Source organism: Chrysoperla carnea, chromosome 1 (assembly GCF_905475395.1).
Source record: "Chrysoperla carnea chromosome 1, inChrCarn1.1, whole genome shotgun sequence".
NCBI classification, from domain to species: domain Eukaryota; kingdom Metazoa; phylum Arthropoda; class Insecta; order Neuroptera; family Chrysopidae; genus Chrysoperla; species Chrysoperla carnea.
Genome location: NC_058337.1, coordinates 11,924,138 through 12,049,947, shown reverse-complemented (window position 1 = coordinate 12,049,947; position 125,810 = coordinate 11,924,138). Strand labels below are relative to the sequence as shown.

Genomic DNA, 125,810 nt, shown 5'->3' with positions numbered 1-125,810 from the left:
AAAATTTTGCGTCAATTATTTAAACATTTTTATTTTTATTTTACAATGAAAACAAAAATTCGAGAAAATTTTGTAAATAAACAATTGTCTAACTTTTTTCAAATTTTTAAATTAATATTTAATACCTTAAAAAAATTATTTATTGTGAGATACTCGTTTATGACGCTATGACAACAAACTAAAAATGATGCAAAAGACCTATTTTCAGCGTTAAATTAAAACTATAAATAATTGAGATAGACTTCCGAGAGTGGAAGTTTCTTATTGTTTATAACTTCTGCAATTTTTTATGTGCAGAAAAACGCTTCCGGAACATTTTTCTAGACATCATTCGAAATCCAACGAGCTATCACAGGTATTTTTAAAATGGATAATAAACTAAACTTTTACATGAAATTTATTTCTTAAGAATAGTTAAAACTAAGTTTTTTTTTTAAATCATGAAAAAATCCATCCAAAGCACATATAGAATAATTAAAGCTTCTTGTGTTTTCAAACTTTTTCTAAAATTAAGTAACTAAAATCTAATTATTATAATTTATTTTATTGACAAGTTTATCCTTAATTTAAAATAAGTTTCTTCGAAATTAAAAAAAAAAAAAAATTTATATTAGGTTACATAATGATTAATTAGTATATACACACCAGCAAATAATTTATTACACTAAACTCTAGAATTTACAGGTTTATAATCTCAACTTTGGGGTTTATAATTTTTTTCAATGAGTGAATTATGATTTTTTTTTAAATATTGCCAGTAAGTAAGATTACAATACGATTACTTGATAATTCACAATTTCTAAATTGATTGCAATATTTAAAAAAAATTAATGTTTCAACCCAAAGTCAGCGAAAACACATAGTTTTCTATGATTGAGTCACGCAAAATATTATTTTTTTTTAGGCCAAATTATGTTTCATTCTTATAATAAATTTCTTTTTACCTATCGGTAGGAAAATACGCTTTATTTTTAATTAAAAAATATAAAATGATTTGTCTTATAATTAAATATAAAGTAAACCAAATTGTAGTATATGAACCAATTAAATATTTTTAGAGCTAGGCTAGTTTTTGGGAAAAAATTTCATAAACTTTTCAAAATCTTTGAGTTTTTCGAAAATTCGAACCGAATTATAACTCACTTCAAGCACCATTAGGACAATCATAATATACAGTATGTTCATAAGTCATTAGCCTTCGTTTAATACGATATATCTTTTAGGGAAAGTTTTAAATATTAAAAAAAAAAAGTCAACTCGAGTTGACTCAAATGATCAGCTTTAATAAATTCAGAGGATTTTTTTTTACCTGGCTCTTAGTCCACAAGAAACTATAGATGGAAAAATGGCGGTTGACAGTATAAATATCTATCTCCATGGTATAAACAAACAAAAATCGTAGAACATATAATCAATTTTATATCATTCACAGCATTCACAACTCTGGATCATAAGTCAATTTGTAAAAAGTCCTTTTTATGTCATTTAATAATATGTTCTAAGGTAATGTTTACACCCTCTTCTCTATTTCATATTTAAATCAGTAGAGGTCAGATCAGTATTTTGGAGTCTCGAATTATATTTATTTCAATAAGATTTCAATAGGCAATCTTTTAGAATTTTTTCCTCAAGTAAACTCAGCTTAGTTATTATAAAAAACAGAAAAAGTACAATCGAATATCATTAATCATCTTTTTATGTTTTTTTAATACTAAAATTTATTGTTCGCAACATTATTACAATTTGGTTTATTACATTATGGTCTTAAACTTAAAATATAATAATGACTAGAATAATTAGTAGTTTATTAAGTCGTATTTGTTTTTGAAAAATTAAATTTGTCTCACTAAGTTATGTGCGTTTTTGGTAAAATATTATGGTATCTTACCAAACTAAAATTTGATATTTTTCGTTTTGTACAGTGAAAGTATTTCAATACATATTGGTTTCTTAAAAAATGATTAGTTATTTTACAGCAAATAATGATTGTTATAAAAAATATTTTACTAATACCATTACATTTGATGGATAAGTTCTCAGATATTATAAATAGAAAATAAGTCAAATTGTTGTTTCAAAAATTCTGATCCATTTTTTTGATTTTGGTACGAAGTTTTCTGTATCAATTTTTGAACTTAAGTTTTTAGACTGGATGTTTTTCTATCCTTTAAAGAGGGTAGGCAGCCTTATATGAGCCCACTTTTATCATTGTTTCAGATGTAAATATTTAAATATACAGAGTGGACTTATTTAACTATTAATTAAAAATATCTTGTAGAGTAACTTGAAAAATGTTTGAAACAAAAGTTATGGGGTTCCACGAAACACATCAAATGAATTCCTCGAACTTGATCTCATCAGAATCAATAATATTGACCATGTGGGGTAGATCTTGTATAAACTAGTTCAATCTGTCAGGTTAAAATTGAAATGACCCCAAAAGAAAATTTTAATTTTTTGAGATACTGTTCTGTTTTCCATTGCATTTTTGTCTAAAGTCAATTCAATTTATCAATCTAAGTTGGCTTTTAAGTTCAGTTTAGGAATTTTTCTTAAAAATGCTTCTAGAAGAAAAAAAAGACCCAATTAAAGCATTCTTTACGTAGATTACGTATCCGTTTGCGGAAATTGTGAAAAATGAACAGTTTTTCTTTATTTATTGAAGATAATAACAAATTTTTATTGTCAATAAAAGTTATTTTTCGTGCCTAAAATGAATAAATGGGTTCAGTTATTTAAAAATAGGTGGTTAACTACCTTATCTTATTATTAAATATGCTTAAAATGTACAAAAATTAAAAAATATACTCAATAAAATGTTTTTAAGTAAGTTTCTGAATGTGAAAAAGGCGGATTTTGCATTTATACGTCAAAATAGAAATTTTCTTTGTCTTTTATAAAATGTACGCAGAAATATTTTAAAAAATCTACAGAAATATACTCAATATACTCAAAAAGTACATTTAATGTATTTTTTATAGTGTTTTTGCATTAATAAATAACAATTTGATTCCATTAAAGACTTGCCTAACCCATAGATCACATCGTGAACGCAAGGGTCAAAAACCCCATAGAGACGTCCTAGCTCAACCCTATTAAAGATTTGTCCAACTCATGGATCACAGGGTGAAAATCATCACAGGGTGAATGTAAGAGACAAAAACACCGCAGATCCGTTTTAGCTCGACCTAATTAAAAGCCAACACGCTTTTATTTTTGTAACACTTATATCTGATAAAGTCAATTTCTGTTAAAGAAATTTACTTAAAAACATTATTTTGTTTAATATATTTTTATAATTGTTGTACATTTTAAGCATACTTAATAATGAGTAAGGTAATTAACAGTTTTTTAATTAATCTATTTTTAGACAAGAAAAATGACTTTTATTGACAATGAAATTTATAATTATTATCGTTATTTTCATTATGGTTCTAGTAAAAAATTCTTAAAATAAAAATTTAATTAGATTGTTCTCGAGGAGTATTGTTAAGAAATGCCGCTAAACTGAACTTAAGAACTCCTACATTAAATTATCCCGAAAATCAAACCGAGGCCTCTGTAAGATGTTTTCTTTGAACTTAACAACTTAGGTTTAAAATATTTTTTTGATCTTAAGTTACTCTACAATATTTCCACAAGATATTTCTCGTTAAAGATTAAAAAATTAAAACAATCCACACAATTTTAAAAAAATATTAGTTTAGATATTCAACAAAATTTACTGTAAAATAAGTAATTTGATTTTTCTAAACAAAATTGGAATGTTGAATGAAGATAGCATGAAATTCAAAAATTAAAACATACAAATAGGTTGTCTTTATAATACAAAAAGTACTTTGCCTGGATTTCTTAATTGATATGTTGTTAATTCAGAAGTCATTTCACATCTTCAAAGTCATAATATAAAAAATATGATTTATGGTATAGGAAGACTATGGGCAGGGAACCTAAAAATTATTTCTTTATAGGTAATAAGTTTATGTAGGTTCTAATTTTTTTATTAGAAATGGTAAAATTTTTCAAAAAATATAGTGTGCTTCTGAAAAATTCTGTATATTTATATTAGTTTTGATCGCTTGTAAAAAGTGTGCATTATTAGGCGGATCTATTAAGCCAACATCATATTGAATTGAATAATATTGCTCTTATTCCAATCTGGAAAACTTAAGATCAGTCAACGCCCATAACGGTTAAATATAGTCACTGGATGACATGACAAAAACTTGGAACTAATCATAAAACCATATGTAAAAAAAATTTTCTGTTGGAATTTTTAAATTTCAGATTATCATCTTCAAATATTATCATAGACATATAAGGATAGATCGCAGAAGTGAGCGTGATATGCAATAACTCGATAAAAAGATAACGATACCCAAGTGATCCCTCTGTCCTTGTCTTGGGCGTATAATTACCAGAGACATATAAGGAATATGTATTATGTATAGATAGCGTGTTTCATGTATTTCATTAACATATAAGGAATATGGCAAATCAAATTAAAAAGCGTTTTAAGTAAGAGCGCAAATTATGCACAAATGTAAAGTATATATTATATGGGAATATCAGTTTTATATGTGTTACATGTATAGGTATATGTGTAATGTGATAGAGTAATCAACACTGTCTATATATGGTATTTCAACAATTAACTCAGTCAATTGTTTGTTTTCACTTGTTTTTTAATAAAAACAAACTTTTCCTGTTTGAAATTGTCCATGTAAAACATAAAATAAAATAATTAAATTAACATAAATATTTAAAAAAAAAAATAGAGATGAGGGGATTTGATATTCAAATCTATATGATACTAGCATATTCCTTATGATATTCCCTATGATATACATAAAACCCACTCTCTATACTTAATAATATTCTTTGTATGTCTATGGTAAGAACACGTTCAAGACAAGGACATTGGTGCCACTGAGGCAGCGTTGTCTCTTTATCCAGGTATCACATCCACTTCCACGATAGCCTCATTACTAGCGCAGTCTATCTTCATATGTCCATGAAAATTATAATAACTGTTCTGCTAAATATTTTAACAGAATTTATACATTTATTCTAGCATGTTATTTAAAATAAAATATTCAGTATCGTTCTGCCCTAAAGAAGGCTCATTCCCTTCAAGCCTCAGGTCCCATCAAGGCTTAATCCGGCGCTGGTTCCTAGTTTGAGAAAAATTTAATACCTTTTTGCCACAGAAACTTCAAATACAAAAAAACAAACAACTTCTACTCGAAATCTCCTAGATTCCGTTAAAAAAAAAATAATAAAAAAATAATTTTGCGTTAAACTTTGTCTAAACTGTTACGGTTTTCGAAAAATTTTTTTCAAACAAACAAAAAATGCTATTTTTTTAATGATCATCAACTTTCTGATACTAAGTTTTCTTCTATCTCTCAACAGATATCAAACATAGTGAGCTTTTCATTGAACTCGAAGGCTCAGGTCGAATTTAATTCCATAAGATGTGTGTTTATAAACCCCAACATTTGTTGTTTGAAGCATTTTTCTCGATAAAACTTATTTTTTGATTTTCGAGCATATAGCACCAAGTTAAAAACATCACCCTGTCTATCGTGTAATAAAAAGATATGAAATAGAATTAGTTCAAAGCCAAATAAATCATCCAGTAACTGTATCAGTTAGTAAATTTACAAATTAATAGTAGGTGATTTTGAAATGACTTCTAAACTGAATTTCTTTTATTTTAAATTTCTTTTTTATCCATATAGTACAGAATTTTCATTGCCTCGAATTGTAGTATCAAAATTATTTTGAATGAGTGGTTGATTCGATGATATATCGTTATCATCATCATCTGTAATTTTAATTTGAATGTCTTCGCATCGTGTTATGGCACCAACAATAATAGGTGGATCTGGAACTGATGCAGTTGTGCTGCTAGTATTACAACCCAGTACGGGACTCTTTTCACCCATTTTATTTACCGAACTGATTATAGACGGGGATCGAGATACTGTTGCCGGAATTTCAGAAGGTTGTCCAGCTTTTCCTTGTAGATAGTATGTCATTAACTGGCCTTTACCTTTTACAGCAACCAGACCTCGTTGTTCAAATTGATATCCAAAATTTTGTAAAATTTCACATGTTTCTTGTGTTACCTATATTTAAATTGCAATCATTTATTTTGTTTAGTTACATTTTTGGAAACTCAAAGAAAAATAGGTATATTTAGTCGTATAGAATGCTACCCAGATATAAATTATTCGATAACAGGGTTATTTGATAAGTATGAGAAGATAATTTGTAAAAACATTTGTTTTTGTTTTTTTAAGAAACCCACAAGATCCATATGAGCTTAAAACTTTTTGAATTTTAATTTAGCTCGATTAGCTTAGGCTATGTTGCTTTGTAATCAAAGCTAAACTGAATTTCCAACAACAAGCGTCTATCCATGCATTGTTAAAAATTAATATGTTATACAGAGTGTCCCAAAAGCTCTGAAGAACCGACAAAAAGTCCACTACATTTTAAAACATGTTTTGTTTGTTTCCTCTATATTTCTGTGTAGAAATGATAAAAATGTCTATATAAACGGTTACATTAAACAGTAACAATTGATTCCACGACTAAATGCCTCCACTTCAACAAAAAACTTTACATGGGTGATCTATGACTTTTAACACTCTGTATGCCTTTTGAGAATCTGGGCAATAAATTAAAAATGTTATATAAGCTAATTAAACGAATTTTTTAAATTACACAGATATCTTGAAAGCAAAAAAAGATAAGATTTTAACAAATTGACTAATTTAATGTCAAATATGGAAGCATAGTTAGTCCAGAAATCTAAAATGCAGCATGCTTGATGTAACATATATTATGTGTCTCGTAAATTTGAACCTGTCTTCTTATTTTGGGTGTAGTCAAACAACCGATCTGAATACGTTAATCTTCGTAAAGTACATACAATTTTAACTAAACTTACGACATTTCCGATGTATTCTTACAAGTTAGTACTGTCAATTTTGCAAATAACATGGAGTCTGTGAGTCTTCAGGTTCAACAATTTTTATTGTTTTTACCCGATCTTAATTTAACCAAATTAAATGTTTTTACAAATTACAAAAACATCTATTCCCTTGTGGAAATTATTCAAACGAAAGACTTAAAAAGTTGTACTAATTCTGAAAAACTCTTCTTTTGTTTTTAAGTCTTTTGTCTGAAATATTTCCACAAGGGTTGTCTTGTTTAGTTTATACAAATGAAGTTTTTTAATTAACAAAGATAAAAACAAAAACTAATGACTATATTGATACCTGTATGCATCCAGCTTTTCCGGTACTTTCCATTCTAGAAGCAACATTAACTGTATTACCCCATATATCATAGTGGGGTTTTCGAGCTCCAATAACACCAGCTGTAATTGGACCGTGGTTCACACCCATTTTTAAAACAAAATGATTGAAACTTTGCTCGTTAATACTTTGTAATGCTTTCTTCAATTCCAATGCAAATTCAACCAACAGAGATAAGTGTGCCCATCTTGTAGTTATTGAATCTTTTGCCTTGCAAAAATATTAAAAATTAATTGTTAAATTAAATATTCAAGTAAAAATAGGATAAGCTGTTTTAAGAGTTCGCGGGAGATAAGAGTACGCAATGAAGTTAGCGATCGAACGGCTTGCGACTTAAAGCTAACTTCAATTGGGTTTAGACTACCTAACATGGTTCTATATGAAAAAGGCGTAATAAATGTTGGTTTTTAGTCAATAAGCGCTTCTAAAAATGTTTAACATTTACACAAAAAACTTTTATCAATATTCCTCAAGTTTAAAGCTTTAAAATCATACCAAAATTAAGAACTGTGCATACAAATGAAAACTTTTTCCGGTAAAAATACTGACTTTGATAATTAATTTCTCTTAAACCGTACAGAAAATCGTAATAAATTTTTCAAAAAAAGTTGATTAATTGATAAATAAAATTTCAAATTTTTTGGAACATTTTCATTTTTTCGGTATCGAAATACCTTAAGATAAGTACGCAAATATAACAGTCGTTTTGATTGAAATAAATAAAATTAACTTACTTTAACTAGATTAGAAGAATTTAGGCCACTTGCCGCCATATATGTAGAGCCTATTGTTTTAATTTTAATTATATCTTGAAATTTAGGTTGTTCCAGCAACTAAAATGAAAACCAAATTTTACTTTTTTAATTGATTTTTTATTTAAAATATTTTAGAAATTACCGCATCAAAATCTGAGATGACTTCATTTAAAAACCGTAAACATTCTAGACCTTGATTATTTACTGTTTCCTCGGAATAAAAATCTAATAATAAATATATCAAGAATTAAAAATTATAATTATTTAAATGCGAAATATTTCATTTTTCATGTAACTACTTACCTGAAAAATTAGGCATTGAGGCAAATAATACACCGACTTCTGCATAGCTCTGGGAATATAATTCATCATGTGATCGTTTTCGATTACCCATAAAATGAGCAGCTACGTGAGGCGGTAATACATTGTAAACGAGAAGTTCATTTCGTCGACGCATATCTGCAGCTTTTTCACGTTGTTCATCAACTTCTGTACGCCATAAAAATAAAACTCGAGAAACTTGCTCCATCTGCATATATAGGTAAACAAATAATAACATTACCTTACTCTTAGAGTTGGTCAAGTTACTCTACTCTAGAACTTAAGGGCAGTCTAGTTCAAAAATGAAGTAAGACGTATTAAAGAAATCAGTTCATTCATTCGAGTTCAACTATACAGTCGACTAAATACATCGAACAAACTTTATCTTCGACAAACTTATAATAAATGCAATCTTAATTGTAATATTTATTATGTATGCACTTAAGAAATAATGAAATACAAAATGAGTTATGATATTTTTGGTTCCGATACCGGGAATCGAACCCGGGAATTTATTTATTGAAATTTGAACAGTGCCTATGATGCAACAATGCAATTGAATATAAATGGTATAATACTTACATGCCGTGCTAAAAATGCCAAAGCGATGGTACAAACCAATAGTAATACTGATAAAGAATATTTTCCGGGTGTTATGCTAAAAATAGAAGAATTATTATACTGCGAGAGCCATCAAATAGCTTAGGGTAGATATTTAAGGCACCATGGCAATTTATTTAAAACTTCGCCCTGTTTGCTTAAATATATTATTTTCTTGATAAACATGATATATATATATACATACTTTTTCGATATTTATGTCCTGGGAAAGTTTTTAACTTAACTAAAAAGTTTAAAAAACATTTGGATTTATTATTTTTATTATATACAAGTATTCACAGACATTATTATTATTATTATTATTATTATTAAAGTAGTACTAGTGCCTCAAATATCTAGCTTATTATAAATAGTCCAGTGCAGTTACACACTGACAAAAATTTTTGTGAAACTAGATTTTTTTTATTTATTCATTCAATAGGGGCTTGTTTGGAGGCCTTAAATCTGATTTTGCGTATTCGCAAAATTTACTCACCATCTTGGAAAATAACATTTTTGATGTTTTGGCTCATATCTTGCGTTCTATTCATTGAAATTTGATGATTTTTGTGTCGTTTGACTTGTCTGCGTTTTATGTTCAAACCTATACATCACGGGTAAACAGTGATGTTTACGAAAAAAATTTTCAAACAAAAGTTGTTTATTTTTTTATAATAACATTTTTACAAGTTGAGACCTACGGATCCAAGACCCAATTGTCGTATCATGCTCTGTTGCTCATTTACGAACTCGGTCTCACTTTTTACGTCCTATGTACGCTATAAAAATTTCAGATTGATATCTCTTGAAGAAAAAGATACACTATTAAAAAACTATTTGCAAAAAACCATTACAAGAAAGAAATTCATGAAAATTTTTTGGCTTTGAACACCAATAATTGTTGTCAATCGTAGCGTAGACTTAGACATAAATAGGTTTAAAGATAAATGCAGACAAGTCTAAAGACATCAAAATCATCAAATTTTAATGAATAGAACGCAAGATATGCGCCAAAACGCAAAAAAGTCATTTTTCGAGATGGCGGCGAAAGGGTTAATTTCCCGAATACGCAAAATCAGATTTAAGGTCTCCAAAGGATCCTCTATTATGTGAATGGATAAAAAAATCTAGAGTCACAAACTTTTGGGTAACCCCTCTCCGATTTACGTAATTGCACTGTACTAATAAACAAACTATTATTATTAAACATACTATGTCCAATCACGATGATTCGAGGATTCTTCACAATCCAAAAATGGACCAGAGAATGTTATATTTAGAAAACATTGTCCAATTGTAATAAGGAACATCAAACATGTTTTTATTAAATATGATAAAGCAGTTGGCATTGATGTGGCAACTAAGATGAGTACACTATAAAAACTATAATATGATGGATACGGACAAGTTTCTAAAAATGTCTCACGAGCTGTACAATTTGTATGAACAACCAGCATACTACAACGTGTCTGTAATCAAAAAGAAAAGGACATGTATTATTAGCTGCAAAAAATAAACTTAATTTTAAACATAATATGGTAGTTGGTAAGTAAATAGCTTAAATTTTTTAATAAAGGTGGAACTATTTTAACTCCTTGAATTAAGGTCTGGATTGAACATACGAGAGTGCGGTAATGAGACCTCGTTACATTACTACCGTAAATAAGGCCAGTGATTTTCCAAAAGAAAACCAAAGCTTTGCAGTATTGATAAATGGTAAGTAATCAGAAAAAACAGTCCACTTCCTGTTTAATAGTACAAATTTTTATCGCCAGTTGGTGGGATTTATCTGATTTGAATTTGAATATTTTTATTGGCCTTAAAAAAATGGTAAGTACAAGTATTGCCATCTGATAGTCGAAATTGTAACTACTGAATTCGGATCTTCTTCTGATTGTATTTAGTACGAATAATAATCGCCAGTTGGCGAGTTCCAACTCCCAGTTATCATAGAAGTTGAACACTATTGCTCTGATTGTATCTATACTCATCCACACTAACATTATAAAGAGATAAGATTCGTTTTACAAAAGTTATTTGTAAAACTTTGGAATCCTTATATCAATTTTATTGAATCAGGTGTCGTCAGATTCACCTGAGTGTTACGAGTAACAGGGATATATATAGTTCTTTGCTTTTGTGATAAGAAATATTCGAATAGGGGCCTAAAGAGGTAAAGAGGGATAAGGATAGTTGGGTAGCGTTAAAGAAGGACCAAGGAGTTTTAAGGAATTATCCAGTTGGAATTTCCAATGAATCGATTTTTGAATTTTCGGAATGTATATATATTTAGTATATCCTCTGAAAATTTCAAGTTGATTCGAGAAATATTCACAAAGATAAACACAGTTTAAAAAAATTCAAAGTAAACGTCTTTTGAAACTTTAAACGCGTTTTTTTCGAAACAACGTTTTCAAAGTTCGTAAGCAAGATTTATCTGAAACGGCTCGACTGATCAATCTTAAATATTTTCCACAGGTAAGAATCGAAGGGTATTTCTGAATATTATTTCGATATTTTAGACCACTTTGAAGTTGAAATTTTTTGAAGAATTGTGACTCTTCTTTCCATTAATACCATCTGCATTAATCTATAGACTAAAGAAATTTTCTGGATTTTTTTATTTTGGATAATCCAAACCAGAGGTGCTCAACGCCGGACACTTTTTTTGGAGGACCTCAAGGAGATCGCCTACAGGAGCAGTAACATATCAAATTTTTGAAATCACAACGGGATCTTTTAATTAAAGAAATGTTCTAATTAAAGAAATAATATAGAATCTATATGTAAACGTTTTTTATAATTATGTAAAAAACTCATAAAATACGTGTTTTTTTGCGTTCGCAACTGGATATAACGCTTTAAGAGAATTTAGGGTATTTATTAATATTTTAATTAGTGATTATTATTGACTTACCGTAACACTGACAAAAGATCCAGTTGTCACACACAATACGATTGCTATTGCGATAACTTTTAACCAAATACTGTTGTTAATTTTATTACTAAACTGAACAATCGAACTCGGACATGCCTGTGTGCAAAAATTTATAATTTCAAAATTGAATCAAATTAATAAAGTTAAAAAAAAACTTACTTTTCCTATTGCTTCAGCTAATACAATCACAAACATAAATAATATAATTACTAAAAATACAATTATAAATTCATGGAATAAAAACCTAAAAAAAGAAAACATAATCCAATTAATTCACATTAGAATAATATAAACAGGGATGACTTGATGAAATAATCGGATAGGAAATTATTTTTTGGTAATAACTAACTGCTACGAAATTTTTGAGAGTAGTAAAGTGGCAACAAATTTCCAATACAATTTACGAATATAATATCGTCGTTTGACCGGTTTAAGGTGTACTTTTTCTTTTAGTGATAAAAGTTTGTGTTTATTCAATATTCCATAAACAAGGTGTCTGTTTTAAGTTTATATGCTTGAAACTCGAAAAATAAGTTTTATTGATAAAAATGCTTCAAGCAAAAAATGTTGGGTGTGCAGGCACACTTCTTACCCAGACATTAAATTTAACCTAGGTTTTCATGCTCAATGAAAAGCTCACTCTTCTCCAAAACTAATAAGATAGATAAACACTTTAAACACTTCTCTCTCGATATCTAAATCGACGTGTTCTCACCCAAAATAATAATCATATCAAGTCAAGAGTTATTAAGGGTGGATACCGTCAGAAAATATATAGGAGATGCAAAAAGATGGGAAAAACTTGGGTTGATTCATGAAAATAATGTTGGCCTTTGGAAACATACTCGCACCACTGCCATATGCCTTTGTTAAAGTTGTATTTGTTCTGGATAAGGGTGAGGAAATAATAATGTAGAGGTACACTGAACAAAAATTCTTAATACCAACTCATATGAGGTTGGCTCAACCTCATCGTGAGATTAAATATGGTGAATGGTGCCACGAATGTGATACAACTACCATACGGGGTTGAATGGTGAAGTTGACACAAACGCATGAGTTATTTGTATGAAAGTAATATACTATCTAACAAATTTCAAATATTGTTGTTTTGAAATGCAACATAGTTTTAAACAATCTTTTTTTGATTGGTTCTACCACTTATAAATATTAAAATAAAATACTTATGTGATTGTTACAACTGCATGATCAGGCATGAAAAATAAACGGTGCTAATAGGTTTATTTAAAAAAAATTAGATTTCTTCGAGTAGGATTAGAACCACCGACATATGCATTACTATTGATTTAAGTGTCCTAGGTCTACAGCCTAACCAACTACGTTACCGATGCTTGTTAAACTTTCTAACTTTCTGTAAGTTAGTAACAGCAATCTTCATGTAGTTGGCTCAATCACATATGGACTAGCCATGATAGATATGCGATCATAATAACCAAATCCTCTATTTAAAGCAAACGCTAAGAAATTTTCTTTAATTCATCGATTCGCTTTATTACACGATTATATATTCCAACTAAGTACAATTTTATTTTTCATCAATAAAATGCATGACTAAACTAAAATCAATCTCTCTTTCATAGAAGTAATGATTTTGTTTATGTAACTTCAGTGATTTTGTATCAATGAATTCATATTTTAAATTCAATCCCATTCTATTGTAAATACAAATATTTAGCTGTACTTGTTTCAATCGTTAGGAAATTGTTTGAAATTATTTTCACTATATTTCAATATGAAACTGCCAACTTTGGATGAGATTGTCATTATTTTAATTTTTTTTCAGTGTATCTATTTAGAACCAGCCCTGTTATGATTATTTAAATGTATAGTGGGTAATGAAATGGAATACTTACATTGGTAATATAAAGGTTAAGACAAAATCTTTGGAAAACATAACAACAACAAGACCACACAATGAAAATTTTGTAAATGATTCAGTTTGTCGTTTATATGATTTTTCTGTATTTGCATCTTTAAATGCACAACTAAATACATTAGTATGTTTAGACAACTCTCTGAAATAAAATTAGTGAGTTTATGTGTTATTTACATTTTAACATTATCAAATTAACAATAACATTTTTAATTAAGAACACTTACTTATGCCCATCACGATTCACTAATTCTTTCCGAAGACGTTTCTTAAAATTCTCCGAATCATCTTGTTTTTGGTTATTTGTTTTTGTTAATATTTGATTTTCTTCAATCGGACTAGTCATCTGAAAATAATAAAATTTGATTAGATTAAATAATAATAGTCACATAAAGTACAATTACAAGTAAAGTAAAAGGAATACATAAAATAGCCATTCTTAGGGAGTCCTCAATAACAGCTCCGATTTTGATGTTTTTTTTTTCGATTTGATTCTTTTTTATATTTAAAATCAGAAACATTTTTGAAAGGGGGAAAAATCTGGTTGGGGAATAGCCAATCTCGCGATTGACTTATCGACGCCCAGCCTAAATCGCTGGGCGAAATACTGTAAATACTGTAGGTGTTATTTAAGAAAGGGTTTTTCGAAATTCATCCCCTAAAAGGGTGTAATAGGGGATGAAAGTTTGTATGAAAATGTATACAAATCTTCATTTTTGATTCTCTCCTTAACCGATTTTAAAAATTCCTGCTCCTATAATGCTACAAGAGATATCAAACTGAAATTTTCAAAGCGTGCTTAAGACGTAAAAAGTGAGGTCGAGTTCGTAAACGAGCAACATAGGTCAATTGGGTTTTGGGTCCGTAGAACCCATCTTGTATACCGTTAAAGAAAAAACAAAATTTTAAGTGTAAAAAATGTTTCCTTTAAAAAAAGAAACAACTTTTGTTTGAAACATTTTTTCGTAAACATCACTGTTTACCCGCGAGAGCGCAAATTATGCGCAAATTGTATAGTAACAATTAACTCAGTCGATTATTTGTTTCACTTGTTTTATTTTGTTTTACTGGACTATATATTCAAGTATTTATTACCGTAGTACTATTTCATTAACAATTTTCCACGACGGTTGCTATAACTAGATAATGATGAAGTAGACAACCCTCAAGTTGTTTATCTAAAGTTGTATAATTTAAAATTAAATATTTAATAAAAAAAAATAGAAAAATTATTTCATTTTATTTTCTTTCATACATAAAAATAATTTAATTAAGAAAACAAAATTTATTCCCATTAATATTACGAAAAAAACCCAAAAATTATTATTTTGATAATTTTTTGGTTAAAATTTTTCCGATGGAAACTTTTTACTTGAAAAGTTTGGAAATCAGGCACCGAAAATTGAGACAGAGAAAAAATTTCAAACAAAAATTGATTTTTTTGAGACAAAAAATTTCCCTACAAAAATTATGTAGTTCCAATTAAAAAACACAGTTGACCCTTGCTTAAGACTATTAAAGGTGCCATTGTAAGATAATACTAAAAACATTTTTTTACATCCCTCTGAAAATCCGTATTTTACCGTTTTTGAAATTCCAATCCGCTTTTGAAATAATTAGCTGGCATACTTTTAAAAAAATCAGCCTCTGTAATAGGTGGTTTTGATTTATAAAACTTACCATAAATACCAATAAATAAATATTCGTTCAACTGGGTATAGGAATAAATTTACTCTCTCGATCCCATTTAAGCCACCATGGGGACAACCTTCTTATACTTAACATACTTCTATTAGATATTGTATAGTATATTATCTGGGTGGAAGCAGCACGTCCGCTTGGATGAGATAGAGAGGGTATATACATTTATATAACCAGTTGAATAGAATACTTATGATATACATAGGGGGTAAGATTGCATTCCAGTGGCGGAATCTTGATTTACCATATATTTGTTTAGTTATATAATTTGTTTTCAACAAAGTAGCATGCGCATCTAATTTTACAAAAAAGTATTCAAAAATTTTAATATTTATAGCCATACTACCTAAACCCGGCCACGCTTCGCTGTGCTCATAGTAGAATTAGCCAAGGTATGCTTTGTCAGTAATCTTTCTCGCACGGTACCCAGTCACCGTCATAGTGTATTTTCTGAGTGAGTTTCGTATGCATTTACAGGTCATACCGTACAAGAAGTGTATTTCGACGTATTTTGACCCGCTGAATCCGAATTTTCATTTTGCTCATCGCTCAGAGTGGGTTGCACTTCAGTTGCAAAAACTCAAGTTTTAATAGAGATATTTGAAAAAATAAAAAATATTCTTAAACTAGAACAAATTTGCAATTTTCTCATATAATTATGTGGGGTTTTCTTTCGTTAAGGGCTCCCTCTCGACTTATAAACTAATAGCAGACAGGATTCGTTGCTATTACATAAAACGTATTTTTATGTGCATAGCATTAAAATATAGACTCATACCTTTAAAATGAGTACAAAAAGTACAAAAATGTTATTTATTGGACAATCTACGGACCTTTCAAACCAAGCGCTGCGCGCCGACTTGATGCAATATCATTTTTGCTTACAATTTTAACCATATCGGTTCCATTGGTCGTATCCAGACGAATAAAAAAAGAAAATGTTTGTTTTTTCATGTAGAATAAAATGCTACACAATAGTTTCCTATGTAAATTTTCAATAGTTAGAAGCTATGGCAGTATAAACAATTAATTTTTTTATAACAAATTTCCCTCACTCTAAGCGATTAGCGGGTCAAAATTCGTCGAAATTCACTCCTTGTTTGGTTGGACCTGTAAATCCATGCATACGAAACCCACTCAGCATCTACACTATTATGTTCGAGCTGTCCAGTTGGTCAATGTTTTGTTTACATATTTGCAATGTCGAGTTGTCTCATAAAAAATTGGAAAAAACCTGAGGTGGAAAAAATTCATTCATCAATAATGATTAATTCATTGGAAGGAACGATTTTTTCATTACTAAAATTAAGGATTGTTCACACAAACGTATATACAACACAAGTTTTATACAACATTTGAATCAGGAAGGTCGGCTGGGTACGTGCGCGAAATGAACCAAAACTCGTCCTCTATCGAACATACCTTGTCTAATTCTACTATGGCTGTGTCTTGGTTTTTTATTAATTATTAGGGGAGTAAATAAAAATAATCTAGCAATTAAATATTTACTAAGGAAACACATTTGACATTCATATGACTTTCAAAACATTTTTCAGTTATTTATAGATATTTCCCGTTCCCATGGGAACTTGGAGAAGTATATTAACACGTTTGTGTAAAAATGAAACGACCCGGAGGAATGGGGAGAAACATACAGAAGATTATAATTGAACTAATATTTAACCACACAGTTAGATACACAATTTATATGTAGGTACACAATTTTTATATCCTGTATATATGAAATATATCATAGTATATTAAGTTTAGTCCCAAGTTTGTAAAGCTTAAAAATATTGGTGCTACGAACAAAATTTTGGTATATAGGTGTTCATAAAACCACCTAATTAGTCCATTTTAGGTTGTCTGTCCGCCTGTCTGTAAACACGATAACTCAAAAACGAAAAGAGATATCAAGCTGAAATTTTTAGAAAGTCCTGAAGATGTAAAAAATGAGAAGACTTGTCTTGTAAATCGTTAGAGATAACACAAAAGTTTAAATATAAAAAATGTTCCTTATAAAAAAATAAACAACTTTTGTTTGAAACATTTTTTGTTAAACCTCACTGTTTACCCACGAGGGCGCAAATTAGGTGCAAATTTTATATATAGTATATATTATTTATATGGGAATATCAGTTATGAATGTGTGGCTATCTAAAAGTGGATATCTTTCTTTACTTAAGTGAAATCAAAAAACAAACGATTGCGTCATCAACATTGTCTATACATGGTATTTCAACGATTAACTCATTCAATTGTTTGTCTTCACTTTTTATATCACAAATGTATTTTGAACTTACATCTTCGGGATCATCTTGAAAATCAGATAATCCATCAATACTTAATTTCGTATTATCTTCATTATCAGTTAATGCTCCACCATTCTGTATTTCTTTCTTAGGTGGTTGAAACTATAATACATAAAAGTAAAATTTATAAGAAAATATATTGATTCAAATGTAAATAACATAAGATACTAACTTACAGGTTTTAAAACGCTAACAATAAAATATGTTTTAATACCAGCCATTCGTAACGATTCCTCACGTTTTTCACCAAAACCAGGTTCTACTTCAAATTCACCATCCAAAAAGCTCAATGTCTTCTCAGATATATGAACTCTTCTGTAAAAGGAAGAACGAAAAAAAATTAATTTTATAACATGTCGATACAGAAAAATTAGAATTAAATTTTTTTAAAATTTCAAATTGAATTTTGATTTTTGAAGTTGTTCATTTTGATGCCTTGAATATATTATTTTATATGTTAATTTGTAAATATCTTGAAAATGCTTAATTTTTCAAGAGAAAAGACATGAAAAAAATCGCAGTATTCTGCAGATAAAATATATCTTTTATTTAGACAAAAAGTCACAATGAATTTTTTTTGAAAAATAACATTTCTTAAACCTAAGTAATATTACATCAAAACTTTAAATTTTTGCAATGAGTAATGAAACTTGGCAGTTTACAATGCATGTATCTTCGATTTGAGAAATGGAACCGTTCCTTGCACGGATCCGAATAAGCCGATTGCCTGCATTTCAGAAGATAATTTTAATAAAACTCGTTAAGGTACTGGTATCTGTAATCGCCTCATATTTAGCAAGCGGGACTTATTTTGTTATGAGACACCACTTCCAGATATCTAATGCTATGCCGTTCCTGCAAACTTGGAATGTACATTTTTTAAACGTAGTTTTATAAAAGTCGTTGAATCGCTTTCTTCAGTCCATTCCTAAAATCAAAGATATAGGAACGTATAACATTCTTACCAAGTCTTTTTCTAAAAACCGCACAAAGCATTGTTAAAAGTTGCAAGAATAATATTTTGTAATGATTATAGATATACATTTGAAGATGACATACCATTCATGACTCGAACCCATAGGATTTTACCCAACAAAAATCGTCTAACGTGCCTAAAGAAGTTTTCACTTCGAAAACAAAATAAAAAACCTACATAGATGAAACATAAAAACCACTATCTATCCCGGCATACATATTATTTTTAGAGTCAACATCCTATTCGAAAAAAAATATAATAAAAAAGGGAAAAAATGGGCAAAATGGCGATATCTTTTTTCCTCACCTCGGGGAGCAAAATATCCCAAAAATTAGTGGTCGCACAAAATAATCCCTTAGAGAAGTACTTTCACAGATAGTGAGAATCTGTTCAAAGATCATTGTAGGGTTTTGATAGGTTCAAAAATTTAATTTTTTAGCAGTTTTTTTCAGCTCTCAAATTGACGTTTTTGACCTTTTTGGAGCTTTTCCAAACGTTAAACTAGATAGATATATGACTGTTTCTGTGGAATGGGAGGGGTATATAAAAATTGGAGCAATAGAGTATTTGGTAACATCCGAAATAGAAATCTATAAGATTTTTTGTACCAGATACAACTGAAAAAATGCGGCACACACATTTGACTCCTGGTATATGGAGGGCGTGATAATAATATAATAATAATCGAAAAAGTGAGATAATTGGACCAAACCAATTAAATCATTTTATACTTTTTATTAAATTCCTTCCATAGTTCATAGTCCATATTAGTGTCTACTGATGTGAAATGTGTCTACTGATTATCATTGGCGAATAATAGACAGTGAATGAACAAATTTTTCAATTTTTTCATACCCATAACTACCAAATTAGTCCTCAGATCGAAATGTAGAAAACATTTTTTTCGTTGCTCTTGATCAGCTTATTTTGGTTAACTGGATTTCTGCTGTCAATTAAGGAACAGCCTGTATATACTCGTTATTAGTTATAGAGAAAATTAGTAAGAGACCTTTATTATTCTAAATTGTCCAAATAACCTTAAAATCCCTAACCTAAAGAAAGTAGTTATAGCCCAGAAAAATTAAATAATAAAAATTCGATCTGGTTAATAAATCCAAGTGAATTTGGATGTAAGAAATGGCCTATGAACATTTCGGGATCACACGTCCCGAAAAAAAGATTTTTTTCAAATATCTCGTAAACTATTAAGTTTATCGCAGTTTTAGTTAATATAATTTGTTCGCGAGTTAATTTTACATAAAAAAGGTTCTGTACAAAATATCCGTAGAAGCAATAGTTGAATAGATATTTGGCTGAAAAAAGCACTTAAAAAAAAAAATTAAATATTTAAAAAAATATAGATAATTTTTAAAAAAACTTCATTTTATTTTATTGAATATTTTTAATTTACAAAATATTTTGATATTTTTCTTATAGTAAAGTATGCGATTTACTCTAAGTTTTCTCAGTTAAATATTTCGAAAATAATTGCTTCTACGGAAATTTTGCACAGGAACAGGAATAGGAACTATAACTGCGATAAACTTAGTAGCTTACGAGATATTTGAAGAAAATCTTTCTTTTCGACTTTTGACCTTGAATATTGTTTTTTTGCGCATTTTACTTTGCAATGCACTTTTTATAGGTCATTTCTTTCATTCGCTTGGATTTTTTAAGCAGAAAAACCCTTATTTTCTTGGGCAATTAGTTAAAAGTGTAGTTGGAACTCATGTAACTCATAAAAGTTTAAGATTATTGAATTTTGATTTTGGAATCATAGACGAATGAGTGGATTTTGATATTTGAAACGTAGGCGAACATTAATAATATTATTATGGATTGTTACAAGACAAATTGTGAATATTTCTTAAAACTTATCTTTAAAAGCATGTTGCAGATTTTCTGAAAACATAAAAATACCTTTGATCATAACTCATCGGGGAAAAAATGATTCTTTTTATTTAACAAGAAAATAATGGTACACAAAAGAAACATCAAACATTTTAAATAATAATAATTTTTCTTTACTGTGAATGTACTTTTTCTTTGCTTTGTATTAAAAACTTTATTTATCATCATTAATAATATATTTAATTACAGAAAAGTTTTTTCTGTATAAAAATATTGTTTTTCCCAAAACATTTAAGACCTAATTTAATTATGAATAGTACAGGCGCTGGGTGTATTTGATTATTTTCATTTGATTCACTCTTAAGTATAACACAATCTTTCATCTGATCGACCTACAAATTTTTGTAATTAATTTCTGTTAGTAAAGTAAAATGTTGAAGGAGCCTTAAACTATCGAAGAAAGCCAAATATCTAGGCATCATCCTAGACCAAAAGTTACTATGGGGGACTCAACGTCTTGGAAAGGTCCCGAAAGGCAACTGTGGCTTTATACACCTGCAAAAAGGCCATGGGGAAACAGTGGGGCATAAATCCCAAAATGATTCACTGGCTATGCATTGCGGTTATTAGACCCATACTATGGGTACTAGAATGGCGGACAGCACTAGAAAAAGGGAATTCACCAAAAACTACTAGGTAAAATCCAACGGTTAGCATCCATACTTATCTTGGGATGTCTACTGACAACACCATCTAAAACACTTGAGGTAATTCTGCACCTCCTGCCAACTGACCACTTTGGAGAGAAATGTACTGCAAGTGCAGCTCTCAGGCTAAATCTAATCTCACCCTAAACGGAGACGCACGGATTTGTTCATGCACGGATATTAAGAAGGTACTCACTTCCAAGATCCGTTGAGTACGTGCTACCCTTTCGTTCGGTAACTTCGGTAACAAGTTCTCAGTAAAGATCCCCTCCAGGCAGGATTGGGATAAGAACTTGGTTAAGCCAAAGGGCGTGGTATTTTATACCAACGGAACTAAGTTAGAGAGGAGGGTAAATTGTGGGATAATCTATGAAAATCTCGATTTACGTTTGTCATATCGGCTGCCGGAACACTGTAGCGTGTATTAAGTGGAAGTGATGGCTATTTACGAGGTATGTGAATGTATAAGACGGAACACTCTCAGGTGCAGCGACATTACTATCTTCACCGACAGCCAAGCAGCTCTAAGCTCCTACAGCTCAGTATATCTAACCTTAAAGGTAGCACAGGACTGCGGTACCTCCTTAAATGAGCTGGTGGAACAAATGAATGTAAACCTGGTATGGGTACCAGGATACAGAGAGATTCCAGAAAATTGTGAAACCGGGAAGCTTGCTGGAAATGACATAATGCTAGCGGATACAAGCATCAATAGGCATCCGGGAGTTCTGTTTGCGAACTGCAACCTGCTCCTTAAAGAGGATATCTTAATAAAGGGTCAATCTCAGGGTCAAATGGAAGAAAGAACGTACTTGTGGTACTACAAGACAGATATGGTCTGAGTACAATCGTAGGCTTTTCGTAGATTTTATATCGCTTCCAAGAGCCTATATTAGCTAAGTTGTTTGTTGCAGCAATTACAGGACACTGGCTCGGCGGCAGGCATGCTAAACGCCTGATCCGGACAGTATATCACGATTATTGCAGGAGCTGTCACAGTGTAGAGGAAGGGGAAACGACGATCCCATCTTCTTTTATTTGAGCCAGCCTCTCTTTGATCACCTCTTTGACCTAAAGTCTGTTGACGTCAAAGCGCTCCTGCTGTTCTTAAACAGCCCAAAGTGGTTCATGGAGTAGTGGCCAACCCTTTTTCGGTATCTCAACGGACCCTATGGTCTAAGTGTTTTTCCCCCAGGACAGCCACTCTAACCTAACCTAACCTAAATTAAAAACTTCTAGAGTGTGAAATGAGATTAAACTGTTTTGGTAATATTTATATGACAAAAGATATTAATCCATGGAATTGAAATGAGATTAAACTGTTTTGGTAATATTTATATATTATAATGTTTATATGTTATTCGAATTTTTGATTCCTTTAGGCCACTGTTAAAAATAATTTCGATACGCGAAGTTTGCATTCTCCAATCTACTTAGCACCTTGACTATTATTTCTTTTTTTAACATTTTTTATTTAATGAGAATATGTATTTGATTTATATATTGTATGTGGAATAAAAGAAGTTTTTATATTATAAAATGAACCTTATTATAAAATTTTATTTAACTCGGAGGAGGTCAATAAACTTATTCATAAGACATTATTTTTAGTTTCAAGCAACTAGACAAGTCTTATTTATGTCACACTGAGGCCAGAAAAATATAATATTTTGGAATGTAAAATATTTTATGCAAAAAGTCTTAATAAACAAGTAAAATAAAGAGTTTTTGGTCGGTAATAGATATTGATTCTACATATTTTTATAAAACGTTTAGAAGTAATATGTTTTGTTCAGTATCCCCCTATACCGACCAAACATTTTGCTTTAAACAAAACAAATTGTTCAAACCCAGGTGGAATACCTCTATATAACAAATTTGCATGTCCCTTGATGTCTCACTTAACCAGGTTCCACTGTATATCATTTACATGTAAAGAATTAATCATAACAGCACTTTTTAAAGTCAAAAGTATCCACTGGGAGCTTTGACATCGATTTGATTGTACCTACCATGACTACGCACCCAACGAATAGCGAATTTATATTTGTTTATATTGTTTGTTACGAGCTCTGACACAAGGAGTACGGAATTGGCATAGATTTTTTTTCCATAAAATGCGTCAGTCGTTCTCGAGACATAGCCATTTTACGACCAACTGTTTCCTTTGATTATATTTCCTGGAATCATATTGGAACGAAATCCATTCCATTTCTTGGTAGTTCAGTTTAATTAAATAGCTCTGTCTGTACTTCTTGTTCCAGGTTTCCGTTGCATTTAAATTTAACTACAGTGGTTAATAAGATTTAACTCATAAAAAATAGACACCTAATAACTTTTATTGTAAAACTGAATAGTTATATGATCCATAATATGATAGATTCTATGAATTATGTAAAGAAGATATTATGAACGCTTGAACGAATGATTTATATACTCTGAAGTATAACGGTACATACTTATATATACAGTTTGACGCATTTGAGATGAAGACACCCTCATATTATCGTTATTTATTGAAATATCGATTTGAAATTTTATACAGTCATACAGGATGTGAAGGGTCACATTTTAAGATACTCATAGACTATTGATTCGGTATTAAAAAACAGGGCAATAAGGAACTAAGGCGTTCACGGGTTTTTATTTCAGGAATCGTTCAATGGGTTATTAAAGAAGAAAAAATCGCGGAGTGCTATTAAATGACAGCGTGAAAATTAAAGATAGGGGTGAAAAGTACTCCTTTTGGTTGTTTCCAAATATTTCGTAAACTAAGCAAAATTTCAAGAAATTTTTAAACATTGAAAAGTAATAGTATTTTCTTATAAATAAAAAATACGCTCTTCCGAATGGTGATATTTTCAAAATCTTGATTAAGTGCGAACTAGAGGATTCAGAACAAAAATTACCTTTACGATGCTATTTTACTTCATTAATTTATACCTAAGAGTTTAGTTTAATCACCATCCACATTCAGGACAAGGTCGACGCTAACTTCCAGTATAGTTGTGTTTGGATAGTACGTTTTTTAGTGAGTGAGCAAACGTAGATTAAGTAATCCGAAGTTTAAAATCCAGTAAATTATAAATACCATGTACTCACATATCGACACATATCCCTCTTAAGGTATGCTTTCTATTCTGCGTCAGACGCACGCATCTGACACTGTTCGTCCGACGCAGTATACTGTCTTATGGAATCTAATGCAAGCGTTGTCTATGATGCGTCACTGCGTCTGATAAGGCTGCAGCTAAAAGGAGCCGTGCGGCTCTACTTTTCCTTGAGCAGTATTGACGTAGACAGTCGGATTGACGGATCCACCTATATGGGCATGATGGACATACCCATCACCTAAATAGGCTTATAATTTAATAAAAAAAAGAAAAAAAACAATGAGTCGGTTCAAATATTTAGTCTATTGTTAGCTAGTAACTAATTTCATACTAAACCCCCATCTGATAATTTTTGGAATGAACATTATTTCAAAATTCGTTTCAAAGCGTGTAGATTCCAAAAATCGAAAAAAATCCTAGCTAAATCGGACCAATAGGGTTTCTGACAACATCCGGAATATTAATCTATTAGCTTTTCTGAACAAGTATCAATTGACAAAATACGGTACTCGGATTTGCACACTCAACTCAACCTAGCACCAGTTCTAAAACTGAAGCTCTCAATAATCAATTGGTAATAAATTTCGAAATATCCTAGAGTTTTCATTTATTATCTTTGATAATATTTACATTTAAAATTGGTGATACGGACGGGCGATGAGAAATAAAATTCTAATACAAAATTTTTTGGATAAAATCTAAGACTTCAATAAAGACGATATATTCTATTAAATAAAACAAGAGAATAATAATATTAATAATAAAAGATAATACTATTAATAAAGGTTTCTTCAGTTTTAAAATGGGTGGTAAGGATGGTCTGCGACACCGTATATATAAAAACAACAAGTATTAAATATTCTGAATAATAATTAAGATTTAACTTACCCAGCCTTTCCACTACTTTCCATTTTATTGGCGAGTTCGACATCCTTTGAGTAAACATCAAATTGCCATTGTCGTTGTCCTAAAACGCCTGCTAATACAGCACCCGTATGTATTCCAACACGCATGTCAACCGGTGAATTAGTTGTTTGTTGAACATATCTGTAAGAATAATAAATTTAAAGTAAGTTCTATTCGATTACGATTTCTTATTATATACTTATATACTTTATTATTCACGATTTACGTTTTCAGAATTATTTAATATTGAATTGTTGCACTAAATATTTACTTGCTAATGGAAAAATACAATGCGTAGTAAACTCAATGTGATAAACTAAACGCAAATTAGATTAGAAACATTATATTGTATGTGTACAGGTATTGTATATATTTAAAATTTTTACGTTTAATATATTATGTATGTGTTTGTCTGTTATAGCCTATACTATGGCCACTGAGGAAGTGGGAAGAAAGATATTCTTATTACTTTGTGTATAAGAGTGGCTATCTTTCTCTACTTACATGACGTAAAAAAACAAACGATTGCGTATTCAAGACTGTCTTCACATGTCAACAATTACCTCAGTCAGTTGTTTGTTTTCACTTGTTTAGAATAGTTTAAAGAAAAACAAAATAATATGTGTGATAAATGTACAGTTTATTGATTAAAAGGAAAAAATAACACACGGCACACACATATCACAAATTGAAAATTATACACATATCATATTTAGTGGAGAGAGACATGGCTCATGTGGTCGAACCATCCGATAATAGTGTGAAGGGTCACAGACGCGGATCATCATATATTTAAAATACTATATTGCCAGCGTCCTATGTTCCTCTATGTGATGGGGATCGTGTCTGACGCTGTCAACTGACCATGGCCTTCGTATATTTTGGTGTAAAGTTTGTAAACTTTACAAACTTTATTGGGAATAGGGTTGTAAAATGGAATGTGCCCAGTAAGCCGTCAATGTCAGATCACAGACAAATAAATTTCGACAAGAAGGCCTTCCAAAGAACATAACATATAGAAATCCAAAACAAAACGATGAGAAATTAAACAAAGAATTATTTCTAGAGATATAAACAGGGAAAATTTCATAAAAATAGAGACAAATTATTAGGAGTGGTAGGGACATCTAAACAAACATCTTAGCTCTTTGTACGCAAGTCCAAAAACGTTTCGTTTTTCATATACAGGGTGTCGAAGATTGTGAACAAAATTGTTTATTTAATAATCTTTATAAGATTTATTGCGTTTGAATGATATGCCTTACAATAACTGCCCAACATATCATACATAAAATCCTGGAAACAATTAGAGAGGGGTCAGATTGTTTTTTTTATAAGCTCTTACTATTTAGTCAATTCTTAAAAAGCAAAAAACAAAACTTCAACGTGAATTTTGAATGAATAGAACATGTAGATACCGTATTTTCTTGGGGGAAAAAAGTATACCACTTAAAATACACTTAAAAAGCTCTAAAATGTTTGTTAATTATTGTTTTGGAACTAAAACTTCCCTATCTGAAAGAGTTTAATTATAAATCTAGTCTATTTTTACTTTTACCCAATATTAAACCACAACGCCGAAAACGTAAAAAAATATTTTAAAAAGCACATTTTAAACTTAGATAAAAATTGAAAAATTTTTTTTCTCCCTCCTCCAAACTCTTGTTTGCCACATCCCGAAATGACTAGAAATCAAATCAGATTGTAGAAGTTACGATTAAACGTAAAATTAATAGTTTACAGTGCAGAGAGGGGGTATAGTTTTGTGATTAACATTCCTACGAAACTTCGTGAGTGGCTTCATTTTAGAGTAACCTACAACGTTTAGATTCACGAATATAAACCTTGCGTTAAATTACATTCACGACTTTTTCAATGTAGAAGACGGAAAACATGTCAATTAAACGACCTATTGAAAAAATATGAACATCCATTTGCGTTTTTCTTGAAAGCTATATGAATATAATAAGAGAGAATAATAGTGACCTTCACCCCCAACATGTCGAGAAAACGTGGGTAAGGAAATTTATCAACAACCAGTTAATTTTTACAGAAATGTTAAACAAATATTAGTAAAATTGCATGCTCCTACTGGCCTACTTAATTTCTTGAGCCGTTTTCTCAGACATTCACTTTAAACATGTCAATTAAACGACTATATGTTTTATTATGAACACTTGTAGGCCATGAAAAACACCATGAAAGTTGAGCTGTTTTATAAACAAAAATTTATTGGCCTACAAATATATTGAGCGACTTATTCGGTAATATAGACAGGTAGATAAATGGTGCTTAGTCTCCTAGGTTATCAACCACAGTACATGTATGTAGGTAGCCATTTGAACAATAAAACTAGGATGTTCGACTTGACGATTTATTTGAAATGTTATTCAGTATAAAATAGCTTAAATTTCATGTGCTTTTCGTGGCCTACATGTGTTCATATTAATACATATAGTCGTTCAATGTTTAAGGTATAGGTCTGAGAAAACGGCTCATGAAATTTGTAGGCCAGTAAGAGCATTTTATTTTACAAATATTCAATAAACATTTCTGTTGATAAATTTTTATACATCAATTCTCATTTTTCCGACATGTTGGGAGCGGAGGTCACGCCAAACGGCCCAATATTTTTGTAGACCACTATAATATTTCTCTTATTATATTCATTTATCTTGCGTTCAAGAAGAAATCAAAAGGTTGTTCATATTTTTTTAATAGGTCGTTTATAGTTGACATGTTTCCCGTCTTCTACATGTAAACGTAGAAGTACGAATGTACGTCTTCTTCAAAGTTTTCGTACATGTAAACGTTGTTGGTTACACTGAAATGAAGCCACTCATGAAGTGTCTTAAATGTGTTAATTACGAAACTATGCTCCCTTTTTGTACTGTAGACTATAATATTTGTTTGTATTTTTGAAAAAAGAAAACAATTACTTTCCGTCAGAAAGTTAATAAAGAAAATTATAAACGTGATATAATGTTAACAGTTTCTTTTTTCGTTTGGTATTAGAAGGTTAAAAATTGTGTCATAAATTAGGTCACACTTTGTAAATATGATGAAGTAAAACAAGATTAAATAAGTGACTAATTTTGCTGACATCAAAAGAAAAATAATATTTTCTATTTATAAAAGAACCCGATGTGAATGCCATGTATAAACATAGGATACTAAAATATCCTGTAATGCAGGTTGATATTCACACCACCTTTTTTCCAACAAACATGCAATAAAATTGAAACGATATCAATATTTTAAATTGTTAATTTTTAAATAATTCCTAAAAAGTAAAAATTTCAAGATTAGTCTTTAAAATGCTTTTAAGGATGTACGAGGCTATTTTGGATAAAAGGCTTGATTGTTCTATAAAATATCTAATAAATTTTTTCATTTCTCTCATGCACACGGTGTTTCCTATTTATATTTTAAGTATCAAAAATGACATCCGAATTCTGTTCATAAAAATAAATATTACTAATGTTATTATTATAAAAAAAATGACTGACTGACTTTCATATATCAACTCACAGGCCAAATTCCTGGGGCTAGAACCATGTAAATTTGCATGTGGGTTTTTTAGACACTATGAAAGCTTAAGGAAGGATGGATTTTAGATAATTTAATTCTTAAAGTAGTGAAAAAGCGGGTGAGAGTTTTTGTATACATTAATATAGGTGTACATTGACTACACCTATAAAAAGCTATATTATCAGTAAGTAAATTATCGGGGATAAGTGATGGCAAAGGAAGTGAAATTTTATAACGCTATAGTCTTTGTATTTAAAATTGCAGTTGCCCAGCGAAGGGGATGGGTTAACTGCTAGTTCCTGCTGTAAATTAACTAATGCTTTTAAAGTGTTGACGTTTTTCATATATAACTCCCCACTAATTTGTACAATTTACTGGGTAGTTGTACATTTTGGGAAAATCTATGGGGCAGCAACAAACATTTTCATTTATTTTTAAGCTATCGAATAGATAGTTTTATAGTTAGTTAGTTTAGTTTAGTTTAGTTAGTGAACTAGTTGCTAATGTCACGTTGAATGAAACATCCGGTATATTTGAACTAACTTTTTGATGTTCTAACAATTGAAAAAATAATGTGCGATAAGCCAAGACTTTATTGATTAGTCTTGGCGAAAGCTTGAACAAAGAATCTCAAACCAAGGCGTGGATAATTAGATTTGGTTGAGGATGGGGCAAGTATTTGAATAACAAGACTGGGAAGCTTATTGCTGGCCAAACCTCGTATACATCTCTAAGTTTGGCATTTCCTACCTGAGTGGATATAACGTCTAACTTATTTAGCTCACTTAAACGGTCTGTAAGCCCCTCCCCCCAACTTGCAAAAATTTTGCGACAATGAACCCATAAATACCAACGATTTAGTCACTTTTCCGTGTCTATAGATGAAGAGTAAATGAAAAGTCTAATCAAACAATAGACCAACTAGAAAAAACAAAGACCAATCGGCACAAAAATTCTAGCGCTACTTTTATAAAAATGCCCTCGAAGTGCAGGTAAACGGCTACTATAATTTTGATATAAGAAACGAAGAAAAGCACCAGCAGGGATTGCTGATGTATTTGTACATTTCTGCCCTATTTTCATGTTGTGTATTTGCTTTTTGGTTTTCGATTATTTAACATGTGCTTTTAATTATTTTGTAAACTTACTTCTCTTTGGTAAACTGGCAGGTGTTTGATGGGTTTGATCTTATGTTTAATGGAGTTAACAGATTGTTTTGTTTTCGTCTAGCTGTATTTTACATAATGCAAACACGTATGTATATATGAAACCTAACAAATAAAATTAAATTACATGCTCGATCTATTATTTTTAATGATTATATACGGTTTCCAACTGAGACAAATTAAATTAAAGATTTTTATTACATTAAATTCAACTAATGATATCAGAGATACATTCTGAGATAATAGAAAAAACTATATACATAGAAAAAAAAATGTACTAGTTTAAAAAAAAAAAATCATGTATCCAACCATCATGTCTGTATTTAATTGGTTACTACTATGTACTATATTGTACTATATAAGAGTATTTTATGTTTTATTCATTTCAATTGTCTTCTTTATGCACATATAGTATTTCAGGAGGAATCGCAAATATTTTATTGAGCAATTTTATGATACATACTATTCTGAGATAATATGAATCCAGAGATCAATTCAAGATTATGTTGATCTTGTTCAAATAGAACAAGATCCTACTAGATAATTCAATCAATTTAAACATGAAAGGGTGTGAACGAACACTGCATCAAATCAGGTATTTTTGTTTTTTTGAAATGTTGTTTGCAATGTTAAGGCAAGCCCTTTTTCAACTCTTTAATGTTATCAAATAAGGTTGGAAGGAAATTAGGCACAATAATAATGTCGCCCTATTAGCTCAATTGGTTAAGGTGTAACCAATTCCGTCCGCGGTATGCTTAGGGTAGCGGGTTCGATTCCCGCCGTCGCAACAAAATTAATTTAATTAATAGTTGTGATGGGTTGATGTAGTTCATGGTATATGCATGAAGGAGGTGCACTATAGTTTTTACTTTTTGTCACCTCTGTACTTGTACTAAAATCAATTAGACCAAACTTAGTTAGACATTTAAAAAGGTGACATCTACATTCGATTTTAATTGAAAAACGTAATGACATTATATTTAAACTCAGTTTTGAGTCTTATGATTTACTTATCAGAATAATCAAATAAAATCACAAAATAGTATTAATCAACTGTGCATTGTACCCAAGAGGCATGAACATGACTAATTGTAATATGAAACCTTTGAATATCAGACTTTCAGTGGTGGATGAGGTAACATGATACTGTGGGAAAATTAACGACCATAAAATATACTACACGAAAGTAATAAAATGAAAATATTAAAAATCTTATAGATGAAAAATATATAATAGACTAGCTGACCGCGTGAACTTCGTTTCACCTATAATTAATTAATTTATTTGATTATAACTTTTGATCAGCGATTATTTATCTAAATTAACACCTTCAGCTCTAATTATAGCTAGCCCATCCTCTATAACGCATCCCCGCTTAGCCTGCTCGCTAAACACAATATTTACTCCAATTTCAAGGAAAATTAATTATACCTATGTACCATAAGCTCGCCTTAGGGATTGAATTGCAAAATCTTGTTTCTTATTATTATTATTAAGCCTTAAAATTAAACATTGTTGTCATGTTCATATATCCTTTAAGAAGATTTAATCGTAATTGATAATTAAAAAAAGTACTAATTGCAAATATATTCACCTTTATGCCCATCGATATTGAAAACAAAATAATAAAAAATAAAAATGTTAATCCTGTCTTTGATATTTGATGTATTTTTGGTCAAAGAAAACGATACAAAGAGTAATGTAATTTTATTTGTGATAAAAGTAATCTTTAAAATAATAAAATAAAACATATTATGATAAACAAAATTAATTAATTTTTAATTGAGACGGAAGTTGTAAATATTTTATCAAAAGATAATTAAATTATATAAAGGCAGACAAATATTGACAATTTAAATTTGTATGTTCGTTAACTCTTTGATTACCTGAAACTGCTAGAGGTTATAGGTATCATATATATGATTTACAAATGAATTTATTTCTATTATATTATATCTTAATATAACTACCATAATTATAAAACGATATTTTAAATTTGAATACAGGACAATGCAGTCTTACCTTTGGATTCTGTTCTTTCAAAAACGGATATTGACAAGCCAAACTCATTGGATGTAGTATTTCATTTCTCAAGAGCACTAACAATTGTCACTGATCAAATGTTTCATTTTTGTTTTTGACATTTCAAGGACGTTACGAGTCTCATTTGCGATTGGTATTCTACAAATTTTTTTCCCAAAAATAAAGCTTTAAATTCTAGTACCGTGATTATTGTCGATATATGCGAAAAAATCATAAACTAGGTGCAGAGATAAAAAAGTGAAATTAAGTAGATAAAGCACCAAAAGGACCAATGTATCAATGACAAACCGTTTCTGGGGAATAAGAACGTGACAAAATAAGTGCAACTAGGTGTAGTTCAGCGGTCTTGGAAGACTGGTGCTCTGTGTTACGGATATTTAAAGACCAGAAGTTAATGTTATCAATGCAAGACTGATATTCTGGTACTGACATTAAAAAACTTCAAAAAGTATTATTTGATCCTTCATATTTTGAAAAGGTACAAACCGATTATGTTAACATTACCAAGACTTATTAAACTTACTTTTAAAACATATTTTCAAACTTCTAGTAATTTTAGTTTTGTGTTATTCAATAACATTCTAATTAAGCAAACGCATTCAGGAGTACATAAAACATAAAAGAAAAAGTACTCATTTTCCGAAAATATTATAGAAGACATTGAAAACATGCCAACACACAGTGAAATACGGAGGACCGTCAAGAAAATGAAGAATAACAGGGCACCCGAAAATGACAACATAACTGCTGAGTGGTCGAAAAATGGAGGAGAAGCTGCTGTTACTATGAAGTGAAAGAAAATAGAAGAGATACCAGTTAACTGGACTATTGGCGTATTGTGTCCCGTACATAAAAAGCGTTACAAAATGAATTGGAGCAATTTCAGAGGTATCATTTTACTCAATACGGCATACAAAGTTCTAGCATCTATATTAAATTATCGATTGAACAAAATATCTGAGAAAAAAATAGGATAATACCAATTTGGGTTTAGATGAGGTAATAGTACATCAGATCAAATTTTCGTATAATTATCTTTCATATGGCGTTTCTAATAAAAATTATTTTTATAAAGATTAACTGTCTACTTTCAAGTCTTCCACTACCCGTTACTTTCGTTTTCGACAACAAGGACAGTTGTGACGCTTTCCAAGGAGAGTTGTGATGCTTTGTAAAAATGAAGTCGTGTAGGTTACAGAAACTTAATAAGAATGTTATAGATACTTATCTTATGCTTAGCTAGATATTTATCAACAGTCTGAGTTTAGCCATACTATACTAACTATATTCCTTCATAACAAGAAACTGCGATGAATTGATATTTTTAATAAATTTTATAAATGAAATTCACAAATAAAATAATATATAAATAATTAAATAATTAAAATTAATTATAATGTATTTAATGCTCATTTCATCCATACACACATAGCATACAGCCACTATGGAAGTTTTTTTGTTCAAATAAGAAATACATTATAAGCTTTTAATTAAATAAAAAGCTTATTTTAATTTATAGAATTTTCGTTGAAAGCAAATCAAGTTTTATTCTTGTGTAATTATATCAATACATTATAAATACAACATTGAGGTATTTCTATTGAGAGTGATAGAAATATCCTAAGGGAGAGAAATGATAGCTGTTGCTATGGTAATGTTACCACTTGTATAATTCATTTCGAAATAAATTTAGATTTTTACTAGACCAATTTTTATATAATATAAATACGTATTTCGACTACCAAGTAGTCATCGGTATGAATTAGCTAATCGTAATTGCTCTTATTGTGTATGTTACTTGTTGCTAATTTGGTGACGCTTTGCACAATCATCGTTTCATGTACCTACAATTTATACTGTTATATAAGTATCTGTGTACCTTTCCGAAATGAATTTTTGGTGGCTTTTTATTATCAAAATCAACATTTTGAAGTATTTTTTCAAAAACAGTGGAATATCCTATTCTTCCAACTTTTTGATTCGAGATATCTTAGAAACGGTGGCCCTTAAGAAAAAACTTTTAAGACATTTTTTACATTTTATTTTCTGATCTACAATTTTCGTCTGAACTTATTTTATCATAAAACTTACTGTTTCGCTGCTAATCGCGAAAAACCCGTTTTTGTGACCTTTGACCCCGCGAAAATTTTTTTCCACATCTCGGATCGATGAAGACTTTTTAGATTTTATTTATGATGCTGTTTTGATCAATCCTACCAAATTTCAGCCGGTTGCGAATTTTTGTACTTTTGGATGTGTATATTGATCGAGTAAACGGTAAATTACAGTGTAATTTACCGTATCAATTACGTTTGTACCTTACCTCATTTGTTTATATACATATATATATTTTTGGAAATATATTTTCTACCAAAATAGCGAACAATGTTCAAAACTGTCTACTAAGCCGAATGAATTCCTATCCTGTGCGTGTTAAATTAACTTTGACGGCTTCGAACATTTATTGCAGTTTACAGAGACGCTACATGCTTCTACCATTTTTTTTTTACAATTATGTAGTTGTTGGAAACTACCTTTTCGCATCAGACCAAATGATCTGTTTACTATTAATTATCCAAGTAATTCATGGTATTGTACATTTCATACTTTGAAGTAGAATTTAATATTTCGGATTTTTATACCATTTTCAGAAGGAAACTTCATCGGCCGTTATCATTTCGTCAAAACTACTTTTAGTCTTAAGCCTTTCGAAATACTTTAAGTGTCCTCATACCATGCAGTTTTAATATTGTATATTGAAAATATTATATTAAAAATAATATTCTTTACTTACTTTATTGCTTTGACCATTGATAAGCCCATATGGACACATAATACTGCATGATCCGGACGCTCTCTGGGAGCCCCACTTATACAGTAATAACAATCTCCAAGAATTTTAATGCGTAGTTGTTGATATTTCTGTAAAAAATGTAATATTTCAATTATAAATCTGGAAACATGTAAAAATCCAAAGTATGTAATTATCAATTAAATATCAAAAACCTTAGATAACTTAGAGGTAAAAGGAGTTGGGTTTTCGTATACCTCTCTTTAACGTTATATATTAATTGCTTGTGCAAAATCTTAGGATAATTATTATATATCGTGTCTTATTTTAATATCTCCCTAGCTGAATTTTTTTCAACAATGCGTTTTTTGCAGAGAAGGAGTCAAATAGCATAATTGTTATTTTGATTTCAAATTACGTTCATAAACAAAGGCATAAGATTACAAAGAAAAATTATATATTTGTAAACTTAACAAACCTTATATCATGCGCATATTGACAAACATACGCAGTGTGTTTCATTTCAAAAGTATTCACCCTTAATAACTTTTAACCTGATGCAATTATTATCTTGAGTGAAAACACGTCGATAATGATATCGAAGGGGAAATTCAAAAAAGCTACTCAGAGAATTTAAATTTCATTCTTTCATCCCCAGCTCCTTCAACCCCACTTTGAAATTTCAAATGTCACCCCCAACCTTGTAGCACCTCATTTGAAAGGGTATAAAATTTTCTATTCAACCATGATAAAAAAATGAAATCGATCGATTGGTTCCTCACATCAAGAGTTATTAGGGTGGATACCCACCATCTATTGCGCGGAGTATCTTAGGAACCAATCGCTCGATTGTAATTTTTTAACATGGTTGACAAGAAATTTCTCATTTGTTTCCATGCAACCATAATATGCCAGAGCCTAGCGTGACAGAGTACAGCTAGATATTATTGTGCTTATATGTTTATTTAAATAATTACGAGATATATTTAAGGTATATTATACCAGAAATAAATTTTAAGAGTTTAAAACAAAAATTTGAACAAAGATAGATTTTTAGATAACAAACATATTCTCCAGAGAAAAATAATTTCGTACGTTTGAGTTGACGAAATTAAAATCATAGTTGTGTCTTTTGCCAAAGTCCCATCTATCTCTATATCAGAATTCATCAAAATTGGCTTAGTGCTTAAGGCATGTAGTGTTATGTTATGATAGTGAGTAAGTTTTATAATAATTATTTTCAACAAATCTATCAAAAAAGCGGTCAAAACTATAAAAATAATGATGAATGCTATGCAAATAAAATCCCAATTTCAAAACTGGAAAGATTGATAAGGTGGAAATACGGACTAGATTTTTTGGTATCTCATTTCCATATTGGCTTTGTAGAAAAAAGAATATGCCTATACATGCTGAAACTACGGAAATAGCAAAGTATTAATATAAGAAGAATAAAAAATGGAAAGAAGGCATGGAAATTATTAAGGTAAGAATAAAAATAATTTATTAAAATTTCTTTTTATGAATCTGAAAATATGCTTGACGCACTAAAATTGAAAGTGTCTTTGAGATTATCTTTTGAAAATCTTCTCAATCTGATTTCTGTTACGACGACTGGCTTTGCACAAACAAATCATTGCAATGCATTTTGCTGCACATTCACCAATGTAGATAAAGTATTTTGTTGCCCTTACAATAAAACCAGAGAGAGCATTTTGATATTACTCCGTTCCTTTACGGATTTGAAGAGTAAAAAAAGTCTCAAACTCTGCAACTTTTGTTTAAGTTATTTTGATTGGTTTACTACAAAACGAACTATTAGCCATTATAGATTAAAATGGCCTACATCCTATACTATGTATATAAGTAAAGAAAAAAAAAACTCCAAAATTAAAAGTGGAAATGATTTAGATTTAAGAAGTTGAGTGCAAAATTTTCCTCAACTTGTTCTCTCCGGCTCTTCGATTGATAAATAAACTGTATTTGTAAAAGTGAAAAAATGTAAGTATCGTGAAAAGAAGCTTTAGAGTGGTCTCGGCATATTAATTCATATATTGGAAAAATTAGTCACGCCAAGCAGTCAATATGGCAGCTATTCACAGACTTAAATCTTATATAAACAGTAGTTTTCTGATTAGACCATTAAGCGAGTGGGCTACTTTCTACAAAGCAGGTTCTTTCAAAGCTCATTAATAACTTGCATTTTTATTTGCAATTTATAAGAAATGCATTTTTGTTTGTTCCTGTGCGAGGAGGATTGACCAAAGTTATGGACTATCATATTTTCTCTAAACATTTATTATAAAACTATAAGCAATTATTCGAGACCCGGACATAATAGCTAGAAAAAACTCTGGATCAGTGGAATTTGATTTCTTCTCATAGGTACAGAAATTTTAATATTTGCATTGCTTTTGGTAAAAAAGACTTATCTTTTCATTAAATTGAATTTTGACAAACTTGGACAAGAAGGAAGGAGAAATACACTGGTAAAATATCAGATCTCGTCATTTTTTGCATAGTGGCTGCTAGATAGCTTAAAAATAAGAAAATGTTTTAAAAATGATAGATGGGAAAAAGAAAAAACTTTTATTGTATAAAGTTATTTTTGTATGTTACAAAGGTTTGAAGATTGAGCTTTTAAATTATGCAAGGTCTTTCCTCTTACAGGAGTGCATTAAAATACATTTTAAAAAGAAATGAGAGGCATTTGAATGCATTCATAAGATGGTTGCTAAAAAAGTTTATGCACTGTTACGCGTTTAAAGTTGATAAAAATAATTAATAATTTTGATTGACGGGGGAGGGTTGAGAATTTTCAACCCTCCCCCGACATAAAGCGTTAGAGTTTTATATAAAGTTTTGAGTATATTATTCCAAAATTAGAAACTATAAGCTCTTGAATGTATCTATTATAAAAGTTGAAAGTGTGCTATTTCAAATATTAGCTAGTATATATAAAACCAACCATTTAGTAGACAAATAAAAAAAAGACAAACATTAAACCATAAAAAAACTAGTTATGTTACACAATGAATAAATTAATTTGTATTATATAATTGAAAATCTGAGTAATGCATAAAATAATTGATGCGGTTTAGAATAGATCTACATTAAATACATTAATAAAAAGAATAAACAAACCTCAGCGAGTTTATCGAAGCGTGCAAATAATTCATTCAATATCTTTACAAGATCTTGAGCTGAGTACGTTGATGAGATTGCTGTGAAACCCACAATGTCAGCATAAAGTATACTGTAAACAAAATGAAAACATAATACGTAAATAAATAAATACAAATACTTTCTTTTATTTCTTAAAGATATATGTATGTTACAGAGTGTTTTTAAATATAAATGCAAACTTTTAAAGAATGACTTTATAGATAATTTCCTATTACGTTTTTTCAATTTTCAGGATTTCAGTCGTAAAATGGCAAAATCAAAATTTATTTTCTCGTTTCTTCCTCGAGACGTGGAATTGGAATGGGGCGTCAAAAACCTAGACCTTAGCATTTGAAAACGACAAGAAAAATTGTTGCAAGTGATCAATAGTAGGCTAACTGCACGAACCTTATAGTAATTAGTAGACACCTTAATGCCAGTTTTAAGTAGAAGTGCCCAACCATCAACTAAAAAAAAATTTCAAACAAGAATAGTTGGTATTATTCTGCTCATTTTCATACTTTACTCTTTAACATCATAAAAACAAGGATAGTTTTATTTACTTTGTTAAGAGTGTGAAAATTCTTCACGCAGAACTCAAAAGCCGTACTTTTTATTGAAAAACTACAGACAAGGAAAAGTTTAACCCAGAATTTTATTTTGCGAAAGTGAAATTTTGCATACAATAAGTTTACGCCATAGGGATAAGTTTAAGAATTGGTGTAAAGATGGTGCACGCTGCAGGGGAATGGGGCATTGCTTGAATTTTCATGTCATAATTTTACTCTTAAGTCTTAAGTTAACCTTTACCACCTTTCTCAGACGGCCTAAAAGGTAGTGGTTATTTTTTTTCAAGTATTAGAATTCAAAAGCAGGCTTCAGAATTACAAACCGATTATAGTTTGTGATGCTATGTAAACCTCAGGTTTAAGATTCACGCTTCCACTTCTTTGCTGAAAATGCCACAGTGGCATCATTCCTTAGTGGTAACGTTAGAGTGTATACTAATTGTTGCAAATGCTCATTTCTACAAAGTGCAGCATTTTTTCCTCTATTCTATCCATATAGGTCAGTCGACAAGTAGTTTCAGGTGGAAATAAATCGGAAGATCATGAAACTTTGGAATAATCAGATATTTATTCAAAATTCGCTAAAAATGCCAAGATATGCAAAATTTCGCCTTATTTCTTCTGTTATACTCCATTTAAGACGAGCCAATAAGGCCATCTTTTGCGGTCTTCTGGAACATGAACACGGACAGACTGACACATTGGTGGACACTGTACTGTATCTGTGTATTAAGGTCATGAAGATAGAAGTCTCTAAGGCACATCTGAACTGTGTCAGGCGGTTTGGGCGGCACAGTAATCAAGTCAGACTTGTTGTGGTATCTTAAATTTAAAGCAATTTTCAAAGAGCAAGAAACGTAAACGGGAGTCACGACCTTATCCCTCCGTTTCATTTTCAATTCTTCAACTCCCTCCTTCCTCTCCAACATTTTCTTCAGACATGAGAATAAAAATGAACTTTTTAAGAATAATAAAAAGAGATCTGTTTTGTTCCACAGCACTTTATGTAACAGGTAACCTCCAAAAATTTCGTTATATTTCATGTTGCTAAACTTGCGTTCTGTATGAGAGTGTAAGTGAGTACATTGTAGACTTTGATCCTTTGCGCAGTTCCTCCTTAGTGAAGAGTTCTTTCAGTATTTCTTCAAATTTTTGGTAATTCTGGCACGCGGGAAGCGTCATTCAAAAAGTGAGAGAATCGACAGACATTTTTACCAGCAATTTTCAAAGAGCAAAAAACGGAAGCGAGTTTCACGACCATATCCTTCTAATGTTTATTCCATTCAAAAATTTTTGTGCAAAGGCCGTAAGTTTGTTCACTCAAAATTTTTGCTTACCTACTCTTCAAAATAAAGTAATATCAAAAACAAAAAATTACTTCAGCACCTTCAAATGCGAGTGACATTGCAACATGCAGATGCCTTTCGTTTGACAACGGTTTGTCCACGTTTGATCACACATAATTTTTGTTTGCCAATCCGTCAAATTGAAGATATGAAAAAAACAAAATTTTATCCCGCCATTCCCAAATGTAAATTTTTATAAAAATGTGATGGTAATATCATTAGGAGGATTTATTATATTGTAATGAATTCAAGCTAAATTTTAACAATTAACTTTAATGTAATAACGGAATTCGGATTCAAGAACCGTTCAAAGTTTTTTCGATTTATTTTGATTTGACGAATATAGTTATTCTACAGATATATTGCTTCTTTAAAAGGTTATCATACTTTATGTTGAACGCCAAAATATGATATATTTATATCATAACGGTACAAAATATGATATATTTATATAATATTTCTCAAAGGTATCTACTTAGGTACATAAACTTTTATTTGGTTATCATAAATTTATGAGTAAACCAATGTAAGTAAATTATGTGTCTCTATGGGAAACATTATTATCGATTGTTCAAATTTAAAATAATATATTTTCATCGTCCGTTTACAAATTTTAAGTACAATACGTTTTAAAACTATCCTTAACTTTACATATAATACATCATCATATTAATAAAAAATCAGTTTTTCCAATAAAACTTGAAAGTCATACACTAACTGAAAATTTTTTTTAAACAAATTCTGGTTCCACGAATTTTGTGTTCTATATGAATTTTGAGCATAAAAGTTGGGTAAGATATTGTAGTTTTAAGTGTTGATTTTGGATAATAAATAATTTTTTTCGAAATGCAAGCCGAACATTTTACGAAAAATATGTCATGACAAAAATAAAGATGATACATACGAAGTAATGGCTTAATTAATTATAACATTTTGTATACTGAAAACACTAGGGCAAGCGAAACTAATCGCCGACCACTACGATCAGAACCATGCACAAAGGGTTTTATTGCAAAGTTAACAAATTTTATTTTTATTTTATGACAAACCCGACTCTCGTTGAATTTTTTTAACAAAATGAAATCGATCGATTGGTTCTTGAGATAGCTACACAGAAGATAGAAGTTATCCACCCTTAATAACTTGACTTGATGTGATTATTGTTTTGAAAGAAAACACGTCGATTTAGATATCAACGGGTAAGTTCAAAAATGGTACCTAGGGAATGTTATATTTCATCCCATCACCCCCAACCCACCCCTTACTAAGTTATAACTTTGAAATTTCAAATAGCACCTGTGACCTTGTTATACATTATCAGAAAGCGAATGGAATTCTCTATTCAACAATGATAAAAAATGAAATGGGCCGATTGGTTCTCAAGATAGACCACACAGAAGATAGAAGGTATGAATTCCATACTCTATGTAGTCTATCTTAAGGAGCAATCGACCGATTTCATTTTTTTTATCATCATCATGGTTAAATAGATAATTGTATGCCCTTTCAAATTGGGATAGCTGGGGGTTGGGGGATGAAACTTAAAATTCTCAAGTACCATTTTTGAACTTCCCCCTCGATATCTAAATCTACGTGTTTTCACACAAAACAATAAGAACAGGTCAAAATTTATTAAGGGTGGATACTTTTGAAATAATCACACGGTATGTATGACCTATATACATACATCTGGGCTTTGTTTTTCATTAAACCGCTTATAATCCAGAAAAACTGAAAAAAACTATTTTTTGGAGCACTATTCTTCAATATACCGTATTTTGTCCTTTTTTTTTTTATTATTTATGCGTAAACACACTGACGTTCATCATAATTGTATTCTAAAATGTCATATCAAAAATATTTGATAATATATTACACATAATCGATATGAGATAGTAATACGTTAATAATTCTGTTACATGTAAGTACATTTGAATGAAATGATTAAAATGCAGAATAATTCATGCATGGCAGTTTATTTTTTAATGGCTACAAATTTATTTGTATTTACTTGTACAAATATGCAAAATATAACTCAATTTACTGGATAATAAGTAATTCAATCATACAATTTTTTATAATTCATGTTCTTCTAAACAGCTTTTGATATCTGAATTATTTAAATCATCGCGTTTCAATTCGTCATTTTAGTATCTTTCTTTTCACTTCCTCAGTGAACATATATATATGCTATAAACAAACACATACATAATATATGTAATGTATAAATTTAAAATATATACAATACATGTATACTTGATACAATACATGTAGCATACTATACAATGTTCTTATCTAATTTACGCTCTTACGGTTAAACAGCGATATTAATTAAAAAAAGGTTTCAAGCAAAAGTTGTTTATTTCCTTATAAGAAAATTTTTTCTTCTCTTACGGTTTACAAGATCCTATGTTGCTCATTTACGAACTCAAACTAACTTTTTACATTCTGAGTACGGTATACAAATTTTAGCTTGATATCTCTTTTCGTTTTTGAGTTATCGTGTTAAGGAACGAATGAAAAAGAAATTAACACATAGATGGACCATTTTAAAATAGACATTTCAACGGTTAAAATGACAGTATGAAAACCAGGCAGCGTATGATAATCGAACCAATTTTAACAGAAAATTTGAAAAATCTCTAAAAAAAATTGTGTTTTCGGTTTCATAAAAATTCACAGTTGCTTTGTAATAAAAAAGAAACACTTTCACCAAGTTTCATGAAAATTGAATTGGTTTTGCCCGAGAAATACAAAATAAAAACCAAAAAAAGTTTTTTGTTATTTTCTCATGGAATTTGAGGTTATGTTGAAAAAGTCTCGTACAAAAGTTTTTCAATTTTTTGTTGACTTGAACTTTTCTGCTGAACATTTTTCGCTAGGAGATGATCATTAAACTAAAATTTCCACCAAATCGAGTTTTCATCATTGTGAAGGATAGAACAACGTATATCAACGTTTCATTTTTAGTTTATTTTCAAAGTGGCGGCTTTTTGACTGCTCTTCACATTCATTAACACAACGTAGGATTATGCCTCGGACCGGATCTGTCATTTCGATTGGTATTTAATCTCTTACAAAATCACGGTATACTTCAGTCGCAGACTGGCCATTCCGAAGAAAAAAATCATGTGTGAATATGTATTGTTATACTGTCCAAAATGATGACAATTTGTTACAAATAAAAAAGGAATGCTTTAAGTTTAGGAATGATAAAAAAGAAATAGTTTTTTTTTACTCCCACTGTACATTAAAGTAAAGGATACTCATTGTATATACATTTCATACTTGACATTTACGTTTCGTATTACTTTGTTCAGTGCCGTGCACTGAGTTTTTAGACAGAGTAGGCGGAAAAGCTACTATATAATCAAAAATATTGCATATTGGTTTTGGTTCATCGTCATGGCCATGAAGTAAATAATGATGTAGTTATTTGTAACCACAAATACCCATAGATTGGCTGATTTTATAGGCTTTAGTGTGAGAATACGGATTTTTTTCCAAAGGCGTGATACTTAAGAGAAGCTTTCTAAGTGTTTTCAGATTAAAAGTGCTTTTTGCGGCTGTAGAAAAATTATGAATTGTTGTAACCGGTGTCGTTCCAGACGGTTTTATATAAATAGTAGACAAGGGAAACAAAACAACCAATTGCTGTGTTTGTAACCTCTCAGCCAATAATATGAATAAGATTTTTTTGTTTTGAATTTACGATTGACTTTACCTTAAGTTTGTATTGATTGCAAATCCGGTGTACAAAGACCTTTAACGAGCGCTTCTCTTTTGTCATCGAAAGATAGTTTTGCAAACGGATGATTTTTTTTTCTATACCCACACCATCTGAATAAGTTTTGTAGTGAATATTATCTATTTTTAATATAACCAGAAACAAACTAAAACATTCAATAATGGCGACTCAACTCAGTATCATAAACAATAAGACGAAAAAGTAATAGTGCTTTAGTGTCTAGATCATTCTTCGTTATATGAATTATGGAGATATTCCAACTGATGAATCAAACTTGTAGGTATAGGTACTTAAATGAATAAGAAACGAAGTTACTTCGGCAAATGTCGTAATTTGTCGTGTTATTAGACAGTGACTATTTATGCATTCGTTTGTTTGGTATTTTATTGTATTTATATGAGCCCATACACCATTAAGTCGCACACACGTATATTATGGCTTACATATAAACATTTAGACACGAATAGTTTTTGTCTTTCCCGAAGTATTTTCAGCAGCGCTAGCGCAACGCAATGCGAAGTTACTTAAAATTGAATGAACGAGTAGGCATAATCAGTATGCTATATAGAATTATTGATAATTAAGTGTTTATTGATAATACTCGTAGATAAATAATATTATATATCAGAACACGATTATACATATTTATCTGAATTATGTAGAGTAGGCAGTGTCTTTCTGTCTATATGCAATGGACGCCACTGACTTTGTTCGTATTCCATAAATAAATTTAGAAATATTTTCTATAATAGTTACCACGGAATAAAGATAATAAACCACACAAATTAGTAAAGAAAACCTTTATTTACATTAAACAAAACGAAATTGAAAGCTGTATAGTGTATAATAATTTTTGGGTACATAACTGAATACATCTGCTTCTGTACATATAATAACTACTACACATACCTGACATTCTCGTGCCGACTCATGTATATTTTTTTGAATTGACTTGCTGTCGAGCCAAGATCTTGTCGCATACGTACAGCAACATGCTCAGGTAACACGGAGAGAAGAAGACGTTCCTGCAATAACAATAAATGTATTTAAAATATAATTATTATTCATTATAATTTGTTAACTTTTGCACTAAAAAATCGATTGACCAAGATAGATCGCAATATTGAAATTTCCTTGAAATTCTTAATTTTATTTGGAAAAATTAATTTGGAGTAAACATCCCGACATATAAAACATAGTCCGGATACTCAAAGTTCAGTTTAATACTATATTCAAATAAACTTTTCACTGGAGTTATCTTTATTTGGATGCAAGAAATGATCTATAAAAATTACATTGCAAAATCGTGTACGCAAAAAAAATTCAGTTTGGCTTGGTCAAAGGTCGCGAAAATAGGTTTTTTTTTCAAAAATGTCGTAAGCTATTAAGTTTATTAAGCTATTTTAAAATTATCTTGGGAACTATTGCATCTATGGAAATTTTTTATATAGAACAATTTAGGCTTTAAAGCAGTGTTCTATCTCTTGCCAATAACGAAAACCAGTTTACTTTCGACTGACTTTAAATTTCAAGTTCTAATTCAAGGTGGCAACGACATGTCCATTTTTTTCTGACTTTGTCTTATCTTAAAGAAGAATGAATTAAAAAAGTTGCTAAGGACTTCTGGAACAAACTATATACTGTAAAATGGTAAGTAGTATATACAGCCAAATACTTTAAAATAACCATTATACAGAAAAAACAGAAACGAATTACCTTCAATATGAGAGTTTCAACTGCTTGTAAAAATTTAAATCGATTTCTTTAATAATGACTATACCCAATATTTTATAAAACAACAAAATTTAAATCACAGGATGTCAATGAATATTCGTAAAAGAGAAAAGTAAAAATGGCTTAAAAAAATTTGGCTATAGTTTATGAATTTGTGCATATTAACTTACTTGCTCAGCACTTTGTTCTTCAATAACTAATTTCACTTCCAATGATTGTCTTGTTTCAGTAAATGCTCCCCGTTGTTGCCTTTCATCCAGAAAATACGACGTCAGTCCTAATATATTTGCCACTATAAGTAGCACACAGTTCACAGCAATCTGCAAATTAAAGATAAAATATTTATTATTAAAACGTATTGTTATTCTTTTGAATCATTTTGCTTTTTGCAAAGTCATACATCAATTCAAATTTTGTTTGTAAGTTAAATAGTTACGGCAGAAATCGACTGCAAAATTAAAGGTTAAGTGGTATTAATAGATATTCTGATAGATAAATCATTTTTTTTATTAAGACAAGGAAGGTATTGAATATGAATGTTGATTGTGATTCGTGTATAAACGGATATTCTTTTTCAGTTATTTATAAATATATAATAAATTTGCATATTATTTATGGTTAAATTTTCATTTAATGAAAGCAGAAAATTATAACTGTGATTACAACTTGACACGCGATTATTATGTTCATAAATAAATATAGAGAGCAGTAAACAAATATAGCCACAAAAATTGATTTATTTAACATTAAACAAACTAAAGGATAAAACCGAAACTCTCCCTCTCTCGACTATGTTTCAATTTCAAAAATAAATTCTTCAAGTAAATCAAGCATGGGTGGTCCGACAATTCCAAGTAAACAATATTATTCAAAATATAAATTTCACTTGTTGGGAAATTTGTAATAGTGTATAACGGTATGTTTTTATCGTTATGTACGAATTTGATAAATTGTAGTTTATTTACAACAATTTTAGCGTAAAAATTTCACTTACTAAAGTGTCAGATAGTTTGAGCTCATCATAAATATGTGGGATTTTTGTATACGTTTTTAGAAGGAGGCAGTTGCCTGATGTCGACTTTGCCATGTTACCCATAATAATGTAAAACTAGACTTGATACAATGACATAATGTAAGTGAAATTGTGAAATTAGAATTGATTAAAAAACGAAGTTAAAAGCATTCAAAGATTGTTGCCCATCTCCTTTTAGCAAAACAAAGTTTTGTACATATTTTATATGTATCTATATGGTGATGAGACAATGACGTCACTATCTATATTTTCCTCTTTGTTTAATTAGAAATTTTAAACGTTCATATTCTGCGTATTTCTAAAGATTTTCAAAAACCATCTTCACTTTTTTTTTACATAAAAAAGGTTCTTTAAAAAATTTCCGTAGAACCAATAGTTTTCGAAATTTTTAAAGTATGAATAAGTTCCTTACTCTACCACACGAAAAATACGGTATTGTATGTTATGAATATTATAAGACAAATAAATAGAGTATTTTATAAAACAAATGAACTATGTATATATCTAATAAGAAGCTTTTACGGTCAGAAAAGTTGTATGATTCATAAATTGAGTAGTCAAGTATAGATAGCAATGATGGGCATATGAATTTATTACAAATGTTACTGTTCATGTCGAATATACCGTAACTGTTCATGTCGAATGTCGTAAAAACAAAGAAATCTTATATTGATTCATACAAGAAACGTCGTGTAAATGATTTTCCTGCAACGCCTCAATCCTCTCCGCGAATGCATAGATCAACTTCTTTCGACTTTGGTACATCATGCATGTTCTGTGGTGAAAAAGCATAACAAATATCAGCGAATAATTCGTCATGTAATATCAGCGAAAAATTCGTCATCCGTCAACAATATATTATCATTCAAGGATACTGTTATTGAAGCTGCAGATGAGCGTAATGATGTTTTTATGGAGAAATTTTAAAAAATCATATCAACCTATTATACGATTATGTTCCTGTGAATGCTATCATAACACATGTTTTGATCATTTTTTTTCCAAGCTGTGATTGAAAGATAGGTCGTCCAGTAGATAATAACATTTTGAATGCAATGAATGAGATTTTAACTGTATAGACAATCTTGAAGATTGTCAATTTACTTTGGAAGAGTTAAAAGGTATGCCTAAAGAGCTAGGTACACGCTCTTTAGGTATGCCTTTTAACTCTTCCTAGCTGATCGGATTATAATAAATAAATAAATTGAGCGTTAAGGTCAGGAAATCATTATTACAATTAAATCTCGATCAATGGCAGTTATTTGTTTTCGTGATACTGAAGCGAATATCTTATGCTATTCATGGCATGATAACAGAAAAAACAATCCTATGGAAGACGTCTTCGAATTTTAAAGACTGCTGTTTCAATTATGAGAGAGGGTGATATCTTCTCTGCAGTTATTTGTTTTCGTGATACTCAAGCGAATATCTTATGCTAGTCATGGTATGATAACAGAAAAAACATTCCTATGGAAGACGTCTTCGAGTTTTAGAGACTGTTGCTTTAATTATGAGAGAAAATATAACATGGGCTTTTGTCGATACAGAGTTTTATCTCGAAAGTTGGACTATTCTCTTAGAAGAAATTATTTTAAAACACAAAGAAGGATAAATTAAGGCCTAAGTGTAAAGCGATAATTCATGATGCTATTATATCTCTAGTACGCTCTCGAACTTGTATATTACAGGAGATGGTAAGAATGTATAACACTGTTTGAATTTTTTCAACTAAATATCTTGAGAACTATTGCTTCTACGGATATTTTGTAAAGAACATTTTATGTAATATTAACTGACAAACCATTTTCTGATTAGCTAAAACTGCCATAAATTTAATAGTTTAGAAGATATTTGAGAAAAACCTATTTCCGCATCCTTAGTTTCTGAATAATTTTTTTGCGCACATGATTTTGCATTGGATTTTTTATTTTAGGCCATTTCTTGCATCCAAATACAGAAAATTCCGGAAAAAATTCTCTTTTAAGCAGATCGACTGTTACAATGACTTATTTCTCTGGCCTAGTACGGATAGACTTGTTGTGTTTGTTATTTAGTAGGTAAAGTCGTATCGGTAATTCTCTGTTATTAGAATATCTTACTAAAATTTTATTGCCATATTAAATTGGCTTTTTCATATAGAATATAAAACTGTTTTAATTTAAACTTTGAAACTAACACATGCAGTTAAATTTACTAAAAAATACAAGGTAATGAAATCACTATTAAAGTAAGAGATTATTCATTGAAATAATTTATATTACAAATTTACGCTTACAACTAAATAAGAGATATTCAGATCACCATATCTGTTATAAATACATAACTTCACAAGTTAATTATGTACATAAACATACGTTGTAACAATAGCATACGTAGTATACGCTAGAGCAGGGCTTCTTAAACTTTTGTAATTCATGACCCCATTTATGGTTGCGAGTTTCTTGACGACCCCATACAAATATAAAAGAAAAATAAATTAATATTTTTTGATGATTTATTTATTAGGTAACAATATACATATACATATGAAAATACAGTAGAATCTCGATAACTTAAACCTCGGTAACATAAAAACCTCTGTTACTTCAAAAAATACTATGTTCCCTTCCCATCAGAGCCCAAAACCTCTGTAACTTAAAATACGCAACCTCCATAACTTAAATAAATAATCTCTGTATAGGCCCTCAGTAACTACATAGAAACATGTACATACCTCTATATTAACTAGGGTACATAGAAACATGTACATACCTCTATATTAACCTTTACCTAACATAGACCTTTGCTAACTTAAAACCTCTATAACATAAAATATTTTGTGTTTCCCTTGGACTTTAACTTATCGAGATTCTACTGTATATATATTTAGAATTCGTTTTGGGAACAAACAAAAATCTAAAATTAAAAATTGCACAAAAAATTATAAAATTGTATTTATTATAGTTTCAAAAATAAAAGTGGATTCTGACCGTCTTAATTCTCTCGAATATATTCAAGTAGTTGCGTGGTAAGTATTAAATTAAAGTATAAGTTAAAAATTTAATGAGATTGACGTGCCTGTTTTTTATTGCATAACAAATAAAATCTTGTAAATGTTTGAAACTGCTGGACGTAAGACCTCTTCAACATTTTTTATCGCTGAACGATATTGGAATTTAATATGTGTTAAAGCTATTTCTTCAGCAAAAATACCTAGAAATTTTGTTGATAATTATTTCTCGGGATTATTCCGGCTTTTAGAGATTGACAAAAATAAATTTATATTTTTTATTAATTCCAATAACATTTCATAATTCATAGTAAATGTTATTCAAGTTATTATAATACTCTTAATAGAAATGCAGGTACAAACAATCTTTCCGAACTAGATGATTTTATGATATATTTATCTACGATAATTGTTATTTTACCTTTATAACAATAATTTAACAAGTTAAAAAACATTTTCTGTTAAATTGTATTTTTACCTCTCGCGACCCCAGAATTTTGCTACGCGACCCCAAATGGGGTCGCGACCCATAGTTTAAGAAGCCCTGCGCTAGAGTATTCTCTTATTTCTATGAAGCTTTGTTTCACAACTCCAAGTAGTCCAAGTATATGCCAAGTATAAGTTTTGTAATTCTATACATTTTTTTTCTAGTTAATAATAAAAAATTTTGTAATTATTTAAACAAGAGATGATCATTGTTGAATTCTAGTTTATCTAAAAATACATAATCTCAAAAATAAGAATAACTTAATCTCAAAAATAAAATAAAAATGTGAAAATTCATGATACTCGTCCTGTCTAGTAAACAACTAAAATTACATATAGTGTGATCATTTAAAAAAAGTATCCACCCTTAATGACTCTTAACCTGATATGATTATGGTTTTGTTTGAAAACATGTCGATTTAGATATCGACGGAAAGTTCAAAAATGGTACCTAGAGAATTTTGGGTTTCATCCCTTCACCCCTACTAACCCCAACTTTGATTTTTCAAATATTGCCCCCTGTTTTGTGATACTTCATTTGAAAGGGTATACAGTTCTCTCTCTTAACAAGATTTAAAAAAATGAAATCAATCGATGGGCTCTAATACTACACAGAAAATGGAAATCATACCTTCCACCTTCTCTACAGGAGTATGATTCGAAAAACTTTTAAACAAATATTTTTTAATCGCTATGGTTATATAAATAAACTATGGTTAAAATTTAAAACTGGCCTTTATATAATTTATTTTCAATGATAAGATAGTGCGGAGGCTAAATAACATGACTGGACTGATTTTGATACAATTTTGTGTTTTGTGTTCAGGAGGATGCGAGGATGGTTTAGATTCACAATTCGGACCAGTTTCCTAAAACATTAGGATTCCACACCAAAAAATTAAAACCCATCAAATTGTGAACAGGTGTTTGAATAGCACTGAGGGATTGTTTTTATAGCTATATGCGAGAAAATTACACTGCCGAACTCCGAAGGCCTTCCAAAAGACAGGAATAAAATTTGTGTTAAGTGAGCAGCTGAGGCGCTTGGGGGTTGCAATTCTTCAAGTATATCATAAAATGATATATTTTATAATCAAACAAATACTATGATGAGCTCTTTCTTTATAGAAATATTGTGTCGATGTACAATTGAATTGATATCTTTTAATTGAATTTTAATGAAGTAGTATAAAACATATAAGTTATTATCTTAAGCGTACAACGAATGCATTATTATTCTTATATTGGAATCAATATTGATTTAATTAAAATAATAGTTTAGTTTGAATTTTTGATTGCATCAACAAAACATGTGTGTGCAATTTTTGACCTTTTCTTAGATTCCGCGAAATCTTTCTTATTTTTCAATTTCACATTCACATCTGACTATGAAAAATATCAAGGATTAAAATTAAAACAAGATTCGATCGAGAAGCTGCTATTTATCAAAACAATGTACAAACATGTGAAAACAAACAATTGATTGAGTTAGTTGTTGAAATACCATGTATAAACGTGTTGATTATGCATTCGTTTGTTTTTTTACGTCATGTGAATAAAGAAAGATAAACAAATAAACACACACATATAATTTATAAAGATATATTAATAAAAAAATAAAAAATTTAAAAATTAATTTAATTTGACATTACCATAAATTACAGATTTCTGTAAAAGCAGTCATTTGACATTACCATAAATTACAGATTTCTGTAAAAATATTCAATATAAAATATTTCACGGCCATCTTTTCTGATATACTCAATGAATAATGAATTTTGACGAATTCTATGTATACATTGTATATCGAAAGAGAACGAATAAAATATTATTATTATTATTAATAATTACGACTATTATACATTTAAAAAAATAGAAAAAAAGCCATAAATATATTTTACCTGTGTAAAACAATCCTTAACATTATTTCGAGTGTGTATAGAAAAGGGATAGGCGACAGTAATTTTTATCAAACTTTACTTTTAAACCCAGCGAAGCGGGTGGGTATCACTCTAGTGTGACGTATAAATTTAAAATATAATCAATAGGTAGGTACTGTCGTGTTGGATGGCTGGTTTGTATGATCGATAAATTGTATTTTATCAATCTTTTACCATTCGAAAAATCAGGAAAACTGACACCAGTACTTTAATAATTTCTTTTGTGAAAGTACACACAAATATTAAATTTAGACTTGTTTTAATTTATTTAAAATAAATAATATAATTTAATTCGACGAAATATTTCAATATAGTTGAACATGACTTTACGATACGGAGTTCTGTTTTTACAAAATAATTAGCAAGGTATTTATACAAAAATTTTATGTGTCCACAACCAAAAAGTAACGTATTGAACTGATAACAGTGATAATCACAGGAGTCGCTTTGAAGGAATCGCAGCTAAAAACTATAGATTTATTTTAAAGAATGGCACCGCAATTATCGTTAGAAAGTCGATGGAAGACAATTTTGAGGCTGCAAGAAGGTGCAAGCGCTGCGGTAGTTGCGGCCGAGTTCGGTGTTCACCGCACCACCATTTTAAGGTTGAAGCGCAAAGTCAACACTGAGCTTTCGCTAGAAAGAACAGCAGGAAGTGGGCGACAGCGTGCAACAACCTTAGAAGAAGATACCATGCTCCAAGAATATATTCGTAATCATCCCTTCGAATCCTGAATGCTGCAATAGGGGAGATTGGATTTCCAGGCTCAACAAATACAGCAGGCCGACGACTTCGGGAAATTGGGATTAAAAACTGCGCTGCTGCCAACAAAATATTAATTTCCCTCAGAAATCAGAAACGTAGGGTTGCATTTTGCAACGAACATCTAAACAACCCGGACATGTGGAATAATGTCATTTTTACGGATGAAAAAGTCTGTATTTTCTTCAGCCAATGATAGTCGTGTCCGGGTGTACCGCCGCAGAGGGAAAAGATATGATGCCAATCACATAAATCCGATAGATGGAAGTGGTCGGTTTTCTGTAGCAGTCTGGGCCTAGATTTCTCGGGAAGGTCCGGGTGTATGTTGGCGTATTGACGGCCACTTAAATAGCCGTCAATACGTCGACATTTTACAAAATGTAATGCTCCCTTCGGTGACTACTCTAAGAGACGATTTTATATTCCAACAAGTAAGGATGCTATTTTATTAACATTAATTACGTATAAGTTTGACTAAACAATGTTTTATATTGAATTTTTCTATAAAATCAAAGTTTGGTTATTTATATGTTTTAATAGGACAACAGCCTCGTTCATAAAGCGAGAATTGTTCAACAATGGGTTCAAAAAAATTTAAAAATGAAAGTTCGTTAAATATTATGATGAAAAACAAGACAGAGCTTAAAAAATTCTACGATAAGTACTATGAAAAGAAAAGTATAATAAATTGATAGTAAATAATGAATGTATACACTGGTAAAGAGGTTAATATAACTACTAAGGTATTGAAGAATATGAAACTAAAATTTAAGAATAATGAGTTTATTAACAGCAAAAAGAACAGAAGTGTTGAAGGAAAGGATGAAAAATATAAACAAGAGAAAAAAAAATCAATTTTATAGATGTCCAAAAATAAAAAAATCAGTTTCGACTAACCAAATATAGGGACATTTCTTAATACAGTCGTCTCAAACAGAAAAATTCGGTGTTGTCATGCGTTCGAATAAACTACGCACAAATTGATTGCCACAAAGACTGAAAATAGGAAACATAATACAGAAATCAAAAATAAGATCATGGTTTCTGAAATATAGAAGGAATGAATAGTATCAAATATAATCGGCAAAAAACAAACTACCTGGTCAAATTAAATTTAAAAAATATGTTCGAAGGTACAAAAATTCGCACCTGGTTGACATTTTGTAGGATTATTCCAAACACCATCATAAATGAAATCTAAAGAGTCCTCATCGATCCGAGACGTAGAAAAAAATTTACCAAGGTTAAAGGTCACAAAAACGGGCTTTTCGTGATTTTCAGCAAAAAGGTAAGGTTTATCATAAAATTAGCTCAAGATATAGTTTAGTGCCGTCGCACGGTATCATCAAAGAGATTACATATAAAACTTAAATTTGTTAAAAGGAGATTACGAAACAAAAATTTAATACTTAATCCACGATCAAGATTTACATTTGGTTTATTACTACCTTTAAACGCCCTCCCTCCCTGAAGGAAGAACAAAAAAGTCCAACTTTTAACTTGTATATGGGATTACAGTGTAAAACACATCTAATGGTGATGGGTGATGGTGCAAATGAAAGGTGCTTTCATTCTTCATTAGTATACACAACAGCAGTACATCATACACCATTATTCCACCTATAACGGGTGTCTTTTTTAACTTGACATATATGTGAAAGTCGAAAAATAAGTTTAATCGAAGAAAATGTTTCAAACGAAAAATGTTACTTTCAATGTAATAAAATATTTTTTTTTTACAATTTTTTGTAAACCGAATAGCTTGGATAGAAATTAATAATAAAAAACTAGCTTTTTGTGTGTTTCTTCATTCAATTTGAACTAAAACGGTCTTTATAGAAAAACGAGCCACTTTTATTGGATTTATTGGAAAAAAAGAGTGCCTAGATTCCGCAGAAACAATTATACGAAATAATAATTTTGTTACGAAAAAAAAAATTTTGGGTTTTGTTACGAAAAAAAAACCTATTAGCCCGTTTTTGTCTAAACTATCTATATGGTTTTTGGAAAAAATGTTTCGAACAAAAAAGTTACCTTTTTAATGAACAACAACTTTCTAATTTAAAGTGTTCAATTTATCTATTATCATTTATGGAGTAGAGTGAGCTTTTCCTTGAACCTGGAATGTAGCCTGTACACCTAAAATATTTTGCTTAAATTTTTTTTATCGATTAAATTTATTTTTCGAGTTTCAAGCATATGTCAACTTAAAGAAAACACCTTGTATACAGCCATGAAGATCATCATCATCATCATCATCCTCACAGACATAACAGTTATACAGACATATATAACTTTTATCAGATGTAATGAATTTTCCCCAAAGGCTTTTTATTTCGCGTGTACTTTATAACATATACATTTTATTTATAATAACATATAGTAAGGTAAATGTACATTATTACGGGGTAGAACGTTATTCCAAGACTTTTTTATTTTGAAAAAAAAAAAAAAAAACTAAATAAATTATTAACTTTAAAAAGTAACAGAGTCTCTAGAACTAAAATATGAACATAAAAAATCGACTTTTAAACAAACCTAATCAATTGAATACTTATACCGATCTCAAAAACTGAGCGATCAGTTAACATCTAGCTTTATTACAAATATGTTGTCTGTTTACGTAAGGTGATAGTGCTGCATTCTTGAGGTTTTATTAGTTTGAAGGTAAGTTTATCATATTTAAATATATAAAAATTTGATTGGAATGAATAAATAAATCGTTTCAAAGCTTTTTCAAATTATTTTAATTAATTAATTATTATTTTTAAATTATGATTCCTGCAATTATGTTCTTAAATCAGTGACAGTGAACCATACTACGGAAGTCTACTGTAATTAGGGAAAGTAAGAAGTAATTATTTTTAACTCTCATTGTAAATTGGTGTTATAATTAATAAAACATTTCATACCAATAGAAGCAGTAGATTTTTGTGAGATATTGCGTTTTATGTTTTTTTTTTTTTTTTTTTTTTTAATTTATTTAGTTAATTCTAAAAGACTTGCTTTTATGATCGCGGCTTGCTTTTTACGCATCTAATGTGTTTTTAACTCCCGGAATAATAAGGAGAGTTTTTACTTATGTATGTAATTCCGGGAGTATCACATTGTAAAGGAGAAAATTGAAACTTGACTGATATTTATTTATTTAAATAATAACTATTTAAATAATTTATAATAACGATAATATTTATAATAGCTGTGATTTATTAAGATTAGTATTCAGCAATATAATATGTAAATTTTTTGTTTTTCCATCAATTTTTAGATAAAAATACTCAATAAACTTAATTACTTTGAACAAAATAATTATTTTTATTTTACCTATGTTAAGTGTGTATTCCAGAATGATGTACTTCCGTTCCCGGAATCAGGTTCAAAGTCAAATTTTATCAATGAACTAGAGACAAACTCGAAGCACGGAAAATTAACGTTTAGTACTATAAATTAAAGACTTAGGCGTGAAAAAATGATAAAAACTAATTCTCAGTAAATCATTTTGTACGCAAAACCAATTTTTATAGTGTAAATATTTATATTTATTTCAATAATCAGCTTCAAAATGCGTTAACCTAAACATCCCCTAATATGGTACATTTACCTTATGTAGAGATATGATGTTTATATACTACTCAACTCTTGATGCTTTTAACATTTTCAAATATCTAACAAAATGGAGGTTGACAAATCGATACATAACAAAAAGGTCAGGAACAATTTATCTAAAAGGCGTTTAGAAAATTATTAAATGACCAATAAGCTGCTTACCTAAATAAGGACAAAAAAATGGTGTTTCTTAATTAAATAAAGATATTTAGGTGCTGCCTTAATCATTCTCCTATTCAGAAACCACAAAAACCATCGAAAGTAAGCTTATTTCAGCATGAAGGTGTTTGTCTAATATTCACTGTTCACTCGTGAATCATTGTACTTGGGAGGTTAAATATACAACACTTCAGTTTTTTTTTAAATTGTTATCACGGTGACAACTTATGGTCGAGTAGGGTAGATTGTGATCTTGTTTCGCGGAAAACATTTTCTTGCAAATATTACCAAAAGTATGTAGAATATAAAAATATTTTAATTTATATTATTGTATCAAAATTAAAGAAAAACATGTTTTTAGTATGTATAGATTCCTGCCTTTAAATTTTACAATTCTGTTCAGTAATTCTGTGATCGTCGCTCATAAAACCATTGATATCCTAAAAAGGAAAAATTATATGATTGTAGGTGACATATCTAATTGGCCGGAAAACATACATTTGACTATGTGAACTATTTTCATATTTGGTCTGTTTTCATCTTTTTCTTTTTTGTTTGAAAATCTTCAAATGTACGTTTCGTGATACTGAAAAAAGAGGAGAATGGGAGTTATAAATAAGAGAACTAATTTGCATGGAAATTTATTATTTAGACAAAAAATAAAATTTTAATATTTATAATTTTTACAACCAAAAACAACAACAACACAAAAAATAAAACTTTTCATTTGCGTTTTATTTGGTTTGTGTGAAAGTAATATTAGTGAAAACGTATAAACAATAAAAATGTTACGTTCCTTATAAAATCTTGATACATTTACGTTCTATTAGAGATTTTTTTCTTTTTATTTTGCATACTTTGCAAGATATTGGCTATCAATCGGGGTAGACAGAACACAGTCATCCAATTTTCAAAAATTGCAGTTTACAAAATTACCATATAGACAAAGAAACGAAGGAATAAAGTATGAGAAATTTGAGCAGCAAGTTGGATTTGAATGCGGTTTTCGGTATTCGATTCGTTAGAGTGTTAGGAAATTTTGTGACCTAGGCTGATATATAAGAAATTAAAAATATGCAATTAGCATAATTAATATGCATTTAACAATTGCATTTTAAATTGACCGTAAATATTAAATTTACAAATGGTTTAATAGTGATGAAAATGATTTCAACTTTTTACACGGTGGTTTTGGGGGTCGCTGAACACGAATATTGTGACAGAATTGGTCTCAGAGGTATCTGGTGCTCAGGGTAAACGGTTCCTCGTCGTCTAGTGAGTTTTCGGGAAATTTGATTTATAAAGTTTATTGTTATATAATCGGTCCAAACTCGTTACACGAGGATTTTTGGGGTCTCTGAACATGAATATCGTGATAGAATTGGTCTCAGAGGTACCTGGTGTAACGGTATCCCCATCGCCTCCTGGAGTTTTTGAGAAATTCGTCATATAATCAGTCCAAATTCGTTACACGGGGGTTTATGGGGTCACAGTTTTTTCTGACGCTCTAACAAATCGAATGTCGAAAACCGCATTCAAATCCGACTTGTGCTCAAATTTTTCGAGCTTTGATAATTTTCTGTGCTTAGTTTCTTCGTCTATAACCTTTTAGCATAATTACATTTATAATAATGTAATTTGTCGGTAAAAATTAGCCGTTCTTCAACGTTGAGTGTTTGTGTCGGTAAAAAAAATAAATATCCAAGCTCTCCTCAATTATTTAATAGAGAGTCTTATTTATATACCTGTACTGTTGTATTATTAATGTAAGTAAATTGTGAAATATTCATCACGGATATATATTTAAAACTATGCGCCAATATTATTAAAACAAGTCAAGCATTTTCTTGGTTAGAAAAATTGATATAAAATTTAGAGTCTGAGATTTTGGTCGTTGATTTTGGTTATTTTTGTCAAGATGAGAAAAGAATTAACGAAGGAAACCGCCGTGAAAGAAATAGGATTTTGGCCTTAATTGAACGACGTAGAGTAGAGTATTCAAATGTCCGTTAGTTTAGGAAAGGGGTTAATTTTTGACATAAAATAAGGCCCTTACCGTATGATCCTAGGATTGTTTACGATAATCTTTGAAGATAAAATCGTAACAATTTCTATGCATCAAGGTCGATTTGGATCGTATCGTTTCGAAAAAATGTTGTTTCGACTAAAGTTAATGGATTTTATGAGAAATATTACCTGTGAAATTTGGCTCTAACTTTCGAACAATTTACGCTATCTCTCTAGCACTACTGTTGCGGAAGAAGAAAAATTTTACAGAGCAAAACTATTTCTCATAAAAATGCAACATTTTATGGAAATATTTTCTTGAAAGCCTTGTGGTTTTGATCCTTAGCACCCCTTCCACACATCGAAGCTCGAACCCTTCTGAAAAGGTTTTCAAGCTCATGTTCATTTGAACTTTTTGAGCAACTTTGAATTCAAGAATAAGCCTTTAAAGTGACGAGCACTTTATTGTGTCATTATCGAGTCACAAGCACCCTGTATATTCAATTTCTCTATTATATTTAAAATTGTAAATTTATTTGCTACAATTATCGAGTAAATAATGTAATTCCAAGTATTCGCCATAAGTAATGCTGCATGCTTTACAGTAATAACATTATAATTTATTTAGTTTTATATGGTTTTATGAAAAGTACCATTGATTACATTGAGAGACATATAATATGAATTTCCATTTCTCAAATCAAATTTAATTGATATTTTGACCACACCTGTAGAAAATGATTATTACTTTGGGATCAAAAATATATCACACCGGTATCTGATGACTGTAGAGTATAAATTTTGAGATCATTCGTGTACAATTATGATTTTTGGGATGCTAAATCGATTCGACGAAAATAAGCAATCAAATATTAATAACAGTAAGAACGAGTTGCTAGCATAAGAAGTTTTCTTTTTGTCTGCAGTCCAACATGTAGCGCCCAAATTGTGTTTGATTCGACTAATCTCGGCGGTACGCTTTTATTTAAATATAAAGTCCGTTCAGTTGCGGAAATAACTGAAATACGTGCTCTCCTTGAAAATCTTCGATATCTGACCACGAGGTGATGTTGTACCGTTACCTTGCCTCCTTGCCTCCTGTGGTCCCTTTATCTCACGATCACTTCCCTTTGATCTATTGAATTTCTGTCCGAAACTGATATCTGAGTCCCAGGCGGTGATAAACTATCTCTGTTATCGCCATAAAGCCGCCGTTCTTGTGACGTACTACTTTCTGTGATACAAGTACACACTCACTCATTACTCACTAATTCATGTATACAAATTCTAAGGAACTTCTAGACATGCTAGAAAGATTCGTAATTGCTTAGAAACCACCTATGGGAAAATTGGAAAACTTTCTCATTTTTTTCTCAGTCCTTAGAAGAGGTGGTTTACCACCCCATGGGCAAACCAGGCACCATATATATTTTGATCTAGAGAAGGAACAAAGCTTAATCCTAAATTTGCAGGTCAATCGGTGCTATAGGAAAGTATTAAGAGGTTTTAGCCTCGTTTACTAGAGTAATATGGAAGATACGAAAATAATCGAAATGGATTTAAGAATGCTCAAAATGGATATTTCCGTTGAAAATTCAATACTTTGCTTTATCGTATATAGAGAAATAAAATAAGATGATAAGGGAATTAAAATTATATGTAGTGCACTTCACTGAAAAAGACCATTTCTAAATAAAGGGTTTCATAAAGGATGTTGTTGTTGAATGTGTTGCCATCATGGTGTTTTGTACTAGAATATAATGTATTGTGGACACGTAACAAGGAACATCATTCCGATTAACAAACATAATGGAATATTCCATAAATAAACGTGTGTGTAACCAAGTAGGTTTCACTAGGTACATAAAGCTATTGTACTATGTATATAGTACAGACAAAAAGTCCTTTACTGATTTAAAACTTTAATTATTTATTGTTTTATTACTTATACTTATATATAAAATTATAAAATATTTATATATATATATATATATATATATATATATATATATATATATATATATATATATATATATATATATATATATATATATATATATATATATATATATATATATAATAATATTAATCCTTTTGCAAGCAAGAGAAATTGTTTTTAGTGGTCCCGCATATATAAACATACATATCACATACGTTGTTGATGTAATATCCTTCAAGACGAATTTTCTCGTGTCCTTTTTCAATGGATAACGTGATCACAAAGGGTATTTTTTATAAAATCGACATATTTATTAAATTTTTAAACAAAAGGGAGTGGACCAAAATCCCTCCCTGATTAAATAAATTCAAATATTTTTAGCCCACTGTGTACAAAGATATTAATATTAATAATTAACACAATACAATAGGATATTATTATTAATAATTAAAAAAGTTAAAACGTTTTAAATTTGTAAAGTGCTAGTGCTGTTGGTTATTTTTTATCAAACTAAGGCTTCTGCATTATCATACTACACGCCAAGCGCATTAAAATGGCCTTAAAAGCCATAGGGGATAATCCTGATATCGAATTGGCCAAAATACCTATAAAAATGTACAAATTCAAAGGTTGTCCTGGCCCATCTCCTTTTAGCAAAACAATGTTTTATATATAATCTCTATGGCGATACCCACGTATGACGTCACTAGAGGGTATCTTCCTCTTTGTTTAATTAGTAATCTTAAACGTTCATATCTTGCATACTAAGAGTTTTAAGATAATAGTTTTGAAAACCAACTTCACATTTCTATTCGTGAGGTTATAATTTTATCAGTGCATCTGAAGTGATAAAAAAAATTTAGTCCGATATTGCACAAAATTTCATGCTAACACAATTTGACTAAGTGATTATCAAATTAAACTATTGTTAATCAAGATTTTATTTATGTAATATATACATGTCCCAAAGTGCGTCCCAAAGGTATGAAAAATATCATATCCAACGTATTTTTTTCTAATTATGACCTTGGATTTAACCTTGAATATAACCCTAAAAGCTATAGCGAACCAAAACTCAATTTTCAAATGGGAGACCCATTTTTTTTATTGCGGATTTGGAAAGAGCAGAATATTTTAATTCCAAATAAAACTTTGACCATGATCTTCAAGGTCATTCCAAGGCCAAAGATCTTATTTCATAGGAAACTCTAAGAGAAGAAGGCCAATCCCACCAATAAAGGTAAGGAGTCCTGTATAATATTTAAGGGGAATTTAGCTGATAGATGTGCTCTGGCCAGCGGTCAGGTTTGCCAACATTTATTTATATACTATTCACATGTCAGTAAAGGATTAAAATATAATACTACAAATTGTAATGAATGTTCAAATATATTAATATAATGTGGGTAATAATCTTGCTAATTATGGTAAATTGTCTGTTTAAAACGCACACGAAAAGGAAGTTGAGGTAAATGGAGCTTATAAAGTTGTTTGTTCTGAAATTCGATGAAAATAAATGTTTGTAAGATTGGTACCTATTAGTACCCTGTTTCCATCTGTTATCTATGCCACAAATTATAGTCCATATTTTGGTACAGCAAATACATTTAAATGTTGTATTAATTAATTTAATTCAATATTATAGAAATATATTATTTCTCAGATACCTGGAATAGGTAAAAGAGATGCCATTAATTTAATATATCGATATGCATTAAGTAGAGAATATATAAAACCCTATTTTAGAATACTGTTATATATTCACTACTTAAGGCTTCCCCGTACAATTATATTGTAATAATGATGTATATTACTTCAACAGCAATAATATATATGTGTACACATCCTTAGCACACATGATGCTGATGAGTTCCATATCCTCTAGAGGACGCGACGTTGGATATAACTTGATTCCAGTTTGTTCTATCTTGAACAATCCGGATGACTTCAATTAATTAGATTTTTGTCCATTGTGTGATGCTATCTAACCACCATATTCTTTGCCTAACTCTGGATCTTTTTTGCTGGAGTTTACCCATTAGAATAAGTTGTTGCACTTTTCATTTTTCGGAGCGCCTTATGTGGCCAAAGTAAGAAGTAGTTTTTTTCTTGTATTATTTTCAACACTTTATCATTAGTCACATAATCCACCCATTTAATGTTTATTCGCCGATAACACCACATTTTAAACTTTCAGCTGAACACATCTTCAATTGTATAGCGAAGTCATTTAATGAGTATTCAATTCCATTCACTAATGTAATCGGCTTTGGATCAGATGGTTGTAACACTATGATGGGGAGCAATAATTCAGTTCGGACTCGGTTTGAAAATGAATGCCCTGGAATTTATATCACAAAATGCATTTGCCATTCTCTACACCTTTGTGCAAGTAGTGCATGTAATGTTTTACCGTCTGAATGTGTTAGCTCATAGTGTTTACAATCATTTTTCCTTAAGTTCTAAACGACAATTTGCTTTCAAAGGCATTCAATCTCTGCTAGAATTAAAAAATCATAAGATTCTTTGTCCCGCTCAAATTCGATGGTTGTCAATAACAGAATCAATTTAATTAAAACTAAATCTAGAAATAAGCCCGTTACTAAAACAATTAACGGAATATTATCAGCTAAGCAAAGAGTTAATTCTAATTGTGTTGGATATGAACCTAGTAAAGAAGAGTACTCTAAACTGAAAAACTCTCTTTACCCAAAAACATCAGAACAAAAAAATACAGAAGAATCTAATCTGAATTTTGAAGATATTTTTTTACCTGAATCTTTTTAGTTGATATTTATAATTTATTATCGGATTTTTATATTAATTAATTTTAGACTGAAACTTACCAAAAATTAGATATAATTAAAAAAACACCCTACTTCAAAAAAATTATTCTAGATTTTGTAACTACACGGAAAGAACAAGATGACACTGGATATCATCCCAGATTATACTGAGTGAAAAAAAATTTCAGATAGTAGCTAATATAATCCAGATATCACGCAGTATAATTTGGATTTTTCTAGCTACTATCTGAAATTTTTTTTCGCCACATTTATCACTGAATATAATCTGAGATAATATTCAGTGTCATCTTGTTCTTTCCGTGTACATTTTTAAACATTTAAAAATGTTATAATTATAGTTAATAAGATATTTTCATTTATAAACAAGTTGTGATAATATTTTTAAGTTTAAAACAGTGCTAATAATTTAATTATTAAGAAGATATTTTAATTTAATGTATCATTTTAGATATTTGTGATTTAAAGATTAAATAATGATTAATTATTTTCATACTTCGCGCGCAATAATAATAAGTGAGACGTCTATGCCTTTGTTATTTATTGAAAAATAAAATTATTTTAGAAAAATAAATATTGTTTTATAATTAAATATTGTTTATTTACTATTTTGCTTATTAAAAATTAACATAGCTCACATAAATAGGCTTTAAAAAAAATTTTCTGTTGGTACGATAATTTGAAAAAAAAAAAAACGATAATTTTACGGCCCTGAACACATAATCCTGTCGGCCATCAATGCTAACACTGCGTATCATCGGCATAACGTATATTGTTAATACTTTGTCCCTTAAATTTTTTGCCTTCATTTACGTTTTCCAAAGCCTTTTCATGATTTACTAACTATACAAGTTATACAATAACGGTGATAATACGCAACCTTGGCGAACGTCTTTTTTTATTGAAATGTACCTGTACTGCTGATTCTTGGTTGTAGTAGTTTGATCAATTTTCTGTCTATGTTGTATACATTTACAATGAGTAGATCGTGCTTTATAATATACTTCAGCACACATACATATTCAAATATAGTATTAGTTTTAACATGCTTTTAAATAAACTATACTGTACTTTATAATAAATAATAATAATAATAAACATCTGTGAGTCTGTATATAATAGACAACTCTCTTACACTACCTATCTTCAAAATATAATTGTTTATGTTATACAAAAAATTTAAATAACTTTGAGTGATTATATCTCAAGAGTGAAGCGGTCAATAATTTTTTTTAAAACTCAAAACAAATACATGCAATTTCAGTTAGTTCTTTGAATATACAGGGTGTTTCTGTATAACGGTAACTACGGAAAAATGCTTAAGCCAAAAGTTGTCAAGGGCAATAGAGGACATTCGCCTGTGTCCATAAACTACAATTATTGATAAACTTTAAGCGTATTTTCTTTCGATGAAATGTAATAATGACATATTTTTAAGTCGCATTTCCTCTGCAAGCTAACGTTTTTCGAAAAAATGTTTTAAACAAAAGTTTTTTTTATGAGTATCAATTTTCTAACTCAGAGTGTTATTCTATCTCTCTACCGTGTAGAATCTAAATTGGCTAATAAGCTACTAAAGAAAAGCAAATCTCTAGCAAACTCTACAATTTTTGTTTAAGTGATTTTATTATTGGTTAACTACAAAATGAGCTATTAGCCATTATAAATTAAAAGGACCCACTCTGTATACCCGTCGAGAATTTTTAAAACCATTGACTAGGATGGAGTTGGTCTCTCTGAACATATTCTAACATGTTTTAAGTTCGTAAGCTTCCCAATGCTAAAGACCGAAGCCCGTATAGTTAAGAATATAAATTGTAACTTTTTTTTATCGTATTCTAATGGTGCATATAGTATTCTAATGGAGCGTGCATGTATTATGTACAAAAATACAAAATAGTACCAGCGTAAGTAAAAGACCAGTTACAGGAACTAAGCTTAAATTGAAGGTCTTGGAGAGTACATTCCAATACAACATGTGTTATAAACAACAGCGGCAACTAAAGTCATGTTAAACCCGAAAAGGTTAAGTGGTGGCGCTTAAATGAACAGGCTATGTTGGCGCTTAGACTACTCGAATTGAGTCAAATATTGATAAATGAATAAATTCGAAAATTAGATTGAATTCATTGATAACGCAGATTTCACTTCAATTGATTAATCGATCGACCGTAAAAAGTCGATACAAATTAGTTTTTTGTAAATATATTTCTTGTGATTTTGTATGTTCCAAAATTTGTATCGTGACAATTTGATAAAGTCTTTTCCAGTTAATTGGAATAGCACATTAAAATTTAACTAGATAATAACATTCAGTTTGTTCGGATGGATATTATTTTTGATATAGTCCATCCATTCAATCCAGTTAGTTCGAATATAAGTAAAAATTAGTCAAATTAAATTCAGTTAGTTAAGTGAAATTTAAGTTAAAATTGTCGAAGTATTTTAGTGATTCGAAACAATTTTATTAGTACAATTATATAAGATAAGTGAACTTGGACCACACCCAATATATTGACGGTAAATAACATCAGCCGACAATCGAACCAGTAGTTTTAATGATTCATATTATGTTTAATATGAAATTGTAACGACAACGGTCTTGAAGTGCATATTCTAGTACTACGTGGGTTATTTATAAATAAAAATAAAATACCTCTCGGGGTTAGCCCTGAAAAGTTATGGACGAAATGAAAATTTTTATTGAATTTATTTTGTATTCCAACAATTCCAAATAACTATTTTCAAGACCTTTTACTCAATACAATAAATGAAACATATGATAAAAACTTGTTGATTTGCTCTTTACTTTTTAAGCGAGGCGTAACAGGAAGCCTTTTTTATAATTTTGCACAAAAAGGTACATCTAATACTCACCAAGACCCTTGATTTAATTCCAAATACAATATATAATTTGTTTGGTAAATGATTTTGCATGCTAAATCCATCAGTATGAGAGAGTACGACGTATACATTAAGCAATGAGTATAAGAAATATTTTATAATTTTTTCAATTCTCTTTAATTAAATATACTCTTATATTTTTGTAGCTGTATGTGTGTAGCTATGATTGACTAATATATTTGGTCTCTGAACAGTAGTAGTCGAGACCAAATGTATTAGTTAGCCATATCTACACATATACAACCAAACATATAATAGTATTTTTCTTATACACATTGTTTAATACATGTGTACTCTCTCATACTCATGGATACAGCATGAGAAGTGATTTAACAAACAAATTTTACATACTCGCCAAGATTTAAGTTGGGGGAATAAAGTAAAACACGTATTACGAGGCTTAAACGTTGGTGACGAGATCTGGCAAAGAGATTGATGCAAAAGTTTATGTATGTTGAAAAAATAAGAGAGTGGGGTTTTAAAAAGACGATGCAGGATATAGAAGAAAAAGCATCTTTGAATTTCTACAGAGGGCTGACATATTATGGCATGGGCGCAATATATATAGACTCTACAAAATTTTAATGGAGAAGAGAATTGGCTGCATTTAGATTAGGAAGTTGGAGAAATATAAACAATAAAAAAGACTTGTGTGGCAACAGAATATGATCTGCGAGTAACAAGTCGAAACAGAAGTGCACTTAATTTCAGAATGTGTAGAGCTGGAAGAGTGTAAGGAAAGTTATCTAAAAAAAAAAGATATAGAATGAGAAAAATTAGACTTTTTTTGAAAAAGCAGATTATTTAGCAATGGCAACTTTTATAGCGTGTTTAGGACGTAAAAAGTGAGATCAAGTTCGTAAATGAGTAACATAGGTCAGTTGGGACTTGGGTCCGTAGGACCCATCTTGTAAACCGTTAGAGATAGAACAAAAATTCAAAATAAAAAAAATGTTCCTTATAAAAAACTAACATCTTTAACTTGAAAAATATTTTTGTAACATCAGTGTTTACCCACGAGGGCACAAATTAGGTGCAAATTTTATACTATGTATTATAAGAGAATATTAGTTATGAATGTTTGGTATCTAAAAGTGGAAATCTTTCTTTACTTACGTGACGTCAAAGAACAAAAGATTGCGTCATCAACACTGTCTATACATGATATTTCAACAATTAACTCAGTCCATTGTTTGTTTTATCTTGTTTTCAATTCTCTTCAATTAAGATTACTAGACAATATATTTGTTAATATTTAGTTTACGCTGTATGTATCATATTAAATCGTTAATTTTAATCGAGAGACTTTGATGTAAATAAATATTGTATACATGATTAAAAGCAAACGAAACAAAAAAAAAAAACAATTTTTTTTTTTTTTTTTACATTCGACGGGTATGTTAAATCACATGCAGTCGTGTGTAGTGTCTTTTTTTATATTTTGTATTATTTACACTAAGCACGTAAGCTCACTCCATGCATATCTATCTATCTATCTATGTCGTCAAAGTAGATAAAAGACAGACAAAACCATGTATTTACACACAAACAAACTATGAAGCTTACCTACTAAAAAAAAATCATTGAGTCCGAATTTAACCTTAACATCGAGGATTCCGTCGTAAGTCTTCAATTTTATTATTACTTATTGTATGTATTATATTTGATTTTGTGGAGTTCTTTTAGTGTTTGTTTTTTGGTTTTAATGAATTAATTTGTATACCCAGTTATATATGTAATATATATCATAGTATAATAATTTTAGTCCCAAGTTTGTAACGCTTAAAAATATCAATATTACAAACAATTTTTGTTATGTGTTCATAAAATCACATAATTTGTCCATTTCCGGTTGGCTATCACGCCACGATAACTCAAAAACATTACTGTATACTCGTCAGGGAACAAATTAGGGCAAAAGTTTGGTGTCTATTTTGTCCAAAACTATGAAAAATAGCAACTTGAAAATTTGCAGGTAGCTTTAACTAGTGGTCTTGTGTAGCATTATCGAAAAATGAAAAAAATACTGGAAATTTTCGAAAAAAGAAATAATCCAAGCACTGTTTCAAAAATTAACTCAGCCAATTGTTTATTTTCACTTGATAAAGAGTCTTTTCGACCGTTTTCTTTTATTGTATTTATTTATTTCTATTTTATAATTGATGTATATTTTATTACCTCCCACTGAACTCATTTAAGTACATCCTGAATTTTGGCCCCCTAACGAAATCTCCTTGAAGTTTTAAGCACGTTAATGGTTAGCTTAACTAAATTTAATAGTAGAAGTGTACTCATTTGAGTAAAATGGGATGATACATATACAAACGATCATATTGTTATTTTAGAATTCGCTTTACAATGAACTCTCAATTTGACATTGATCCAAAATGCTTCCATGGGAAGCGTTTCCAGTCATTAGGAGAAGCCTTGCAGGATGTGTCCTCTAGAAATGTCGAGTCTGAGTTCGCCATTATTCATTCCATCTAATTTCAATACCCCAACGGTTGAAGAGGATTGTGATAAAAATGATATGGGTAGTGGTGAGATGCTTACTGATATTTCTGGAGAAAAGGAAGTCTACGTTGATTCAGATAACAGCGATGATAACGTGCCACTATCACTATTGCGCCCAAAGAAAACTGCAAAACAGATCGCTTGCAAAGAAGATACACCGAGCGGGACAAAAGACAAAACCAACGATTATAAGTATGGAAAATAAAACTACTGGCTCCGATGAAGAACTGGATAAAATGAAGGAAAATAAGCCAGTTCATACCTTCGAAAAATAATTTGATGACAAAGTCATAATATTTAAATGGGTCAATCGAACCTGTATGCTTTACAAAATAATGCACATTTTTTTGTATTGACGGGGGAACTCAAAATTTTCGTTGGCAATTTATTGTTATCAGGCTACCATAAATTGCCGCGAGAATCCATATCTTGGAGCGTGGATGAAAACCATTGTGCCCTTCGTAGCCCCAAGTAAGACCAGAAATAGACTCAAGAAAACGATATCTTCATTTTTCATTTAACTTCAATATACGAAATTCATTGACGTATTTATTTGATTTTTCAGATAAAATAAAATAACAATCATTTAAAAATTCATTTTAAAATATATCTTGTTATTTAAAAGCTTCGTTCCATCCCTCTGGATACGGAATTCACATAAAAATAAAAGATACACCGAATAAAAAAAAAATTTTGTATTCGAATAATAACTTTGTTTTTAATGTAACTTTTATCGGAATTAAAATATAAATAATAAATTTTTATGTAGATCCTAAGTTTGAATATACAGGCAGTATCAATAATATTTTACTACTTTTTGAAACAAGAACAAGAAGTTATTAAACAGATTAAAAAAATTATATAATAGAATATTCCGTTAAAGTTATCCAATGTCTATTTTGATTGTGTCCGTTATTGTTCCATATTATGTCTTCGTAGTTTGGTTTTAATTACATTACGTCCTAATCCGTTCCATAACGAAGATATTATAACCATATTCGTTGTGTGCGTAATAAAGTAAAATCGCCATTACAGTCGGGGGACCGCTAAAATTAAACAGTTTTCAGCAGAACCGAAAAAAAGGGCCCCTACTGTAATGACGATTTTACTTATCATAACAATTTCAGATAAAATATTTTCTTGTTTTGATACTTTATTTTATTTGATAAATAATTTATTTGGAATTATTTTTTCAAATACTTCTAAAAGGCACATATAAATAGTTGCATAAAACACGGTGCCAAAATAATAAAGGAATAATAAAAGATAATTTTCCATGCTCTATGTATACAGGTTTGCTATGAATGTTTAAATGAACCGTATATTTTTGGTTGGTTAAAAAGAATAGACAAGAGACTAAACTTTTATACTATTTAAACATATTGTTTGTTGTTGCTTTTTTCATCATTGGTACAGGGGTTTTATATGTTTGTTGTATTTATATTTTATTTTTAAGTTACTCATTATCATTATTATTACCCTCAATAAAAACAATATTACAAGACTTAGTAAAAATATTGGCAAATTATCAAAAAACATATACAAGGTAATTAAACTGATAGTATTTAATGAGCAATTATAAAAATGAGGTTATTATTCTAATTAATAAATAAGCCACGAAACACTAAAGTAAAAACATAATTACCGATAGAATGTGTAAATTGAAAACTGTTTTCAGCAAATTGACTATGGCAAATCGATGGAACTTATTTTTAATGTCCTGTTTCAATCGGAAGTGCTTATAATTAGATTAGATGTCGTTATTGGTAACAGGGAAACTTTAAATTAGACAGATGTTCTTTCTTAAAAAATTTTACGTTTTAGTAATTTTATAATGATGAACTTTCTAACAAAATATCCCTGTGCCTCTTCTTTGAAGAAAGACACTTCCCCTTCCACCGAAAAAGCTGCTTTCGGTGGAAGGGGAAGTTGAAAATATGCTTGATCGGTCCAACAATTTCGACTTACTTCGAAAAAGAATCCAGGTTGTTTATTCCATGGTATATTGTCGATTTAATTCAGATATTTATTTTTGGTCTTATAAGTTAAAAATCTCATCATCGAATCAAGAGAAACAAATTTCATTCTCCGTCGAAATTTTTAATTTTCAAGATTGAAAGGGCGTAAAATTTGACAATCCATGTTAAAATTGAGACAGCAATGTAGTATTTCCAGACCTTCCTGAAACTATAAACGATAGAGGCTGCAAATTTACTGGTAGGTTTTAATTGACGATTTATTGATTCTTATTTGATCTCAACGTCATACGGAATATTTAGTTGGTTACATTAGGGAGATAAAGTAAACGTCGTGAAAATGTAAGATTTGTCTTAGTCTTTAGTATTACGAGAAAATCGAAGGAAAATGTTGTCTTTATAACAGAAAACTGATGGACAAGGGTTATATATCTTCACGGAAAATTTGGAAATCATGTAATTCCATTGTAATGCATCTTATACACCGTGTTCTGTTATTGACTGCAGAAACCTAACTTAAGCTCATCAAGAGCAACAAAAAAACTCGTTTCCAAATTTGGATCGGAGGCCTAATTTGGGAGCTATATTAGTTAATTTAATTTAATTATTTTGAACTAAGGAAAGGATTTTTTAAAAAGTATAAAATGATTTAATTGAACTTGGTCAAATTAGCCCACTTTTTATATTTTAACTATGATGGTATTTTGTTAATACCTAAGCTAAATAGGACGTCGTCTTACAATCTACTAACATACATGAAAAAACCTCAAACCTCAATAGATAGACAATATTATATTTTGTATAAATACAAATAAATACAATGCATACTACATTAAAGTAAACAGCAAAACAAGTTGGAATCAGTTGGTTGATTCGTTTAACAAAAATAACTATATTATAGAGCAGAAGACGGTCGTTTCATTAATACGTATGTTTTGTGTAAATTTATTATAATTCAAAATAGCTTATCAATTATTTACATTCGTCTGTAATAAATGCTTAATGCGACCTCCATTGGTTTCAAAAACTAACGTTGATCTTCGATATCTAGAAGAAAACTACGTAGGAATTTTGAGCTGGAATTTACCAAATTTTTCATTTTCTAAAAATCATTTGTTCTCCTAAAAATTCAAAAAAAGCTTTTTTCGGAAACTTTCAAAAATAAATGAAGTATGTTTAGCGTGGTATTCAAATTTAAAGCTATTATCAAGCTACGAACGGCCAATGAAATGAGTGAATTATGAATTATTTGTACTTTAATCACAGCATAGATTACATTATTCACATCAAGTTACAACTATTACTAAATAATAATAAAAATAAACCCATTTTATGACAATCTTCAAAATTAGTAATCTTATTCCACTTTTTCAAGTTCACTCCCAGTAGAGTGCAGTAATTGCAGAAACGGGAAAGCACCCTTACCATTTTCGTCGGGTACAAGAGTTGTTGGCCCGTGACTTTCAAAATCGCGTAAACTTTTGTGGTGGTTTGCTGGCTCAAGCACGTGCTAATGCCAATTTTGTTAATACGATTTTGTAGACTGATGAGTATACATTCACTCATAATGGCATGCTAAATCAGCAAAATTACCACTTTTGGGCTGATGAAAACCCACGATTAACGCGAACAGCGGTTTTCCAGTATCGCTGGAATATAAATGTGTGGACAGGAATTATCGGTGATTTAGTCGTAAGTATGAACACATTAATATTAATTTTAAAGAAAACTGTTACAATTCTGATATTGTTAAAACTATCAAGTCCAAAAATTATTAAGACAATAACAATGACTGTCCTTTCTCATTTCACTTTACAAAATTTTTTTAAAAACTGTTACACTTCCAAAGAGTTCGTTTAAAGAAAAGGAATTTTATGCAAATATTTGAGTTTGTTAAAAAAGTCCAGAAAAGCTGATAGATTAATCAAAAATTGCCATTGGTCCAATTTTTGTTTACCTGTCCTTCCTGCACAGAAACAGCCAATGCCAATTTTTTTAACTAAGTAAACATATCTTTAAAACGGCGAAAATTTTTCACATGAATTGACCCAAAAAAACTAGGGTAATTTTACTAACTTCAATAAATTGACATTGAAAAAAATTGATAAATTTTTATAGGGTATTGTTAACATAATAAAATACTTTAAGATCGGCCCTATATTCTTGCCCCCTCGACTGAATGGTGCAGCTTACTGGAATTTTTTACAGGAGACGTTGCCAGGACTTTTGGAAGATATTCCTTTAGCGACGCGGCTATGTCTCCTGTTCCAACATGATGGAGCCCCAGCTCACTCGATTGCAGCAGTAAGGAGACATTTCCAGATAGGTGGGTGGTCGGATGGGTCCGATATCATGGTCAGCACGTTCTCCCGATTTAAATCCACTGGATTATTTTCTGTGGGGCGCCATAAAGGAAAAAGTTTATAGAAGGCCTACAATCAATGAAGAACACTGCAGGCAACGGATTATGGCAGCTAACGGAGAGGTGCGTGAAAGAAGAATGATCCAGCGGTCTGTCAATAACATCTTACGAAAATCAGCGTTGGTTATTGAGACCAATGGAGGCCACTTTGAACATTTGTTGTACTGCTTAGTTTGTTTTCATCATTTTCTCCGTTTACAGGCTTGAAAATATCTTGAAATTTGAATACCACGCTCAACATACTTCATTTACTTTTGAAAATTTCCGCAAAACGCTCTTCTTGAATTTGAATAATGATTTTGAAAAAATGCAATATTTGGTAAATGCCAACTCGAAATTCCTGTAAAGTTTTTTTTTTGAAAATAATGCATTTTCGGTAGCTTAGATTCTAGATATTGAAAAATAAAAGTTGTACTTTTAGACTAATTTCAGTTAGTTTTAATCAAACTATTAAATCTCAGAGAAATAATTGATCATCAAAATTGAAAATTTAATACCCTTTTATCTAGGTACCTTGCTCCTTTACATTCTCGGTTACATAGGTTTTATTATTCTCTCTATCGCATTAGTAGTGCGTTCTGATTTGTATACAATCAGTATAAGTTTGAACTGGGAAAAAATGAGCTATAGGTGGGATTTTCATGTCTTTGTCTGTATGACGTGTAGTTTGATCACAATAACACTTCAAATTCTAAACTTCAAAATAAATCACAATTTACACTTATACGTTCCGTTGACTTTTTTATAAAAATTTTCCAAAGTGTTATACTTATTGAAAGACACTCTATAGGATGCCTTTTAAAACTTGGCATTTGCAAAAAATTAAAAAATCAGACACACAAACTTGCTTCAAACAAAAGTTTGCTCCATTAATTCCAAATTCATGTTTAATTTTAAGTGCATAGGTTTTAAGTTAAATGGTGGTCAACTTCATTTTTTCAAATGGAACCCTAAATTTTTTGTAGGTGATTCGTATTTTATAGAGAAAAAAAGAAAACTTTTGCCTGAAAGAAAGTTTTGTATGCATATTGTTTGTGATTTGCGCAAAAAAATAACAGATGTTTTCATTTATTTCTTATGCCAGAACTGTTATTTTCTTTTAAAAAAATTCGTAGAATGTGAAGAAATGTTATTTAAACACGAAATAATTCACGAATATCAAGTTAAAAAGGCACCCTGTTTTTAACCAATTTCACGGAAATCATGTATTTACCAATCACACTATATAAATGAAGCCAGCCAGGAATGATATAAAAATATTTGTAATATACCTATGTGAAGTGAATTACGTTTTGCTGTAGAAAGGTATGCACAAGAATTCGTTATACATTTACAGACAGACTAATAAGACAAACATTTTAAATTTTTACAAATTCATATACGAAATAGTATCTGTTTTATATCTTATTCATATTTATTTCAATAATAATTGAATATTTCGTCTGTATCTTAAATGGATCATGCCTTATATTTAAAGTATCTATCCAGTTTTCATTTCAATGCAAGCAAATAAAAGCGAATTAAAAGTAGTAGAGTAGGTATGATCAAATAATTTTTAAGTCATTTAAAAAATTCGAATTATTTAGAAAAAAAATTATGTTAGTGCAATGAATAAAAAAAATTTTTATATTTCAAATGAAATACGGAATATTTGTTTCTTAAAATAATACAATCATCTTCGTTAAAAAAGGGGGTCAATCTGGGCATCTAAAGGCATAAGCTGAATATTTGAACATACCTTTATTTCGATAGTACAAATGTTATCTCAAAAATCATATATGGTCACGTATCTGGAGAATACCTCGTTTCCTTTGCCTTCAATCGTATTTACATTGATTTGAAAGTTATAGAGGAAAAAACTGTCTACATATTGCACCCGTAATCTTTTTTTATGCGTTGAATCGTTTCCGAAATAGGGCAGAAGAATGAAGCGATATTTTAGTAGTACTTGTGAAAGTTCGGGTATCCAATGGGCATGATTTCATTGCTGCGGAAGCAAAATATCACATCGTTTGGTACAGCAATTTTTTAAAGTATAATCTTATAATATGTATAATCTTGTTCTGATATCTAATATTATTTATCTAAAAGTACTATGAATAAACACAACATCTTAACGGGTATATCTATAATTCTATACGGCATACTGATTATGCCAACTCGTTCATTCAATTTTAAGTAACTTCGCATTGCGTTGCACTAGCGCTGCTGAGAATACTTCGGAAAAGACAAAAACTATTAAACTATTTTAAATGGATAAAAGGAGTAATCTATACAAAAGATATTATTGAAGGTTTGGAGTAATTTTGCCATGTTAAATTCAGTAAAAGCCACCAGCATGTAGATTCAAGACAAGAAAGAATTAAAAGAGACGCAAAAGATGTTCTCATTTTACACAACTTTTTAAAAGAACACAATCCGTTCACAGATATAGATAACTTGCGAAATGTTGTAAGTGGAATGATTGGAACGCCGGAGATAAATTGCTACGATGCTCTAAACGTTGGCATTAAGGTAATGAAGACTCTTGATGGCAAAAACTTCAAAGAAATTAAACAGTCTAAAAAAGACAAGGTATTACCTTTACTTGCAGTCAACAGCAAGGATAAAATTGGCGATCAAATCACACCTATCGATCCTGTAGTGCTATTTCAAAAAATTTGTGGATGAAGAAGAGTGATGAAGAGTTAAGACAGTTTTTGAAATTTGAATTATCTCCTTATCCTCTTTCATTATTTGACGATGCTGGAATGAGAAAAAACTGCCAAAGCTACTTTGTACCCATTATTTGAACAACTTGATACCACCATAGATAAAAATAGTTCATTGTACATTATTGACGGAGGTAAGCTGCTATACCGAGTTTAGTGGCCAATAAATAGTACATATAACGGTGTTTTCCAGGAGTATGTCTCTTATATTAAAAGAAATTTTGGAAATCACGTTATCGTTGTTTTTGATAGCTATGATAGCCAAAGTACGAAAATAGTAGAACGAAATCGTCGATCACAAAGAATGTCTTGTAAAGAATATGCGTTTGATAAAGAAATGCATGTGCCCATTGCGCAAGGTAAATTTTTTTCTAATTACAAAAACAAAAGCATATTTATAACGTGCTTAATGGAAGAATTGGAGAAAAAATATGTAAAATGTTATCAAGCAAGTGGTGAAGCAGATGAATTAGTAGTTGAAAAAGCTTTTCAAGACGAGCCGCCTTTAACAAACATCGAAGCTTTATTCCTCCAAAAGTTTTGAAGCAAAACACCCGAACGCCTCTTTAATAGCTTTTTGTCATGCTTTCACTGGCTGTGATACTACCTCGGCATTTTTCAATAAGGGAAAAAGTCAATTTTTCAAAACTGTTGAGAGTAGAGGTGACATAAGGCAGCAGGCGGAAATATTTTACAGCCGTACATCAAAAAAAGATGAAATTTTAAAAGCAGGTAGATACTGTGCAGCAATTTTATACAAAACCGCGAAGGAAGTTCCAATAAGTAAATTGAAGAATATAGATGACTTTCCGGCATTTCTCAAGTTTTATCAAAGCCACAACCAAAATTAATGCTGTTAAATTAGCTTCCCTCATTCCAACAACGGATGCTTTGGATGAACACATTAAAAGATGTTACTTCCAAATCCAAGTATGGCTCGGCAATAAAAACATCAATGCACAGATTGGGGATGGTGTAATATTGAAGGATGCTTGCATCCTGTAAAAATGTACGAACCACCTGCACCACAGGAACTTTTGAAAATGATATTTTGCAACTGCAAAAAAGATTGCAAATGTTCCTGTCGAAAAGTATGACTTTTTTGTAATTCTACTTGTGGCACTTGTTCCGGTGACAACTGTTTCAACAGCGCACCAATTATCGCCGGAGGAAGAGAAGAGGAACATCTTTCACAAGTGATTGTGAAAGGTCGTTGTACACCGGATTTGCAATTAATATAAACTTAAGATAAAGTCAATCGTAAATTCAACACAAAACGATCTGATTCATATTTTTGGCTGACAGATTGCAAACACAGCAATCGGTTGTTTTGTTTCCCTTGTCTACTATTTGCCAATAATAAAACCATCTGGAACGATAGCGCTTACAACAACGTTCATAATTTTTCTACAACCAAAAAAACACGATCAATCTGAAAAACACTTCGAACTTCCCTTAAGTATCAGACCTTTGGAAAAAATTCGTATACTCAGACCATCATCTTTTAACGGCTATAATTTAATTATAATCTTTAAAGATCAGAGATCCTAGGGATATTTGTGGTTAAAAATACCTACAAAGTTATTTACTCACCATGACATTAATATTTTTGATTATATAGTAACTTTTAAAAATTTCTGCCTACCTAAAACCTCTGTGCACGACACTGCTACTGACGATGGTTTCGTTCCAATCGAAATATCGATATTTAGCGAAATGTAAGTTTTTCAATCATATTTTTTAAATAGAATTTCTAAATATTAAATTTTATTTTGAGTATCGTGATTTCGATATAAACAATAACAAATATTCATAAAAATACTATTATTACATTTTATTTAGCTAAATATTTCATTGATCAATTATCAAATACCTGAATACATAAAAGTAGGGTAATTTTAACAGGAAGCTATGAACTTAAATATTTTAGCAAGATTTTGAATGGCAGTTTTTAAGAGACTTAAATATCCAAGAGGCGTTGGTAAAATGACCAAAAAATTTAATTTTCAAGTCATTAACGCGATTATATATCACCCTCATAAATAATAAAATTTTAAGAAATATGGTGAACGTCAAAATAAAAATTTTAAAATTATGATTTGAAAAATTGAAGTTACTGAGCAGCCACACAACAATTACTCAGAAAACTTACTGTAACATTTCTCATTGATTGTTAAAAACAGATTTGTTTTTCAAATTGATGCAATTGGAGCTCTTTAAATCAGTGAATTGTGTGCCTAATGTGTGTTACGCACCTGAAACAATAAATTTACAGTTATTAATTTTCATTTTATTCAGCATTTTAAATTTAAATGAATTTATAATTTAAAAAACCGTTCTGCCGTGCCTTTAAGGCCCCGGCTATGTAAATGGGTGAACGCATCTTAAATACTTTTTGAAAGAAAATTCTAGAAACAAACCTCGTAAATTGTGTAATAATATTTCATCATGAGCTTTACAGAAAATTATGATATCTATTTGAATATAAAAATTGGCCCATGGCTTGAGATTTTACAAAGAATTTAGGGATTGGTGAAATTTTTGAATTCATTTCTCTGCCCGTCAGATTAGGACCACAAGAAAGTAATATCAACCAGACACTTATATTAAGTAATCTACTTTCATATCATTCTTATGTGGATCATTTCTGAGAGGGCAGGAAAAAAGTGTCTTTTGTAAAGAAGTACCTCAAATTTTAAGGTGGTTGCCACCTCATCAAGGACTAAGTGGCAACGAAAAAGCTTACCAGGCCACAAAAAAGGCCAAAAATTATTCAAGTCGAAATATTATGTATATATTGCAACCTTTAGTGTAAGTTTTTTCAATCGCTTCATTCCATTGGATATGAAAACCAAAATAATTTTATCCTAGGATTCAATCAAATAGTATTGTCGTGAAGCAATAAAGAAAATAAGGCGCAACTCTGGCCCATGCGCATAAAATTATTTTGCCCTGTCTTATTTGTTTTCGATCCTTCACTTAGAGGGACATACCGCGCTGGCAATAAAGTATTTAAATATATGGCAAACAAACTAACCTCTCTCGAAAACAGAATTGTCAATTAGCGCTTCTAAATTCAAAACATTGACGCCTCATTGAGATAAAACTAATAAAAAGTGATGTTGCATTAAAATATAGGTTTAACAAAAATGATACAATAGGGAAAGGGTAGTTTAAGAAATCTAATATATAAAGAAAATGGATGAAAATAATTCAGTGGATGGTGTTAATTCATATTTAGATAGTTTTACAATGGAACATCGACCAATTAAAGAAGTTCAATAAGAAGTAGGCAGAAGAAAGGCAAAACCGTTATTAATAAGTGTACGTGGAAAAGTTTAAAAAAACTAATAAAAAGTACTATACGTAGCACTAATGCGTAGACATAGAAAGTTTAAAAAAATAATAATAATAATTAATAAAATTTACTATATAATAAAAAAAAAGTGAGGTTAAACGGACACTATCGTATGTTAAGCGTGAATCTCACGTTAACATAATTTCATCTTTCAACAAACTAGATCACACGCAAAATCGCAACACAAAAAGTATACCTCTGTCGAGCTTCCAAGGGTATCAACTTTTACTAATCCATAGCAGCCATAGTCAATTATTTCTAAGAAAAGTGTGTTTACTTATTTTGAGTCAACTCTTACTGATGTTTTTAGTAAGAGGTTACTCTGCGTAGGAACTCTTACTGACAATCAACTTCTCCTGTTACATTTATAGTTTCTATTAAAGTTTATAAATTTGTCATATTAACATCGTTTTCTTTTCGTTGGTGATTTTAAAATTTAACAGGAGAATAATAATAATAAATTATAATTTTACTTAGTTATTTATTCATTTTTTTGTATTTTATTTTAATTGTTTCGCTTCTTAATATTTTATTCTTACTAATATGCCAGATTGTTTTATAAATGCTCAAGCAATGCATGACCGGGTTGGCTAATATATTATTAAATTTAATTTAGAAAAGCATAGAATAATATCCCAATAATCTGTTAGAATACAACACCACTGACAGAATAATCAAACGACAACCAAAGCAGTCGGCTACGGAGGCATTTCCATTTATGTTATAACTAAGAGAAGAAGATTTTTTGTGGCAAAATAAAATAAAATAAATTATTAAATTTAAAAGTAGGCATCTGTAAATATATTAATAAAATCATTCAATTACTACCTTTACACGCAAATTCATTCAATTAAAAATTTAAAATGTGTATACGCAAATGTTCATTCAACTGCAGAATTTTTCATTTCCTGCTGAGAAATATATACATGGTGTTCCAAAAAAATGTATACACACTTTGCGTGATTATAAAAATAGTATATGTTTAGGTAGATAACAGATTAAAAATTCAAATTAGAGAAGACAGCCCTGGGCCAAAGACCAGGGCTTGGAAACCCAGCTCTGAGCTAAAACTGGCTAGTTTAGCTTTGGACAAACTTGTAGTCAGTCAAGCTTGCGCCAAGGCTGATTTACCAAACTGTATAACTCCGCTTTGGTCGTTGAAGGGTGACCTTTAAGCTTTAGTCAAGACTCTCTTTCTTATCTGCTTAATCCCCATTTTTCGTACATTAAAAGTTATATTACTCTATAGATGCTTTAGTACTAAGTTATACTTATAAGTTATATGTATTATAACTGCCATAAGAAATTCGCGAAACCTCTAAACGGACAACAAATGCTCAAAAAATTTTTTAACCATGTCTAGTTCTTATTCACGTGTTAAAAAATGGCTTGCGTTGCACAAAGGAAAAAGTTTTATCTAACGAAAGTGAACCAAATGTTAAAGCACAATGTATTAATAACGCACGAATAATTGTGCGGCCAATAGAGCTATGGTTGATGAATTGAAAACATCCATCGCCAAGGAAATTACTAGTTAAAAGAAGCATACTTTACGATATAGAGAGAAAAATGGGAAATATATTATTAAAACTTAATGATCGTGCTGAACCATCCACTTCTGGTCGTGCGGAACCAGGGTTATCAAAAAAAGTTCAAGTAAACTGCACAAGTCACAGTGTTATCAATAAATAATGATCCAATTAAACCCCGCGCTGACAATTTACACCACACTTTAACTCCTGATAAATTTAAATGTTTTTCTGTAACATTAAGATTCTCTGGTGCCCAGTAGCTAAAATTGTGGCGATTGATCGACCCGATGTGATCCGTCGGTGGATCTATCTGAAACTTCCTCCTACACTTTCTTTGCACTTTCACAAAGTTCTAACACTTATGGTAATACTTTAAAATAAATTTACGAATTTCAAAGTTACTAATATCAGCCATTGAGTTATACCTAGAAAAAAATTAATAAATTAGCAAAAATGAGGTATTAAAGTGTGTATACATTTTCTTGGGACACTCCGTATAAAAACAGAAAACTATGTAAATTAGCGGTTTTAGATGACACAAAATCTCGAAAAAAAAACTTTTTACTCTAAAATAGTACTAAAAAATTTCTGATTTTTCAAACCCAGTTTTAAATTATTAACGTCGTTACTTAATATTTAGGGCATAATAAAATGGCGCGTACACTCTAAGTCAAAATAAACGCAAAAGTTGAACCATTCTAAGTGATATTACTTTAACAGTACATGTAAATTTACATATAATCTAAAACGGTGGTTATCAGCACCGAGTGTACATTCTTAGGTAGTACTTTAGAGTAACATGATGTATGAAAGATTCATCCGTTATCTTAGGACTTTTTAATTTTCTATCTATCCACTATCAATAGAAGAAGAAAAACGCATAAACATAAAATGTTAAAACATAAAAATTATAATAGTTGCCTTGCGGATGTAACATTGCCTTAGTAAGTTACATCAATAGTGTTGATTTCATTTAATTTTTCATCTATTACAAAAACTCTGCTATCAGGCCGCGAAAGTCTGCTCTCTAAATATTCCTCTACATATCAGATATTGGAATGCAAATGAATATGGAAATGTGCTTGACGTTGTGGAAATAATAATAAAATTCATATTTGGGGTTTAGTGGAAACCTGCAAGTTGAATGAAAGCCTAGTGTTACCTCTTCAGCTGAATAGTATTTATAACTATGTGTACTCAAGTGTTACTAAATGTATATATGAAATATATCGGGGTATACTAAGTTTAGTCCCCAGTTTGTAACGCTTTAAAATATTCATAAAATCACTGTATTAGTCCATTTCCAGTTGTCCGTCCGTCTATCTGTAAGCACGATAACTCAAAAAAGAAAAGGGATATCACTCAAAAATTTTTTATCGTGCTCAGGACGTAAAAAGTGAGGTTGTGTTTGTAAATGAGCCACGTAGGTCAATCGGGACTTGGGTCCGTAGGATCCATCTTGTAAACCGTTAAAGATAGAAGAAAAGTTTTAAAAAAATATTCTTTCAATAAAAAAATAAAAATATTATTTTCAAAAAAGTTAGGACCAAAAAATTAAAACCAACGAAATTGCAGTTGCCCATCGAAGCGGGTGGGTTACTGATATTTATATTAGATATTTTAAGAGCTATTTCGAGATTTTTTCTTTTATAATATATTTAAATACCGTTTATAAAATCACTCATATTTTAAGAACGAAACATTGTCGAGTTAAAGACACATAAGATCGAAGGATAAAATACATTTTTTTAACGAGAATAATAGTTTTATATTAACGTTAGAAAATTTAACTATTTACATGCGTTTTCCAAATATAATATTGCATCGCCATTTTAAGTAGACATACTAAGATTTAAGGAACGTGTGTAAAAAATTTCATGCTTCTACGCCCAGCGGTTTCAGCTTTGCTTTGATTTATCAGACAGGTTCTTCTTTTATATATATTTAAATTAATTTAAAGATGGTCACTCGCCAGAAATAGAAAAAAATAAATTAGTAGATAATGTGTTAACTGTCAATTTTAAATAATTTAGAATTTGTAGAAAATTTAACAGCTTTGCGAAATTCTGAAAATTTATATACTAATCATTCACTTGAAAAAGTTTCAATTATAGTTCTTAAATAATTTTTGAGAAACATCGATTAGTATTGTCTCATGTATAATATTCAATTTTTTTCATTTTTTAATATAAAAATTAATCGAAATTAATTCGATATTTTTTCTTTCTTAAATCATTCAAAGACATTTATACTTTTGCATTAATAAAATTTTTTTAAATTTCTCTACTAATATCGTTGACGCATGAACGTCCTTAAATAAAGCATGATAATTGCTTTGTACCTTTTTTAAATTGGGCGGAAACATTGATATCGTTAAAAAATTATTTTCAAAAGATGATTTCATGCGAATATAATGTTTCAATGGATATTTAATAGCTTTTGTTAAAATAATTCCTAACATATTAAAATATTAAAAGTTTTGAACTTTTTTTTTAAATATAAATTCATGTTAGTTAAGTTTTACAATCAATGAGTTAATTATTTACAACTGAACTCGATTCAGCGTAAGTAATACGTTCTAGGTATACCATTGATAATCTGTAATAAATCTGTACCTACTTTAGTAAGAATTAAAAACTTGGAAAAACTTCAAGAAGGTTGTTTACAAAACAAACAAGGGCAGTGTACTTTCGGAAACTGAAAAGATGACTTACACAGGTAGTGATTTTATAAAAACGACAAATTAAAAAAAATGCTTAGATAGTTTTAACCCTCCCGAAAATAGTCCTATATGTTCATATGATCCAGGTTGATATGCCCCTTGGGCTGGAAGAGGAACGCCCGTAAAGTTACGAACCTAAAAAGAAACTTTTCAGTAAGTGTATCGTGTTTGGTACCAAATTAAAGACCAAGTGATAAGCACATTCTAAGATTATGTACAAATTAGAAAACACCCGGGATAACAGGTTTGTTTATTGTTAGAGCTAGTCACTACTTTAAAACAAGGTATTACAACTTTTAGTTTTTTAAGTCTTATACATTTTACGTGCATATTCCCGAAAAAACTTTTTCAAATCATAAAGATAATAAAATGTATAAATATTATCGGTTTCAAACCGTTATGTACTCAAAAAAGCGAAGTCAAGTCATCTTCACTGCTCTTTGCAAATTAAAATTGAATAAATCACAATGGAGTAAATAAAAAAATTTCATGTATTTGATTAATTAATTAAAATTTGACACTTAATTCACGACTTGAAAATGAAAGCTTTCCGTCCCACCAACTTCTACGGATTTGGGTATAATGTAGCATTCATGAGAAATATTATCAAATTTCAATGGGCTTTTCATTAAAGCGAATGAAGTACATGCCATACAGATTTGAAACTTAAAGCAGCTACCAGCGAAGCTTCGTACCAGAACAAAACAAATATCTATTCATTAATAATTTAGTAAAGTGACCCACATATACGATATAAACTTCTTAGGGTGAATCGCTGTGCGTAATGAAAGGTACCCAAAACTCTGTTATAGGCGGCTTCTTAACCTGCCCAATACTTCCGACTCTAATATTATCGAGTGAACCAAAGCTCAATTGGGTAATACAGCTCAAAAGCTTACTTGACTCTAGTGACATCTTAAATAATCACGTAATTTTGCAAGCCTGCATAAGGACAATCCTAAACAATTTTCAAACTGTCTATGTCCTACAAGAATATTGGTTTCAAGTAAACAAATACTCTATATCAAAAAATAAACCTTTTAATATCAACAAGTGAAAACAAACAATTGATTGAGTTAATTGTTGAAATACCATGCCTAGTCAGTGTTGATTTCTTTATCTCATTACACATACAAACATGTGGCACATACATAACTAATAAAGTATAGTACATAGGTAAATGACTTTATAGGTTTCTGCATTACCGACCGACATTTAGTGTATAGTTTGTACACATATTATAAAATTTCCGCCTAATTGGCGCCCTCACGGGTAAACAGTGATGTTTACGAAAAAATGTTTCAAACAAAAGTTGTTTAATTTTTGATAAGGAACATTTTTTACATTTAAACTTTTGTTCTATCTCTAACGGTTTATAAGATGGGTCCTACGGACCCAAGACCCAATTGACCTATGATGCTCATTTACGAACTTGACCTCACTTTTTACGCCCTGAGTACGCTGTAAAAATTTCAGCTCGATATCTTTTTTCGTTTTTAAGTTATCGTGTCCACAGACGGACGCACAACCGGAAATGGACTAATTAGGTGATTCTATGAACACCTATGACAAAATTTTTTTCCTAGCATCATTATTTTTAAGCGTTACAAACTTGGGACTAAACTTAATATACTATGTATATTTCATATATGCATGGTATAAAAACAACTGATTATTGTAAACGTAGACATAAAAGACATACTGTACATATACATTTCATATATATGTGTTTAATATTTGAACTCAAACACAAGTTTTATTTTAAAATTAATATCAATATCAGTTTCACAAAACGTATATAATACTCTAGCGTAAAGCATACCTCAACCAGATCATTTAAAAAAGTTAATCATTGAACCATTTTTATACAATATGTTTTCAACCGTTTGCTTCCACATATTGTTTAGTCGATAGACAACACAATATTCACTTTAACACCTCAAAGGTATTTTCGTAAATATCTGTACATAATGGTTCTAAAAATATCATATACAGGTACACACATACAAGCAGTATGTCGATAAAAGTTGTAGGTAAACGATACACGGAAATATTCGATACTGTATTAATATAATTATAAACTGTAGATATAAAAGCGTATTAATATTAACTATTTTCAAAGAAAATGCTTAGCTGGGCAGATGGAATTATTTGGAATGTAAGTAAATCATTATTCTCTTGAGATTTTTCCCAAGACACTTATAATTAAACAAAACCGTTAATAAATTCAAGCATTGTTGAAATCCGGGTAAACGATTTGTATATCAGTAAAAAGTTGGACTTGAATTACAAATTTATGTGAAAGCAATAAAAGGAGAAGGATAACATTAAGCAATTTTATAAAAATTTTTGGTTCAATTCACGCAAGATATTGTAACATCCATCTTAAAAGTGGTGAGAGTAACCGCCACAGCATTCAATTGGACTAGATGGATTTGGGATCTGATACTAAAGCTATTAATTTTGAGAATACCAAGACCATGTCAGGAAAAACATAAGAAAACTTAGTTCTTTTTGTCAGTTCTTGAGCGTTCTTATAAAAAAAATTGCTTTTATAAAAAGCACCATTCAAAAGACGGAAAATTTTTCATAAAAATGTACTTGATTTTTTTTCTACGACAAAAACCGTAGACTTCATAATTTTTTTATTGCATGAAAATGTAACCTAGTGACAAATATGTAAGATTGGTCAATGAGAAGCAAGCTGCCCAAAAAATTGAAATTTTTGATAATTTTTAAACGAATTAATTAAATTGAGCTGAACTGGGCTACGGCGAGAAAAGAAACTTAAGGTCACTGCATTATTATTATATTTTCAAAAATAAAAATTAAGGAGTAGTGCAAATATGATGTCAGTCTTGAAGAGATTTCCGATGAAATTGGTATAAGCTCGACTATTTCTACAGAAATTTTGATAAAAATCTGAATTTTTTACTCTTTTGTACAACATCCGATGAGCGACAAAATAGGTAGTATAAGTCATTGGATTATTCAATTAAGATTATTCAACACACTTTAAGAAAACCTGAGGCGTGCAGTCTCGCAAGAGCAACGGCATTAAATAGAACAAATGTAGAAAGATTCTATAACAACTTAGAAAACGGAATGAACACGGATGAAAAGAAGTGCGGCATTTGCAGAGGGAACAAGACTTCTTAATCTGGACGAAACTTCTACAACCACGGTCCAAAAACCGCAGAAAGTAATCGCACCAAAAGGTCGTAAATATATAGGCAAAGTAACAAGTGGTGGAAGAGGCACTCTAGTTACCACCTGTTGTATTATCAGTGCGGGTGGAGTAGCGTTATCCCCGGTGATGGTATTCCCTAGAAAAAACTATAAGGCTTTTATGATAAAGAATGCACCACCGGGTACTCTTGGGCTTGCAACTCCAACATGGTGGATTTAAATAATCAATATATATATTAGTTACACTATACATTACTCCTTTTTGCATTTCTTAGCAAGTACGGGTTGCTTGAAAAAAAAAGTGAAACGCTGTTGCCGCCTTGACCCTACCGATGTTGATCGGTACAGCATATTGTTTAACGACGATGTGAGCTCCTATTAGAAACGCTAGTGATGATAAACCCAACAATTTTTACAAAATTTCCTAAGTGGAACATTCTCTTCCATCGGTCAGTTCATTTTTTTTCTTATCTCAGGAACATCATCAAACAACGAATATTTTACCCAAAACTAGATAAAAGAGAGTGGCCATTATCCGACTACTTGATGCAATTTTCTGTACTTTTCAGAGTTGCAGGCACCCTTTTTTTATCGAGCATTGAAGAAATAATGTTTACACTATTTATTCAATTTTGCGAGTGAAAACGATTACCAATAACTATAATTTTGGTAGAGGAAAAATTATGAGGATGATAATTATGACAAAATAATTTTGGGAGGTGTTTTTGTCAATAGCATCCTATGATCAGCTGCTGAGCATCAAGTCTATAAGAAAATAAACAAAATCAAAATTTCCTCGCTTGAGAACAATGTACTTAGCTCAGTGTAAGTATTACTGGTATTGCAAATAAAAAATAAAAATTTTTTATACTTTTTTTAGTTTGTAAAATGATTTTAAACGCCTTTATATTCGTTGCACACCACCACTCTGTTGAAATGATTTTTTATGTATATATTTTTTTTTTCATAATTTATTCTTTGTGGAAATTCCCTACATAAAAGATTATAATAAAAAAAATCATATGTCTCTAAAACAATATTTTTTTATTTTATTTTCATAGAATATAAAGACTCGTGAGCAGCTTAGCTCCACCACTAAGGTTATATTTTATCATCATTAGTTAATCATCTAAGGTTACATGCTCTCAATACTCGATGCTTTTTAAAGTTTTTGAACGTATGTGAACGAGTGAAGCTGACACTTTATAAAGGCACTTCGTTATTTATAAACTCTATGCTAATACAAATTTTGAACCCTTTGGTGAAATAAAAAAGTTGTGCAAGCTTATAAACCACAAAAACATGATATTTCATGTCGATGATATTTCATTTGCTAGGTCGAGGTGTGTGGGAGTTGAAAATCCCAACAAGCACTTCCTTAACATTGTAATTCAATCTATACACAAGCACTATATCCCAAACACCATACTGCAAACGAAAAAATTTATTTGCTCATCTCCGGGCAGAAATTTGACATTCTGCCCACGAAGTTGCCCCTTTCCGCCTTTGTCGGGGAAAAAAATAGTATACACACCGCGGAAGCAAGTAAAGAATGTCTCAGATCTCATGTTTCTCACATGTTTGTCACTTCGCCTCGAGCAACAATGAACATGAAATTTGAGACATTTTTCTCTTTTACTCCCTAGGCGTGTTATATACTATATCCTTACTGTTATTACAAATGCGAAAATACCTCTGTCTGTCTGTCTGTCTGTCTGTCTGTGTGTTACTGAACTGAATTAAAATTTGGTACAGAGATAGTCTAGAGCCTGAGAAAAGACATATGCTAATTTTTTATGAGAAAAAAGGATTGTGTAATAGGTCGAAATAGGGAATGCTAGTTTGTATGAAAATTACGTCATTTTTAAACCTAAAAGCTGGAAAGATATTGTGAGAGTTATCCCTAAAAATGACTTTGATAGTGTATATAAGCCTACCATGCCATCGTACAACACCAAATACGAGTCTACACCAACGGGAATTATCACTTAGTCATACCCCAAAATGTGGAAAATCGGCAATGGCTGTTTGAAAGGAAATTTTGGCGACGACTAATTAGATAGTTAACCATATAAACGAACAAATCATGTGATACGTGGAGGAAGTACACTCGTGAACAGGGGCAAATTAGGGCAAAACTTTGCCGTCCATTTTCTCCAAAAATATAAAAGATGGAGGGATGAAAATTTGTAGGGAGCTTCACCTTGCGAGCCTTATGAAAAATTATTGAAAAAAAATCCAAAAAGTTTTCTTGCAAATACTTCGAAAAACTTTTAAAATTTTCGATAACTGGCACAAATGAGGCCGAGTAGCGATATAAAGCAGCTTCGTATCGCTACTAGCCCCATTTGTACCAGGTGTCGAAAATTTTGAAATGTATTTGCTAGAAAGCTTTTTTGGATTCGTTCATAATTTATTCCACGAATCGACCAAAACAGACAAATTAAAAAAAAAAGAGTGTTTCTGTGACGTCGATCAAATTTTACCGTCAATTAAACAACCGGCAAAAAAATTTGGGAAGCTTTTTTTTTCCTAAAGAAGCATAAAATTTCCAATCGATTCCACCTTAGCTGACCAAAATCCGCGATGATTAAGTTTTCAATTAATTATTTTTAAACATTTTTCAAAGCTTAATTGATTAAAACTTACCGAGAGTTTCTTGTTCGTATGACTTTGAACTATTGATTTAGATTGGAGATTTTCAAATCTGCACTGACGGATCTTTTGGTGTCACCGGCTCACCGATTATTAGAAATCAACCAAAATGAAAAGGTCATTTCATTTTGATGAATCGGACTTTTTTATAAGTGAAGTATAATGCTGCATATAATTGGCAGAATATTTTAATTTTACTAAACAGCTGTTTATTATAGTATATTTACGTGTGTGAAAATACATATATCAAATTTTTTTTAATTTGGCAAAAACTCATAAAATTGTCATGCTAGGTGATATCGTGAAATGTTATTCTGAATCATTATAAAGTATTTGCACCTACAAGTTTACAATTACGTCGTAGATAATGCGATATTTAATTTTTAAAGTAAACATTTGTAAAGGTTATATATTAAATAGTTCTATATTCCAGTAGAACAAAATATCGAACTTAATTCAAACGGTTTATTAAAGATCTTATAAAACACGCAATGTAAAGAGTTTTCCTGGTAAAAGGCTTTATTATATAGCTTTGAGTTTTGAACTTTGATCAATCAATTTTACCCGGAAAGGTCCCTTTTGATTACGCAAAACATAATAGCTGTTACAAAATACATAACTACAAAATAAAAATTTTTCAAAATAAAAAGTAATTTTAAACTAGCGATTTAAATCTATAATTTCCTTCTCGGCAATGGCGCTTTTTTAATTTGACGCTAACCATATTCTTAATTTAAAAAATCGATTCATTGGCGTCCTATTCAAAACGTAATTGCTCGTAAGAAAATTATTGATTGGTCAATACTTATTTTTGACTTTTTGGTGCTTTTTTTTGGAACCCGTTCTATTTTTTGCAAAAAATTTTGTTTGAATATTTCATATTTATAAATTTGTAAAAGCATACTAACAAACATAATAAATACTTTTTGGCACAAATTTTTTTGTGAATAAAATTAATTTACGCCAAAATGTAATAGAATACAAATAATTAAATGATCATAAAGTGCTATTACGATGGTTTTACTTCAATAAAAAAAAAATGTAATCATCTCTTCGTGCATCACTGTCTTCATTAATAAACGGGAGAAATTGTCACATAAATTTAATATCACTACATATGTCACTGGTTTATCATTAAATTTCTAAGAAATTTTTTTATCTTTAACGAACATAAAAAATAAACAAACTTGGATGTCACTTTGAATTTTGAAGTAATGTAATGAAATTGTAAGAATGGGGGTGCCATAGAGATGTTTGATAAATCCCATTTTCTAAATTAAGAGGCGATTTAGGTTCAATGTTTGGGTAGTGGTAGGATTGAAGTTTTCCTGTCGAGAAAAATGTTTATTGCAAAATCTTCGATGAAAAACACACAAAAATTATAGAACAAAATAAGTGAAAGTAAAATTGTCTCCTGTGCACACAAAGAAATTAAATTGCAATTGGAGGGAGAGTTTTATATTTTTTTCTGAAATTGTGAGACTATCGCTAAAAACAAATGAAAGCAACAAACAACACGAAAATTCTTGTGTTTATGAAATAAATACCTTTATGCTTATGGCTATGAAATATACATTTTGTTCATTTCAAAAGTATTCACCCTTAATAACTCTTGACCTGATGTGATTATTGTTTTGAATGAAAAACGGTTTAGATATCTCTCTTCATCCATGCTTTAAAAAAACGAAATCGATCGATTGGTTATTAAGATAAATTGCAAAGAAGTTTGAATTCAATTATAACGACGAAATTAATTGACATAGATTTTTAAAGAATTTATCCAGGCAATAATTTACTTTTCGTATAAATATTAAGAGTTAAATTTAAATAATAAATGTTTTGAAATGTGATTTTATATTAGGATTACTAATAATTGTATGAATTCTTTGTTGTATAAGGTAAAGCCATTATACTTACTTTGTTTTGATCGTCATTTCGTGTGACTAGTGTAATAAGTTTGCATTTACAATTATAGGTGATCTTTAATTTTATTATTTTACATATTTATTAGGGTTTGATCTACATATAATATTGTTTTTGTTTTACAGAAAAACTATTTCTTTTTTTCCGTTCGTGGTAGGTATAGTGAAACTTAAAACTGTTTTTGAATATCTTGTTGATTCTATTAAGTTAAAATATTAATTCCATTTAAAAAAAAATCATGGCTCAAAATTGACATTTGATTATCTCTTGGATAAATCATAATGGGCTTCGGGTCTCGGCCCCCTTACCACGCAATTCAGAACTAGACAGAATAGTAACCGAGGTAAAAAATTAGAAGAAGGAAAAATGATTCTAGCCTTGAATATGGTCAACCTTCAGGGTCATTTAAAATCAACCATTATTCGAATCAAGAGATAAAAGAAAACTTTAAGTTACTCCCTCATCAAGTAAAAAACCAACATATTTTCGACAATAAAGGCAAACTTATTGAAATTGTTAAAGGGGATTTAAGAGTTGAAAACTAGCTTTAAAAATGGTAGGTAAAGGTAACAACTAATAGACTACAAGCCCATGTTAAAAATTTTCGAATGAAATGATCCACCAGGAATCTTGTTGAAAAAGATCCCTGTATAAATTCGATAACTTCGGCACCAGCAGTAAAAACAATTTTTATCTCCCGTCAATTTCCGAAGCCCTACATGATTTATTTCTGCCTGGCATTTATACAATTCGCTTCGATTACTTATGCAGAGTTAGTATAGAGCAAAGCCGTACATACTTGCTGGTGCAGAGGTGAGGCACCAAGGGATGTGACATTCATATTCTCTGCTGTACTTACTTGTACCGCTCAAAACTGTCGCCATGGAGCTTAAACTTACTTTACAGGTCAGTGCAGGTAAGAATATGAATGCCACACCCTTTGGTGTCTCATCTCTGCACCAGAAAATATGTACGGCGAAGCTAGATATTAACTCTGCATAAGTATTCGAAGCGAAGTATATAAATGCCCTACAGAAATAAATTATGCAGGGTTTCGAAAATTGACGGATTGATTTTTTTAACTTCCGGTATCGAAGTTATCGAATTTATTTCTATACGGAACTTATATAATTAGCTTCGAAAACTTATTCAAAGTTAGTATCCAGCAACGCCATACATATCTGCTTGTGCAGGGGTGTGACATGTACTCATCTTTACCCGGAAAATTTCAGCATGGGCTTGTAGTATATAACTGAGTGAGTTAGTTGTTATCATGTGTGTACTAATTTTTAGTTACATGAAGTACATGAATAGATACATAAATAAACTCACACAAATAGTATGTATACGTCTATTGAAACTGACTGCGCTGTAATTATATAGAGTATAGGGAAAAAGTTGTAATTACAGAGCCAAAAGAATGTTACAGAAAAAATGTATCGTAGTGACACAGAAAATTCCGGTTACGACAATATATCCTTTTTTTATTACTTTGCTATGAAGATAGTCGTAGCAAAAAACAAATGCCTGTATAAGAAAAACGTGTCTGTATATCTTTGTGTCTTGAGCATCAAAACTGATCTACTCTCATTTACAACAAAAAGTGTAAGAAGTGATATTCACCCACCGTGTTTACAGGATATTTAACCAATATACTTATTTCATTTTCACTTAGTTGTTAAACAGACAAAATGATTCACACAAGAAATTAAAAAACAACCTGTGTTATATGTTCTATAGTATAACACTGATAGGAAACAATGAGTTGAATCATTATAGAAGATAATTGATGTGATGGTGGATATTGACTTCAACATAGTAGAAAAAAATCATTGTCAGAATATCGCTATAGTGTACATCTGTAGATTGCGCACAAAAATTTTTCCACATATACTGTTAATGAATGTTTAATATTATTTTTTAACCCCTAAAAAAGGGGTCTTATAAGTTTGACCACTATGTTTGTGTGTCTGTGTGTTAGTTTGTCTGTCTGTAGCATCGTAGCGCCTGAACGGATGAACCGATTTTAATTTTTTCGGTTTCGTTTGGAATTTAATTTAATGTAGAGTGTTCTTAGCAATTTTTCAAGTGCGAGCTTAGGTTTCTGTACCCGCAAAAACTAAAAAATTGCCGATAACAAATAAATAATTACTATGACATATAAATAATTACAATGGAAATGAATGGTCAAATAAACCTGGTTCAATTCATTTCGAAAAGTGAAATGGTAAAATAATAAGATAATTTAAAACAATAATTCAAAAAAACAAAGTAAACTCAAATATTTCAATTTGAATTAAAATATTTCCAAAAATTTGTAAAAAGAAAAAAGATAGATCTCTAAGTATCCTTGTCATCTGATTTGATGTCCTTGACCATCACTTTGATATTCATTTAAGGAGGAGTGTTATAAGTTTAAAGTGTTTATCTGTGCGTCTGTGTGTTTCTCAGTGGCATCGTAGCCCCTAAACGGGCGAACCGACTCGATTGAAAACATTTTATAGCAAAGTATGGTGACCACTAGATGGTGTCGCTATCTTGCGTCGGATTAGATTTAAGTGGGTCCCGACTGTGAAAGTCGCTATGTAACTTACTGAACTTGTTTTTTTCTTTCCATTTTTGTTTAACACAATCGGATTTTTCAATTTTATAACTTAAGTTTTTTGATTCAGTTTTTAATCTAAAGGAGGACTGATTTTTATATCCTGTTTATATAAAATATATCGGAATTTATAAGATTTAGTCCCAAGTTTGTAACGCTTCGATATATTGATACAACGAACAAAATTTTGTTGCAGGTGTTCTTAAAATCACCGATATATATATAAGATTTTTTAGTCTTAAATTAAAATATAAAAATACTATTTAAGGAACAAGCTTTTATTGGACTAAAAAGTATAAAATAATTTCTTTTGTGTTCTTGAGACGCTCAATATCAAGAATGAATCGAAAAATAAGTATTTATGTAGAGTGGATAAGGCACTCCGATTCATTTTTGATTTTTTTAATTAAGCGCCTCAAGATTTTACGAATAGTCAAGTGACTCATACAAAAAAATATTTTCTATTTTTTAGTGCAATAAAAGCTTGTTCCTTAAGCGGTATTTTTTAATAAAATTTTTTTCATTACATTTTATACTAATTTCATCTATACAGTCTGTATATAGAATATCGAAGAATCGGAAGTGACATTTTTTAACAAAGCTAGAACAGTAATATTTGCTATAAATTCTCTGACGTATATTCTATTTTGTGTAAGCTTTCAAAATAAGCATTGGATAAATTAATAATTTTTATTAAAAAATGAATTTCTGGATTGATTTATTGGTTTATAATGCTTTTATCAATGTTAATTAATTATCGAATATAATATATTATAATAGTAATATTATAATAGAAAATAGCTTTATAACTTAAAAAATCGCAGTAACAAAAGCAATAATGTACTAAATAGAAGTAAATAACAATAAAAACCTTACAAATTCACTCTTAATAGGCAAAACATTTAAAAACGACATTATAAAATATTTATTCTATAATCGAAGATTTCTGTGGAAAGGAGTTACTTTGGTGGGGGGGGGGGTGCAGGTTCTGGAAATTAATAACATTACTAATATTCATCAAGGGTGATGTTCAAATAAGACGATAACTGAATCAAATATGTAAAATAATTTCATCTGACTCTCGAAAGAATGAGATGTCCGTTATTCGACACTTTAACTTGAAACCAAATTCGTTCGAAAACAATTTATTTCCGAGATATAGAAGGCTAAAATTTTAGGTATATAAATAGATACACACATTCAATTCTAGGAACATTTTGACGAATATGATGGTAATAAATAGGTCAGCGGGCGAGAAACAGTTGGTATAATATGTTATACACAAGTTTTCATATTCCTAAATTTTGAATTGTTTTAAGAGATGGAAAGTGCACTGAAAACACACTTGACCCAAATTACTTCTTATAATCTTAGAAAAAGTTTATTATCTGTTGTCTTAAAAATAAAAATTTTTTTAATAGTGTCCGAAAAAAATTCTGCAGTTTAAGTTAAGTATACAAATTGACAGACATAAACCGTTGATCTTTTAAAAATAAAACGATTTTAACAGATGATATACAAAATATACCTACATAGCTAAGAAGCACTTTAACTTAGTATTCTTTTCATTTATATCGTTCCAATTATTTTTATTTTTTCAAATAAATTATTTTAATTTATTTTTAGAAGTTTTTTTTATAGCAGTTGCGTATAGTCTTCGTACGTAACAGATTATCTATAATCAATGATCAGCTGGATTTTTTACATTAATTTGTATATTTTTCTTTTACTTTTTCATACTAAGTTGAAATAAATGATGAAAAACAAATGCTGTACTTGTTCTAGAATTCTCCCAGCAACAAAATGTTCCAACACCCAAACACTCCTCTCATATTACAGTAACTTTATACATTACAGTCTGTATCAAATCGGTTAGTTTAGATTTTTTGCAAACTTGTTTATGATTTTATTCCGATCCAAGTTTGGGACCTCGAGTGCCGAACGCAACCTTGTCAAAAATCGAAAAATCCGTGAAAGTTTCGGAATTTGGCGATTATAATCCTAAAGGACTAGCTTTTTCATAAAACCTTCTCAGAACGTTTTTAAAGTGGACTAAATTTGCTACAATAAGAGACTAAAATCGTCATTGAAGATCCAATAATTTCCAATTTCTAATTGGGACAAACAATTCTAACATCGCAATTTTTTGCAACATTGAAGACGCCAGTTTGCAATATTTCAGTAACATTTGTAGTATTAGTGTTGTTCAGGGTCAAAATTCATTCAGAACGACATAATATTGAAAAAAATTGCGTAGTAAGAAAAAATGAAAAAATTTTAAAGGATTTATCTCGGAAACAATTTGATCTACAGAGACGATTCAAAAACTACCCGTTTAGGTTTATAATCGCCAAAACTAGAAAAAAACGCAATTTTCATGGCTTTTTTCGATTTTTGACAAAGTTGCGTTTGGCGCTTGAAGTCACAAACTTGGTTTATTCATTGGGACAACATCTTAAACAAATATGCTAAAAATCAGAACTACCGGTTTTGACGTTAGCTGTGATGTTTAAAGTTACGTTGATAAATTTTGAAAGGCTTTAGCTGGGAATGTATTGGGTCTACAGAGTTCATTCCCTGCGTATATTGCAACAAATTTAGTCTACTTTAAAAACGTTCTGCAAAAGATTTATAAAAAAACTAGTATTTAAGAATTATAATCACCAAAATCCAAAATTTTCACGGATTTTTCGGATTTAGACAAAGTTGCGTTCAGCGTTCGAGGGACAAACTTCAATTATTCATTAGACCAACATCAAAAACCATCCATACTTTCAAACGACAAGGTTTCTGTATTATCAGTAGTTATACCAAGTAAGTTAAAAAAATTTACTTCGAATTTTTTACTTTAAATTGCAAAAAATCAGTTACCTTTATAAAAAAATATTTTTAGGTTTTTCTGCTTTCGCAAGTAAGGTTCCGCTCAAGCACTGTCGCAAACTAATATAATTCGTATTTATTTCTCTTATTTAACCTCATGATAACTTTTGTCCCATTTATGGGACAAAATATTTTAGAAACCGTTGAGCACAATTGACAGATGGAAAAAATTTTGTTTTTCTTAAATTTTGAGTTGTTTATTGTAACTACCGATAATTTGAAAGTTTAAAAATAAAGTTAACTTAATAATTTTTAAAAATTTCCCGTACATGGCACATCAAATATCATTGTTTGTGATTTTTCGTTATTTAAAATAAAAAATGAATGTCCCGTATTTGGGACAAAAGTTATCAAGGAATGTAAAAATGATCTAAGTGAGTGGTTACCATGAGGTTAAAATGATTTGAATGTCCAAAATCGATTCAAATCATTTTCAGGTGATATTTTTCAGAAGGAAAAAGTTGATTTGCCTATTGCTCATTCTAAACGTAAATTTCAAACTTGAACTCATAAACAACTTGATTTAAAATTTATGGTGAAAAATCAGCACGACATTCGAGAGAAGTAATTTTTACGATATAGAATCAGAAATTTAAAATTCTATGTAATTATGTATTTAAAAAGCAACATGTTTCAATAATATATAAAGTTTAATTAATTTATTTGTTTCTATTATACTTTTTTCTTATGTAAACATTAATTTATTATTTCCTATTAAATGTTGCCAACTTATGTATTTACTATACCTATAGGATTAGCTAAATAGACTAGTTGAAAACTGTTGAAAACTGTGTTGTTGTCTTTAAAATCAATTCTAAATCTTTTTATACCATGGATATGAAATATATAAGGTATATTAAGTTTAGTCCAAATTTTATAACGCTTCAAAATATTGATGCAACCAACAATATTTTGGTATGGGTGTTCATAGAATCATGTAATTAATCCGTTTTCGGTTGTCTGCCCGTCTGTCAACATGATAACTCAAAAACGAAAAGAGATATCAAGTTGAAATTTTATAGCGTGCTAAGGACGTAAAAAGTAAGGTTGAGTTCATAAATGAGCAACATAGGTCAATTGGGTCTTGGGTTCGTAAGACCCATCTTGTAAACCGTTAGAGATAGAACAAAAGTTTAAATGTAAAAAATGTTTCTTATAAAAAAATAAACAACTTTTGTTTGAAAAGTAAGTATGTATTATATGGGAATATCAGTTACATGTGTGAGACTATCTAAGAATTTATGATATCTTTCTTTATTTACGTGACGTAAAAAGACAAACGATTGGGTCATCAACACTTCCTATACATGGTATTTCAACTATTAACTCAGTAAATTTTTTCTTTCACTTGTTTATTATAAGATTTACAAAAAAAAAAAATATTCCTTATAAAAATCTTTGCTTTCAAAAATATTAACATTCAGATATTTACTTTATGTACAGAGTGTCACAAATTGAAAAATTTCGATAGGAATGTTAATGGTCGTTTAGAAATGTAGATCCTTTAGAACAGATAATAAGGGAAACGTTTCAAGAAATCATTCTCGAGATACATAGGAATGAATTTAAAAAATTTTGTAAAGGAACAATTACACGTATGGAACGCGCAGGTGGATATGATGTGGAAAAAACGAATTGAAAATAACTGTTGTTACTTACATCAACATTAGTAATACGCCAGTAAAATCTTAGAAAAAAAAATAACAGCTAAAATCACAATACGCTATGTAAAGCTACTTTTTTGGTGAGTTATTTAGGCCCCTTAGAAGACTGTGAAAACATGTTTTCCAAGCAAAAAAAATTGTGCTTCCTGAATACGTGCAAACTTTTTTGACTTTTTTCAGTTCAATTCAAAAACTAGGAGCCTTTGACATTAGTTGCTACTATCATTTTGAAAGTATACTAAATTTGAAACAATTGAAGCCGACCCACAGTTCCGTATGTTTAATAGTTTTTGAGATATGTTGCTTGAAAAATTTCAGAAATGCGAATATTTTGAGTTTTGCTTATATTAAACGGTAAGAGATAGAACAAAAGTTTAAATGTAAAAAATGTTCCTTATACCAAAATAAACAACTTTTGTTTGAAAATTTTTTTCGTAAACATCATTGTTTTCTCGTGCAGGGGCAAATTAGAGCTAAACTTTGGTTTCCTTTTTCTCCAAAAATATAAACATTCGAAGTACGATGACTGGGTAATTAGGATAACAGATGGCGTGTTTTATGAGTAAGATTTGCAAAATTTAGTTTTAAATTGAAGTGGTCAAAACATTCCCATCGTAAACAATTCATTCCTCAACAGTTATCTTCAGTTATCCACCTTCGCGTTCTATCCTGTAAGTGTTCTTTCAAAAAAAATGTTTAAATACACTCTTACATACCTCAGGAGTGATCTCTGAAACCGTTTCCTTTATTATCTGTTCTAAATTGTCTACATTTCAATACGATCGTTAACATTCCTATCCAACTTTTTCAATTTGTGGATACCCCGCACATTTGATATTTTTGTTAATATAAAATCTAATATTGTTAATATTTTTGACAGCAGAGATTTTTATAAAGAATAACTTTAAATGTAAACCTTATAGTAAAAAAGTTTTCCATATGGATCCAACTTAAGTAGGCAAGATGTACTATATATATATATGGGAAATTCGTACAAGATGGCTGCATCGGGATTACAATACAAAATAAGAGATTTTACCTGCCATTTTTCACCAAGACTCGATCCTCATCTATGGGAAACTAGGTAATGGTGGTATCAGACCCCATTTTTCCAAAAATCAACTATCTGTAAGCGTAGCGATCTGCAAGCAACCATAATATCTTTTATATTTCGATCCAATACTTTTATTCGTCAGTGCAACATATGTTAAATTTAAAGATACTGAGACAGCGGACAGATAGTATCCCAAAAAAAGTAAATACATAAGACGATGACATATGTGTATAAATTACTAAATACATAAACAAATAATACATAATAAAACTGTCAATATCAATTTTGATGTATATGTATCAAAAACATAACATTGAAAATAAACATTCGCAAAATATATAAATAAATCTATTTTTGTAAATAATTTTAAACTGATATTACACATTATTAATTTTATTCTCTGAAATTTTTTGAATTCTTTTGGTACCTAATTTTGAGTTTCAACCAAAAAGGTAGAAGTTAGTTTCAAAATATATATTTAAAAATTTCATATCCAGAAATAAACTAGGCCCGCTAAATAAAACCAAATGACAAAAAATCCTGAGCAGTTAGATCAAAACAATAAAGTGACCTTCCTGTTTTGATTTTGAACTATGGTAAATCGGAAAAAATGCAGGGAGCTCATATATTCATCTATATCAATTTTTTACGCCAGATCTAATAAAAATCAGAATCGAGATAAATATTTTCTTTACCATTTTATTTTCTCTTTTCTATATCCATATACTGTAGCAAGAAATAATCAAATTTATTAGTCCTTATCGCAAAAGGAAGGTTAAAATGAAACAGCTTATTCTTTTAGAGTCCATAAGTCACCCGCCAGCCTAACCGGAAGCTTCTAACATCAAAATAATGTAATTATTGATTAAATAGACCAACAAAAATCAGCCTCAAGACTCGCTTTACTCACTTCTTGCGTAACCTACTCCTCTCAAAAAATTAAAAAAAGCATTAATAATGCCGTAGAAAATAATTATAGATAAGTCTATGCCCGTGGACACATAGTGGGGTAAATCTAAGGGATTTTGATAGTCAATTCAGAAAAAGGAAGACTAACTGTTTGTAAATTGGTTTCTTTCACTCTAAAAAGTAAAGAAAAAGAGTCTTCAGATTCCGGAACATTCGCATGACTTTACATTGTTTTCTTTGGTGACGTTTCCGTGAGTATTTCTGCTTCTATTGAACGGATTGAACAAATAAAAAAAAATTTTTTGTTATGAATTTGTTCATCGACCTTACTGAATTTTCCAATTTTCTCGACGGCACATTGTAGCACAACTGTAGCACATTCTAGCACAACTTTTCTTTTTTTAAATTCGAAAATCACCCTGCTAAGTTCCAGCACATAAAGAATTGCTTGTTTAAATATATAAGATAATCAACAAAAATATTAAAGGATAATTTTTTCCACACCAAATTTTACCGAAATCTCGATTAGTTCATTTTAAAGCTTAGAAGTACATAGTTTTTACACAAAACATTATTTTTTATATTGGGTAGTCTCCACAAAAGCCAGGTACAACGGTTTGCTGCGGATTTGTTTTCTTAATGTACACCAATATTTTGGTGCTATTGGATTTAAAGTTTGCAAATATCTTTAAAATAATGGTTTCATGAAGATTTAAAATATGTATGTAAATAATAATATTTCCATGGGACAGTTATCTCAGAAGGTTTAAAGTCAAAAAAGTCAATCTTACTTGACACTGAATAACTGAAGGGGTTATATCCAACTGCGAGCGCAAAAAAAAAAAAAAAACAATTTTTTATAAATTTTTTTGGGAAAGCCATTTAGTTTATATTAAATATAATAAACGTATACACATAGAAAGGGCCTTTCTTTAAGTTCAAGATCCCGTTGTCCGACTTCAAAAATTTAATATGGTACTGTTCCTGGAGTCGATCTCTTGGAGGTCCTCCCAAAACTCCAGCGGTGGGCATCGCTGGGGGTCCAGCGGTGGGCACCATATCTCTGGTTTGGAGAATCCAAAATTTAAAAAATACAAAAAAAAAAAACAAAAAAAAAAACAAAAAATTTCTTTAGTCCATAGATGATACAGGTATTAATCGAAGGAAAATTCAAAATTTGATTGAATTTTTTTGATTTTTGACAAAATGGTGGCTTCCAAAAGAAATCAACCGACTTAGAAAAAGCTGTTTTGATAAAACGCGTTTAAAGTTTCAAAAGACGTTTATCCTCAGTTTAATTTTTAGAAAATTTATCAGATTAGAATTATTGTCATATTTCAATTTGATAATTTGTTTTCAATTTGATAAGTGTTTATAGACATAGCATGTACATGTATATTTTAAATAAGTAAAGTAAATTACTTTTAATTAAATACACTCCCTACTTGTATAATTAATTAAAGAATAGATTGTTAATTTAACTTCTTAATACACTGTTATAATAATCATGATTTTAGACTAGTTACGTAATTTGTCGATTTACTTATGAAGGCTTTTTCATATAAAATGATAGAACTTCTAACTTAAATTGAACACCTTTTGTATGAGGTATCATGCAATTTTTGTCATTTGAAAAAGTATTCTGTGGCAATTTGTGGAATATATAATATCAGCCAAGTTTAATCCACAACCAAGTTTAGCACTAATTAGGCCAGAATTTTTATTAGATATAAACTTAAACAACTTAAACTGAACTGAAGCTACAATACTTGCAAGAAACATATAATAACACCTCTTTCTTACACGCATTGCTTACCTCATTGTAGCCTATGCTAAGATATAAATTAAACGCATGGTATATATCTTTGTATTAGACATAAACTTAAAAAAAAATAATTAAAATCTTACCTGATAACCAAATTTTTCATCAGATTTAATTAAACCAATAATGGCCACCAAATATGATCCACACGTTCCAATACTCAGTATAAAACAATAACGTAACCGTAACGGTAATGTAACATACACTAAATAATCTAATAATATCACCCAACCCAAACTATCACGTCCGGTCACTTCATTCTTTTTAAGAAACAATGTTAATATTAATTGTGCATTTGCTAAATGCCATGCAATGTGTGGAGCAGCCGCCCAAAAATGTGATTTAGGTATACCTCGTTTACACCATACTAATAATATTGTATTTAGTGCTAAAAATATCGTAATTATACCGAATGTAATTAAATCTTGTTCTTGTGGTATCGCCAGCATGTATAAATCGAATAATATTGCTGCATAAAGGAAACATTGTAAACCAGCACGTTTCTGTTTAACACTATATGACTGATACAATTTTTCTAAATCGGGATCGGAAAATGATCTTGAAAATATGTTCCATTTTTTTTCTGCATCCACTGCATTTGCTGGTTGTCCAGTTGTCGTTGTTTGCTCATTGTTCACAATTTGATTTTTTTCACTCATTTTCATTGAGTTTCTTTTTCTACTGAACAATTATTTAAGATAAATTTTGTATTTTTCTTCTTACATATTCAATCATTTTATATTTGGTGTAATCTCTTGGCGGTTTATCATTATGTGTAATATCGCTTCATGTATTTGATTGAATTGATCTGTGGAAAAATATGAATACCTTTATAAAACACTCATTAATTTAAAATTAAATATGAAAATTGTTATCATTTTATTATCTCTTTTAGTTATTGTTCATTCATCTACACTAAAATGAAGTTGTATATGAAGTTGTCTCAACCTCATCCTGAGATCAAATATGGCGAATGGGGCGACGAATGTGATACAACTACCGTACGGGGTTGAATGGTGAATTTAACACAAACGCATGAGTTTGTTTGTATGAAAGTAATATGCTGTCTGCTTTTGAAATGGAACATAGTTTTAAACAATCTTTTTTCGATTGCTTCTACCAGTTATAAATATTATGGTGTGATTGTCACCCACAGTAAGTAAGTATCAACAATCTTCATGTAGTTGTCACAATCAAATATGGACTAGAAATAACAGCTATGTGTCCGTAATAAACGAATAATATATTTAAAGCAAACGCAAAGAAATTTTCTTTTAATTCATCGATTCGCTTTATTTATTCCAACGATTATATATTCAAACTAAGAACAATTTTATTATCCATCAATAAAATGCATCACTTTAAACTAAAATAAATATCTTTCATAGGAGTAATGATTTTGTTTATTTAAATTCAGTGATTTTGTATCAATGAATTTATATTTTAAATTCAATCGCATTCTATTGTAAACACAAATATTTAGCTGTACTTGTTCCAATCATTAGGAAATTGTTTGACATAATTTTTACTTTATTTTAATATGAAACGGTCAACTTTTTTGTTATTATTATATTCAAATTATTGTCATTTTTTTATTTTTTTCAGTGTATATTTTTACTCAGCTATTTTTACCCAGCTACAGTGTTGTATGCATTAACGAAAGCTGATTAGAGAAAATTCAATTAGTGAAAATAATTCCTTGGTTCCGTCATTTTTTTCTCATCGTAAACCTAAAAACGAGATGTTTAAAACTGTTTTTCAGATTTCTATAACTGAGACAGACCCTGCCTCTTCAAAGTGAAATTCAAAACATACTGTTATACCATACATATCTCAGGTACGAGTTTCTTCAACGGAGCGTGTTTGGAAATTAAGTTGCTATACTCAGGTCGGGACACCACACTATGTTATAAAAACAATAGTAACTCACGATATTAAATTCGTAAAAACGTGAGTTTATTCATAATTGAAGTAACATTCGTGAGTTCTTTGTGAACCCTATACAATGGGCAAAAACTAAACTTTCGTTAAAGGTTTTATAAATATAAAACTTGTATACACAAATATGAAAAGTGTCATGATATAAATAATTCTTGAAAATTAGTGAAATATTTATAAAACGCATTATTATTAATCAAGCTGCTTATTAATAAAGTGTACCACTGGATAAATTTAAAATCACTGAGAGAGACTGCTGAGAGGGTATTCATCTATTTTAAGCAAGAAGTTTTTTGTGTGACAAACATTGAGTAGGTTGGGGATCTTGGTATATCATTAAATCAAATAAATTGAACTTATTTACAATATAGAATAAATAATTTTGTATATTGTTCTGGTTGAGAGATCAACGGATAATAAATTCACTTCAAAAATACTGATTAAAACCACATCTAGATATTTTCCTCAAATGTAGCGGTGTTATTGAAACTTAATTGCATAATATTGTTATTTAAAATATTATTCCAGAAGAAGATAGAATATGTATAAGACGATTTATCTACATTTTGCGGTATAATTAATTAATTTAATTATCCCTCAAAGCAATTAAAATTATATACTAGAGAAATGATGTTTATATGTTGTTAGTATGGAATTATACGAATATCTCTAATATACAACACAAAGTTTACCTATAGACGAGTTTTATCGAAGACAAAATCATCGATTTCCGAAGGAAGAAATCAGTTGATTCAAAAAATAGGATTTCAACAAAATGCGTTGTTTAAGACTAGTTGCGACCTTTTAACCTTGACCGTTCAATTGATATAAAACAAATTTAGGGTTAAAAATTAATTAACTTTTCTGAATTTTTTCTGCTCAACAAAAGGTCGTATGGATATTCGTCAAGTTCATTTTTTAACGGCATCGTGAATAAGCAAAATTTTCGCTCTGGACTTTAGAATACTGTTGTCTGCAGTACTAGGAGGTAAGAAAACAGTTAGACGAGGTTTGTGGCATGCCAGTGTATATGGATTTCATTTCAAATAGAAGAAAATTGTCATTTACATATGATATAATTTAAAATAAAATGTCATGCTCCAATATTTAATATAAAGAAGAAATCATATCGTTACCGTTTTACTTTTATTTCAAATTAAAAATGTATATCAACTTGATTACTACAAAAAAAACTCTGGTTTGTAATGAATCTATCATTCGTCCATTTGTCACGCACGTACTTAATGCAAATTTAAGAAGAATAATGGGACCACACGGAAGCACCAGCTTTCAAATAGAAAAAGAATCATCAAAATCGGTTCACCCAGTCAAAAGTTCTGAGGTCACAAACATAAAAAAATATAGTCGAATTGAGAACCTCCTCCTTTTTTGTTTGAAGTCGGTTAAAAATGTTAATATTCTATGAATTCTGGTTACATGCGAGATACATTACAGACCACAAGGCCATGGGTGAACCCACCAGGAATCATGTTGAAAAGGATGCTCCTATATGTAAAACTCACCCGAAATTTGGGGACTGGATTTAATAAACAAATTCAGCTGAGAATTTTGTTTTGCTTCCTTCTGAGCGATATAACTCGTAAATGGTGCACTTTGGGAAACTTTTGTTATGGATTTTTTTGTTCCTTAGATGTTTTTATGTATCTATAACTTAATAAAGATAAAAAACCAAATTTTTTGTAGCAAATTTTTGCAAAAATGTTCGAAAAAATTCCATATAATTGTCTTTGCATATAGGTAATTGTTTATAATAAAATTGACCCCTCCATCTTCTACATTGAAGAAAAAACTACAGATGTTGTTGATTTTAATTTTCATAAATAAAAAAAAAAAATCTGTAGTTCTAAATATTAATACTTTTTTTAACAGACGAAAATCGTAAAAAATTTGGATTAATGATTCAAATAATACCGAAAGAAACTCAATATTTGTTACACCATGAAATAAGAAAACAAACATTCGTTATTACAATTAAATAAACAATAAATTGCTTAGATGTAGGTTCATAGACAATTTATAAGATTTAAATCTATCCAGGACATAACCTGTTATGTCACATTATGTACAAATCTGCAGATTTAAATTTCAAACTTAATATTTAACTTTACATTTCTATTTATAAAAGGTAAAATAATAATGTTTTATCAGTTAGTTGAACATAATACAAATGTAGTTTGTAATTATATGTATATCTAAAAGTCAGTAATAGTACATATTTGTAACATCTGTGTATAAATTTATTCACAGTTAAATGAATATTATGACAGGCAGACACAGTCATATATTGTGAATATTATTGGAAAATCAATGGAAAACAACAGCAATGCATAGCGAACTTTGTATATAAAGGATGTTTTCAAATTATTTATATCAATTTAATGTGTTCACAAAACTCAATATTTGTGTACTCTCTATAACCCGATCATCTTAGTCAAAAAGAGTGCTCAACCTCGGAATCTAAGGGAATAAATTTAATAGGAACTTCAGTGTTGGGTCAATATTTATAAACATAAGTAGTATTTAATGAATAATTAAGCAAAAATATCGCAAAATAGACTGGGATTCGCGATTAACTCTGCTTTTTCATTTAATTATTGATTAAATACTACTTAAATAATCATTTAATAACTTTATTTATTTATAAATATTGACCTTGCACTAAGGTATGTAAGAAACGTTAGCGCGGTTCAACTTTTTTAATAAATGTTTTTACGATTGAAGGCAAAAGACACAAGATATTCACAAAAAACTGATTTTCGCGACCTTTGTGCCTGAATATCTCAGGAAGCGCACACGTGACTGTAAGTGACTTTTGAGGCCAAATTTGTACTATCAAAATAAAAGTTTGTACACAAATTCATCTTATTCCGTTAGATTTCGAGATGAAATCCTAAGGTGCTTGGAGTAGTACTCTATATAACATATTCAGAGTATATTATTTAGTACCAAATTTCTATTCGTCAACTTTTTAGCTCAAAAACGAAAAGAGATATCGAACTGAATTATTTATAGCGTGTTCAAGACGTAAATAGTGAATTGAAGAAGTCGAAAAAAGTACCTTGACAAATCAAGCATGTAGACTCTAAAAAAAATATAGAAAAGAGGTCGAAAATTGATTATTCTGCAAAAAATTTGCTTGTTTAATTCTCATAAAAAGCTGTTAGCAAACGGATAAACAATATATAGTAACGAAAAACTATATTTTCTGATTATATCGTTTTCTACGAATCGGAGGTCGATGAGTGCTGTTGGATCAATAGGCCTTTGTCCTAATGTCAACTTCAATGTATTTTTCATTTCAGTAAGAAAATGTACGAGAATAGAAGACAAACTTTAGGTACAAAAATTGAAAATTTTAACTAAATGTAAATTTCATACTTCAAATTCTTCTCTTCCATTGGCATACAAATTTGGAGGGTTTAAATAACAACAACCTCTACATTCTATGCAATAAATTGTTATTAGTCAAGATTTGGAAAGGCATTTTCGTCTTCGTTAAAACAGTGCATCCATACCAAATTTTAGCAACCTCATGCATTCCTTTTTCAAATTAAAAAAAACACAATGTTAACTTTAGTGCCGTCTAACTCTAAGACAAAGCAACTGTATACGAAAGAAAGATTGCTCAAATCGACTTTTTATGAGCTGTACTACATGTTGTAAAGCGCCTTGTATTGAAGAGCAACAAATTCATTTTTTATATTCATTCGAACCAATTTTTTTATTCATTTCGATTATATTTTTCGAAGTTAAAATTTTTCCTAAACATATTATGTTGATCGTGGTTACCCTAAACTCTACACGGATGCTCTATATGAAACTTTAGCGCCTGTTGTCAGTAATTATCAATGCATTTAAAAAAAGTGCGGACTCTTGGAGTATTTTCTTACCACAACAAATTCAAAAAAGAAAAATTAGTTATTTTGTAATAAGTTTTTTCGAAAACAATGCAATGCGACAGCAAAGATTTGTAAAATTTTGAAACAAATGAATTAACTAACTTTTATGGTCCTTTTATCCTACGCCAAAAGAAACACATACGAATTGATTATTGTACTTATACCTCATATAGGTAAACATCATAAAAAAAAAACTACTAAAACATGTATGTGATAGCCAAAGAAACAGTTATTGTTTGTTCTAAGCCTTAAAAAACACCTTCATATAAAATAGTTAAGGAAAACATTGATAATCCTACATATTTTTTTATAAAAGACAAATATAGAATTCGAATACAGTCCAGTTAGTAACATTGATAGAAAATGCCAAGAAATGAAGAAAATAACGAAAAATAATGTGAAATTATATGCCGATGACTATGAATGAAAATAACAGACAATATTGAAATAATTTATATGAATATAGATAGCGTAAGATAGTTTATGATTTTATAAATAATGTTCTATTTTTGTATCGTCTATGATGCAATATAAAAGTATTATATAACATAAATATTTTATACCACCTACGAGAACAAGATCCATTAAATTTAATAGAATGAACAATTACATTAGTATAGATCGATAAGTACATCTAAGTGCAGATAAAAAATGGTGGTCTAAAGAACTTTATTGCATACACTATACTTGAGTTATTTTACCTAGACCGCCCTTTTAAAAAAACCAAGTACGTTTTTTAAGCACACAGTTTAATTTAAAGAGTCTACTACGTCATTCAAAGAACATACTCTCCAAGTTCCAGGTCTCTACGATTAGTGGTTTAGGCTGTACAAAGATCCGTCAGTCATTCAGGACAAAGAATTTAATAGATATCTATATATATAAAAGAAAGTCGTGTTAGTTACTCCACTTATAACTCAAGAACGGCTGAACCGATTTAGCTGAAAATAGGCAGGGAGGTAGTTCAGAGCCAGGAGAAGGACATAGGATTTTTATCCCGTTCGACAGCATTCCCGTGTGACTTGACATGAAACGTCAGTCACTATAAAACGTGGTATATGACCTAAACTACATAATTCAAAATAAGATCATTGGAACAATGCATTCATTCAAATCTATTGACTGCGTCACAAATGAAGATGAAGCCACCAACTATCCAATTGAATTTTTAAACTCTTTGGACGTGCCTGGCTTACCACCGCACAATTTACGCCTAAAGGTTGGCTCCGTAGTAATCATGCTTCGAAACATAAACCAACCAAAACTGTGCAACGGTACGCGTTTGGTGGTTAGAAAATTGATGAACAATGTAATTTACGCTACGATAATGATTCAAAGGTGAGGAAGTTCTCATTCCGAGGATACCGATGTTCCCAACCGATATGCCGTTGAATTTAAAAGACTTCAATTTCCGATACGTCTTGCATTTGCCATGACCATCAACAAATCACAAGGCCAATCCTTAAAAGTTTGTGGTTTAAATCTAGAACATTCATGTTTTTCCCATGGTCAATTATACGTGGCATGTTCACGGGTCGGAAGACCATCTGCGTTGTTTGTTTTTGCGCCTGATAATAAAACAAAAAATGTCGTGTATCACAAGGTACTTAAATGAAGAGCAACCTATGTACTAAAATACAGAAATAATTATGAATGATTAATGTAGGTATTTAATTTTTTTTTTTTTCCAATTAAAAAAAAAAACTGCTTATTTATTGCCCTTAAGGCGGAACAAAGTTCGCCGGGTCAGCTAGTAGATAATATAAATCCTAGTACTTTCCAGATATATAACAAATTGTTCAACTTTTAAATACAAAATTGATAATCGACAAATAGTCATCTTGATATCAATATGAATATAGACAATTTCTAACAAGAATCAAGAAGAAAACTATGAACACTAATAAAAATATAAGATAACAAGTAATCTGAAATCTCAATAAATTTCTGTTAGGCGAGACATATCGATAATTAATTGTGAGTCCCTTTCATAATGCTTGACATGTTTTTAACTTTTGTTTTTTCGTTTCATGATCAAACAAAACACCCGTTATGTAATTTGTGTGTGAAACTTTGTATTTAAGTATTTCAAGCATGAACAAAGAGTTTTAACTTTTCTGATGTAGCTTGGGTGAAATATTTGAGAAGCGCAACATTAATGTTGAGAATAGAAGTGGGCAGTTTTTTGTACACATTTGGGCCTGGATTTCTCGGGAAGGGGAGCAATGATGGTAGCAGGAATGATAAATATTCCATTATAAGAGATGCCTTTATTTGTCAACATGTAAGTATGTTTGAATAATAAAAATTACGTAGTTAGTTAACTTTTATATAAAACCATAGTTTCTTAAATTTTTTTTTCTTATAGGACAATTCTTAAGTGCATACAGCCACGCTAGTTCAAAACTGTCTCAATAATAATAATTTTGGAGTTCTCCCAAGGCCTTCCCACACTCCAGACTGGAACAACATAGAAAATGTTAGAGGAGTCATGGTGAGAATAATTAATGAACAGGCAACTAGACTCAGGAATCGTCCTAAGCTGGAAGAGGCAATTGAAGAGGCCTCGGTAGGCATTACAATAGACCTAATATCAACTGCTTTTTCTGTAGGAAGAACGGAAATGTAACTAAAGATTGTAGATTTCGTATTGCAAAAGAAAAAAGGCAAGAAAAATCAATCTGAAAGCAATGCCATTCATTGTATCAGTGACAACAATGTTTGGTAGATCGTCGGTTTATAAATAGTTTGTTGATAGTGGTGCTACTGAACATCTTTAATATAAAAAAAATATATTTACCGACTGTCGAGATTTAAGTGAAGAAAAAGAATTTTTCGGTGGAGATGGAACGACACACAGCGCAGTAGGCGTCGGAGAAATTAAATTTGAAGCTTTTGACGGATATTCATGGGTTGGGACGACTCTCGAAAATGTTTTATTTGTACCGAGTATGGTATTTTATTTTACCTATGTGTGTTACTAAATATTTTGACGTTACTTCCTTGGTTACTTGTTGATTAAAAATGTCATTCAAACGAATATACGTTCTGATTTACAATTACTAAATTTTAACAGTTTTAACATTTCTATAAAACCGAAGTTTCTTAAATATTTTATTTTTTCTTATGGGACAATTCTCAAGTGCATGGAGCCAGGTTAGTTCAAAACTGGGGCAATAATAATAATGTTCTAGTTCTCTCATGACCTGCCCACAGTGCAGACTTGCAGAAAGAGCCTCAGTTGTCACAGGATGTTGCAGAATAAATGCTTTTGGCAATTCAATACCTTCATACTTCATATTTCCTAGAGTAAATTTCAACAATAAATGCTTCATGATGCTCCAATTTGCACACATGGCTCAACGCATCCTTCTGATTGAATGGCATTTTCAAATTTCATTAAATATATGGAACATTTTGTAAAACATGCCTAACCGACACCACCCTCTCAAGCGTTGCTCCTTGACAATCACGGGAGCAATATGTCTGTTTAAATTCTAGATTTTTGAAGAAGTAGACATTATTTTAATTATCTTTCTACCTCAGTGTAGCCACAAATTACAGCCACTGGACTTTACAGAGTATGGATTACGGAAATATTAAGCTACAATAAAGCTAAAATATCAGAAAAATCTAAAATAGGGCATTTCAATTCAAATATATTGTTAGATGAAGATTTCCTGTTCTTCTGTCAACGATCGCGATTTTACCGTGTTAATTTAAATGACATGGCTGTCGCTGGTTCTTCCCAACATTCGCTAGACACCAAATAGCAACTAAGTCGCTGAGGTTCTAACACCTGTATCAGTGAGACAAAAAGACAAAGGCTGATCCTAGAAAAACCGCTAATGCAAGAAAAAAAGGATAAACAAAGATATTGACTGATACATCACAAAATTAACTGATGAAACTAGCAGAACAAGAAAAACAAAGGAAAAATAAAGTACAAATAAAATTCCAAGGCATTACAGAAAATGTACATGGAAATATAAATGCAAACTTTCTTTTATAAACGAAAGAAAATTTGAAATATTTTATCGCTTTAAGCAGTAATTGAAACAATGGATTTTATCGAGACATTGCATTTTTGACTACTGATCCTGATGTGCTCCGACGTTCCAAATTAAAAAAAAGCAAAAAATTTTTTTTTATAAAACAAACAGTAATAGTAATTGTAACATCAAATTAAAAAAGACAAAGCTGCTGACTTAAACAATTTGAATTTAAAATACTCAATATGATCAGTGGATTTTTTTTAATAATTCAAGTCCCTTTTGATGTTTTTTAAGATGGTAGATGACATAAAATTTTGCAGACAAGATCTAGATTAGAACAGATACTTGCTTCGTCTAGTCAAAATGTATTCCAAATATTACGCGGTAGAAAGAACTTGACTTTCAAAGACCACATAGCACACATACTATACATTAGTTTTTTTCATGATACTCTATCTAAAGCCACATAAGTGAAAATTAATAAGATAAATATTTGTCGCCGTTCTGGAAGTGGTTTAGCCTACAGTAAAGACTTAAACTGATCTTAATATTTACATTCCTCAGAGACTCTGCCACAAATTTCTCCATAATTTTAGTTTTAATAATTTGTTTATTGCTACCTTCCCCTCCCCAGGTCACAAATATCAAGTTGAGCCAATCTGAATATTTTTCACCCCATTTCCCCTTCATGCACAATTTTTTGGCTCTTCTTTTTTGGTTCGCTATTGATAACACGCATAATATAATAGCAGAGATTTCAAATATCGGAAAAATATAATGCTTTTGGTTTTTTGTCTGGCTTTGACGCTTGATTCACTCGCAAACATGGACCCCAGGTATCAAAGGAGAGTCTTATAGCTCAGAAATATCATGTCAATAATGCAAATAAATTGTGCAAATTTGAAACCCACGGATCGGCAAATATTTTTATTTAATATTTCCACATCATCTAAAAAATATTTTAATAATAGAAATAAAAACATTTAACATTTATTTTTAGCCTATGTATTTTTAAAAGTTACAAAAATAACCTATCTACCTACAACGAATGATGAAACAGAAAAAATGTTTTGAATTCATTTCTAGACATTATTTGTAAATTGAAAAAACTTCTCGTTCTACCTATAAAATTTCCATTTAGATTTTCTAAATCTCTAATGAACTATTGGGTTATCGCTTTTTTGGCTGTCTCAATGAAACTGAAATTTGCCAACAAATTACAAACACAGGACTATAAAATTTGACGTAATTGACACATCTGAACTGTATTATCTTTATCACATAAATTATAAGAAACTCTTTAAACTTTATTAAAAATAAATATGCCTCGGAAAATGAGGACTTTTCATTTTATTTCGAGTCATTTGTTCGGCGACACTCAGACTATTGCATTCTAAATACCTACATACTACGCCAGTCAAATTCCACATTCAAATCACAGAACGCGATGTGAAGCTGCTTTTTTGCTTTATTATTATAGGCCTCTTAAGCTAATGTAAAAATTTTTCAAAAGGGAAACTATCATTGTTTCAAACAAAAGTTGTTTACTTTTATCCAGAAGAAAATTTTTTACATTTAAACTTTTGTTCTATCTATAGCGGTAAATTTTTCAAACATTATATCTCAAAAACTATTTGACAACGGAGCTGTGAGTTGGCTTCAACTGTTTCAAAGTTAATATACTTCCAAAATGATAGTAGCAATTAATATCAAACGCTGATAGTTTTTGAATAAACTGCAAAACTTGAAAAAAGTCCGAAAATTTTGCAGTTTTTTCAGATAACGCAGGTAGTAAAACTATTTTTTGCTTGCAAAACGTAGTTTTACACTTCTCTAAAGGGTAAAAATAACCATAAAAGGAGCTTTACAACGCGTTTTGCGATTTTAGTTGCTTTTTTTTTTTGTAAGACGGCGTTAAATTTGATGATAAATTCAAAATTTTTCACACACGCACGAAAGGAAGACTTATAAACCTTCGGATTTGAAATTCGGAAAAATTCAAAAACAACGTGTAACGACGATAAAAAGGATGTGTTAAAAACTCGTATTTTGAGTCTAAATTGCAAATCATTTTCTTTAAATTATCATATCATGTTTCCAAGGTATTCAAGAATTTATAAGTTTTTTTAATTTTTTTTAAAACTTATTTTGTTATATTTTTTATTAACAATTTTTTATAAATTTATTTCTATTTAATCTCATTGAGAAAGATAGAAAAAAAAATTTGTAGTCATATACCAATTGATACAATCAAATTAAACATGGACATTTACGAAAAAATGTTTCAAACTAAAGTTGTTAATTTTTTACCAGAAACCTTTTTTTTTATTTAAGCTATTGTTGTATAAAATTGTGTATCTTGAAAAAATAGACAAATTTTGAAATGCTATTGTCATCTGTATTTCCAAAACTGTGCTATATGGTCAGAATTTCCAAGGTCGAAAACTTGGATGTAACAATCGACATTGCAAACAATATAGCAACAACAAATCTGACCTGATGTTCAATGTTTCATTTAATTGGCCTAAATAATACAACTATATCTATTTATTATATTGTGTATGTACTACTTAAAAAATTCAGAAATATAAATTCAGTTAATAAAATTCTAAATTAAAATTTAGAAAAGTTTATAAGTATATACAGAAAATTTTTAGTAGATATGGATGGCACAATCGAATAATCAGATATGGTTTAATAAAGAATGTTGAAAATTTAATTTGGTTTCAAAATATATGGTAATAACTTGAAAAATTTTTTAATGACATTATTATTTAAAAATTACATGTGATTGAATTTGGTATATTAGATGGTGACGGTTTTTAGTGAATACTATAAATTAAGAACTACGCAAAAAGCAAAGAATAAAATTGAACAAATTGAAGAATTTTAAGGATGTATGAGCATGGTAGTGGGGGCACAAATTTAAAAATAGATATTTTCAATTTTGATGATAAATTTATATTATTACTTGACGATAAAAGACGAAAAGTAAGAATAAAATTTTTCGATATCTGGCTTAATTTTCAAAATATCGAAAATTGAAAATTTTGTTTAATTATTTAGCTTTCGATATTTCGAAAACCAAGACACATATCGAAAAATTTTATTCTTATTTTTCGTCTACATTCATGAAGTTATAACAAAATTCATCATCAAAGTTGAAAATAAGATAAAAATAATTTCAACCCTTAATCTACCCTGCTCTTACATCCCTTATATGGACGGTGACACTTAGTTTTTTTCTTTTCTAATTCATTGCTAATATGTTTACTTTCTATTAAAAAGTTTTTTTTTAATTTGTTTTCATTCATTCCAAATGAAAATTATCAAAAACTTCCAAAATATGTCGTTTTTTGAGATTCCTCTATAAGAGCCAATGTATTTTATATCGATTTTTAATGACTTTTTTCTTAAAAATTTGCACGGATACCTAAGCTGAAATTTTAACCACATATTCTTTGAGTAAAAGACTACCTACAAACAAATTTTGAGCCTTTAAATCAAACATTGTTGTCATGCTCATACATCCTTAAATCAAGAATTTATAATATAGAAGAATATAACGAAGAATGTGATTTTGTTTTATCCACGTGTCAAAAAATTACAGTGACTACTTAAAACCAAATATAAATTCAGTTAACTAATTTTAATCCAGATAAAGATATTTTCAAAATTATAAATGTTAATTAGCGAATCCCTGTCTCGTTAATGGTAGTTCGAATTGAAAACGGCGTAGTAAGTTTCTGCTTCTTATATTCCGTATCGTTCTGCTTTATTAATGCGGCGATTTTGGGACACCTTGTATTAAGTTTTTAAATAAATATTCAAATACTTTACATAAAGGTTAACAATACAAGCATTGATTTTCCTTACAACAGTCTAAATAAAATATTACCAAAGCTACTGTAGGGTTGAACAAATATTTTATGAATCGATTTTTTTTCCTTACGTTTCAATACATAGTATAAAACAAAGTTGCTTTCCCTGTCCCTATGTCCCTTTGTATGCTTAAATCTTCGAAACTACGTAACGGATTTTGATGCGGTTTTTTTTAATAGATAGAGTGACTCAAGAGGAAGGTTTTTATGTATAATACATCCATATTATAGTAGAGTAAGGGGTTAAAATAGGGGTTGAAAGGGATATGCTTCAAAAACTAAAAAAGTTGTGCATCGATTAAGCTCAAATATTGACACGATATACAACCAGCTTCAAAGATCTATTGTTTTTATATACTTTTAACCTTCGGAAAGTAGAAAGGTGTAGCGAGAAAATGGGAAGGAATTATCGAATATTTACAAATATACCTAAGTGGGGTATGTATCAAATAAAAGAGCATGACGTGTACATTACAAAACTGTTATCCCACGCAAGGAAATGTGGAGGGAGTGGTGCAAGTGGGCATGTTGCCCAGCAAAGCGGGTAGTTCACAGCTAGTTTATTTATAAAAACAGAATAGAACATATTGAAACCATGTTCCTTATCACACGTTATGATTTGTTTGCTGATTGGGAGGTAAAACCAAAAAAGTGAAACAAATATAAAGGAACCTAAAATGCGACATGTAGATTACCTGTTTGCCATGAATTTTGAGAATATGCAAAAATATTTTACAATCTGTCAATTTGTATTTTTTGTCCATTGTTCATGTTTTACATTCAAAAAAATTATGAGTGAGTTATCAGAAGTTAAACATAAGAGAGATAATTTATAGTACAAGGAAATTTTATGCATTAAATATCCTGATCAAACGAATTATGGGTAATGTACGTACGAGTGTCACTCTGTCAGTCATTTATCAAATATTCATGTGAATGGTTTATTTCGATAATTGTTTTAAGCGTTCTTGTATTGATACTATTCTTTTTTTTTTCTTAGTTTGAATATTAAATTATTTTTTTGTATTTAAATCAGAAAAGCCTTTTTTTTGTTCTTTTATACTTTATTATTTTTGGAATTATTTCAATTCTACAAACCAGAATTTTTTAATTTGTTTTTTTTAATTGTTAGATGGAATTTTTTTGGTTTATTTTTTATAAATTTTTGTTATTGAATATTGAATTTTTTGTTTGTTAATTTTAGACTAATTGCAAAACTTCCAATTTTTTCAATAATTTTTGAAAAAGTTATCAATAATAGAGTAAGTAGCTTCCTTAGCAAATTTATATAATTTATAATTATCAGTTTGGTTATGAAACAGGATGTCGGAAGTCTACTGTTGAGGCAATGTTCACCGACACTGTCATTTATAATATTATTAAAAAAAAAACGTTGGTGCTATTTTCTTAGATCTTACTAAGGGCCTTTGTGTGAAAAACGATCTTCTACTGCATAAAACGTATAAATATGGCTTTAGAGGTAAAGCGTACGACTTTACCTACAGTTTTATTTTTAATGTAGAAAACAAATAGTCAATGTTAATAATAAAAATGGTTTTGGTACATCAGAATGGAAGCAAATAAAAAGAGGAGTACCTCAGGGTAACAATTTAGGAACCCTACTTTTTAAAATATTCATTAATGACCTTCCAAGCGTTATCAATAACGACAGCAAAATGCAAATACCCCTACCGAATTAGTTTCAGCTACGTAAAATGAGGGATATTGTTGACAGAAAAACGCTTTTATTAATTTACGACTCAAATTTTTACTCCATTATGACATACGGTTTAGTTGTCTGGGGCTCAGTAAAATATTTAAAAAAAGTTTTTATACTACAAAAAAAGCATTACAAATTATTTTCGGTCTCAAAAAAACAGAAATCTATAAATCTGGATTTAAAAAATAATAAACTTTTAACTTTGCCATCAGTATATATTTTAAATGCCTTGAAATTTTTAATTAAAAATAATAACTTATTTGCTAAAACCAATTAAAAAATGATGTGCACTTTACAAGAAGCTTTAAAGTGCCTTATAAGAATTTGCATTGCAATTACACATGCGTAAGTAACAACACAAAGAATTTGGTAATTAAATTATATTTAAAGTTACGCAATAATATAGGTTCATTAATAAATGAGCCTAAAAATGAAAATAGAAGTATCACCGGAATACTTGATGGTTTTTTTTTTTGATGCCTGTTATTATGACATTCAAGATGCTTTGCTGTAAACATGCTAGAATGTTCTGTTGTTATTATTGTTCTTGTTATAGTATTATTGTTACTATATTATTGTTTTAGTTATATTTTTAGTATTTGTATACTCTTCTAGTCATGGTTTTATTTATTAATTTTATTTATTTAAAAAGAATAAATTTTCCATCTAAAAATGTTTTGAGAAATGTCATTATTTTAACTCCTGGGCTATCCAGTATATAATAAAACTTGTAAAACAGTTACAAGAAGTGACGTGACGTCCAGAATACGAGCCCATAATTAGTACTCCAATTTTTTTTTATTCGATACCATATTAAAATCCATATACAAAAAATATTTAATTTAATTATGTTTAATTTTTCAGCATGGATCAGTAATCTAAAAATAATAATAATTCTCTCCCCCAACATCACCACCCTCCTATATTACTCATATATCCGTTTTTTGCGCTCTTCAAGCACCTCCACCCTCACCGCAGTAAGCATTCCCACCCCCACCTCAGGAAACAAACTCACTTCAGGAAGCATCACAGCAAGTACCACTACCTCAGGATCGCCTACGACAACCTACTCCACAACAAAATGATGAAGTTATGTATTTATATAAATTTACTGATTAATGATAAATACCATTAATTAATTATAATGAATTACAAGCCCATGATTAGTACTCAATTTTTTTTTTTTTTTTGATACCATAATAACATGTCCATATACACAAAATATTTTATGAAATTATGTTTAATTTTTCAACATCAATCAGTGACCAAAAAAATTATAATAATTCCTTCCCCCTCCGGAACAATCATCCTCCCAACATCCTCACCCTCCTATATTACCCACAAATCCATTTTATTGCGCTCCTTAAGCACTACCATCCTCACCTCAGCACCACTGGTGAAGTCAAAAAATAATGAAATCATGTACTACGCCAGGCTTGAGTATTATTTATACAATGAAAAAAAAATTATGAATACCAACCGATATGAGGTAGTCTCAACCTCATCGCGAGATCATATGTGGCGAATGGAGCCACGAATGTGATACAACTACCGTACGGGGTTGAGTAGTGAAGTTGACACAAACGTATGAGTTGTTTGTAGGAAAGTAATATACTGTCTAACAAATTTCAATTATTGTTAATTTTAAATGCAACACAGTTTTAAACAATTTTTTTTTAAATTGGTTATACCACTTAAATATTATAACAGAATACTGATGTGATTGTCACAACTATACGAGCAAGTAAAAAACAATAAAAGATTTATAAAGGCTATTAGGTTTATTTTAAAAGGAATTAAATTTCTTCAGGTCAGATTTGAACCAGCGGCATAGGAATTACTATTGATTTTAGTCTCCTAAGCCTACAGCTGAATCAACTGCGCTATCTATGCTTGTTACCTATATACCAAAAGATATGGTAAATGTTATAAAAATAATCAATATGTTTATTTCAAACTCTCTGTTGACTAATAACAACAATCTGTTCATGAAGTTAGCTCAATCACATATGGGCTAGATATGATAGATATGCGATCATAGTAATCAAATCGTCTATTTAAATCAAACGCAAAGAAATTTTCTTTTAATTCATCGATTCGCTTTGTTTACTATCGTCCAATCACTGCACAGTCTTATTGATATAGACAGCCGGAATTTATATCCATAGAGCAAATCGAAATGCATCGTCGGAAAGAGCGTTTAAAAAATATGCTTCAAGAGTTCATTAAAATGCAATAATTAAACAAATTAGTTATTTAGAGTATACTGTTTATTATAAAAAATAAACAAAAATTTTATAATAATTAAAAAACTTATAAACATATTCCATCACCCATTCCATATCAGTTTGTGTATCGAATATTCGTTAGTAGTATTCACTGCTTGGAATTATTTGTGCCACTGAATTTGAATGAGACTTCGTTTTGAATATGAGAACTTTTTCGTTACCAACAGTCATGATATCATATTTTCTGGAATGATAATAATAGATAGTCTATTCGATGATCGTTTCGTCGGAGCTTTATTTAAATTGAATTTTTCTATTAGTTTAGTCACATTTTTCACTTGTTCAATTCATTCCGATTTTATTGTTATTTCCTTATAGTAGTTTTGTATGTCCATGATAAACTGTTTTATATCAACATAATTATCGGTATGTATCATTTCACATTCCTGTTCAACCCCTTGCTCCGCTTCACTCATTGTTATTAATTTTTTTTTTTTTTTAATTAAATGAAATTAAGTTATAATTATTTATAAATTTATTTTATATTATTCACACAAAAAAAAAAAAAAAAACTACACAATAACGTACAGAAGATTAGTTTGTAAATTAGGATTGTTAGTATAAGAATATAGAATAACAACTTTTTCAACCCTTCAGCAGCACTTAAAGTTTAACTGGTCAAGATTGTTAGTTCATATTACGATTCAACGAACGATTTTTAGACCCTAATTCTTTAAATTTTTTGAAAAAAAAACGTTAGTGGGCATTGAGAAAGCTTAGTCAATAAGTAAAAGCTTAATTCAATATCAAGGTTTAGGAAATTATAAAAAGTCTATTTGGCTTCCGAACTTATTCTTCACAGAGTACTTTTAGGTTCATCTTTTGCAATTTTCGCTCCATATAAGAATTTATTAAGGGTTCCCTATTCTTTGGATAACACTGTATATATACAGCAAAATTTTCGCAATGCTGAAGATAAACAACTAATTATTTGATAGTTTTTCATAATATTGTTTCAAAGTTGGAGCTTCAAATAAACGGATAAGAAATCATCCTTTCATAATTTTGGAAATTATTGTTAATAAAAAATGACACTTATTATAACCTTCATTTGAACAAATAATGTATCTTGTTCTAGAAGAAAACAACCTAAGTCATTAATCATACAATAAATATATTATGTGTTTTCCTTGAAATAATAACACAATTCGTTTATAACACGTACCACTACATCGAAAATCGTTTTCACCTCAATGAATATTGTAATCTAATTTAGTTACAGAAAAAATATCCTTCAACTTATTATTACGTTATTAGTTTTTCTATTCCCTCTAGATCTTCTCAAGATTTAATGTAATAACAATTTTTTCTAAAAAAAAGTACTATCATTCATCATTTTAATATTTAGCTGTTGTGACATATATGATAAGAGTCAAAATACTTTACTGGAACGATGGGTTTTTACTTTTATTATCTGTATTTGGTTGGTAGCTCAAGAAAAAGCATAGTAGTACAAGAGACGCTATAAGGGCGATCTTCACCCATTTGATAACCAGTTGAGGCATATTTTTTATGAAATTTTATTGATTTTTAAACATGCCTATCATATTTTTTCTACCAAAAAGTGTTCATGGTTATTTTTTAATTAATTATTTCCATGAACGGTTTTTTTCAGAAAAGCCTATACCAATATTTTCGTTATAAAATTATCTTTCTTCCGATTTTTCCGATAACAATTTCGATTGGCTAACAGATCGGTGCAGTTACTTATACTGACTTATCTGTTCATACTTGATGACGTAATAATTTCACCAATCTGTTAGCTAATCGAAATCAGTATCAAAAGAAAGATAATTTAATAACGAAATGAATAAAAAAAATTAAAATAAATTAAATTAAAAATAGCCATGATTTTATTTCGATAGAAAAACTATGATATGCATGTTTAAAAATCAATAATATTTTACAAAAAATATGTCTCAGCTGGTTATCAGACGGATAGAGATCGACCTTATGCCGTCTCTAAGACTATAAGCAGAAAGAATTGATTATAGGATTAACCACCTCTCGTACATCTCTTTACCGCTCATTTACGCCCAAAATTATTGATTGTTCAAAATAAAATAAGACATCTAAGCATTTTTGGTATAGAAAAAATTAGGCTTTAACTTGACAAGGTAAATCGCAGTGAGTTTCATTTATCATTTCAATGCTGTTTCTGTATGTGGATGGCACTTATACCTAGTACTGTAAGTATAAGTATACTAAAGTATACCCTTCTTTAAGTCCACCAACACTGGGCGTACGCTAAATTATAAATCTAGCCACCCACATCATCAGAAAATTTTTCGAAGTATATGCAAGAAAACTTTTTGAATTTTTTTCAATAATTTTTCATAAGGCTCGCAAGATGAAGCTACCTACAAGTTTTCATCCCTCCATCTTTTATATCTTTGGAGAAAATGGACACCAAAGTTTTGTCCTAACTAACTAACTGCACGAGAAAACAATGATGTTTACGAAAAATTTTTTTGAACAAAAGTTGTTTATTTTGGTATAAGGAATATTTTTTACCTTTAAACTTTTTTTCTATCTTTAACGGTTTAGTATAAGCAAAACTTAAACTTTTAGCATTTCTGAAATTTTCGAAGCGTCATATCTCAAAAACTATTTTTTAGCATTTCTGAAATTTAGCATTTCCAAAACTATTAGACATACGGAACTGTAGATCATCTTAAATTGTTTCAAATTAAGTATACTTTCAAAATGGTAATGGCAACTAATGTCAAAAAGCTCACAAAAAAGTCCGAAAATTTTTCAGTTTTTCGCGTATTATGCAGGAATCACAACTTTTTTTTTTTGGTTGCAAAATGTGGTTTCACACTCTCCTAAGGGGTCCAAATAACAAACTAAAAAAGTTGTTTTATATCGCACTTTGCGATTTTAATGTAGGATTTGACTGGCGTAATTTAAAAACAATTAAAAATATTCTATTCACTAAACTTAAAGATCAAACGGATTAGGACAGAAAATCTTACGTTGATAAAATTCTTTGTTCGTGGAAGATGCTTTGTTGGTCAAACAACTCAATAACTCAAAAAAAAAAAGACTTAAGCAACACATAAACGATTGTGTCCCCAATAAGTTGGACAAAGAACCTAAAATAGCTCTCGCCACACATCATTTTAACACAGCATATGAATTCCAATTTGACAATGTTGCTGTCCTGAATAACGAAAAAACGTACGAGTAAAAAGAAATATCAGTGAAATTCTTCATATAGAAATCAAGAGCACTATGAATTTTAAAACGGACACGATTAATCTGAGTACAATAAACTTAAATCACCTGAATTAATACCTAAGAGCGAATGCGGCACAAAAATGTCGGGGTTAGAGTCCGAATTAAAACACGAATCCAGTTTTATTAAACGAGCACATCTAGTTGTGATGGATTTATCTTTATGTAGTAAATCTATCTATTATCTATTATTTATTTATTACAAGCTAGTTTGACGTTTAATTTTTAATACACTTCATAACAAAAAGAAATCCAATGAGTGTGCTAATGTTAACTTTTGATTTTTAACTTTCGACCTTTATTTTAAACTTATATTTTACGTGTTCATGTATATTTATTTATTTAAACCATATTGGTCAAAGTGTATTTTACTCTTAACTTGTTCACACTTTTCTTAACAAGCTTGATCACACATTTTCGTAACATTCTGATTATACATTATCCAGTTTTTTCCCAAGTAAAACATGCCTTAAGAAGTTTTACTTCAAAAAGTGGAATGTTATAACAAAATCCCACCACTTTCTGAATGTTCAAAATACAAAAATATCTGGGTAATATGGAATGTATCCTAACTATTACATTAGAAGAGCAGTGTGATGAACAGGATTGTTTTCTATGAAAAAAGTCTATGAAAATAAATTTTGGTTCCGTTATCCCATTGACAAGATAGGACTTCGTTAATTAGCATTTGCAATTCGGACAATTTTAATATTCACAGATATGATTTTATATATACAAAGTAGGTAGATTTTATTAAAATATAAGTTGAATAGCTTTCGCCCTCAGCTTCGCTCGTGATAAAGATTCATTTCAATGGATTCCATCAATGATTAATTCATGAATAATTTTTTTGGACAATGGCGACTTTGAAGACGTATATGCTATCTTCAACTAGCTGGCCCTCGCATAGCCAGCCCTCTTAGCATCAACTTCGCATCCCCTTGGAAAATAACACGGCCTTCAGCCATGTGCTCTTACCTTCATTTTCAAATTCATCTCATCTCAAACTTCTTCCCTTACGTAAATTTGTATAGCCAGGTATATCTCTTTCAGAAAAATTATTAATTGCTTGGCAAGGTTAAAATTGATACGAATTGAAATATTATTCATTGAGAACGCTATTCAATTAACAATGTTGGTTGTTGTCTTAAAAATTCTTTATAAAACTTTTCTTCGTAATTATTTTTGCTCCAAAATGACAATTCTCCTGGAGTATACCCTCAACAAGCTTAGGAACAGTTTACACTATTAAGTAAAATTTCGAACATTTCGTTTAATTTAACGATATTATCTCCTTTATTCGGAAAATCATTATTTTTAATAAGTATAGACTATTCTTGCACCTTTCTTGATTCGTTGTAATTTGTTATGACTCCTCGAGCAACTATAACTTCTGATTTAAACTTTTTCACATCGTTAATATCCTTAATTCTGTCAGGTTATCTATTATAAAATTTATGTCCCTCCCCAGTAAAGAGGATTTTGTACATACAATTTTAGATAGTGTGCTGGAGTTCGAAGATCTTTTTCACGGCGTGTATTATTTGTGTGTTAAGTAAGATTTTTTTTAATTGTTGACATTCTAGGATATACACACAAGGTGTAAAGGCAGAATACCAAATTTCTTGAAAAAAGCTTTATAGGATAAGTAAAGCTTACCGTACTTGAGTAAACAAAAGCATAATATATCATCATCAACGACTCATGTCATAGGGAGTATTTCAAATTTCTAATTGCATAGCATGACGCTTTTAACTTATTGTCTAGTTCTTGGCATTGCTACCCCATGTCAAATTGGCTTCTAAAATTATGCCAAGAAATTTTATTTGAGAGCGTTTATAATAAAATATCCATTGCTATTTAAGTTTAAGCTTTTTTGCTCCTACACTGTGGGGTGCTGAAATGAATATTTTTTGTTTTCTTTATTTTCTAAGAATAATCTGTATAACATTAAACATTAAATTTTGCTCTTTTTAACTTTGTTCTTTGCTAGGATAAGTTCTGTTTCAGTGCAGCTGTTATGCATTAGGGAAAGAAAGTACTTATTGCTAGGAAAATGGTCTTGGTTTAAGAAAATATGTTCTTAATATGGAAGCAAGTAAATGTTCTCGTTTTGCAAGGATTTAAATCACTTGTTAACAAAAATCAGTAAATTGTTTTTTTCAAGAACGTTTGCGATATCATATCTTTCATATTATATATTTCTTATATTGAAAAATAAAAATATTAATTTAAATTGTAGACAATATGTACTCGATACAAGTTCACATACTCTTGATATTTGTGTTAAGTAATACATACTTCGATTATGGTATAACTTAATTTTCTGTGCTTTAATCATACATCTGTTTTCTTACATACGCATTAATGTTCACTTATCTTACGTATTTAAATTCTTTTAATATGGTATAACTTAATTTTCTGTGCTTTAATCATACATCTGTTTTCTTACATACGCATTAATGTTCACTTATCTTACGTATTTAAATTCTTTTAAAGCGTACACATACTTAATTATCACATGCATTTTATTTTTATTTTAAAGTTCTAGTTAAGTTAGTTTTTTACGCGACTGAGCAACGCAAAGGAATGGTAATGTATTTATCAGTCTATGTCTGTTCCTATGTGGCACACTAGAGAATAAACGCGTGGGCCAATTTTGATTACTCTGACATCAATCGCTTTGCATTAATCTTCCGAGTTCTACTGAAGATATGGCATTATTGACAGTTCAATATGGCGATCGCCATATTTTGAAAATAATATA

The 125,810-nt window shown here is 29.9% G+C and overlaps 1 protein-coding gene across 1 annotated transcript; it reads right to left on the bottom strand.

Annotated features, from left to right (window-relative positions):
• Nucleotides 1-5,732: 5,732 nt before the first annotated feature.
• LOC123290745 (adenylate cyclase type 3-like) lies at nt 5,733-102,819 on the bottom strand. The gene is made up of 20 exons (XM_044871041.1): nt 102,148-102,819; nt 45,669-45,818; nt 44,674-44,789; nt 38,081-38,192; nt 34,940-35,067; nt 25,388-25,546; nt 18,029-18,167; nt 17,844-17,954; nt 14,067-14,185; nt 13,820-13,981; nt 12,791-12,831; nt 12,105-12,154; nt 11,925-12,041; nt 10,220-10,476; nt 8,990-9,065; nt 8,390-8,615; nt 8,229-8,311; nt 8,066-8,164; nt 7,293-7,541; nt 5,733-6,134 (listed from the first exon to the last, which is right to left on the bottom strand). The coding sequence occupies exons 1-20, from the start codon at nt 102,724-102,726 to the stop codon at nt 5,733-5,735; spliced, it is 3,375 nt and encodes a 1,124-aa protein (XP_044726976.1). The 5' UTR covers nt 102,727-102,819.
• Nucleotides 102,820-125,810: the final 22,991 nt, after the last annotated feature.

Excerpts from the sequence above, each read along its gene's own strand:
- LOC123290745 (XM_044871041.1), bottom strand. The coding sequence starts at position 102,726 with ATGAAAATGAGTGAAAAAAATCAAATTGTGAACAATGAGCAAACAACG. Across the intron at positions 35,068-38,080 it reads GCTTCGATAAACTCGCTGAG|AAATATCAACAACTACGCAT; the intron begins GTTTGTTTATTC and ends CATTTTTTACAG. Across the intron at positions 9,066-10,219 it reads AATCATCGTGATTGGACATA|CATAACACCCGGAAAATATT; the intron begins GTATGTTTAATA and ends TTCTATTTTTAG.